General features: G+C 43.0%; 1 protein-coding gene across 1 annotated transcript; it reads right to left on the bottom strand.

Annotated features, from left to right (window-relative positions):
* Positions 1 to 977: 977 nt before the first annotated feature.
* Positions 978 to 107,723, bottom strand: ARMC2 (armadillo repeat containing 2). Its single transcript, XM_060030130.1, has 18 exons — positions 107,614 to 107,723; positions 101,098 to 101,358; positions 100,543 to 100,615; positions 92,287 to 92,458; positions 84,946 to 85,147; positions 71,796 to 71,872; positions 67,349 to 67,447; positions 63,025 to 63,200; positions 57,868 to 57,970; positions 56,048 to 56,271; positions 41,158 to 41,303; positions 37,105 to 37,204; positions 22,455 to 22,770; positions 10,678 to 10,800; positions 10,258 to 10,371; positions 8,159 to 8,291; positions 7,646 to 7,806; positions 978 to 1,372 (listed from the first exon to the last, which is right to left on the bottom strand). The coding sequence occupies exons 2-18, from the start codon at positions 101,313 to 101,315 to the stop codon at positions 1,215 to 1,217; spliced, it is 2,595 nt and encodes an 864-aa protein (XP_059886113.1). The 5' UTR covers positions 101,316 to 101,358; positions 107,614 to 107,723; the 3' UTR covers positions 978 to 1,214.
* Positions 107,724 to 144,179: the final 36,456 nt, after the last annotated feature.

Genomic DNA, 144,179 nt, shown 5'->3' on the forward strand with positions numbered 1-144,179 from the left:
GGAGCCCTTGGTAAGTCTATTTGTTCCTGGAAATTTAGGTTTTTTCTAATAGATTTTAAGAGCCCATCTAGTCTGGGATGCCTGCCTTCATCCCATTAGTCTTGGTATTTTGTCAGTGTGAGAGAAGAGCTTTTTGGTTATTAATGGCTCATCTCTCACCCTACAGAGTAGAGTAGTAAATCTACTTTTATTTCCAAATCGCCTTTGGCTAATATGGGATAACAACGGTTATCTCAATTTCTTTGGTTTTTATCATTTATTCAAAGGCCAAACTTATCCTACAAAGAGTGGCAAACTAATAAACTAACTACCATCATAATTTATTGAGCACCTACTATACATCAGTCACTGTACTGGACAATTTGCCCGTTTTTTTCCCTAAACTACACGATATTAAAATAGATATTAATGCCATTTTACAGTTGAAGCTAAAAAAAATTAAGTTATTTGCCCAAGGCCCAAGCAGGAGAGAGCTAGGATTCAAATGAGATCTGCCGTACACTTAAGCCTACACTCTTTCTAGTACATTATATCACCTCCCTAGTCACAGAGAGTTATAAGTAGAAGAATTGTCTGGTCTACTCATTTTATTTCAAATGAAAATAAAAAGGTAAAATACTTCCTTTTCCATCTATTTTACTTATTTAGTAAAGAGTAGATGGCCACAGGCAATCTTCTCTAAACGTTTCTGCTTACCCCTTCTCTTAATATGACAACCAGAAAAATACTGGTACCTAACCAGAAAATTATTATTAGATGCTGTAAGAATTAGTGCAGATGCTTATGTAGTAATGTATTCCTAATAGTGTTGACCACCATTATTTCTATACACAAAACCTAATAGTCTTCATTGCACAGTTGATTTACTGAACTGACAAGCACTTAAATTCTAGAATTGTTAAGTCAGGATTTTAAGACTAGAACTAAATTATTTAATAGAGAATAGAAGAAAAAGTCATTTACTTAGAAATCCCATGCATATATTTTCATCTTACATTTCTCATAGCAGAAAGTACAAAATGTATATTCATTTTTCCATAATACCTAACAAGAAGAAATGCTTATTTCTTTTAAAATACTAAGACTACTCACTAAAATCAGTACCTGAAAAACTTTCAATATTTGTTAATACTGAAAAAAAGTTCACATATGTTGCCACTTCTTAAGAATGAAGGAGACCTGACTTCCTGTTTCTGTTGTTAATCTGCATCATGTTAGAAAGAAGGAACAGGCAGGGGTTCCAGGAAGGTGTGATGACTCTGAATTCGGTTTAGAAGCTGCTGTGCCACCGGTTTGAATTCTGTTTCCCAATGTAGTTTGTGATAGTTTTTTAGGTCTTGGTCAAAACTCCCATTCAGTGCTAGTTCTTCATCTGTATCAGAAAAATTAACATTACAGCAATTATTTAGAAACATAATCCTACTGAATTAAGTTTAATTTTTGATGGCATGAGTTAAACTCATCCTGGATCATCTCTAATTCCAACAAGGCTTTTTTTTTTAATGGGAGTAGTTCTTTAACTCTTTTCTGTTCTTTACAAAACTTTTAAGTAAGTATAGGTTAGTCTCTTAATTTAAAAAAGATAATAATCTTCTCACAAAAAAAATCCTAGATTGACTTGAGCTCTTACTTCAATTTATCCCTAACGTTTACATGTAAGTCTACATCCAAAAGTCAGATCACAATTTCTCAGAATAAACAAAGTATTAATAGTTTATTTCCTCATCTGCACATTAGAAAAGTTAATTACTTCAGTGGTTAACAGATATAAAAGAAGTTAGGAAATCTTTGGGGTAAGTAGCACAGCTGAATTTGACACTGTAAACTTGATTAAAAATCAAATTGCTCATTTCAGAGCAAGCCAGACATACTTCTTTGAAAAGACAACCCCTCTCCCTGCCACCTTATGCTCTCACCAATAAAAGTGAAAAGTGGGAGACTGAGAATCCTAAGGAGTATCAGAATCCCAAGTGAGTCCATGGATAATGCAGAAAAGCACTTGTAAAAAAAAAAATGCAATATTACAACCTTGATTTGCTTTTTTTTTTTTTTTTTCTTGCGGTACGCGGGCCTCTCACTGTTGTGGCCTCTCCCGTTGCGGAGCACAGGCTCCAGACACGCAGGCTCAGCGGCCATGGCTCACGGGCCTAGGCGCTCCACGGCATGTGGGATCTTCCCAGACCGGGGCACGAACCCGTGTCCCCTGCATCGGCAGGCGGACTCTCAACCACTGCGCCACCAGGGAAGCCCTTGATTTGCTTCTTAATCCAAGGGCACTCTGAATTCTGTGAATGTCATAAGTATATCCAACCCACGTAGGAAGACAAATGGCTACTGAGGTTTCTGCACCGACCTGCCACTGCATTTTTCTTTGTTTATATTGGACCCCATGTGAAGGACTTCAGGACAATGCACTGGCCTGCCAGTCAGAAGGTTGCTCTGCTACTTCCTAGGTCTGAGGCCTTCTTAAGTGGTAACCACTAAGTCCTAAAGTGACCACAAATATTGCTACTTGCATAATTCGCAAACTTTTTTCACAAGGCCAATTAAAATCCTACCATAAAATGCTTCATTAGTGTTTACATCACATTTTCTACCCTGAATATTTTCAGTACACAGAGTGTACTTTGGCACTATTGGTGTTAGTGTCACCATCCAGGATAAGATAAGTCTGGAATCCCAGTCTGTACCTTCCCCTCCTCTCCTCCAGCCAAGTGGACAGCTATGCAGCTCTGAGATAAGTTCCGGGCAGACACACACACTTCAGCGAGGCTCTCCATGGAGACCCCTGTAAGCAAACCTGGTTCTCCCCACCCATTTGATAATCAGGGCCTTGAAAGAAAGAGAATACAGATGGTGTTCAATGCCTTCAAAGTCCTTCACGTTGGGCTACTTCCAAACAAAAGGAGTCTGTGAGACTCTGAGTGCTTTTGAATTTCTAGATCTTCTTCCTGCTCACTCTTCTCCAGATTTTCTGAGCACTAAACTTTCATTAAAAATGAATTCTCTTGTTTCATGCCCTTCTTACCCAAGCAGCTTAGGGCCGAGGGCTGCCCAGGCACCCCACAGTCCTTTCCTCTGCCCAGGGCTTTTGGTTGGATTTGATGGTTTTAGCCAAGTCACTATTTTAGTGTTTTAGGGTTTTTTAATCTAACGTCAAGACTATGTTACTTTTCTTGAGGCTTAGCACATAATTAGTTAATCTACACTCAGACCCTATTAATTGTAAATTGGGTTAGGCAAGATAACAAAAGTGGCCAAATACCTATAGGTAAGATAAAAGCAGTCTCAAGTTTCAAAGTAAATACAGCAAATGCCTAAAATGTGTCATATTGCACTAGGTATTAAATTTTGGAACTTGTACTGCAAAGAATAGCAGAGGCTAATCCAAGAAAAATTTAGGTCTATGATTTTCAAACTTTTTTTTTTTACTGTGACCTAAGAAGTCCATATTACATGATGACTATATATGCACACTTAAATATTCATATACAAATAGCAAATGTTTCACAATAGAATACTTACTTTACTTATTTAACTTATTTATATATTACTACATGTACTATATATTTTTTTTAATTATTTATTTATTTTTGGCTGCGCTGGGTCTTTGTTGCTGTGTGTGGGCTTTTTCTAGTTGCAGTGAGCGGGGGCTACTCATTGCAGTGGCTTCTCTTGTTGTGAAGCACAGGCTCTAGGCGCACGGACTTCAGCAGTTGTGGCATGTGGGCTCAGTAGTTGTGGCTCGCGGGCTCTAGAGGTAGGTCCAGTAGTTGTGGCGCACGGGCTTAGTTGCCCTCCAGCATGTGGGATCTTCCTGGACCAGGGATCGAACCCATGTCCCCTACATTGGCAGGAGGATTCTCAACCACTGCACCACCAGGGAAGCCCCATGTACTATATTCTGATATTCTGTTTCTTTGCTACTTCATTTTTTAAAGATGCTGGTCACAGTGTGAAAAGTGCTGATTTAGATAACAAATTATTCTTAAACTTTCTTTGTGCACAACATACTTCCAAATACTAGAATTTTAGGTAAGATATTAGAAAGGATTAAAGGACTCAAAACAAGTTTGTCAGTGACCATTATAACACAATCTCTATCTATTACAGTTGAAGGATCCTGCAGCAGCAATAAAAGCTTCCTCTACTCACTGCACCATTTCCTAGCTTGCTGTTCAGCACCAGGTGGCTCTTGAAGGTTCGATTATTGTTGTGACTATTAGAAGGCACAGTCCTTACATGTTCCAGAAGCACCTGATGGCTCTTTGGCATGGCCTTGGTGGTGTGATCCTCTAACTTGAACACTGGGTCCCCCTCTACCCCGTCATATAACCTAGGTGCTAAGTTCCACATACCACAGACGAACGTAAAATAACCTAGTGTCGTTTACATTCACAATAACAAACTGCACACACTAATCACCATTTTCAGGCAATCCTGAGAGAAGCTCACAGTAGCCTAGTGTGCCAGGGCACACCACTTAAGAACTTCAAGATAAACACATTGCTAATGAGTTTATAAGAAGCGGCTGCAGTACATCAGGAAGTTTCAGACAACATTCTTTTTAAGCCACTTTTCTAAAAGACTGTCAACATCCCAACCACATTGAGGACCATTACTTTCTTTTTCCAGTTCCCCATCAAGAAAAAGTTGGTTAACTTATTACATTGCTTTATCAATTACCCTACCATTATTTCTAAAAACAGTGCTCACACTTCAGTGTGGGACTTTTGTGATCTAACAGCTCATCCTGTTTTCAGCTCTTTTTGTAGAAGAGTTGAAATTTAAGTATACTCTCACTCATATATCAATTTCACCTGGTGCCACCCAACTGGCCAGACGCAGCTACAACCCTGTCAGAAGTAAGGGTCTGATGCCCACACCGTGGAGAGAAGAGCCAGCAAGCAGCCGGTCCTCCACAGTGTGATGACCTGGCTCCCTGATGCACTATGTTGATTTTTGTTCCCCATGCCTCTGTCCCCTTCCACGGCAGGGTAGAGTAAGGGTATACTATGTAATGGAACAGCAGAAAAACACAGGGGCTAGATGTTTACTTTCAGATGAAGAGCCCTGGCCTTGCTACAGTATGATCTTACACAAGTCACCTAACCCTCCTAGACCTACCTACCTCATCTGTCACCTAGCTGATGACCTTAGAGAGATCTTACAAGGATAGAATGAACGTGCTTTTAAAAGTATACAGCACTATTAAAGATACCACTCTTGTCAGTTAATCCACAAGCATCAAGAACCTGCTTTGCACAAGGCAATATCCTTCCCCCAAAGTGTCTCCACCGGAGTGGGGAAAAAGAGATAAAAGTTACAAAACAATAATACAGAACAAGTTACACAGCTCATGATTAATTGCTATATAAGTAGTATAGATTTCTTATGACCGTGGGCTTGAAAAGCTCATGGGAAGGGCCTGCAAGGGCCGGCAGCATTGGGCCAGGTAGGTAAGGGATACGGCACGAGCAAAGGTACAAGGTTAGGGAAGCACGCGAAGCCCAACCCGGCTGTAGGGAAGGTTGGGGGAGGGAAGAGGTAGGAACAGGCCTGTTACAGTCGAGTGTCCGCCCGGTGTGCTGCCCCTTGCCGCGCAGCCGGCCGTGCCCACATCCCTTCAAGGTGCCACACGGCCCCACCATTTTGTTATATATCATTGACTGCCCCAGACTTAGGTGCCAAAGCAAACCACAGACAGCCTGTGGTCGAGGCAGCTGCTGCCTGAGGCACGAAAGCCCGACACCGCAGGAGAGTGACTCACGGAACCAGTCACATCTCCCCAGTGGGACACAGAAAGTCATGCCAACAACAGAGGAGACAGAGTCCCACTCACGGAGCGCGGCAAGAAGAAGACTCAAGGCAGCTGAAGCCACGGCCATGCAGGAGCCTAGAGGGAACGAGGGGGAGGAAGGGCTTTTCCTACAAGAGCTGACAGAGCACGGCTGGGTCTCAGCAGGGTGGAGCAGATGACGCCCGCTACTGAGGGGGCCACTGGGGGGTCTCTGGTTCCACCTGGAACAACCTTCCTGGTCCTGAGTGCCTGTCCAGCAGGCTCTGGGCAATGCGCTTGTTTCCCAGCTTCCTTCTTCCCCAGACATCCTCACCTTCAACTCCTTCATTAACCAGGGCAGAGGTTCTCAGTGCTGCCTGAAGAGCAGACTCACCTGTGGAACTTTTTAATGGTGCAGATAATCAGCCTCCCACCCAGAGCTCCTGAATCAATTCCGGGGGATGGGGCCAGGACAAGTGTTTTGTTGTTGTTGTTTTTGTTTTTTAATTCCACAGCTGATTCCAATGTTCTGCCACAGTTGAGAACTGAATTAAGGCAAGTTGAGCAGGCTTCTGCGCCTGGCAACCTGAGAAAGCTTCACGTCCACGGAGCAGACTGTGAGCCTCAATGATTTAAAGTCACGCTCATTTTTCCTACTCTTATGCAAAATTTTATTTACCTGGAAAAAAGCAAATTTCACATCAACCTAGCACACCCGATTCTTTCAAATAGCTTCAGGTTCCGAGTTCCTGTTTAATAACATGTTGTTACGACACAGCGTTTATGAAGCACTTTCACAACCGTGATTTGAGGCCTTGCTGTCTGTCAGGCTCTGGTATCAGGTTCTTTGTACAGGTCTGCTCATTTATTAGCCTTACAGGTCTGCAAAGTGGACATCAATCATCCCCATCTTAGACATGAGAAATATAAGCTCAGAGAGGTTAAGCCCAAGGTTAAAAGCTTGATAAAGCGAGGCCTTAACTCAGAATTGTCTGACTACAGCCTTCTGGTCTTCCTGGAGTGTTCTTAGGATGCTTGTTTGATTTTCACGACTCTCTGCAACAGGGCAGGGATATCACGTCCCCATTTTACAGACGAAAAGACGGGTTCTGAGAGATTCTCCTGTCGAGTCACCCCCCCCGCCCCGAGAGAGGCTGGATTTGAATCCACAGCCTCTGAGTCAAACCGTCTTTCCACACGGCCTTGCTGATCCAGCACAGTGCCTAGGCAATGGTAGGGACGCCTCTGTTTTGGAAAAGAGATTATTTAAACACTCAAACTCATTTACTGACCCAAACCACTGCTGTTAGACCTAACCCAGGATGAAAAAATTATCCTAAAAATAGAAATTTTTCAAGGTAAGACACTCTCATCTTTCCTTTGGTTTGCATCAGTGATTTCCCACCGTTCAATGTAGGGCCCCACTGTAATGTCACATAGTTTCACAGACCCTCCCTCACATAATTAACATAGATGCTAATGAACACGTACGGGTTCATGAAAAGCGTGACTTAATTCAGGGTAGCTCTCAGCTGTATTTCTCAATTACGACAATGTCTATATACTTTTTAAACAACAGCAATACATTTATGCCTAGATCTTCTATTTATGCAGTTTACAGAAAATGCAAACAAGGGGGAAAAGCCACAGAAGAAATCATGACATCAGGCAATGAGTTAAAAGTCCTTGCATCCCACTGTAAATAACATTCAGCCTCTTCCAGAGAGCTCCAAATTATAATCATCTTTAACATGCTCTTGTTATTTATAGAAACAAAGCCACCCAAATGCCTACCAATCTTTACCCATACAGGTCACAGAAAACAATTTTTTCTCATTTTGATAAAGCTCACAGTCAGGGTCTTACCTAAAAACGATGAGAGCAGGACTAAGAGTGTGTTGGCGGCCTCATCTCCAAAGCATGACGAAGCACTGGTGATATTTTCACTGAAGTTCCATAAAGTTTTGCACACCAAGCAGGCCAGCTGCCAATCAGTGGGACCAAAATCCCTTAAACAATCCACTAACCTGAGTTAATAAAAGTCAAATTGAGAAGTTATTAGGACAGGATCTCTTTAATTTTTATATTTTTAACATGATGCTTAACTTTCTGTGATATTTCATATGCATTATATATAATTCAGTGTTATTAAAATTAATTTCATATCTACAAATTTAAGCAGCTCTAAAGTAGCAATAACCTACTTCTGAATTATTTTAAACATCCAATGGAACCTAAATCCCCTCTTTAGCCCTAGCTTGGCACTTCCAAATGTTGAAATACCTCTGCCTGGGAGAAGTGAGGAAAGGGACCCAAGCTCCCCGGAGTACTACGTCCTCTGAATCCTGACAGAGTCAGGACTCCATGCCTTGAACTTACTTTTTAATGCCACCTCCTTCTTTTAGGATGACACGCTTGTCTTTATCCACGGTGAGGTTTAGAAGAACACCACAGGCAGAAAAGCAAATATCCTGACGCTTAGCATCCAGCAGAGCAATCATGAACTTGTGAACTGGGAGGGCAGAGAACGAATGCAGGCCAGTAAAGCTCAGGGGCCCCAGCTGTATTTCATTTCTCAAATGGCAAAGGGTAAATGGGGAGCAGCTTGCAAAACTGGAAACCCTGCTCGGGGACTCGGTCCACTCTTCCTAAGTGGACTTCACCCACTGCTCAGAAGCACCTTCCCCAACATCCACCACTTCAGAACCTGCTCCCTGCCCCCCAGGCCCCCTGTCCCCTGATATTGCTGTATCTGCCGCAGGCGTCAGCTCCCCCTCCCAGGCAGTGGTAGAGCCCCCGCCCATGGAGAGGAGGGAACCACGGGCCTTCTAATCACACAGGTGCCATTCATTTCATCTCTACACAGGTGCCATTCATTTCATCTCTAACTTCTGGTTGTTCTCCAGGGCCCTTATGAACCTCCAGCAGCAACTTTCTTTAAATACACAGCCCTGGGAGAGGGGAGCACAGGCTCCAGTGGAGATCTTCCTGGAAGTCTTCCAGAGCCACGGTTTGTAAGAGAAGACTCACGCAGACCGCAGGAAACAAGCCTGTAGTGAGGCCGGACTTCCAGGGTAGGGGATGTCTCATATCAGGACAGGCTCCCAGCCTTCCCTTACTCCTAGAAATGGAACTGTTTGTCCTGTCTTCTCATCCCCCAGCAGGGGCTGGGCAAAGGGTTGGGGGAGAATGAATAAGGTGTGTGCTCTGTTCTACTGCTCACCTGAGAGGTGGCCACCCTGTGCTGACCTTGGCCTACTGATGTGTCACACAGTAAGCTTGGCAAAGGCTGCATCACATGTAAGTGTGTTTTTAAGAGTCCAAAGAATATACACTAGGGCTTCCCTGGTGGCGCAGTGGTTGAGAGTCCGCCTGCCGATGCAGGGGACACGGGTTCGTGTCCCGGTCCGGGAGGATCCCACATGCCGCGGAGCGGCTGGGCCCCTGAGCCATGGCTGCTGGGCCTGCGCGTCCGGAGCCTGTGCTCCACAACAGGAGAGGCCACACAGTGAGAGGCCCGCGTACCGCAAAAAAATAAAAAATAAAAAAGAATATACACTAAAATGTTAACAGTTATCTCTGGGGTAGTGTTTTTTTTAATCTGTATTATCCAAAGTTTCTATCATGAACATAAATAATTAGGTATTTTTTACCGTTTTTACATGAAATATTTAAGACATACAAACAGTATGTTTAGTATACACTCTTGTGTACCTGCTACCCAGTTTAAGAAATAAAACATTACAGATTCAATTTTATATTTGGGGGCAACCATTCAAATGTAACTTTGTCTTAAATGTGGAGTTTATCATTTCCAACTACATTTATACCCTATTCCATTACCCTGTGAGTATTACATAAATAATATCCAAGGTTGTTTTGCAGGTTTTAAAACTATATTAATGGCATTATTTCATATATGTCCTCCGACTACTAGCCTTTTTGCTCCTATATTACACGTTTGAGGTTGACGCATGGTGATACATGAACTTCTAGCTCATTTATTTTCATTGCTGTAGAAGCTTGGTTGCATGAATATACTGTAATGTATTTATCCTCTTACCTGTTGATGGACATTTAGGTTATCTCCAGTTTTCACTATTACAAGCAGTACTATAATAGACATTCCAGTACATGATGGAGAATGTCTTTTGAGTCCATTCCCATGGACAGAAATGATGTGTACAGATTACTTGTTTCTCTTCAACACACGCACACGCACACACACACAGGCACACATGCGCCATCTCAAAACTCAGAAGACCACTTGTGAAGGAGAGGGAAACGCTAAGAACACAGCCTAGGTCCGTCTTGGCCTCCTGAGCTGAGAGCCTTACGGATGGATGGAACAGAATGTGAGGCATCACTTGTGCCAAAGCAGAAACAAGTATCACGTTGTCATGACCCAAGCTGCAAAACCGCTCAGCTGTTTATTGGCAAGACATGCCTGTTTATGAATGTGAGTGTCATTAACTCACCATTTTTCTGCACAATGAAATCACAGATATCATGGTCCTGGGAGAGATTTCCAAAAACGCGCACAGCCTCCAGGATTCCATCCATGTTGTGACTCACAAGAAGCTTTAAGAGCACTGGGTTTTGTGACCAGAGAAATAAAATTAGTGAACTTAAGTTTCAATTTAAAGGCTATTAGAAACCAATATCATGCTAAATACTGATAATTTTAAAATTAATAATAAAATTCCAACTATAGGGGACGTTAGCCAGAACTAAGAAACTAATGTGTCCCCATATTCAACTTTCTTAGAATTAAATCAGGCTCTTAGATAGTAGCACCAGAAACCAGAAAATATAAATGCTTCCAGTTCTGTGTTTAGTTAGTAAAGTCAAAACCTTAAATGAACATGCATCTACCCAAACCCAACTCTGAACCTTACATTCCGCAATATATAGCTTTTTGTCTTGAATTATGGAATTCTTCACTTGGTAGTAAGATAAGTTGTTGATCGCTGCCGTAGTGTTGATCACCAGCTCCTCACAATCATCAATGGACTTAGATTCTGAAATAAAGTGAGGACAAGGGTGTCAAAGACTCACTGCAGGGCAGAAGCCACAACATCCTCACTGCAACCCCAGCAGTGGCAGGGACAAGCCGTTGTCCCAGGCAAGGGCTGTGTGAGGGCAGTGTTTGCCCTCGCTGTTTGCTGCTTTATTTCCCATGACTCTTCCTGCAGGGAAATGCACCAAAGGCAGGGGACCACTCTGGGCCAGGGTTTGGAACACTCTAAGCTCAGTCCCTCCAGCCAAGGGTCTGGAAACGTTGGGCTGATCTAGTTCCTGTGTACAAAGGTGCCAACACCACTGAGCAGAGCTTGTTTGCCCTGACCAAGAGGTCCCCCGGGCCCCCCACCCTGGAAGTCTGTTCCCCAGACCTGCCCCCCTCCCAAAAGAATGGCCCTCAGGTCATAATCCATCTATAACTCCTATCAACGCTGCCTTCGAAACACGCAGTCTGATCGCCTCTCAGCTCCTCTGCTACCACCTAGTCCATCTTTCACCTCCTCAGTGGCTTCTCTTCTTCTGCCTTTGCCTCTCTGAGCCTGTCCTCAACATGGTGGTGCTTTAAAATTCACTCAGATAACACCACTCATCTCATCCAGCCCACAGGCCTGACCCAGCTGCCCCAGTCCTTACCTCCCTGGCCTCATTTGCTGCTCCAGCCCCCAGCTCCCCCCATCCCCATGCCAACCTCACCAGTCTTCTTGCTCTTTTTGAACATGTCAGCCTGATCCCGCCCAAGAACCTCTGCACTGATAGTCCCCCTGTCTGGCATATTCCTTCCTCCAGTTATCCAGGCTCACTCCTCATGTCCTTTGGGCTGTTGCTTAGCTGTCACCTTATTGGACATACTTTCCTCAGCCACTCTATATAAAATAGCACTGTTACGCACTTTCCCCTCCCCCTCTTCTCTGTAACACATGTGACCACCTGACTTGTTATGTGTTTAATGTCTGTCTTCCAGCTCTAAGGTGTAAGCTCCACAAGACTAGGGACTTCTTCTATTCATCACTGCATTCCCAGCATCTAGAACAGTGTCTGCACAGAGCGGTGCTCAATAGATAACTAATAAGAACCTACTGTACAGCACAGGGAACTCTACTCAATACTCCGTAATGACCTACATGGGAAAGGAATCTAAAAAAGAGTGGATGTGTGCATATATATAAACACAATATTGTAAATTAACTATACTCCAATAAAAATTTAAAAAAAGAAAAGAAATCATTCCCTCTGGAACTCCCCCCAGAAATATCGACTAACAAAACAGAAAACTGTAGCATTTCAGTGTCTTGGGGTGGATCAGAATAAAGCCTAGATGATAAATTTTTGAAGCAAAATAATAATAATAAACTTCATTGTTGTAAAAAATAAATAAATAAATGTTTGCTGAATGCAAGAATGAATGAATGAATGAATGAACCTTTAGCTTAGCACATAAGACCCTTAGTTATTTTGTCCCTGCCTTCCACTCAGCCTCCAGACTCATCTCCTGGTGACTGAGACCACAGTGCAGAGAAGGGCAGATGCAGGGATGCCAGTCCGGAACCTCCTGTGGTGTTCCAGATGGCAAATAAAGCTGAGGCTGGGGTGACAGCGGAGATGGAACAGGGAAGCCAGGCTGGAAAACTATTTAGGGAGGAAAACGGACAGTGTGTGGTGAAGACTAGATTGGGGGATGAGGGAGAGGAATCACTCAGGATGAGCTCTGGGTTTCTGGATTACATAATTGGATGGACGGCAATCCCATACTCTGAATTAATGGGAAGAAAGGCCAGGTGGAGGAAAGGTCATGAGTTAGACATCTTGAGGTGCTTCTCAAGTACCCACAGTTGATGAGATTAGGTAAGGCAGGTGGACATACGGGTCTGGGAGTCAGAGGAAAACGCCAGGAGTCTGGTTATACTAAACTAGCTATAGCAGCCTCTGCCTCTCACCTCTGACCCTGCACACGCCCCCTCCACTTCACCCCCCGCCCTGCCCCGTGCCTGGAGTACATTCACCCCCCTCTCCACCCAGGCATCGGTCACCGCCTGACTGGGAAGCCCTTCCCCAGCCTGGGAGGGAATAACCTCAGTGCCCACGCATGTCTTGGGCCCTGATTTGCCCACTGGGTTTTACTGGTTAAGAAGTACCTTGTACCTCTTTTTTTAAAAAATTCAAGTATAGTTGATAAACAATATTACCTCAGGTATAGAACACAGTGATTCAATATTTTTACAAATTATACTCCATTTAAAGTTATTATAAAATATTGGCTATATTCCCTGCGCTACACGATATATCCTCGTTGCTTATCTATTTTATACACAGTAGCTTGTACCTCAATCCCCTACCCCATCTTGCCCCTCCCCCTTGCCTCTGTCTACTGGTAACAACTAGTTCTCTATCTCTATGAGTCTATTTCTGTTTTGTTGTCTTCATTTGTTTGTTTTCTTTTTTTGGATTCCACATATAAGTGAAATCATTACAGTATGTCTTTCTCTGTCTGACTTACTTCACTTAGTATAATACCCTCTAGGTCCCTCCGTGTTGCTGCGAATGGCAAAATTTCATTCTTTTTTATGAGTAAGGAAGTGCCTTTTATCTCTTGTATGAAACCAAAGTTCCTCCGGGATAAGAGGGAGGCTGTGAGCTGAGCAGGAGGACTCTGCGAGCTCTTACATTCTCTGATTTAATTCTCCCTCCTTTCGGCCTTCTTTTCATTAAAGAGAATGACCTTTCTACGTTTACTCTATTCAAAGGGAAATTCAGGCATTTGTTACGCTACAGAAAACACGTACTGGCCCTTCAGCCAGTGGTTCCTCCACCCACAGCAGCCAGCATGGGCCCAGCACCTGGCAGACACTCAATGAATACCTGGAGAAAGAAAGAATAAATGAGGCCCTAATTGCCTGGTTTGTTAGTTTAAATACATGGGAAGGGAATAAAGAACAGAATTATCTTGGACTTCAGTATGGATTCTACAGCAAGGAAATATCCTACTGGCCTCAGGTTTCTAGAAGATCTGTAAAAAGATCCCAGGTGTTTTTGAGGGAGGCAAGGTAAAAGTAGGGACATAGGACCCCCAAAAGTATCCTCGCTTGCTTCGCTGCGACTCTGGAGCTGGAATCCTGATCTTCTACCTGCTGGCTGCGTGACCTTGTTCAAGTCATTTAAACTCCTTGGGCCTCAGTTTCCTTGTCGGCAAAGTGGGATAATAACTGCACCTACATTACAGATTTGTTACAAAGTTTAAATGCGTTAATACTTGTGAAGGGCTTATAAAAGTGCGTGGCACACTGTGGGTGCTAAATAAACATCTGTTAATGAACAGGAGGGCTGTCCAGAATGATGGCTCATGGGGAATGGCTTGAGTGAATGTCTAAAACTTAGCAAAGAGGAATTCTCATCCCTGGTTCCCTCCATCCCTGGACTGATGACAAAAGATCTTGGGCAGTGTCTAGGAATCTGTTTTTTTCTCTTGCCTTGGTAGGAGAATTTATTAGTTTGCCCAGAAAAAGGAATGTAGCTCTTATGTGTCACCACCCCGCTGTAGGACCTCACGTTTGGGAGCAGGGATAACGTCTGGCATCTGGGGCAAGAGGAGAGACATTCACAGCTACTAGGCATCTATCATGAACAGCACCAAGCACTTTCCATGCATTTAACCCCACAGAAGTTATTTATTAATAACGCTTTAAATGCACTTACATTTAAACCCACAATAATTAATACTCTAAAGGTGCACCTGCCTCAGTCAGCTCAGGCTGCCATAACAGAATGCCGTAAACTGAGTGGCTCAAACAACAGGAAATTATTTAACAGCTCTGGAGGTGAAATGTCCAAGATCAGGGAGCCAGTATGGCTGGGTTCTGGTGAGGGCTCTTCCTGGCTTGCAGATGGCTGCGTTCTCTCTGTGCCCTCATCTAAACCTAATTATCTCCCAAATGCTCCATCTCCAAATACCATCACCCTGGGGGTTAGCGCTTCAACACGTGAATTTGAGGGACACAGTTTAGTCCACAGCAGCCTCCTAATATCCCATTTTCTCCTCCCAGATGAGAACATTGAGGCTTAGACAAAAATACCTTGCCTGATTTCATAGAACACACGTGTGAATCCAGGGCTGCCCGACTCATCCATCCTGCTCTTTCCACAGCACCTTGCTGAGTGCCTATTAGAGCCAGTTGGGGCAATAATTTGCCTCCAAAGAGCATGAGGCACCCACCCAGCCCTCTGTAGCGGATTCATGAATATAAGAGAATCTGGAATTTGGAGATTCCACTAAGGCAGCAAATCGCTGCATCTGGGCGCTTGCTGAGAAGGCTGGTCCTTACTAGAAATATTTTTTATTTTAAAACACCCTCTGCAATGAGACTGGCCTCTGGAGGGGAGTCCTGGGGTACAAGCAACTCCTCTGTGAGGGGAGTAGGGCTGGGGAGAGGTGGAGGACAAGGTCCCAAGGGATGCCTTTCCCACGTGCCTGGGGGGAGGGTGCAGTGCAGCAAAGGTGTCAGGCTGGGAGGAGTGAGGACTAAGTGAGCACAGGGGACTATCAGGGCAACAGCTGCCTTGCCCTCAGGCAAGTGAGCAGGTCAGAGTCAAGCCGGCCCTGGCCTGCTTTCCAAAGCCACTACCAGGCTGGCTAAGGGAGGCAGGCGCTCTGAAGACCAGCTCCCTCTCCCAGGATCTGATCGCCCTTCTGCACTGATGCAGGGACTCCAGGTAGGAACCAGCAGAGACAAGTTTCGGGGGGCCTCGTAGGGCTCAGGACATTCGTCCCTGCAGCTGAGCTGCCAAGGGGAGGGTGCAGGCGTATGACCCTCTGTCAAGGTCACTTCACCCCACCACAGCTTTTCATGGGAGGTCAAATCGTTCACGAGATAAAACAGACAAGGGATCCCACTGCCTGCCCAAACAACTGCCCAGCATGGCAGGCTAGAGAGAAGGGTTTCGTCACTTGGGCTTAACCTCAGACAGCACTGAGCTCTAACATGCAGAGACTGAAGCATTCTCAAGTGAGACCTTCCACCACCCACATCAGGACCAGCCGGGGAGCTTTAAAAAATGCAGACTCCTGGGTTCCACACCTCACTTGATCAGTCACAACTTCTGAGGGTAGGGTGAAGAATCTGTGTCTTTCATAAGCTCCCTGCATGACTCTACGCACAAAGAAGTTTGCGAAGTACCAGATTTGAGTTTCACTGATCGCTTTAGAGCAAAAGAAAGAAAGTAGGCTATTCCCGAGTGACAGTAACCTCAAGAGGGTGCACTGGAGAGACCTCACATGGGAATCCCCCAGTGACCAAGACAGAGCACCTACCCTCCCAGAGGACTTGGTGATGGAGGAACGGAGGGGACAGGCCCTAGTCTCCTAAGGACTCTCTAGCCAGGACCCCTGGTTAACCCTTTCAGCTCTGGCCAAATCTGCTTCTCAGCCTTTCTTCTGCCTCCAAAGCATCAGTTTCCTAGAAGTCAAACACAAATTATCCATTGTACCTTTAGTTCATAGGAAGAAATGTAATTTCTAAGCTCAGAAGATACATATAAGACCAGGAATTTCCTCACTTCACACGTGAATATTAATAATTGCAGGAAGATGAATCATGCAGAGCTTTATTTCTTGACTATCCACAGTGATGTGTCCAGGGGTCTAAGGGCAGGTCCTCAGGCTCTCCCCAGGTAGCTAGTCAGGTGAAGCGATTTGGCCTGCCAGTAGATGAGAACTCACCGGGTGGGTTTCAGACACCTGCCAGCACCTCACTAGCCAGAGAGGCTAAAGGTGATTCTCTGAGCAGTGGGTTTCAACATTTAAGGGGCAGAAGAATCAACTGGGAGCAGGGGAGTAGTTGAAATGCATATTTCAAGACCCTAAAACCATCCCTCAGGTAAAGCCTTTTTCTGGGTAAGACCAGAAACTAGAAAGCGTATTTTAATGAGCCCCATAGCTGACTCTGAGGCAGCTGGATCCCTGACTTCTGGGTGGAGAAGAATTGATCCTCCAGATGCAGAAGGATCATCAGAAGACAGGGAGATAGTATGGTCCAAGTGCTGGAAGTTTTGAGGTTTTTAGAGAAACTGAATTTCTGGAACAGCTCGATGCAGGTTTGCACAGACGGTTTAACGTGCCGTCAGCAGCTTGGAAGACAGTCCCACACTAAATGTGTAGGTTTTTGAGTTATCATGTGGAAGTGATTAAGTCACAAGAAAAGACCTCAGTCGGAATTTAATAATCCTTCCTTAAGACCAGCAACATGCAGGGACTTCCCTGGTGGTCCAGTAGCTAAGACTCGGAGCTCCCAATGCAGGGGGCCCGGGCTCGATCCCTAGTCAGGGAACTAAGATCCCAAGTGCAGCAACAAAGATCCTGTGTGCCTCAACTGAGACCCCGCAGAGCCAAATAAATAAATAAACATTTAAAAAAAAAAACAGCAAAAAAGGATCAGCAACATGCAGAGTAACCCTGTCACTTACTAACTTTGTGACCTCTAAAAGTCACTTTATCTCACTAAGTCTGTTTCCTCCTCTGTGAAATGGCTAAAATAACAACAACCTACTGTCGCACAGCTCCTGTGAGGTAACAGATGTGAACATGCTTCTTAAACTGCGTGGCTATGATAGTGATCATTTTGTAATGTACAGAAATATCAAATCACTACGTTGTATACCTGGAACTAACATAATGTTTTCGGTCAATTATACCCCAGTTAAAAAATAAATAAAATAGGGCTTCCTTGGTGGCGCAGCGGTTGGGAGTCTGCCTGCCAACGCTGGGGACACGGGTTCGAGCCCTGGCCCGGGAGGGCCCCACATGCCGCAGAGCAGCTAGGCCCGTGCGCCACAACTGCTGAGCCTGAGCTCTGGGGCCCACGTGCCACGGCTGCTGGGGCCTGCACGCCTGGAGCCCGTGTTCCACAGTGGGAGAGGCCACGACGATGAGAGGCCCGCGCACCGCGGCAAGGGGTAGCCCCCGCTCGCCACAACTGGAGAGGGCCCGCGCACAGCAACGAGGACCCAACAGAGCCAAAAATAAATAAATGAATAGGTTTATTTTAAAAATTAAATAAGTAAATAAAATAAAAATAAATCACACAGCTCCACAACAAGGGAAGGCACGGTCACTTACACTCCCACACGCCAAAAGCTGGGCTCTGTGGCTCTGTCCTCTCAGCTTCCATGTTCTGTATACCCCATGCTGCTGGCACTTTTCATAAGCTTCTTGTCTATACACCTGATATTCCCCCACCACGTACCCTGAGTTCCCTGAAAGCAGATACCAACCTATACTTTTTTAAACGTTGTGCTGGCCTGAGTGTTTGTGTTCCCCTCCAAATTCGTATGTTGAAGCCCGACCCGCAATGTGACTATATTTGGAGATAGGGCCTGTGAGGTGGTAAAAGTCAAATGAGGTCGTAAAGGTGGGGCCCTCATCCCACAGGGCTGGTGCCCTTAGAAGAAAAGGAGGAGACACCAGAGCTCTCTCTCCACCATGTGAGGACACAGCAAGAAGGTGGCCATAGACAAGCCAGAAAGAGGAGTCTCAGCAGACACCAACCCTGCTGGCACCTTGACCTTGGAATTCCAGCCTACAGACTGTGAGAAATAGATTTCTATTGTTTAAGCTACCCAGTCTGTGGTATTTTGTTATGGCATCCTGAGCAAACTAAGACAAACCTCTTTTAACATACAGCATAGGACTGATTATGCAGTGAAGACTCAATAAATGAGTGGCAAAGTTCAAAGATTACCCCAACACATCATTTTCATCAGGCATGAATGCTTCTTCCACAACAACACAATCTTTCAGAGTCTGGTAAGTAGTGGTGAAGTAGATCACTCTAGATGGCAGTCAATTTCCTTGCACACTAGTAGGCAGAGGTGCCCATGGGAAATGACAAGGCCTAAAAAGTGGAAGGGGGGGTGCTATGGACTGAACTGTGCCCCTCCCAAATTTGTTTGTTGAAGCCCTCACCTCTAATGCGCCTGTATTTGGAGGTAGGGCTGTTAGGAGGTAATTAGGGTTAGATGGGTGAAGTCCTTATCCAATAGGATTGGTGGCATTAGAATAAGAGGAAGAGAGAGAGAAGGCAGCCGTCTATAAGCCAGGAAGAGAGGTCTCACCAGAACCAACCACACCGGCACCCTGATCTCAGACTTTCAGCCTCCAGATGTGTGAGAAAGTGTCTGTTGCTTGAGCCACCCAGCCTATGCTATTTTGTTGTGGCACCCTAAACAGACTGAGACAGGTTTGGGTGCCTAGCAGTGAGGTGCTACTGTAACAAATACCTAAAAGTATGGAGGTGGCTTTGGAACTGGGTAATGGGTAGAGGCTGGAGGAGTTCTGAGATGTATACAAGAAATACGGATGTTAAAGGTTGTGAAATAAAATTCATATTTTATGCCAAGACAAGAAAAATTTAAACATAGAACTTCTTCTCTGCTCTTTGGCCTCCTCTCTCCCCACACTGTGCTTTGTGTATCTGCCTTATGCATCGACCAAACCTCTCCCATCAGTAGGAATACCTGTTCAACCATAAAGAGCAACATTCTCCTAACATCAAGACGACTCCCTCCTTAAAAGATAACATTCCTTCTTGATCTTGTAAGGGGTCACATGACCCACCAGGATGATGCTTAGATCTGGATTATGTAAACTGTCAATAACACATCATTTGACGTACAGCCTTCTGCCTCAAAAAAACTTATGTAACTGTGCCTTGATTTCTAACCAGTGGAACAGTTCTCAAAGCTTTCTGAGATGCTCTTCCTGGGTTATAATCCTCAAATTTGGCTCGAATAAAATTTTCCAATTCTTTCTTTGATCCACTGATTTTTTTTTAATATAAACTTATTTATTTATTTATTTATTTATTATTTTTGGCTGCGTTGAGTCTTCATTGCTGCACGCAGGCTTTCTCTAGTTGCAGCGAACGGGGGCTACTCTTTGTTACAGTGAGTGGGCTTCTCATTGCAGTGGCTTCTCTTGTTGCGGAGCAAGGGCTCTAGGCTCACAGGCTTCAGTAGTTGTGACACACGGGCTCAGTAGTTGTGGCACACAGGCTCTGCAGTTGTGGCTCGCGGGCCCTATAGCGCAGGCTCAGTAGTTGTGGCGCATGGGCTTAGCTGCTCCGTGGCATGTGGGATCTTCCCAGACCAGGGCTCGAACCTGTGTCCCCTGCGTTGGCAGGCGGATTCTTAACCACTGCACCACCAGGGAAGCCCTCTACTGATTAATTTTTTGTCAACAGGGTGATTCCGGCAAAAGCTCAAAGACAAGAGAGAGCTGGAGAGAAAGCTTCCATCTTCTTAGAGAACACAGAAATAATCATGAATACAATGCTGTTAGAAAGATGGACATTAAAGGCCACTCTGACAAAGTCTCAGATGGGAAGGAGGAACAGGTCCTTGGAAACTGCAGGAAAGACGATCCTTGTTATAAAGTGGCAAAGAATTTGTCTGAATTGTTTGTGTTCTAGTGTTTCGTGGAAGGTCTAGTTTGTGAGCAACGATACTGGGTATTTAGCTGAGAATTCCAAGCAAAGTGTTTAAGGAGAGGCTTGGCTCTTCCTGACTTCTTACAGTAACATATAAGAAGAGAGGGATGAACTGAAGAAGTTGTTAAGCAAAAGGAACTAGAACTTGAAGATTTGGAAAATTCTCAGCCTGTCCATATTGCAAGAAAGAAGAAAGCCTGTGCTGGAGAGAATACCAAGGGTGTGGTTGGCCTATCACTCAGTAAAGAGTTTACGGGATTATGTGAGCAGAAACACTGCCAATTTGAACTGAAGCTGAGACAGGACCAAACGAAGGAAGGCTGTCAGACTCCTTGGATTTGACAGGACAGAGTGTACAGCTATTTGGCTGTGAATATGCACTATTCTTCTACTAGAGAAGAGAATGTCCCCAGTGGTGATTCAGAGATCACCAGGGCCACTGCCTCAGTTTCAACAGGCCACACTGGCCTCCACCCCAAAGCTTTGAGGGCAAGACTGCCCTGCAGAGCCCTGGTGGCCTAACTGACAGAGCTGTGGAGGAAGGGCCACTGTCCCAGTGGGTCTGCAAGGCAAAGCATCTAACCAAAGAGGATTATTCTCAAGCCTTAAGGTCTGATGGGGGCTTCCCTGGTGGTGCAGTGGTTAAGAATCCGCCTGCCAATGCAGGGGACACAGGTTCGAGCCCTGGTCCGGGAAGATCCCACATGCCGTGGAGCAGCTAAGCCCGTGCACTGCAACTACGGAGCCTGTGCTCTAGAGCCTGCGAGCCATGACTACTGAGCTCACATGCCACAAGTACTCAAGTCCACGCCCCTAGAGCCCAGCTTCACAACAAGAGAAGCCACCTCAATGAGAAGCCCACGCACCGCAACGAAGAGTAGCCCCCGCACTGCAACGAAGAGTAGCCCCTGCTCGCTGCAACTAGAGAAAGCCCGCACGCAGCCAAAAATAAATAAATAAAATAAATAAATTTGTTTTAAAAAAAAAAGATCTGATGGAATTCGCCTTACTAGGTTTGGGACTTGCTTGCGACCCATCACACTTTCTTTTTTTTCCTATTTCTCTCTTCTGGAATGGGAATGTCTATCCCGTGCCTGCCCCACCATTGTATCTTGCATATAACGTGTCTGGTTTCACAGCTTCAAGCAGGAGAGGAATTGTTCCTCAGGATGTATCATATCTATCTGATTTAGATGATATTTAAATGAGATTTTGGACCTTAGACTTTAGAGTTGATGCTGGAATGAGTTAAAATCTGGGGGGCTGTTGGGATGGAATGAATGTATTTTGCATGTGAGAAGGACATGAAATTGGGGGACCTGGGGTAGAATACTATTGACTGAATTGTGTCCCTTCCCCCAAATTCATACGTTGAAGCCCTAACCCCTAATGTGATTATTTTTGGAGACAAGGATTTTAGGAGGTAAAGTTAAATGAGGTCAGAAGGGTGGTGTCCGTATCTGATAGGGTGGTCTTATAAGAAGAGAAAGATCATTCTCTTTCCCATGTGCACATGCACACATTGAAGAAAAGCCACAGGAAGACTTAGTGAGAATGTAGCCACCTGCAAGCCAGGAAGAGGGCTCTCCCCAGAACAGAATCAGCGGCACTTTGATCTTGGATTTCCAGCCTCCAGAGCTGTGAGAAATAAACTTGTGTTGCTTAAGCCACCCAGTCTGCAGCATTCTGTTACGGCAGCTCCAACTGACTCATGTGGGGTGGGCAGGGGAATGGGACCTGAATGACCAGGGGCTCTAATTACTGATAATGTAAAAAGCTGAAAAAATAAAAAGATAAATAAACTTTAATCGTGTGGGCTACCCCAGGAAAAATTTGGGATTTTAAACTCTGTGGTTACTTTGGCCAATTTTTTACAATCTGATTGGTATGCTTTCAAAAGAAATTGTGATATAATTCACATACTGTAAAATTCACTTTTAAATTGTACAGTTCAGTGAGTTTTAGTAATAATTTGTATTACTATTTTTTTCTTTTTTATCTTTTTTTAAAAAATCTGGACGACGTTTGAGGCAGTTCTGAACAGAAAAGGAATGAATTTTCCTTCACAGCTGAGAAGGCCTGTTAAAGCTAGCCGACTGTACTCCTAAAGCCCCCATGGCACCCGAGCTCCGGTCCATCTCCCGGCAACGCCCTTGCCGCCAGGGGGCCTCATTTCTTACCCAGCATGGCGAGGAGCAGGCCCACGATGCGCGGGTGGGCGGCGATGGCTGGGCCCACGCTAGGGTGGATGGCCAGGTTGGCGAGCACGCGGGTCAGCTTGATGAGTACGTCCTCCGCCTGGGCCGGCCTCGGCGCCTTGGGCCTCTCTTCTCCTTCCCCCAGGGGCTTCTGGGAATGCAGATCCAGTTTGTAGAATGTATGGAATAAAGACAGCAGAGTTGGGATGCTCCCTTTCTCTTTGGAAAACTGCTCACGAGCCTGGTTATTTTTCGCTGTCAGGTTGCCAAGAATAAAAACAATACGAACGACTAAATCCTGCAATAAATTAAAGACAAAGAGTCACAAGACCGAAGGGGTTGGGACAAGTTGTTGGGAAGAAGACAGTATTTAATTAATTCACAATTTAATTAATAGTAAAATGGAACACATCTGGCTTCTTCTGACTTGTACAGTATTTGATTCCCAAGATTGGTGCAAAGTGACAGAGGAGATTAAAAGCATTTGGCAACAATGAAAGAATACAAACTGATTGATGCTGTCAGCAAGGTCTATTAACTTCAGATCCTTCATCTGAAATGCTGCCTGGCCTTTTTTTTTTTCCTGGAGAGCAATTAGTTGAGCGGGATGACATTACTAACAATGTGTCATATAAATCTGAGTCTTGACCCAAACAGATTTCTTGAGTATCCAAATCTTTTCCTAAAAGTTCACCTCTTGCTGAAGCACTGTGTTTCTAAACCCTGTGTTTGTCCCATAGTGGCTAATCAGCTTGTGTTACAGCAGGCTTTCTCAGCCTGGGCACTGCTGACTTTGGGGGCTGAATAATTCTTTGCTATGGGGGGCTGTTTATGTTTAGTGGCATTCCTTTCCTACTAGATACCAGAAGCACTTCCCCAGATACCACAACCAAAAATGTTTCAACGTCCCCTGAGGGCAAAATGGCCCCCAGGTGAGAACCACTGTTACAAAGTGTCCACCACTTTAAAGCAGTATTTGTTTTTCTTGACCAGGGTGGTGGTTACATGGGTGACACTTTTATAACTGTTTGCTAAATGGTACAAATGTGTTTTGTGCACCTTTCTGTATATGAGCCATATTTCACAATAAATAAACGTTTCTAAAAAATCCCAAGCTGAGAACACTTTACAATGAACAAGAAACAGAAACAATTATGTTCTTAATTTGACAATAGCAGGCAGACATACCAGTTCAGTGGTTAAAGGAACACTTACTGAGGGGCTACAACTGGCCAGGGTGCTAATGCTCACTGTGCAGGCGCTGTGCTATTTACAGACAAGAAACTGGCTTGGAGAAGCTGCCTTGGTCACACCCAGTGAGGGGTGGAGTCAGGATTTGAACCCAGGATTACCCAGACCTGGAGTCCTTCCTACACCCATGCCTCTCACGTGGCCTGTTATTTACGAACCTCCTTCGACCTACCCTGCTTTCAGAGCAGTAAAGGAATTATCTCCTTTTAAATGTAAATACGTCACCAGGAGGGATTCTGATAAAGGTTAATTTATCAGATCTATAGTCAGCAATAGCCTTAAGGAACTGGGACAAAGGGCAAAGGGCTGGGTTGGTTTTTCTCCAGGTGGGACCTGGGGGATGGGAGCAGCACTGAGCACTGTGTGTGGCCTAGAGAGAGTGGGTGATCCAGGACAAAGGACAAGACACTGGGGTTTGCCTGGGTCTGCTCTGCCAATACCAACTTATTCCTGCTTGTTCCTGAAAAAGTCTTCCCTGGCCCTGGTGAAGAAGCAGCCAAGCTGCTGCTTGTGAAGCTGGGAATCATTTGCCAACATTAAGAAAGGATGGAGTCTAACAGGATGCGCTGGCCCAGGAGAGCATTCACGCCGGGGGTGTGGGGGGGGGCGGGGAACCTCAGCTGGGCAGTGTGCAACCAATCACAGCAGGTGGTCCAGTCAGGGGACCCACTCCTGCCCCCACCCCAACTGGAATGCTAGTCCTTGGGTATATCTTGAATGCTGGGGTCTGGGGGAAATACACACACACAAACAAGGATAAGGCAAGGTGCTCTGAAGAGTTAGAATCGACTTGAGAAGACAAGGCTAGTGCATGAGGGAACACAGCAAAGACTGAAAGGCTAATAAGGAAGAAGCTAGACACCCTAAGGGATTACGACTCCCAGCAAGAGAGCCAGGCAGCCTGCGTCACACTTCACTTAGCTTCTTTGTGACTCGATTAACTCATCTGTAAAATGGGGGGAATATTGTGTTGCAAAATTAAGACAAAACAGATAAAGCACAGGGACTTCCCTGGTGGCTCAGTGGTTAAGAATCCACCTGCCAATGCAGGGGACATGGATTTGATCCCTGGTCTGGGAAGATCCCACATGCCGCGGAGCAACTAAGCCCGTGCGCCACAACTACTGAGCCTGCGCTCTAGAGCCCGTGCAATGAAAAGCCCGCGCACCGCAACGAAGAGTAGCCCCCGCTCACTGGAACTAGAGAAAGCCCCGCGCACAGCAACGAAGACCCAACACAGCCAAAAATAAATAAAAATAAATTCATTTGAAAAAAAAAAACAGGTAAAGCACAGGTTGTGGTGAGTGATGATTCAGGCACTGTTTTGGGGTTTTTTTTTTTTTTTTTTGGTTACACCACGTGGCTTGTGGGATCTCAGTTCTCTGACCAGGGATTGAACCCGGGCTACGAGAGAGCGCCGAATCCCAACCACTAGACCACGAGGGAACTCCCCTCAGGCACTGTTAAGAACCCTTTACTATCAATAAAATGTTAGTAGCGTTAACCATGATAAGTTCAACCTTGAAAAATGAATGAAAGCAGAGATGTGGCACGGGGCAAAAGGAGCATGTCTTGAGACAGAGGACCTAGAGCCGTCCCTTTCCGGGGCCTGGGGTCACCTTGTTTGTGTCCGATCACCAGACAGTTCCCTCAAGAAGCTGAAGCCTGTAGGCCTTAAATCTAAACCAAGCACACGAAGTTTCGTTACAATACTCCAGTCTCCCTTCGCATGCAACCAATGGTTACTTCATGTAATTCCCGATGGTGCAGGCTCCTCCCTGGGCTCTGGAAGGAGTGCACTCCTCCACCCTGGCAACACCCAGCGGCAAAGCAGACCATTTTCCAACCAGGACAGAGGCTATTTCTGAGAGCTAGTCTCCCTGAAGGAAAATTCCACTGAATTTCTAAATTGAGGAATATGAGCTTTTCACACAAACTGATACAAGATTTCTGATTAATCACACTCTACACTAGTCCTACCTCTGAAAACTGTAATACTTACTATTACTACTGATAGTAGTAGCAGCAACTAATACACTGTGTTTATGAGGCACCAGGCACTGCTCCAAGCACCTAGGTACACAAATTAACCAATGCACTAAAAGTGACAATTTGCAGTTCTCTAATTTGAACAAAACGTTCCCAATCTCCACAATCTGGATAGCCACCTCCCTCACGCCCTAGACAGCAGTTATGGCCAATATTTTTGGACGTCCCGGTATTCCCTGGATTGTGCTCTTATTTCCACAAAAGCACATTAAGCAAGTCAGGAAAGACATGATCGGTGCTCTTAAATGACTTCACAAAGAATACGATAAATAACTGCATTCTATTGGTTAAATCATTGCCAGGACTAATCAAGTTACCTCCTAAAATGTCACTGCCGTCTTCTGAAGGATGCTAGACTCTTTTTTTTCTCCTTTCTCCCTCTTCCTAGCTCTGCTGCTTTACCTCCACCTCTGATGTTTGTTTTTCTGGTTGGTCTAACTCAGAAGGCTTCTCTGACCCTGTACCACCTCCACCTGTCCCTGCTGATTTGCTGACCAGATCCCTGGCTGCAGGTTAAAAAAAAAAAAAAAAAACAGCAGGTTTCCTTAGAGGTCCTCATTCTTCATAATTCAAATGACCTCTACCCCCTGTCACATGTGGTCAAATCTGGGAAGACTGATGCTGCTTTTCTTGTTTGAAAAATCGCCTCGGGCCCCTTCCACTTCTAAAATTCTTGGATTCACATATCTCTGTGGGTCCTAACGTGGCACAGATTATTGAGCCTGATGTGGGAAGAAGAAACGTTAGGCTTCAGGGCAGGAAGAGTTAACCCTGCCGCAGCACCTCTCTCCCTTCCTTCAGATGGAAAAAGGAGGGGGTGGTTCCTGGCAGCAGTGGTGCCAACTGAAGGATGGCATGCAGAATCAACAAATGGGCTGGCAGATTGCAGCACCAAACTTGCAGCGACTGCTGTGCTTGCTGTTTCTGTCCTCTTTCTCAGGGTTGGCTAAGGCATCTTTTTTTTTTTTTCTCCCCCCATCCCCTCTCTCAAATATATTCTCTGTGAATCGAGGGAATAGGCCACAAGAGCAGCAGTCTCACAGGAGGCTGGCGGCGGTGGTGTTTCCTTACTCCCATGCCAGTGCTTGTCTGGACTCATCTGGAATCCGGAACAAGGAGGCTGACCAAGAGGGCTTAGCAGGGCCCCCTCAGCTCCCTGCGGGTGGCCTCTGCGCCGTGCAGAGCACTGCCCCTGGATGGTGTACAGAGAGGTGGTTTCTTGTTCCACAGCCCAATCTATCTCAAGTCTACCAAACATCACTTAGTTAAAATCCTGTAAAGATTTGAAAAATCAGGCAAAGGCCAAAATCATCAATCTGTAGAGAAACAATGTGCAGAAAACGATTTCATCGAGGGGCCATTCTCCTTTGAGGTACAGAGGCTCTCCTTTATTCTTAGACAACATCTGAGAACCACCTATAAATCAACACTGCACTTTTTATAGCCTTCTTATTAAACTGAACACAAAGTTGCATATTCATACCACAACTATGTAGTTTTGAAACAGCAAAATGAAGATGAATCAGGAGACAGAATCTTATTTTTCTTTTTTAAGAAGGCAGTCTAGTATAACCAGTTCATATCGACTCTAATTTTGCTTAAAATGGAATCAGCCCAGCAACAGCTCCGGCCAACCAGAGCTCAGACAGGTACACCTACCGGACAAAGCCTGACTCAACTGTGCATCCCAGGTATAGTCTATGGGATGTTCTCCTTGGTTTAGCATAAGCTATGCCCTCATGAGCAAGCATGTTACTCAGTCTGAATGGGCTCCCCATGCCTGTAAATAAAATTAACTGGAACAAAACAAGGAGCAGGACACTGCTGAAAAGAATGGTCTCTGTCAAGTTCCAGCAGCAGCCACCGTGTTGACTGTTACTTTCCATGTGAGAACGACTGGCCTAAAGTCAATGGAGGAGATTCCCCCCTACTCAGAGATGTAGAAACTGAGGCTTCAAGAGGCTCCCTGGCCCCAAAGTCCCACACTGGTGAAGAGAAGAGGCAGGACTTGGACAATCACTTCTGTACTCACAGATGGATTCCAAAACCACCTAAGCGCACCTGCTCACCTTCCCCAGGCTCAGCCCCAGAGGCATCTTCCATTCCTCCCTATCTCACTTCCCTCAGCAGCCAGTCACCAAGTTCCCTCCAACCTGTCGTCTTAAAATCAACCCTGGCTCCCCCGTCTGTAGACTCTTGTCAGAGACCCTCGACGGGCTCCTCCCTCTGCAACCAAGGTTAACTCCACTTCTTGAAGCGCAGCTCATCCCCTTGCTCAAAAACATCCACTGCCTATTAAATGCCAAAGCCAGCATCTAACACGCCATCTGGCCCCATGTGACCACTTCTACGTTGCTTCACGTTATTCCCCACCCACGGCCCACCAATGGGATCGCACTCCTCCCCCACTCCCACACACTTCCTACCGTAGTACCTTAAAATAACCCTTAAAACAGCCCATGTGCATCATGTTGACCATGGGGAAGGAACCCTATCGAGCTGTCACAGAAAGAATCAACGATGTTCAGCAGACTCCATTACTTACTTGGGAGAGGACTACTTCTTCTAAGTCAAGGAAAACATTTGAGAAAGGTTTTCAAGAATGGGTTGAAATTGAAAGAGCTGTAAACAGACTTAAAATCAGAACCCTCTCTTAACCAGAAAATTAAACTAACCAAAATGCCCTGTTTAAATCTGGGTTAAAAAGTTCTCGTGCAGTCTGGATCTGACAGCTCAGTCAGGATTTGCAATTTGCAACATTTATCCAACTTCTCACCCTCAAACAAAACCCCAACATTAATTGAGCTTATAGGGGGCTTGAAGAACAGATAAATGTTACCAATCGGGAAGACAGACTGCAGTGCTGCAGAAATGCTAATTAATCTTAGGCGACTGAAAGTGGGTCAATGGTTTGCTGAAGTGCTGAGCCATACAAAGCGAAAGAATCTGAGATGTTGGAGACGCAAAACCAGAATCTAAGTAGAAAATCATTTGAAAACCAGAAGAGATTATTCCTGATGCTTCCATCCATCTATCCATTCCGTCAACAATCGTTTACTGAGCGCCCACTGTATGCTTCTGAATGCGGCTATCACTCAAAAGCACCAGGACAATGCTAGAATTTCACTGGGCTCAGTTCTTTTCTAAGTCAGCAGACATAAATCAGGCTTTTGGGTTCCGTGCTGAGTAGGGGGAAGAGCCAGTTCCACAAGGGCAAAGCAGCAGGAGCTGGAAAGAATGAACAAGCTAAGGGCTTATTGTGCTGCCCGCCCGGTCAGGGGTACAGACCAAGGCCAAGGCCGAAAGAAGGAGCCAGCTCAGCCAAACGCTGCGGCACCCACTGGGAATGTGCCTGCAGAGGGGCTGGGAAGAGAGCCACGGGCGCGCTCCTGCCAGGCAGGAGGCGGAGGGCAAGCGGGGAGCCAAGTCACCATATAAAGGCGCCAGGGGAAGGGGTGGAGGCGCCTCCCTCACCAATCCTCTCCGGCCCCAGAGAGGATGGAGGGGAGGCAGAGAGAGGTCGTGCTATCTCTGGCCTGCTCCTTGGCTGTGGCTGCATTGGAGGTGAACAGCTCCAAAAAGGGCAGATGTTTTTGCTTTCAGCCTATACTCTCCAGACATTCCAGGTCTCGTTTTCGACATCACGCTGCCTGAGCGCTCCAAATCAGACACTGTTCATCATGGCTGGAGACAGCTGCTTGCCCAGGAAGAGGTCTAAACGGGATGAGAGAGGCATGACTTTAAAAGCAGCACAAGCAAGGACATGTCGGGGGATTCCCAGACAGTGCTCTCTGAGGCGCTGATGATTGCCCTGCATTTGGAGGTTCTGTTTAAAAAAAGAAACACAAGAAGTTGACCATATCTAAACGTGGAGAGGGTTAGACAGACAGTTGTTCAATGGACACAAGTGATGGGAATGTAGGTAAAGGTTATTCCTTTTGGACTGTGACCTTTGCAAAATAGTGCCAGTCTTATAAGTCTTGTTTGAGACATTTTACCAGATCTCCTGCCCAGTAGATATTTACAGAAGAAATGGGGGAAAATCCTTTCACGTTTTTCCAAAAAAGCAAACCCAAACGTATTTTGCTGAGCTGCTAAATGCGGCGATGCTGACGTCAGAGGCACCTCCTGAGGCGGGTCTGCTTCGCAAGGCTGCTATGGCCAGCCCCTGCCCATGCCTTCGACACTAGGCCCATCTGTTTGCACATTTGGTTGTACCAAACGCAGTTTATACCATAAAGCATACAATATGTGCTTGTTTCTAAATGAGATTTGCCATTTAATTGAATTTCAGTCAGCGTTCTAAATAGATGCTTTACTTAATGTTAGAGTCTAGCTTACACACTGCACCCAGCTGACTGAAGGGCTGCATTTTTCGGTCTCAGGTTCTATGTGTGTAGGAACTGGGAGTTACTAGTTGGACCACAGATCTTGGACAAATCAACCTCAGAGACAGACATGAGCCAAAGAAGTTTCCCTTGTTCTCCTTGGGGAAGTCCTTCGTTAGAGCTGGGAGGAGTGGATTCCTTTTCTCTGAGACTGTTGATAACTAGAAACCCTTGGCTTATACCACAGCCATCATATTCTGACATGCCCCCGTCACTGACGGGCTGTGTGTGGCGGGGGGTGTTATAAACCAAACCCTGCGTTACTTAAAATGAACAAATCGCCCTCAACTTTATCTGTTGCAAACTTACACGGTTAAGGTATGGCTATCTACTGAAATGTCGCAAAGCAGACATAAAGCTTGGTGGTTGTTTCACTGACAAATGAATCAACAGCAGCTCGTGCTTGTCTAGCTAACGGAGGATAACGAGCCCTCCCTTCTGCAGCCAATTCAAGGGTCCTGGGGGCCCGTGCTCACCTCTCCCCGTAGCCAACTCTGACCAGTGCCTCAAGCCCCAGCGGTGCGATGGCCTAGTTATCAAATTGGGTTTGGTCTCAGGATGACTTGTTTGGACACAAATCTGGCAGAGAAAATTCCTGTAAGGGTCTAATGACCCATCTCATTTTCTCTGGCTAAGAAAGTGCTCCTCAGCTATTGTTGCAAACGGCACAAGGCATGTGGTTATCACCACTCACTGGCGAAACCTACACCAACACCTGGCATGTCTTGCTAATTTGGTTCCTACTTTGTGAGGGAGATTCAGTTTCAGCCACATGCCTGTAGAGAAAGACTGACCCTGTGTGGCTGCTTTTTTTTAATCACTTTAAAATCTCTTGAGGTTTTGCAGAAAACCCTCTGCTGTCGATATGGGGGAAAAATTGTTTTCAGGAGCCATCTTAATAATGTATACCACAGGTTCTCAACCTGTTCTTCATTTGAATCACCTGTGGAGCCTCTTAAAAATAGGTTCTTGAGCCCTGTCCCAGATCTGAATCAAGATCTCCCAGGTGGGGCCTGAGAACCTGTATTTTATTTTTTGTATTAGAGTATAGTTGCTTTACAATATTGTGTTAGTTTCTGCTGTACAGCAAAGTGAATCAGCCACACGTATACATATATCCCCTCTTCCTTGGATTTCCTTCCCATTTAGGTCACCAGAGGGCACTGAGTAGAGTTCCCTGTGAGAACCTATATTTTTAAAGCTCCGCAAGTTTAGGAGACACTGATTCAAATCAAGAAAGAATTAGAAATCTCACCACCTTAATACCTACTAACTGTTCTTATAATATCATGTTTAAACATAATATGAATCCATGTTCCTTGTAAATAATTCCCACAACACAGATGTGTAGAAAATAAAAGTGAAAATGCTCCTCCTACCCTTCATTATCAACTGATTCAACAGAGACAGATTAAGGACTTTCCAAAAAGACCCGTTCTCACATGCTGAAGTCAGACTTTACCCTTGAAAAGAGATGAATATGAATAACGTAAAAAAAAAAAAAAAAAACTGGAAAACAATTTTTACTTTTGACATTTTCTCAAACAATTTCGTTTCTTTTTTTTTTTTTTCCTTTAATGGGAAAAAACATCGGATGAGGGAGGAAATATCCTACTTCTCCCATCAGCCATCAGCTCTCGTACTACCTAGTTCCAAGCAGGATTTCCTCCCCGGTGGACTGTGGAAGTGGCTGGGCAGTTTCCTGCCAAGCTCCTCACCTGGTTGATAAAAAACACTTAAAGAGGTGTGTGTAGGCGACAGTTCATTTATTACTAGAGAGGATTTTTCTTTTTCTTTTTGTTTGTTTTAGATTTTTGTTTCTATGTTCTTCGAAAATATACTTAGCCATAACATGATTTATGATTTTTTTTTACATCTCTATTGGAGTATAATTGCTTTACAATGGTGTGTTAGTTTCTGCTTTATAACAAAGTGAATCAGTTATACATATACATATGTTCCCATATCTCTTCCCTCTTGTGTCTCCCTCCCTCCCACCCTCCCTATCCCACCCCTCCAGGTGGTCACAAAGCACCCAGCTGATCTCCCTGTGCTATGCGGCTGCCTCCCACTAGCTATCTATCTTACGCTTGGTAGTGTGTATATATGTCCATGCCACTCTCTCGCCTCGTCACAGCTTGCCCTTCCCCCTCCCCATGATTCATGATTTATGTTATGGCTAAGGCCCAGAAAAATGAAATCTCCCAATTGCCAATGTAGTCTTCAGACTTTTAAGACAAAGGCAACACTAACCTCTCAGAACAAAGTCTATAGACTCTTTCTGATTATTAATCCCTGGGTGATATCTGTGTACATTAAGAGACTATAAAGCCTCCAAAGTACATATGTGTCCACAATCCAAGTTAGCCTAAGAGAAACATTTCCTAGAGCTGAAACAAAAATAGTTCCAGGAAGTAAGGACTCTATTTTAAAAGTTGCTGGAGGACTGGTGTATGATTCAAAGATCAGTTCAAAGCCTCAGCGTCCAAGTAAACCTCAGATGGAGCAAAGTTTGAGCCACCAAAGATTAATACACTCATATCAGAATGTTGTGTGCGGTTTCTGAAAATCACTTTTATCACTAGGCAAAGAGGAAAAACAAATCTTATCCAACTGGTCACCTGGGCCAAGGGGAACAGGAACCTAAGATGTTGTGCTGGTCCAAAGTAATTTAAGATCCATCATTTCTGTTTTGCCATTGTGTATGGCAGCCCACCAATGTGAAAAATGTGGGGAAAATTATGATTTCCTCCTCCAAAGTAGGAAGAAGAAAGTAAACATTTAAGGAAGAAGTACTAGATGACTAGAAAAAAATACTGTATAATACTTTACAGATTCCAAAGCATCTCACATACTCAAAATTCATTCTTTCAGCACTTTTATCATGAGTCTGTTATGCCAAGAATCATCCCAGGTTTATAAAGACAAAGACTGTGTCCTTAGGAAATCCCAACAGTGGGTGAGGTAGCTACGCAAATGATAACCATTTGGAGAATCACAGAAGACATATTTACAAAGACCTATGAGAGCTTCTGGTTAGTGATTTTAGGAAATAGTTGGGACACATAACTACTTCCTTGTAGCCTGAACAATTTCCCTGCTCTTCTAAAATATTTTGGTTTTGAGGAAAATATGAATTATACATATTTTTTCTTACTAGAAAAAAATCAAAGATGGTTCAAAACTGTAATATTTCATTCTTCTACATAAGTAAAAGACAATATAGAGTCAAAGTATAATTTTTAAAAAGTTAACATGGCTCTCAAAGAAATATAAAATTAACACAATTAAAAAAATTATCTCCTTTAATGAGGGAAGCCAATACAATGGTAAAGTGGGCTCCACGAACAATCAAAGAACAGGGGGGTTTACAGGTATTAAAAAGAATGTTAGAATTAAGATTACTAGGTTAGATACACACCTGGCTAATAGCCTAAAGGTAACAAAACATAACTTTGAGGTTATCTTGTCTACCAGAGAGAAATCTACAAATTAATGTGTAACTTTATAGTGTCTGGGTTCTAATCAAATAGTAAACAGCAAGTTTAAACAAAGATATATTCTCCTTGAGAATTAAGCCCTGCCCATTAATGCCCTAGCATGACTTTGTCAGGACATCTAGGCTCCTACCCCACACCCTAGTTCTAAGTTTTTGTTAGTTTTTCTTAATAACAGTGAAATGGTTGTGGTCAGGGACATACTGCTTGGGTCCTTAGCTCTGGCTATACTAACTGGGTGTGCTAGCTACATTAAAGTCTTCAAAATGATGCATGCAGTATGTAAGCTTTGGGGATTGGCTTTTTTTCACTCAGCATAATTGGAGATTCGTCCAAGTTGTAGTGTGTATAAATAGTTCACTCTTTTTTTATTGCTGAATAGTATTCCATGGTATGGATATTCCACAGTTTGTTTAGCCATTTATCCAGTGAAGGACATCTGGTTGTTTCTAGTTTTTGACTATTACATATAAAGCTGCTACAAACATTTTAAAAATAAAAATAAAATGAAGCACTGATGAGGGAAAAATCGGCTGGTCTTAGAAGGCTTCACAGAGAAGGGAACTTGAGTGCTACATCCTAAAACATGAATTGTCTTTTGAAGATGAGAAGGGACAAGAGAAACTTCATCAGAGAGTCCCTCAAGCCTTTCTCGCTAAGAACCTATTCATGTTCAATTTTTAGACTATTTAGGTGTTACTTTTAACAAGTTTGGTTATGAGGTTCCCCTGCTAATTGCAAATAAATGCAAAAGACAGTTAATGATTACCAAAGGCAAAGTTAACAACCACGGAAAGGGAGAGAGAAATCTACAAGAAGAACAGACATTAAAGAACCTTATCAATAGACTCATGCTCCCAATGTAGGACAAATAACCTCTAGAGTAACAATACCTGTAATATTGACCTTTGGCATCAAGAAGAGGTTAAATTATTTTTAATATCCTCTAAGAAGGCAAGGAAATATGCAATATATTTGAATATGATTTTACCACAATGATTAAAATAATTTTGGTGATTAAGGGGATAAATTACATATTTCCTTGATGGTTCTGAAAACAACATATTAATGTACTTAGTTTGCAAGGTGCTCTTTATTCTTCTTCGGACCAAAATAACTTTAACAGGAACACAAAATTAAAACATAAATCAATAGAGAAGAATATGGCCTTTAAACACCAATTTTGCTTTACAGACAACTATTGGTCCAAAGTGAAAAGTAGTTCAGTAAGAAGTGCGTTAAAATTTTATGCCAATTAAACTTTAAGACATTTAGTCCCTTGAGCCAGAAAAAGCATATCCTTAACCATACTGACATCTCAAGTATCTAATATTAGCGGGATACCAGGACTTTTCACTGTTCATTAAATATGACCATAATCTAAGCTACAATCAGAGAAACAGTTATGTGCTCATAATGCCGTAAGACAACAGGGCTATTTGTCAGTACTGAACTGATGGGTTTTCTTCCTTTTCAAACAGATTACAGGTTACGACATAATTTGAAATCAAACTGTAAAACAGAAGTGTTTTCTTTCATCCACATTTGAAAACATCTTCTCTGGTTATGTCTAATCTAAGTCATCCATGATCAAAACACCAAAGCAAAAGAGAAACGATGATAAAATAATATTACAATTAAAACCCATAAAGGACTCCCATAAAACAAAACTACAAAATAAAATCCATAACTAAATCCCTTTTTAGATATAATATTGAAAATTTCTTTTAATGTTATAGCAAACTATCTTTTCTACCCTTTTAATTTTTTCCTTAAAAAAGAAAATGAGGACTAGGAGTGCCTAAGCTCCTATGGGGTTAATTCACTTGTCTGAAGATTAGAGTTCTGGTAATATATTGTACCAAAATCTAAATCAATAAATGCTTAATGGACACTTAAATTAACACTGTGACTACTTTAAGGTACATTAATCAAATTCATTCTCCACCTGACACAGCAAATTCTTATACCAGGAAATCTTTCAAGGTATGTAATTTAAAGAAAATACAAAATACATAGGGGAAAGCATTTGTAATCCAAATACTCAGAATCAGGAACTCAAGTGCCTATTTGTGAATGGGTTTTTTAAAGTTAAATAGAAACATTAACACTTTAAGCAAAGTTTTATCACCTTTAAAATGTAGTAATGGTGTAATATGAGCACAGAAATTTCTCTACCATCTATATAACCAAAAAGACACTAGTAGCCATTTAATAAATAGCTGATAACAGTGTAAAATATGACAAATTTAGTCATTCTCAGCAGAAGTACTTGGCTGGGTAAGAATAAGTTCAACGCTGTTTGTGGCAAACAGGGATTATATTTTGAGGTGGTTTTGATATGGTTAATATAAATAAACACAAAGCTTTATATTAAAATGGTCTTATATATACATAAATTATTTGGTTTTAAACTGGTGATACCTACTATGTGATTTTGAAAATTTACTGTATTTCAAATGAATATATATTGTCTTCATGTATAAACCGTCTCCACTAAAGAGTTGATGTCACTTTAAGCATTTTATTTATATACTGCATTTAACGAATATTCAAAAACTTCTAATGAAACTTAACATTTGCACTATTATAATTTTATTAAGGGGAAGTCATTTGTGAGTTCTTCCTTTTTTTTTCTTTTTAAACAGCTATACACATTTTTGTCCGATCCATTAAAACCAAATTATTTCCTTTAAATACTTACCTAGAAATGTTATCTTCTAAATACAGCAGTGTCAAGGAATTAGAGAATTTCAGGGCCAGAAGAATCTTTAGACTATATCCAGCGTAGGAGATCCCAAACTTTAGTCTGCATCAGGAGTCCCTGCAGTTCTTGTTAAAGTGCAGATGGCTAGGCCCATGTGCACCCAGCTGGCTCAGCAGGCCTGGGGTGGGGCCTGGAAATAACCCGGTTAACCCCACCCCACCCAAAGATGCCTCTCATGTACGGGTCCACAGATCACTGGGAGGAGCAACACTGGGGGGGGTCCACCCACCCTGCACCCCAAATTGTGAATCCTCCTACTGCATCCGCATCCTACTGAGGCCATTTCTCCCTCAAACTACTCCCTCCCCACCTCCTCCATGGAACTCTGCCTCCTGGGGAAGCTCGTTACACATCGGATGGAAGCTTCTAATAGAAACCTATACATTCAAAACATAAAGTTATTCAACATGGGATTACACAGGGACTTGACTGGCAGTCCAGTGGTAAAGAATCTGCCTTCCAATGCAGGGGACGCAGGTTTGATCCCTGGTCAGGGAACTAAGATCCCACATGCTGTGGGGCAACTAAGCCCACCGGCTGCAACTACTGAGCCTACGTGCTGCAGCTAAGACCCAACACAGTCAAATAAATAAATATTTAAAAAAACAAAAAAAACATGGGCTTACACAAATACACCAATGCAAAGACACACTGAAGAATTAAATGTATGAAAAACTGACCTGCTTCTTCTGGTATTTGTTTATCAGATTCAAAAACAAGGCATAACATCTGGAGTAGTTGGCCAAGGCTACACAGCAGTCATGATAAGTAGTAACTTTGCTGCAGAAATGTCAAATGGAAAAAATAAAAATAAACTTTGTTTTTCAATAAAGTTCAACTATACCTAGGGTCACTTTAAATGCAGACCTTCAAAGCACTGTTCTGTGCATGAAAAGCAGTCTGGAAATACTGTACACACTGGTCCAGAGAAGCCTCAAGGAGGCGCGCTATCTGCTCTAGACTCTGGGGGCACAGAGTGGGAGGAGGGAAGGTTTTTTTTCAAGTTCTTTGAAAAAGAGAAACCTGAAGCCTCTAACACATGTACAAGGTATGAATTTACACTGCCCATGTGGTTCAGAAAACACAAGCGAAGAAATTTACACAAAATCTGGCTGGATATCAACCAATCTCCTGGGACTCCAGTAGAAGTAAATGTTAAAATGCTCAAATATACTAGGCTGTTAGTGGTATATTAATATCAGGCAAGATAGACCTTAAGGCAAAAAGCCTTGAAAATAGCTTCAAATTTTCAAAAGTAAGCAAGAAAACAATGAAACTCACAAGGTGGAGTTGACAAACCTACCTCAAATTGGGAGATGTCCATAAATTTCTCATTAAGTGATAGATTAATAGGTAAAACATCACTAATATTTTAAAAACTTGATTATGTGCCAGGCCATTAACAAGTCTCAGTAAATTTTCAGAGAACCAGTGTCTCAGATCACATTCTCTGGTCAAAGTACAATTAAATTAGAAATCAATGAAAAACACATTGTTTAAAAAACTTACTTTTGGAAATTTAAAAACACATAGCTTGTGGGTCAAATCAATAAGAAAATAGAAAAACACATATCTGAATAATAACAAAAACACTACAAATCAAAATTTGTGAGATGCAGCTACAGCAGTATTTAGAGGAAAATTTATAACCTTAAGAAAGCTGAAAGGAAAGGAATTTCTAATCAAAACAGAAGAAAATATAATGTATCCCCAAAGAATAGAAGATAGGGATTATTAAGGATAAGAACAGAAGGAATAAAATACAAAATAAACATACAACAGAGTGGTTCAATAATCTGTTGATTCTTCACAAAAACTAATAAATTGTCAAACCTTTGGCAAGACTGATCAAGAGAAAAAGAGAAACATCACAAATCATCAAAATAAGGAATAAAAATCAATATCAAAATGAAGAGGCGGTGTAACATAGCTTTTAAATGTATGAATTCTAGAGCCATACTACCTGGTTTAAATCATGGCTGTGTGACCCTGGGAAAACTACCAAACCTCTCTATGCCTCAGTCTCCTCATATGTACAATGAAGATAATAATAATAGTACCCACCTTTTAAAGCTGTTATAAGGAATAAATGAATTAGTATTTGGAAAGTGCTTAGAACATTGCCTGGCACATAGTAGGCACTGTATAAGTATTTCTTAAATAAATAATATAAACAAAAGGGGCATAATTAGAGATAGAATAGAGATTAAAAGGATAATAGAATATTTGGGATGACTTTATACAGTTTGAAAACTTAAATGGACAAATTCCTATAAAAATATAACTTTTAGAAACTGAATCAAGTAGAAATAGGAATATGACTAGACATATCACTATTAAAGAAAGTGAATCAGTTGTCAATGACATTCACACATGCATGCATGCATGCATGCACACACACATATACACACACCAGGATAAAACAGCTTTCAAGCAAGTTCTACAAACTTTTCAAGAAACAGGTAAGTTTAATTTTCAGAAATTCTTCTAGAAGAGAGAAAATGTTGGAATATATCCCAGCTCATTTTATGAGGCTGGTATAAACTTGACACTAAAACCAGACACGGACAATATGAGAAAGGAAACATACAGGTCAATGTAACTCATAACCATAGATGAAAAATACTAAACAGAATATTAGTTAAGCAAATCTAGCAATATATAATGGCTTAACATGAGAAAATCTGTTAAGAAAATCCACATAATCAAAATACATTCTAGGCAAGTATTCAAGGAAACTTAAAATCCATTAATGAGAGAAAATTATTCCTTAACTGTCCAAGGGTATCTACAGAAACCTACAACAAACATTAATTTCAACTGGCAAAACCACAAAAATATTTCCTTTCAACTCAGGAGAAAGTCAGCTGGTTCAACACTCTCACAACTTTGTATTGGACATCCTAAGCCACACACCCAAGAAAAAGGTAGGGACAGGGGCCAAGAGTTGTAATCATCGGGAAAAAACCCAAAAGTAGACTTATTTGCATATAATTTGCATAGAAAATCGAACAGAATCTATACACTAACTCTTAGACCTAATGTTAATCAAGATGTCCTGGGGCTTCCCTGGTGGCGCAGTGGTTGAGAGTCCGCCTGCCGATGCAGGGGACACGGGTTCGTGCCCCGGTCCGGGAAGATCCCACATGCCGCGGAGCGGCTGGGCCCGTGAGCCATGGCCGCTGAGCCTGCGCGTCCGGAGCCTGTGCTCCACAACGGGAGAGGCCACAACAGTGAGAGGCCCACGTACCAAAAAGATGTCCTGGATACAAGATTAATAAGCAAACATCAATACTATCCATATACACTAGCAACACTCATTAGAATTGTTTTTTTTGAAGACTGCATTCATAATTGCACCGTGAAGAAATGTATCTAACAAAACATGTACAGAATCTTTTTGGAGAAAGTTATACAATTTTATTAAAAGAAGAAGACATCACAAATGTTTGTGGATGGAAGACTTGATATCATAAAGATGCTAATCAATTATCCCCACGTCTGTCCCAGATACTCTACACAGTCAATGTAGTTTCATGAAAAAAAAATCCAAAGTTCCTGTCATGGACTTTAGCCTATTCTCCAATTCATGAGGAAGAGAAAATAAGAATTTGGATCTTAAAGGAGAAAAGAAGTGAGGGATTCATCTTATCCTACAGTAAGACTTAAATCCAGAATAGTAAAAACAGCATGGAACTAGTCTGAAGACGGACCAAACAGAATGTCCACAAACAGGCCTGCAAGTATATGGAACCTCGTGTTCTACTGACTAGGCATTCAAACACAGTGAAAAAAGAATGGTGTATTCAATAACATGTGCTGGGAAAACTGTCCACGTGGGGAAAAAAAAATTAAATTGGATCTCTACATGCCACCATATACAAAAATAAACTTTTTATGATTTTATAGTGCTTCAAAATGGGACTAAGTACCCAGAATGAAGTACCCAGACAGGAAAGCACAGTGCTAAAAGATCAAAGCTGGACTCACATCCTCATATTGGGGTCAATTACCAATTCAGTCTTCAGGAAATTTTGTATTTCATTAAACAACTACAGTATTATAGTTCAAGAAAGGCCCAGGTCTCTTGAGAAGGATCATTATGTAAAAACAATGGCAAAGAGCAGTGAGGGAAGAAATATAAATGCATAATTTAAAGACAGTTCCGAAATTTAGCCACATCTTGCTTTGAGGCAGCCTGGATTCAGGTGATCATTGCTTCTGGAGAAAAGTAAGTATAAACATGACTAGCGAATGTGTGAGCCAAAGTTCAGCCAAACAGCTGAAATAAAATGACCTTCAATTACAAATTAAGTCAGATCAGTCTTTCTAAGCAATGGCCTCCTTTTTCAGTTAAAATCCGTAAGCATTGCTTCCAAGCGCACCAGAAGGTTTGCCATGTTTTGTGATATAGCTCTTTATCTCCAATAAGCTGAGAGGAAGTTTTGTTTGTTTGTTTGTTTTGTAAAAATACTAGGACAACTCACAACTTTAGTTACAGTAACTTAAAATCAATGAGTTTAGAATCACAACAGAAATACATAAGAAATGAAGTCATTAGTTTAAATCATTTTTTTAAAAACTCAGGCCACTAGGTTTACCTTTTCTTTGAGGTGACATAAAAAGTAAAAACAGGATTCCTTGCCAGTCACACACACAAATATTAAAAACAACCCCCTAAATCTAAACATTAGCATTTTTGTAAGGCTACTTTGTTTTCCTAGTCTACCTACCTGAATATTCTGGCAACATTGGTGCAGACCTCCTTGTCACCTATGTACTGTCCCATCACCGTGCAGAGCTGGGGAAGGGCACTGATGCTTAGCAACTTACTTCTTGCTAGTGGTGAGTCAACCAAGTTTCTCAGCGTAGCAGTCATCTATGAAAAAAAAACATTAGTGTCATTTTTTAAAATTAGAAAATACAGCAACACTAATTGGCACAGCATAATTCATACCATACGTTTCGCTACATAAGTAGCTAAACCGAGGCCCTGTTATGCATCTCCCATCCGAGAACATGGGCCTTATATGCACAAGTAGCACAAAATGAAGACCAAGAAATGAATACAAAGAAAGCCTACTTTGGTTCAAAAGTAATGAATGAAATATTCGTGTTAAGAAGCAATTAGTATACCAAAACCCCAGGGTTAAGCAAATCGTCATCTGGGTTTAGTAGAAGTCATAAGATCATCCACTGACCCTGTGACATGCCACAAGAGTTCCACAGGACAGAAATTCCTTGTTCCATATTCTTATAAATACCATCAAATAACAATGCTGTAGCCAAAGAATATTTACGACTGTTAGTCTCATTCTCTTCCAAGTGGCAAGAATTGATGTCTTGCAAATTTGTCTTATTTTGTAAAAAATGTTCAGAAAAGCTATGTACTTTAACCCTTGTCTGAAAGTGGAGAACAATTTAATAAATCCATAAAATGAAAGTTGCTGTTATCTAATCCTTTTAAATATGCAGGGTGATCTTTCCTCGTGAGATAGTACAGGCAGGCTACTGGTTAAGAGAGTCAGCTTGGAAGTTGGATGGCCTGGTCAAATCCCAGCCCTACCACTCACCAGTTTAGGTTAGTTAACCTCCCGGAGCACATTTTTCTCAACAGTAAAGCGGGGATGGTGATAACTGCCCTGGAGTTATTAGGATTCAATGAGATGAGATGCATGAGTGGCATTGCCACTGCTGATTAACTAACAGGAGCTCAAAAGTCATGGGTCCCATCCCCGCCTTTGTTGTGGGTCTTCACACCCAAAATGCAGAAGAAGGGAGATCGCTGGCCGTGGAGTGAAAGGATGGAGATTCAAGTCCGAAATCTCTTCCTAAATAAGTGACTGAGGCGCTCACTCGTTCCTCAGCTCCCTCAGTTCCTCATCTGTGAAAAGGGGGTTACAACCCCTGCTCACCAGCCAGGGTTGTGTGTATCAGGTGGAAAAAATGTAACACTGTTTTTGTACACTGTAGAGCATTATGTAAATATAAAGCCATAATTAATAAACTTTGAAAACAATTATTAAGATGACATGTACCTTTGATTAGTTTTCCTTTGTAACAACCGCAACAAAAAGATTTTGTTAAAATATAACCCACTACCTTTTAAAGCAGAGAAAATAAAATTAATGTTTCAAATAAATGTGTGCAAGTCTTTTGTAGTCAATTCACTTATGTAGCAATTTAGTAAATTCTTCCCTGAAAGGTTCAGTATCCAAAACACTGGAGGGGAAACAAACTATTCCAGCATTCCACTTTACCAGGGATCTACAACGCAGTCTCTTAAGCTAAGGAAAGCTAACAAGCCATTCTAGGCATTTCAAGCCATCACTGCCATAAAATGGAAAATTCTCATCATTGGATCCTGGCTCTACCTGTTCTCCTTCTTCAGAGACAGCCCAGGCACTGGACCACTGCTGGTTTATGTCAATCCAAAGGGAAACTCAGAGGCTTCCCCACTCCGACACCAAACAGCACAGATGCCCAAGTGAATCCTGGCCTGAACCAGACAGACAGAGACCGTGGCAGATCATGGAACATTCATTCCACCCACGGTGCACACAAACGCCTCCCCTTCCCTGGCCCCCAAGGCTTCACAGATTGGGCACCTCAATCTGTTGTCATCTTCTGGCTCCCTAACTCAACCTCTGGCAGGGGGCGCTGTCAGCAGGAGGGACCAGACTTTTCTTAGGAGATTTTCTTGTTTCAACCTCAGTTTTGGTGGGTTGTTTTTTCTCCCTTTCAACCCTTTTTCTCACCTCATTAGAAAAAGTTAAGACAGCTCATGGTTCTTTTGCCCCGAATACATAACTTTTATAAATGGCCCCAATCAAGAGTGGAAGCACACATTTATATGTGACACATCACCTGATTTTAAATCTCTATCTATTTACTGCCTGCATCAAACACATTGTATGGAGCACAGGGAGCTGAGTGAGTTGAATGTTTCCAAATTTGTCAGTTGTGATGCTAGCAGAATAATATACATGAAACATATACCATATGCACTTGAAAATACATAGTGATGCCTCAGTATATGACACTAGCATCAACACAGTGTCTCAAGTCGCAAAACTTCAGACACATTCCAGAATCTTGCCTTTCTGTCACCCTAAGCCCTACTGGCTTTTTGTCTATTGCTCCTAGAATATGACTCCATTTCCTGACCTTGGTGTACAGGGCCTGGTATGGTCTGACTCTTGCCAACCCCTCAAACTTCATCTCATACCACACACCCCCCACAAACTACTTCATGTTAGGTTATTTAATATTATGTTTTATTGTCTATTTCTCTATACTAGAAGCTTCAGTGAGGGGATACACTTTGTCTTGTCACCATTGTGCCCCCCAGGCCCAAATCTAGTGCCTGGCACACAGTGGGTCCTCAATAAACATTTGTTGATGGAATGGACGAATGGATTAATACCTACAAAGGAAACATTGGTATAAATAGAAAGAAAACCATGGATGAATCAGACAATATCTCAGGTAGATGGATTTTAAGATGATTTAAAAGGAGCGGAGGAATAAAAAAATAATCGATGAAAGAAAAATGGACTTCCTGGAGGGGGACTAGTGTATTCCCTACTCATCTCATTCACGACAGCAGCTCCTTCCTAGGCTCCTAACTCCTCTCCCTCCTTCCCTTTCAACAGCTGATTGATCACCTGTTCTACCTCTTCTTCCCATCTTCAAGGCTGCTGGTTCTGTTTAAGCCCATTTCATCTCTCTCCCAAACTCTACACTCCCCGCATGGGCTCCTTCCACTCTCTCCACTGTTGGGCTCATCTCCCCACAGCATCTCCCTGCTGCCAGAGGGAGCATCTTGAAACCCAACCTTCCCTGTTCAAAGACTTCCTCTGACTTCCGGTGGCCTACTGGGCAAAATCCATATCCTAAAGGCTATTCACTCTCTAAAGCGCGGTTCACCCCCCTCAAGCTCATCTCCTTCACCTCCCCCTTCCTCCCTCTCTATCTTTCAGACTCTGCACCTCATCCTTTCACAATTCCAAGCCTTTGAACGGACCACTGCCTCTGCCCAGAATGTCCCCCTCCATCACACTCTGCCGCCCCCTCTCCAATGTGCTCACCTCCTGCTCGGGTTTATGGACCCAGCTCAGGCTCACTTCTCCTCTGTGAAGACTTTTCGGCGGTTGATTGCTTCTCTTCCAGGTGAACAGACCTTCCTGCTCCACACCCATCACAGACTCCTAACCACTAGTTTCAGGTACCTTCTCTCCCACTGTGAGCTCCTCCACAGTCCAAACAGTTTCTTATTCCTTTTCCTACCCAGAGGACAATAAATATGCCCATAAAAAGCTTACGGGATGGGGCTTCCCTGGTGGCGCAGTGGTTGAGAGTCCGCCTGCCAATGTAGGGGACGCGGGTTCGTGCCCCGGTCCGGGAAGATCGCACATGCCGCGGAGCGGCTGGGCCCGTGAGCCATGGCCGCTGAGCCTGCGCGTCCGGAGCCTGTGCTCCGCAACGGGAGAGACCACAACAATGAGAGGCCCGCGTATCGCAAAAAAAAAAAAAAAGCTTACTGGATGATACACATCAGGAGAAGGGAAGGAAGAGGGGATGAGGAAGGGAAAGAAGGAAAGGAGGAGGAGGAAGGAAATGAAGGGACAAGGGAGACAGGAGACAGAAAAGGAGGCTTTTCCCCTTTAAGAAGCCTCTGACAAGAAAGTGCCGGCATTAGCAGAGGGCTGGTGGTAAACCAGAGCTTAAATCCCCGGGGAGGAGGGTCAGGAGGAGGTCGCCAGGCAGATGCAGCCGTGAAGGCCCCCCATTTGAAAGGCTGGCTGTGAGCCAATGATCTCACTGCGGGAGGGGCTGGGGCTGAACGCTGAGCACAGACAAGTGGCTTTTTCTGGGAAAAATATAAAGAGATCAGTGGGAGGAGAGTCTAGCTAAATACTGTGGTAACAGTAAAAGCAAATTCCAAGTCAACCCACCTAACTCTCAGCCTCGCTCCAACTTTTTAACAGAGATGTATTTGCAGAAATTGTTAATGAGCTGTGTGCTCTGCCGCTGAGTCTTTGTTTTCCACCCCGCAGGAAAGCCCACCCACTGGGCCTGCACCCAAAGCAGGAGTTCACCGAAGTCCGAGCTTCGTGCTGGGAGAAATGTATCTGTTCCTTTCTTAACTTTCTATTCTAGTTTATATTGTTCCTAATTCCACTGAGTTATGTACTCTTCTATTTTACTGCATATAATCTTTTAAGCCATGTCAAACACTTTATGACAAAAAAAGAAAAAGAAGTATAAGTCAGATGCATACACAGATGCTTGTTTAGCTTCTAGAGGACTTTACTGGAACAATTCCCAACCTCTGAACTGTCATCTCACCAAGCAAGAGCAAACTGAAAAACAAGAGTTTCCATTCTTCTTTTTCCCATCACTTAATGTGCAACCCCTTGGGACAGATATACTGAGTCAGAAGGCGAGCAGTGGGAAGAAGAAAAAGGAGAAGAATATGGAACTGGTAATCCACAAAAAGGATTGATAAAAATTTAAGTGTCCTTGCTTATTAGCAGCTGTTAGATGATGTCTGGGACAAAAGGGGACCTAAACGTTGGGTATGTATCAGGGAAGAAACATGCTGGTGTGATTCTGGTCGCTAATCTACTGCTGGAAAATGACTGCGCCACACACACACGTTACAGCTTTGTGGTGCTCACTTTTCCTGCGGCAGCTTTTTCTCTCTGGGTTTCCCCAAACTCCTTGATCGTCAGGTTGGGCCCCAACCTCAATCAGCATCTCCAGGTAAAACACCTGGTGAGTTTGGCAAAGCTGTCCTATCTCACACTGAATTAGTTGGGCCTCAAAGTCTTCACCATGCAGTCAACATTGGGAGAGCCATTTTAAAGGGAAAAATTCTATCAAGAAGTGATTATTTTATAAGGGCTCAAAAAGCATTTTAGTAAAGCAAAATTAGAATTCAAAAGATTTAGCATTTAAAAAAATCAATTTAGGTACTTCATTATCGATTTTAAATTATGTTTCCAATTATTAATTATTTGAAAAACCTAAGCAAACACATGAAATATTTGCCTTAAAATATGAGGCCCTCCTGATTTAGATCGATGAACTTAAGAATGACAGTGCAGGCCCAGCAGCTGTGGCCTCATCCCCAGCATTCTCTACTGCAGGGGGGTGTGCGCACGGTGGGGAGGGCTGGTTGGTCCACCTGGGCCTCCATACACTGCTCATTTCTCGAGTGGATGACTTCTCTACTCTCCCTCCATCTCGAGTGGATGACTTCTCTACTCTCCCTCCATCAGAGTCCTCAGTCCCCAGGGAACTCACCAGATTCTTCTGCCCTAGGAGGCATTCAGCCATCAGAGCTGGCCCAGATCAGAGGGGCTTGCAGCTCACAGCCCACCAGAGAATTCCCGTTTAGGTGCATCAGAAATTGAACAGGCTCTTTGGCTAGCCCAGGAACTTCACCGTCAATCATGGTATTATTCCTCGGAGAAATATTTTCCCAATTTCAAAAAACCGGCTTTCAAAGAAAACTTTGGAACATAATGCAATTGAAAATAGCACTAACAGTCTGAAAGTTATTATGCTTCCTCTACCAAAATTAGCATCATGAGTCATTTTATTTTTATACATTGAATGTTATTATGAAAAAAATATGAGCAGCTACTTTATTTTTTATAAAGCTATCTTGTGAGCTTGATCTCATTTGCTCCCTGAATGTTGTAGACAGGAAAGGTATCCTGAGCTCCAACTTTCAGATGAGGAAACTGAAGCTCAGAAAGTCTACCAGCTCCAGGTAGGTGGGCATCTGGGGCTCTAACGACTCCTCATCTGTTGTCTCCCCTGCTCCATTTGACTGTCTCCTAAAAGCATTCATTTTATTGCTCAATCATCTGGAATATCCATAACCAAAATCCCTAGAGCTTTATATCAACTTAACTGCCAACTGCAAAATGGTTCACTTCCCGCTGATGATGTGAAAGAATAAACACAGCCGCCAGAGACCACAAACAGTGTCAAATGATTTAAGACCAAAGCCACACCATTTTCCAACCTCAGCAAAACCATCTCCCTCTATTAATGAAAGCATATTCATTTTCTGGATTTGTGCCCGATCGAGACCACATATATGCCAAAACCAGAGCCCATGTGGTAACCCAAGAAGTTTCATATTGTCTCATGTATGATTAGTACAGCTCTGCCTGAGAAAAAGGAAACCAATTGTAAGATGCCACTATATACATGAAACCACTAGTTCCAAAACGTCCTAAGCATTTTCTTGGAGTTAAGATACATGCATGTGAAAGTCATATTAATTCGCAATCCTCAGCAATGCTTGGTGCCTGGCTGTGGAGCCCATTTGGCACATTCCTACCATGAGTGTCCTACTTCTGCAGGAAATGGTTCTGCCCTCAAGCTCCAGTGCCCTACTTTGAGACTCTTATTTAACACTTGCCTATGTTTGTTATTGTTTCTCCATTTACTGCCACTATGTCAGTTACCTTGGTAAAATGGGTAGGTAGCTGATTCTTCCAGTTGTGGCCATTATATGTATCAATACAGCTGAAATTTGAATGTCATCTAGACTACATAGAATGCCAGAGCAGTAAAATAAGGAAAATGAGTCTGAAAAAGATAATGCTTTAAGAACTGCAGAGTAATAACACTGATTTTCAGAATTACATGTTAAAGTTAGTGACATTTCTTTATTGCCACAACTAATATGTCTACAGGGAAGAGATGAGACTGAGCAGATATGACAGCAATTGAAAAGCAAATGGCTCTCCCCAGAAGCAGGTGGCATAGGAATACTTACTTCCCACACCTGATGTTCCTTCCTTGTGAGGTGACATTTCTTAGCATAATCTCCTGGTCACTCTCCACCCCTCACTTCCTGCTTGGTGAGCACAGGTGTTGTCCTCTGCTCCTCCTGGGGCAGGCGTGGCCTGTGACTGGGTGGGCAAATCTGATTCAGGGGTTCAGGATTAGAAAGCACACCCACCACAGCTATAAACTACATCCTTCAACTTTCTTCCCCATCTGCCTTAGTCTCTCTCTTATTTCTAATTCAAAGCCCAAGGCGTTACATGTTTGGGACCTCTGACTGCCCCCAAATCTTCAGGTATGCCATCCGTGGAGAGTCAAAATTGAACAAGAGTTGCCTATATGTAGCCCTTTCCCAGGAAAGGGAAGAGTAGGCTCTGACTGCCCGCTCTCTCATGCCAGTTGGATGACTGAGTGGTCATTACACTACTGGGTATTCCTTTATAGGAAGGAAACCTCATAAGCAGAAATAGCTCCCCTTCCCACTAACAAATACATCATTAAAAAATTAGCAAGCCTAATAACCAAACTAAATACTGTGACAAAAAAAGAGACTCACCTAATCTCAAAAATAATATGCAAATAAGTAAAACAGTTAATTGTATCGTACTCATATCAGTTTCCCCCTTTTAATAATGTCCTACAGTTACGTAAGATGTCATCACTGGGAGAAGCAGGGTGACTGGGTAAATAGGACCCCTCTACTATTTTTGCAACATCTTGTGAACCTATACTGAGTTCAAACTAAAAGATAAAAAGGAAAGCCACACACACACAAAATACACAAAGATGAAATCCATCTTTAACTCTGTCATCTTAATTGTTGTGATTAATTTTTTCTTATCAGAAATAATTGCTCTTTGAAGCTTCAAGTTTTTTTTTTTTTTTTTTTTTTTGCGGCACGCGGGCCTCTCACTGTTGTGGCCTCTCCCGTTGCAGAGCACAGGCTCCAGATGCACAGGCTCCAGACGTGCAGGCTCAGCGGCCATAGATCATGGGCCCAGCCGCTCTGTGGCATGTGGGATCTTCCCGGACCGGGGCACGAACCCATGTCACCTGCATCGGCAGGCGGACTCTCAACCACTGCGCCACCAGGGAAGCCCGAAGCTTCAAGTTTTGGTAATTCTGATCTCACTTTGTTTAATAAATTTCTGCTGAGTGCCATCTACGTGCCATGTCCTGTTCTAGGTGCTTCAATAGATCATCTTGTTTAACTCGCCTGACTACCCTCTACCCCAGGCACAGCCAGTCACTGGGAGATGAGGAGGGCGAGGCTCACAGAATGTCAGAGCTGAACCGCCAGTTCAGGCCTGTGCTCCCATCACTAGTCCATGAGGCAGCACTGAGCCCTGTCCCCGCCGGGCACAAAGCCAGAGGGACCATCAGGGCTCTGGAAGATGACAGTACCATGTGCTCAGGACGTGGAATACACAATACAGGAGTGAACTCGCATTAGCCAAGGTGGGGAGTTTACTCTAGGGCTTAGAAATTAAAAAACAAAACCCCAACTATATCAAAACATCTTTTTTTTTTTTTTTGCGGTACGTGGGCCTCTCACCCCTGTGGCCTATCCCGCCGCGGAGCACAGGCTCCGGACGTGCAGGCCCAGTGACCATAGCTCACGGGCCCAGCCGCTCCGCGGCACGAGGGACCCTCCCGGACTGGGGCACGAACCCGCGTCCCCTGCATCGGCAGGTGGACTCTCAAACCACTGCGCCACCAGGGAAGCCCCCAAAACATCTCTTAATTTAAAAGTGCAGAGATAAAGAAATCATTTAAGATTTAAAGAGAGTGTGGACAGACCCCCTGCAACAGGACGCGACCCCACCTGCCCACTCAAATTGCCCCACACAGTAGCGGAATTCCTCTTCCCCCGTGTGCTTGCCGTAGCACTTGCCAAAGCTGACCAATCCTTGCTTTTAAAATCTCTACCCTCTTCCACACACTGTCCTTTCTGAATTTTCTGGTCACTTCTCTTGTCTCTCTCTATTCCACAAATCTGGCCATTTTATGGAACCTGTCCTCAGCCCTCCTCTAGCCCTCCTCTCTCCCTCTACTCTCCCCTTGAGTAGTATCATCGTCTTTCTTGACTTCAACGGTCAACTCCACGTAGATGACGCTAAGTCTGCTTTTTTGGCTTTACTTTCTCTGCTAAGCACGGGGTCTTCTCTCCAGTTTCCCACCGGACAGTCCCGCTTGGCTGTTCTGCTGGCACCTTCAAGTTTTACACGAGGGCTAATTACATCATTTCCCTCCCTCCTCTCGCCAAATCAGTTCCCTTACGTAACCCTCTAATTTCTGACAATAACATTATCATTTTCTGAGCTACCCAGGGTCAAACCTCTGTTTAATTCACTCTCCTTTTCCCCACACTCTAGAGCCAAAGTGGAGGAGAGGGACTGCCAAGGGGTGGGAGGACCGACCTTCCTGAGAAACTTCCGCTCAGAAAAAGGAAGAATTGGACAGTGGAGCTGTACTGAGCAAGAAGGGTGAAAGATTAGGACTTGAAGGACCCTCTGGGCGGCAGGTTTGGAGGTCAGAGAAGAGAGACCAGGTGTAAGACGAAGGAAAGAAACCACGTTATCTGGGGGCGGTGGGGGATGCCAGACAGTTCTAACTTCAAAAATGTTAAATCTGAAGCAGGGAAAGAACATATTTCTCTAAGAATTGAACTCAAGATCAAGTGGGTCAGGCTGTAAAGAAGAAAAGGCTGGAAATACAAAGGAATCCATAAAAATAGGAACATTAGTTTAAATCAACCTGGGTTTAATAGTTACGTTATATACCTACAAGTTACCTAACTGTAAATGGGAGTACCTTGAGATTTTCTTCAATTACGGTAAAGCAGCTTTGTACATAGTGTCCCCAAGACACAAGAGGACAAATGAGACACCAGGGAAGTTGGGGCTTGTTTGTGACTGCGACGCATACAAAAGACTCTTCTCCAGTCCCCAGAAAGGGGGCACGATGGAAACTACAACAGACTGATCTCATCTCCTCCTCCCCTTGCACTGCACGATGGAAACTACAACAGACCTTCTGGTGGAGGTGACTCCAGGAATTTTCCTCAGTTCCTGTATTATCCCTTCCCAATTGTTGGGCCTTATAAGCCAGAAATGAACCCTAACACCTCCTGATAATCCCCTATTTCGTCTGTGTCACCTCCTTAAGTGATGCAATTTAATGCTGGAATCTAGAGGGCCTAGCCTTTTATCTGGTCTGTATTTCTCTTTTTCCAGGTTTCAAGGAGCTCTCCCGAAAGCCTAACGTTCTGGAATTTAGTGATCATGCACAGATTAACCTTCTTTACGCTAAGGATTTTGCAGACAAACTCCCGTCTCCAGTTTTGCCAGACTGGGAATATTAATCCTTCCACTTAGTGGGAAGTGGTGCTGGTCCCTCTGAGCACCAACGATCATCCTCTCCTCAAAATGCTATTAAGCACCTGACAGGTAGAACTGAACTCGTGGAAGTACCAGAGTTTTGTCAAAGAATAGGGCATCAGAATACTATTATCTGGACATGCGGATCATCAAAACGTAGGCCCCCTGGGCTTCCCTGATGGCGCAGTGGTTGAGAGTCCGCCTGCCGATGCAGGGGACACAGGTTTGTGCCCCGGTCCGGAAAGATCCCACATGCCACGGAGCGGCTGGGCCTGTGAGCCATGGCCGCTGAGCCTGCGCATCCGGAGCCTGTGCTCCGCAACAAGACAGGCCATGACAGTGAGAGGCCCGCGCACCGCGATGTAGAGTGGCCCCTGCTTGCCACAACTAGAGAAAGCCCTCGCACAGAAACGAAGACCCAACACAGCCAAATAGAAATAAATAAATTAATTAATTAAAAAAGTAGGCCCCTGCTGGCAGCTCTCTTGCCCTCCACTGCCTTACTAACCACCCAAAGCACGCCTGGCACAGAGCAGCCACCGCACAAACACTTGTGAAATCAATGTCTCTTGATGTCAGTGGTGCAGTAATAAACATATATGTACGTGTACACAAATACATATATGTAAGAAACAATGCAAAGGAAACTTTCAAAAATCTCAACACTTCAGTATCTTTTCCTCTGAGCATCACTGGCCCCTATGCTGTGGAGGAGCTTTTTTTCTTTCGTGCCCATTCCTTGATCTCGATGCTTTAGCTCCATTATAATCACTCTAAAATCTAATAACTGCAGCAACACCTCTTAATTGGGGCTGCTGTGTGTGAGATCTTAACCCTCCAATCCATCCGTACCACTGACACACTTTCCTCCTGCCACATTTCAGCTTTTCGGCCTTTACCAGTTTAACATCTCGCGCATGCCCACCTGTCTGCCACTCTGATCTCATCTCCTCCTCCCCTTGCACTGACCTCCAGCCGCTCTGTGTTACTCCAAGCCTGCACTCTGCAGCCTGGTATTCGAGGCCCATGACCGTAGCCTCTGAATCTCACCTCCCACGCCTCCCCCACGGAACTCTCTGCTCTGGACAGACATACCTTTTCAGCAGCCCCCAAACACACCGTATCCCTTTTCCTCGGTGACAGTTTCCCAAATCCTACACAACCTGCAGGACCCAGCTTCACACGCCTTCTACTCATTCAATGGCCTCCAACAGGGCTGCTTTAGGGAGACAGGACGACTCTAGCACTGGGTCGGATGGCAGAATGCACAAAGTTTAACAGCAGTTAAAGTCATAAAGGAGAGGAAGTCCTGCCCTTATCTTTTTGCCTTGCTGTGTTCTCTCTGGCTTACAGACATTATTCTATTAGTACAGCCGCAAGTCATTTATTTATTTTTTCAATTGAACAAAGTTGCTTTTTAAAAATGCCTTGAGCTAGAGTTACCGGTTCTGAAGGCTGGTGTAATTGAACAATTCTGCCCACGGCCAGATCTGTTGGGGTGAATGTGCCCATGAGCAAGCTGGTAAAAAGCCCGTCAGTGCGACACATTCGCAAGAGTAGAGATTTTCATCTGGTCTTACGGTGAAGTCAAGTTGCTTACATTTTTATCATTTGGATGATACAAAACAGTTTTTCTTTGTTTTAATTAAACACAAGAGAATGTCCAGTTCAGGGGATTCTGCAAATGAAATACCCTAAAACAACATCTCCCTTCCCCCAAATTTGTAAACGTACATACACATAGTGACAGTGTACAGTTGACACAAATGGCTCTTGGTGACCACAGCAGGAGCACGTTCTCAGGTGGAGGCAATAATGGGCCCCTTTCTCCTGCTGGACTGGGATGTGGGCTGCTGACTGCGCTCCTGAGAGAGGCCTCGGGCTGTGTAAGCCCCTCCCCCGCCAGATCCCAGGCAGGTTCAGAGGAAGGCTTTGGAGATGATGACAGTGCCCGGTGAGTGGTGGTGGGCAGCGAGGAGGGAGTTACTACAGTGCCCTTTCCCCCACACCCTAGAGGGACGCAAGGACCTCGGGACAAGAAAGGGGCATCTGACCCACTGAGTCAGTTTGCGTGTGAGGACGCCGAAGCAAGGGAAGAGGGAAAGGAGAGGAGCGTAGGGAGAAGTGCACTGTACATACTGGCATACCAGAGGTCCTAGCTCTGGATTTGATGTATTTTGGGTCACAATAATACTCAATTCTCCTTTATACCAACTGATTTAATTATATATTTTTATTCTATACAAATACATTTATATATTTGTTTTTATTTTTAAATTTATAAATTATGTATAAATATATAAATGCATATACATATATCCAGTCAGCACTCCTATCTGTAGGTTCCGCATCTGCAGATTCAACTAACCACGGACAGTGTACTGTATCCGTGGATACAGAGGACCGAGTATGGGACCTGAGCATCTGTGGACTTTAGTATCTGGGGCAGGTCCCCCATGGATGCTGAGGGACAACTATATATATATGAAAGAGCTTTTTAAAACAAGACAAGAATTCCAAAAGCTTTTACATAAAAATTAAAAGCAGACTATCTCAATGGAAGAATGGTTGAGAATTTGAGGTACATCTTCATCACAGAATATTATGCTGCCAATGAAAAGAATAAGTCTATTGAGTTTTTTTACTGTGTATTGTTAAAATAGAAAAGAGATGTGCACAGAATATTCCATTTTTGAAAACCTATGAGTGGGGTTTCCCTGGTGGCACTGTGGTTAAGAATCTGCCTGCCAATGCAGGTGACATGGGTTTGAGCCCTGGTCCGGTAAGATCCCACATGCTGTGGAGCAACTAAGCCCGTGCACCACAACTACTGAGCCTGTGCTCTAGAGCCCGCGAGCCACAACTACTGAGCCCACGTGCCACAACTACTGAAGCCCACGTACCTAGACCATGTGATCCGCAACAAGAGAAACCACCTCAATGACAAGCCCGCGCACCTCAACGAAGAGTAGCCCCTGCTCACCGCAACTAGGGAAAGTCCACACACAGCAATGAAGACCCAACGCAGCCAAAAACAAATAAATAAAAATAAATTTATATAAAAAAAGAGAAAACCTATGACTGTATTAAAAGGTGCTGAGCACATCTGTGTGACGAATATTGGCTAACAGGGAGAACCAGGAGGAGAAACAAGGAGGAAAAGAGGGTGACAGGAAACAAGCAAAAACAACTCTTAGAAAGAGGAAGTTCATGATAAAAAGCAAGAATTATATAAAATTATACATATGTAAGTGTATATAATATGTATGCATGTAAAATGCATGGAAGAATGGTTACTAAAATGTTGGAGGTAGATTATCTAAGGGTGAAAATAATTCAGGTGATTTTTACACTCTTCTTCATACTTCTTTTTTTGCATTTTAACAAGAAACATAATAATTATATAACCCAAATAACTATTTTCATTGAGGGAAAAATTTAAATAACTCCGTAACACTGTCAGCATGAAAATAATGTTTCTTAAGTCTCCCTAGCCAAAAGGTGGCACATCCAGTAGAATTTTGAATCACTCAGAACTAAAGGAGGCTTTCACAGTCTTTTCTGAAATGGAGACAGACCACAAAGTCCAAAATTAATAATTATCATATACACTTTAAGCATCTTTAAGGCAGGGCCTAAATCTAATTTTTAGCACACTTTCCCCAAGGCTTCGAGCACGCAGTCCTTGATCAAGCCCCATTAACTGACAAGCACATTTCAAATCTCATCAATTATTACACCAAAGATGCTATTATCTGATATACAAATGCTATTAAAGAGTAAAATCTCTTCTAAAGAAGAATACGAGACCTGAAGCAGCTCCAATGAAAATAATTCAACTATGAAATTTAATCTGCCGCAAAAGAAGTAATGAAACTCTAACACATAACACATTTTTTCTTCCTGCCCTGGTCATACTAAACGTATCTGGCTTTGCTACCGCCGTCTACACATGCCCTCAACAACTGTCCACTCAGTGTCATTAAATTCTGTTTTCTTTACTGTAGATACAATATTTATGATATAAGCTACCAATCTTCATGAACAATCTCCAAGCTAGACCTGTCTTAAACTCTGAAAGTTAACACTCTGCCTATTAAAATTCTGATTATAACATGCAATTGTTTTGAAGAGGTGCTAATTTTTCATTCTTCCAGTCTTGCTTTCTCCGCAGGGTAGTGGAAATAGATGTCTACATGCTGGAGACCTGCTCCGTGAAAAGCCATGGAATAGCCTTTCCAGAGGAAATGGGCACACACGGGGCAGAGGTGTGGCTAGGGCTGCCACCCTGATCCCCGAGGCTGGGCACCCTCACCTGGCTACAGATAACAGCCCAACTGTTTCCCGATACACCCACTGGCAGGTAAGTGGTATTAGACAACATGAAGACTAACTTTACACGTCTAACTCTTTCAAGTAAAATACTTACTTGGACTAACAAGTGGCCTGAATTAGGCAAACATGTACCAGACTTCTTGGTGTTCTCGTTTATTTGTGTCATCAAATTCATCAATATTTCTACAGCACCTTTGCCAATCATTTCATGAAGAAATCCTGGATTTCCAGAAATGAATTTGATCACCCCCATGCAGTATAAGAAAGCCTCGGTGTTAGCTTGCAGCTCTTCACTTCTCAGGACCTCCAATAATGATTCTGTCAAAAAGATGAATTATTACAAATGGATGAGTAGAACAGCTGGAAAGAGAGATATTAAAGCACTTGTATGTGAACATCAAATACGATTTGTAAAATGTTAGCCAGAACCTACATTCAAATGCTTGTGAAGAGTTGCTCACATGGCATAAACAGGAAAGCTTACTTTTAGCTAAGACATATCTCTGTAACAGTAATGACAGCAAAAAGATGGGATTATTATATGTAAATAAGAAAATGTTCTTTTAACTGAGTGCCATTCCTTGCCTTTTTTTTTTTTTTTTTTTTTTTGCGGTACGCGGGCCTCTCACTGTTGTGGCCTCTCCCGTTGCGGAGCACAGGCTCCGGACGCGCAGGCTCAGCGGCCATGGCTCACGGGCCCAGCCGCTCCGCAGCATGTGGGATCCTCCTGGACCGGGGCACGAACCCATGTCCCCTGTATTAGCAGGCGGACTCTCAACCACTGCACCACCCAGAGAAGCCCACCATTCCTTGCCTCTTATTAATATTTGCCAAACTTTATTTTTGGTTACAAACAGTTTGAGTTATTATAGAATAACTAATAATCAAAGCAATTTAAGAGTTAAATTTCAACAAACCTTTAAGAATATACTGGTTGCTGTATGAATGGAAAGTTAATCAAGATAGGAACTTTTAAAAGTATCTCAACAGTAGAAAGGGGTGCTTCGAATATAACATCCACCCTTTCCCAAGACAACTTAAAGAACATCCATCCAAATAACATACAAGTACTAGGTTTTACGATTAATCCAGGCAGCTCTGATAAAGTTAAACATGCCTATCTCACATTAATTTTTATTAATGTCAATGTGATCATCTGTCAGAACCTTTCTTTGTTTTTAGTCTCTTACTCTCAATGAGCTGATTCAGTGTTAGAAATTTCTTTCAGTACTGGCTTTGTCCCTGTCTGCTGGGATTAAAAAAAAAAAAAAAAAGAAAGAAGAAGACCATTTATCCTATGTTGAAAAAGAGGACTTAAAGCCTTTTCCATGTTGCTGCCTTCTCTTAGATCAACAATACTAATTCATAAAAGATTTCTGTTTAGGTAACTATTTAAGCATCTTAATTATTTAAGGGTATATAAAGAATTACACATTATTAGCTAGATAATTAGAATGTATTAAAATTCCTCTACCTACATATTTGAAACACATTTGACACACTGTGATGTCAATTTTATACAACAGTTATAGATGTTTTCCCAGTTCTAATCATTCCTACTATATCAAAAGATCAAACATTTCAATTATGTCAAACACTATTAAATGTATTTTTTCTAGTAGTAAAACCAAGACCAGGAAATGAATTTTTAAATAGGAACCACTTTATAAATTATATATTATTACTACAGGCATTTTAAAAAAAATAGCAGGCTATCCTCCTAGGTTCCAAAGGATACATTAAGTGGAACATGGAAAACATAAAGGACAGAGAAAAAACAGGCATCACCTAACTTCTGCATATTATGAGAAAATAAAATATTCCAGTTATCATTAATTATAACTTTGCTCTCCAAACTTTTCATTCATACTCAAGTACAACATTTGCTCAATGGTAGTGCTGAATAATACTCACCCAGAATGCCATCATTTTGAATCAGAGAATCATTCTTCTCACTCCTGCTAATTTTAAATATAAGCTTGCAGACATTAAGAAGATTCTTTCCACTCACTTTAAGCTGCAGAGAAAGAAATCACATTTCCACTGCAGGGAAATAAAGATATGCCATAATTTTTAAACATAAACATCTAATTTAAAAAGTGCGGCAAGAGAATTTTTAAAACATAAATAAAAGTTCTAAGGAAGTCAACTTTCAAAAGTTTTGGCCTCATATTTGCCAACTATGGTATCTAATTAACTCACTTATAGTAAACAATGTAAGTGATATTTAGAGTAAGCACCTTTTAATGATCAGCCTTTATTTCTTACTTCATAAAGTCTCATGCTTATATGTGAAATTATTATTTTTCAAAGAATATATGAGGAAAAGGGGGGGCTGATGTTGATAAATTTAAGTAAATGGAGTAATTGCCTTCCACAAAAGTAAAGGAAGATGGATACTAAAATTTCAGATTAAACTAACCTAGAAAAGAATACATCATGGAGGTGAAGGAAAGAAAAGAAAGGGGGAAAGTACAATTATATTTATCATTTGGATAAAATAAAAAGTAATATTCTTTGATTAGATAATACATATGTATTTATTACAATATTTAAGCCTATTTCTGGAATGCTTTGAGAAAATCGCAAGTAACGTTCAAAGGTTAAAATTACCTTCTAAATCACAGAAAAATAATTCAAGTAAATTAAGCAATAAGGAAGTATACTCTTTAAAAGAAAAACACAGTATAGGAGGACTGAATCAAATGGTCTAAATTAGCTGCATATTTATGTAAAGTAGTAAAAATTAAAATAAAAAATCCTAAATACCCAACATTTAAGAATAATTTAATAAATTGTGGAACATCAATACTATTCATATTAAGCAGTCACAAAAGTGTAACAGTGAACACCATGCATAAAAAGACATAACCTACTGTAAGATGGAAATACCATGTGCCCTCATTGCAAGAGTGTAGAATATATTTGTAGGAATGAGGTCATCTGAACAAATAAATATATCTCTGTGAAAAGGATGGCATATAGGTCATTATTTTATAATTAAAAAGTATCCTTAAAAAAAAAAGGGTCTTCCCTGGTGGCACAGTGGTTAAGAATAAGCCTGCCAATGCAGGGGACACGGATTCGAGTACTAGTCTGGGACGATCCCACGTGCCGCGGAGCAACTAAGCCCGTGCGTCATAACTACTGAGCCTGCACTCTAGAGCCACAACTACTGAGCCCACGTGCCTAGAGCCCGTGCTCCACAACAAGAGAAGCCACAGCAGTGAGAAGCCCGCGCACTGCAACGAAGAGTAGCTCCTGCTCGCCGCAAGTAGAGAAAGCCCATGTGCAGCAACAAAGACCCAACGCAGCCAAAAATAATTAATCTAAGAAAAAGAAAAAATTCCTTTAGAAAAAAAGTATCCTTAAAATTATCTTCAATATTGTTTACTTATTTTTTAAATTTTATTTATTTAGGGCCACAACTACTGAAGCCCGCATGCCTAGAGACCATGCGCTGCTACAAGAGCGCTGGCTCAGTAGTTGTGGCGCATGGGCTTAGTTGCTCCGCGGCATGTGGGATCTTCCCAGACCAGGGATCAAACCCGTGTCCCCTGCATTGGCAGGCGGATTCCCAACCACTGCGCCACCAGGGGAGCCCTCAATATTGTCTATTAATGAGTTTTCAGCTAGTAAAAAAAAAAAAAGATAATGGAATTTGTCAGACATATTTTTAAAAGATTCATTCTATATTTGATCCACAAATATTATTGAGCTCCTATTGTGTACCAGGCACTGTGCTGTTTGCTGTGGGAAATACCAAGGTGAACGTGGTCAGCCCCGAGCTGGAGAGAAAGGGGGAGGTGAGTATTATTCATGGAGCAGCTTCTGTCTGCCCCTCTGCTCTGGTGCTTTTCATGACATCTCAGAGCAAACCCTGCAAATTAGCTGTAGTCATTCCCATTTTGCAACTGAAGAGTCTGCTCCTCAGACAGGCCATGTCATCTCATCTCAGCATCACCTGGGTGTGTATTAGAAATGCAGAATCTCAGGCCCCACCAGCCGTACGGAACCAGAATCTGCATTTTACAACTTTGCCAGGGGATCATGTGTACATTCAAGTCTGAGAAGCTCTGTTACGGAAGGCTCAGAAACTGTCACACGTGGCAGAATGGAAATTCTTTCTGTTCTCAGGATGAAAAAAGGAAATGGAAACTTAAAAAAAATGTTTTCAATGTTTAGGTATTTTTAAAATGTTGTTTAAAAACCTAGGGAAAAAAAGCTGACTAGAGAGAAAAAAAATCTGCATCAATGGAAATATATATTGCCCTTTATATCTGGGAATATATTTTAATCTGTTGGCAATCTTCCACTACATTATGAGCCTTTGAGGTCAAAACCATGATTTGTTACTCTTTCTACATGTGGAACATAGCATCTGCTATGTACTTAGTGAAACTTGCTGAATAAATGAATGAATACAACTAACCTCACTCCCCACTCCAAGTCTTATATTTTTAGTGAAAAGTGGGAAAGAAAACAACAACAACAACAACAAAAGAACACCTGGTATCAGAGTTTTCATTAAAAAAAACCCCAACAAACCCCACCATTTCCAGGCCTGCTATAAGGTCAGTTTACATTCAGAGCAAATTCCTATACCTTCTCTTTTGGTAACTGTAAAATTATGACTTTGAGACCAAAAAAGACAATAAAACATTAAATTATATGCAAGGAATACAGACTACCCTGTATAAAACAGCACTTGCCCCAACACAGGCCATTCCCTTTACTCTGCTTTATTTTTTTCCCACAGTGCTCATCAGCCCCTTTAGCACTTGAAGTGTTTACTCTCTGTCTCTCCTGCTACATGGCCAGCCTGCAGGGCAGGGGTTATTTTATTCACTTTCATTCCCTGGCACAAAGTAGGTTCTTGCAGTGGGGTAGTTCACCTTTATGTTAAACATAGGAGTTTATTTTATTTAAAGCCAATTTGGAAAATTAAAGAAAAGGGAAGTTTAAAAATCACTCATAACACTGCCACTATATATAGCCACTGTTGACATACTGCTATTTCTTTTCTGTTTTTCCCCCTGTATAGGATGTTAGATTGTCCTCCCTTCCTGAATGTAGTTGCTTTCACACTGTATATATGTTTGTACTCTAAAAAAATCTTAAAATAGGCAGATATATTTTTGTAAGATTTTTTTGATACAAAGGTTAAAATGAAAATGGCTATCTGGCAAACCCCACTTAACCAAAGAATGCAAGAAATCAGAACTAACATTAAACTCACTGGATTTTTTTTTAACTATAAATAATTTTAAATGTCTGAATTATAATATTAAACTGGTAGATAAAATCTTAGCAGAAGTTATTTAAAAAAATTTTACTCCTATTATCTTCAGTTTTTTGTCAAATTTTTTTTTCTTCAACAGCTTTTTATGATGTCCTTTAAAAAAATTTGCATAGAACCCCATTACCAAGGTCTAAGGGAAGCGATGTCTTGCCTGGAGCATTATAGAAGATTCACGTGGCAAATGGGAAGTGGGACTTGTTGGTCGATCCTGGCCGCCATCTACACTCGATCAAAAAGGACAGCCCACCCACCTCCGCACTCTGGACTGTAGCCTAGCGGTCTTGCCCAATTCAGCCAGGCGGTCAGTGTCATGGAAAGAGCTTTATCTAAACGTATGTTTCGTTCAGAATGTGTTCACTGCCTGGCAGATCGCAGCCTTTTGCCCTAAAATATTTAAATTGTGCCATGTATATATAATTAATTTGAATGGCGCCTTTAATAACCAAGATGACATTTTCTCTGCAGAGCATTAACAAATTCATGGCATTTTCCTTCTTCCTTTCTCTCTCTCTTTTATTTATTTACTTACTTGGTACAGAGCACAATGCCTAGGATGAAAAACAAAGGCAGTCCCTGGGCAGCTGGTTGCTTGGGTCCAGCCCAGAGCAGCTACACCAGTAGAGCCCTCCAGCCTCACACTGGGGTCTCCTGGGCCAGGAGGTGCCCCAAATCCAGGGCTGGAGAAGGAACTGGGCAAGCGTGCAGTTATCTTTTCATCTCTACTTATAACTTCTGACTTTAAATCCTCCCTGTGGTTTATGGTCTTTCTGTTTCATTAAAACTGATCCATTTTCATCAATGAGAGGGGATTAAACTACTACTGAAATCATTATTTCAAGGAAATGTTGCTTTCTGCATCACATCACAGTTTTTACAAAGAGGGTGAATAGTTTAGGGTGGCAGCTAAATAAGAACGTACTTCTCCAAAACACTGCATGCAATGTGTAGTCAGAATATTCTGCTCTTTGAAACACTTCAAAGTAAGAAATAGTGGGCACCCTTACTAAACTATTAGTAAGTATGCCAACACTTACCTTCACTGTGTACTTTAAGATTTTAAATTACATGAATTATGGGTGTTAATAGCTTTTACTTTTATGAAACCAGGTAAACAAAGCTTCATTCATTTGTTTTAGCCGCTCTCTTAGAACGGTCTCTAATAATTGTGTCTTATCTTTTGGTTCCAACTGTTTATGGCTGTGACAACAAAGGGCTGCCCTCAAACAATGATATCATTTTGCTTGAGACAGAGCTTCTACATACTTTTATTAAAGGTGTCTGGCCTTTTCTTCTAACACCTCACAGGAGCCTTCTATGACCACCAAGCAGCTGGTTCTGTTTCACGCGGCCTCATAAAGCACCTGGCCACTATGACCGCAGCCCAAGTTATCTGAAGTTATTTATTAAATCACGTGATAGAACCAAGCACCCAGCAGAAACCACAGTCTGCTCTCCGATACTGATCTCCAGTCAGGTTACCTGAGCGACTGTTTTGACTGTGTTTGCCTGTTGTCACTTTTTTTTAAAAAACCTTGCCACAGTCCATGTGTAAGCGTTTATTTGAACATTTCATCTGTACTCAGCCTTAGTTCCTTAGATGGTACTTTCTGGTCAAAATTCTGGGATGTCAGTTTACCACCTTAATTTTTTTTCAAGATTCTAAACAAACACACTGCATTTCTAATCTTCTTTGTAATATTTACAAATAAAGCATTAAACAGAACTTTTACGTGCTACAGTCTACGAGACCAGAGGAAGGAAAAACTTACTGCTAGGATAATTTTTGCAAGTTTAAGGCTCAGCATGTCTGAGCCAACATCAACAAGTTTATATAGGGTCTTCAGGAGAATACTTCTTCTCTTAAATTTACTTCCAAGCATGTTTCCTTCCTCTAAAGCGTGGTGAAGCTGTGTGCAAGCAGCACAAACCGTTTCAATGTTTTCTTCTGTCAGGGCAAAGAGAGCAAAGCAGAACTTACTCATTGAGGTCAAGTTTACAAGTGTGTCAAACACAGAAGGTGTAAGTAAAACCCCATAATTAGTTCCCCGGACATCTTCAAATTCCTGAACTATGTTTCTTTTTTTTTCCGTTTCTTATCATTTCCAACTACCTGATTTTTTTTTTCCATTTTGTTGCTCCATCTCCTACCATGTTGACTTCTTTACTAATCAGTTAGCTTATCTAAAACACACAGCCTTTCAAAGAGTGTATTGAGAAGCGGAACTGCACTATCTCAGCTGCTCTCCTTTATTCCTGATGAGCTACCCACCAATGCTCTGCTCAGAAGCATTCCGCTCACGACTCTGCCGTCGACCCTCCGCCACACAGTTCCAAGGGCCCAGAATGTTCTCCTTACCCTCGTCCCTACTGATTTTGATCCTTCAAGGCTCTGTTTACTTTCTGGCTCCTCTAGAAAAGGTGTACCATGCAACATTCGACAAATACTGTTATTTTTCACATATATATGCATGTTGTGTTACATGTCCAATGCCCTCAAACAGATGTCATGCTAAGTGAGTAGGAACCATGTCTGACACATCTTTGTACCGATAGTGCCTGGTGCAGTGAAAATACTGTACTGACAGCCTATACCACAGTTTAATGCAGATTCATTTTCTAATATGTCTGTTGATAAAAACGATGATCAACATTTTCCTATGAGACTAATGCTCATTATCTGAGAAAGGAAGGCGCAAGTGGAACAAAATCTCAAAATGTCACCACATCCACCATTATTTGGAGGTGCGTATTAGCAAAGAGGATAATAAAAAGAAGACTTTAGTTAGGAAACGGGAGACCTAGACCACTTCATTTTATAATTGGGATTCTGAGGAAAGCAATTTTTGCAAGTGGTAGCCCTACCAACAGGCATACAGGGAAGAAAAGTAGCACACAATCTAGAACAGGAGGGGAATACAAGGATCCAAGGTATAAGGCATTCAGTTGAAAAATATTATCTCTGATAGATCCCGTCACAAAATTTAAAAGTAGGAAACCAATCTTAAATAAATACCATAATGTGCTCTTGAAAGCCCGCATAGAGGAAGTGTGCGCCTGCAGAAGGAAATGACTCAGGCCATTTTTAGCTCTTTTCAACAATAACATCTAAGAAAAAATTTTAAACCTCAATAGCTAAGTAACCTTCCATGCCTTTCAGTTATGCGCTTAAATAAATGAATTGATGGGAAATGACTTAGACTAACTTTAAATAAAGGGAAAAACCTGAGCTCTACTGTAAGAAATGGTTTTGTTTTGTTGTTTTATTCTTCTGTTACTGGCAGTTTCTTCACAAAGCCCAAGTCCAGGCTGAGGGCTACTCTGTGGCAGTGGGTAGACGTCAAGGTATTTTTCTAATACTTCCCTCCGCAAACTCTTCAGCCTGGTGGGTTCTACTTAAGAGTAGCTGTTTTAGCTTAAAAGAAATTAAAAAGGAAGGCTCCCGGGTCAAATTTTAAACTGTTGATCAAATTACCTCTTTCTACCAGTTGGTCTGTTAGAACTGCCATGTAGCGTCAAAAGACAGCTTGAATCTAAGAGCCATCAAGATCCTCAAGGGGCTAAAGCTAGTGGGTGAAAGTTTGAGGAGTAACAGAAAGCAAGGCAGACTCAAAGTAACTTCTCCCCATAAGATACCTGTTCACTAGAAAGTGAAAAGCAGTGATTTTACAGTGGAAAAACCTGGCAGACACCACCTTCCCCAAGCGATCAAAGTCCACGTCACCAGTAAAGGACCAAATCAGCATCACGTGCCTCCGGATAGGACACACTGGGAAGGACACAGCCCCGCTCATGCTGCACACTGCCCCAAACACCTAACAAGCATCCAATGGTGAGAACAAACCAGACAAACCCGATTTGTGGGGCAGTCTATAAAATAATTGGCCTTTTCTCCTCAAATACATCAAGATCCTGAAAGAGACATGACAAACAACTGTATTTTCTTTCTATAAAGGAAATCATTAGGATAACGGGCAAAATCTGAATACGGTTTGTAACTTCCAGATACGTAACAGAATGCCCTTGTTTCTACAAATACATGCTGGAGTACTTAGGGATATGGGTATCATGATGGCTATTTGTTCTCAAACGGTTCAAAAAAGGGGAAAAGACAATGTGTGCGTGTGTTGGGGGGGTGTGTACAGAAAAAGAGAGCAAGAGGGAGAGAGGGGGGCAGGGAGAGAGAGAATGATAAAGCTTATGTGGTAAAATGTTAATATTTTGGGAATCTGGGGGAAGAGCATACAGGATTTCTTTGTACTATTCTTGCAACTTTTCTAAAAGTCTGAAATTAGGTCAAAATAAAAAGTCAAAGAAAGAAAGAAAGAAAGAAGGGAGGGAGGGAGGGAAGGAGGAAGGGAGGAAAGAAAGATCTCAAAGGGTCAAGTAACCTAGTCCTACCACCACCTGCTGTTCTTAAAGTTGTCTATGGAAGAGATGTCATCCTTCAGCATTTAATAATCCCCCAAGAAGGGAGATTCATCCACATTTCAAATCCCAAACTCCTGCTAAGTTTTCTCTGTTAGTGCCTGTGGTGACAGAGCCCTCAGAACGCTCTTAAAATCCTTCAAGCTGAAGACTTTCTCCAAGACAGGCCTTTGTGCTGCCCCTATCCTCCCCACTGTGCTCCTCCTGGTATGTTTTTTTCTTTAACCTTTGCCCAGATTGATTGCTCTTCCCATTAGTTTTTAGGCACATCTCCTAAAATAAAGGACCCAATGTTAATCAGGCTATCATGAGGGTGAAAATGATTGACCCTGGGGGAACAAAGTCATCATGGTCTTATTCTCAGGGTTTTGAGCTGCAGTAGACTCTGGTGATGTTCTAGCCTCGGCTATGCCTCACCTGGCAGGTGAGAGCACCTCTGCGCACAGAGATCAGGTGATTCCCAGCCATCTGCTTCGTTAGCAGCACCAGGACCAGAAACCCCATCCAGGGCTCCCACATTAACCAGCAACACTGCCAGGCACCATCAGAGAGCCCAGGAGGCGTGAGGTCATTTGAACCTTTAAGGAAGTAGGTCTTTTGCACAACTTCCCTGGTTCGTTGGTGGGAAGGACTCATTTACCCTGCTTCTCCTAGGGCTTCTTCTGGTGGCTACCATGCTGGTTCGCTCATCCAAGGAGCACTCATTCCACAGTTGTTAGTGAGGGCCTCATGTGTGCTGTGGGCCAGGCACTGGGCTTGGCCCTGGGCCAGGACTGCAGCTCCAGAGGAGCCCATTTCAACTTCAGAGGTGGAATCCCTGAGGAGCAGCAAGGGGGCAGAAGGTGGGATGCGGGGGGGAATTCCATAGGTCAAGCTTTCCATAGGTCACCTTGGCAGAGACCCATGGGCTGTGAGCCTTCCTTGCTGGGGCATTCCAGAGTGTAAGGGTTGGGCATATCCCAGACCACTTCCTGCTCTGAGTGGCCTCCCTGACATGCATGCTCAACCTTAGGAAAGAGGACATACAGTCCTCCCTCAGGATCCACAGGGGATTGGTTCTAGGACCCCTGCATATACCAAAATCCGTGGATGCTCAAGTCCCTTGTATAAAATGACATAGTGCAGTCGGCCCTCCATATCCGCGGGTTCTGCATCCTTGAATTCAAACCACCACGGATCAAAATTCCATTTGCAGTTGGTCGAATCTGTGGGTGTGGAACCTGTAGCCATGGAGGGCCGACTGTATATGTTTGGATCTAGAAAACCACAGGCACACCTGCCAAGGATGCCAGTCTATGAGACTTAGTCAGGGTTTCAGAGGCCTGAAATGTTTTAATTTTTCACCGTTTTTCATGAACTGCCACTCTACAGTGTTCAAACTGGCATTTCCTTGGGAAGAGGAGGTGATAATTTATATTCCAAAGGGAATTTCAGAAGTAGGTTCTTTTGCTGCATTTAAAGTATAATTTTACTCATTGAAAATTAAGTTTACATGTATTGATAACATCTAATACATACATTACTGGGTAAATAAAATAGATGACTTCATTTGTTTTTGAACATGTTCACAGAAATGATAGTCAAAGTGTGCTGAAAATATCAGGGCAATGAGGAACATATAAATAAGTGCAGATATTTTTAATGTAAAACAACTTTTTTCTTTTTTACCTTTTTCTAATTCACACAAAATCGGTACGATCCTTGTATTCCAAAAGACTTCACCTACTTCTATTTCTGTATCTTTTTCTTGCAAGTCGAGTTTTGAGTCTGCAATAGAAACCCAGAAGAGGAGAAAGAGCCATGAAAAAGGAGTTATAACTGGAGCACCGCCATGAGACTGTGTTATCCATCCGTATAATTAACAAACTCTAAAATTACATTACGCTTTGCCCCCCAAGCCCAACTAATTCTAATTAGAACTACATTTCTTCTAATCAAGTCATCCCAAATTAAACTCAGATAAGATAATGTAAAGAAATCAGAACTTTAAACTCTGGGATACTGCATAAAGTCTCCAGCTTTGTAAATGTTGAAATTATTATCAGTGTGGCAAAGAGTTTGGAGTTGTTTTTTTGTTTGTTTACTTAGACATATCCCTCTGTAACATAAAATAAATAGAAAACTACTGATATGAAAAGAATAAGGATTTTGAAAATGTTTAATGAAAAATTTTCTGAAAGGGAGGCCTGCAGGGGCTATCCTTCCTATAGAAAATAAAATGTCCACGTTACTGTGAGGCCAGTGCTGTTCACGCCTGTGGCTCTGTGTGGGGCAGTGGGAAGCCCGAGCTCTGGGTGCTGGCAGATCTCATTTCAAATCCCAACTCCATTACTGATGCACTGGGTGACAGGGGTCTGGTTTCTTATCCTTTCTGAGCCTCATCAGCAAAACAGAGATTAAAATATTTGCCTTCAGGGTTATGAGAATTCAAAGACATGATATAGGCAAAGCTCTGAGCCCAGTGCCTAGCATCTAGTAACACTCAATCAATATGGATTTCACTTCCCTGATTAAAAAACCAACAAACAGATCATCACTGTCTGAAGCGTATCGGGCTGTATGATGTCACCACATCACCGAGAAGAGATGCTGCCTGAGGATGCAGGCTGTGGAAGAGTAATAGCTCCCACAGCTTGTGTACTTTAGATCTAGCAGGCCTGTATTTAATTTTTGTCACACTATGAGGAGGTCCCCAAACTGTCACTATTTTCCAGATGAAGAAAGTGGGGCTCAGGGTTATTAAGTGACCTGCCCAAGGTCATAGAGCTCCAGAGCCCTTGCACTTGACCTCTTCAGGGCCATTCTGCCTGAAGCAAACTGGAAAACTAGAAGGTAACTTTGGGGAGAAATGTAAATCACATTAGAAACTGCAAATCATGATTACATTTCATACAGGCAAGATCTCCAGGTCTAAAACACTGACAGTCTAGCCAGAGGGGGCACCGCTGTGCCGGGCACTAAGCAGCAGTGCTACAGACAAAATCCTCAGCCTTCCTTCTCTGAAGGCCACCCCCTAAGGCCCTCACCTGGCACCCAACCTATACTGGTTCAGGGAGTCCGTGCCTGCTTAGAGCAGACCTGGTACCAATTAAGTGCCCCCGCAGTGGGTGCCTGGACCCTAAAAATGTCACACGGAGAGTTAGAAGTCATAGGGGCAATCAGAAGGTTCTGCAGAGAGAGACAGAGTAGTGAAAGGGTGTGTGGCTTATATATTTTTAGGGTGTTTTAACTCAAAACCAAGACAAGCTGACCAGGGAAGCCTGCTAAGAGCACTGGTTCTAGAGTCACTGTCTGGGTTTGACTCCTAGCTCTGTCACCTACTAGCTGACTCTGGGCAAGTTGCTTCACTTTCCCTCTGTAAAATGGGGTAACAGTGAGCATCTCCAAGTAATGGGATTACAGGTTATTATCTTCTTTTATGTGCTCCTGTATTTTCCCAAACCTCTCATGTACTTGTATTACTCTTGAGAAAAAAATACACAACACATATTAAATTTTCCAAGCAGTGGTGATATCACCCAGGAGAACCTGGACAGCTCTCCCGCCCAGTGTACAGGCCTTTCCCTGACACTCCATGCTGGAAACGGCCGCCCCCGGCTGCTGTGAGTCCAGGCTTGCTTTTATCAAACCTTCCTAATATCAAGAGGGGCCGATGCACACTGGGCATGAAGAGCATTTGAGCAGCCAAAGCAGATAGAAAGGATGTCAACAAAGCTGTTATTAAACAATGTAGGTGCTGTCAATGGTTTTAATAGCAAGGCTGCACAGAATCTGCCCAACCCCAAAGGAAGAATTCACCAAAACACACAGTTGAATTGTCTTTAGGACAAAACCAGTCCATATCAGTTCACAATCCCTTAGCCAAAACCTTTGGGACCAGACGCGGTTGGGGATTCAGAAAATTTTGAATTTGAGTAAGGCAATATGGTGCCCACACTGCATGACGTACCACCACCAGCGGGGTCTCCTGAGGCAGCACCCTGCAGCAAAACATGGGAATACTCACACTAAAGAAACAAAGACTATAACTGGCCTCCCATCAGGGCGGGTCAGGCATTGCCACTAAGTGAGTTTGTGCAGTATTTCAGCTTTCAGAGCTTTTGGGGTTTCAGAATTGCAGGAAAAGGATTGCAGACCACCATCTCCATCTTTTGGATTATTACTTTTATGAATCTTCCCTCCCATTGATAAATCATGGTTATGGATCCTAAAAGTAAACATGACTATTCAAGCAATATGAAAAAGCCATAGTGGTTCATATTCCCAGGTATCAGACACAGTCAAAGTCCAAAGTATGCGAATAAATTCAACATATATCAAGGCAAGGGGAAAGCCAGGAGATAATAAGCCAGGCAAAAAATATAATAGACAACTATTTATGACACACTTAAATTTATTAGAAAAACAGACCTCAAGTCCAATCAGTTCAAAGCAGCCTTTTCACCTTCTATGCGACATGCTCTTTAGCAGGACCGCTCTACGAGAAACCACGATTATCAAACCGTTTGTCAGGACAAACAAAACTGATAACATGTTCACCCCAGGAAGAGCTGAATTACAGGGGTGAGCCAGAAATCACAGAGCAGTTTATTTAGCCTTTGGAAAGGAAAGGCCCTCGCAGGCCCTTCTGAATGTTTCTGAGACTTGTTTCTTCTCAGAACAGCAGTTTGCCAGACACTGTGGTGTAAGTCTGCTTTCAACCCTCTCCCAGGAACCCCTGTGCAAGCAGTGGTGTCCGGCTATGGCCTTTCGCCTCCCACACCTCCTCCAACTCTGCTCTCCACAAAACTCCCATTTTATACACTAACCCAGCTTCTACCCTAGAAACTGAAGCCTAGAGTCATGTGACTACTTTTTAAGATCCACAGATGACAAATAAATACAGTTTGTCTCAGTCCTGGGCAACAACCCATTTAGAAAGCACTTTCATCTAGGTTCACAGTTTGCTAAATATAAAAATTATGATTCAACAGGAAATTGGGTAAGTCAAGCAGAAATTTCAGCATGTTTTTGAAGATTTTGCTGTCTCAGTTGTTATAGTTCTTAACCGCAGCTTTGAGTTCTGGACACAAAAACTTGACACAATGTTTATTGGCTGCTGTTTTTAGCATGTACACGTAAGATGCTTAGCAACAATGCTGATGAGGAAATCAGTCTATCTAAGATTTTCCTGAGTACTACAGAAATTCCCACTGGTCACAAAAGTCATTTGATTGATAAGAAATTAGTTCTGAAGGTAATAAAATATTTTTGAACTGAATATTAATTTGGTTTCATAAAAGATCACGTGCACCAAAAAAAGTATGAAGAATGTAACAAACACCTGTGTACCCACAAATAGTTTGGTCAAATACTAACTGTATTTTCATTCTCCTCCTTATTTCAAAGAAATAAACATTACAGATATTGTTAAGGCTCTCTGTGTGCCTACCCCATCCATTCCCCTCCCCAGGGGTTACCACCACTCTAAATTCAATGATTATTTTTATCATGCTTGACTTTACATGTTTACCACATAGATCTGTAACCATAAACAACACATGTCATTGTTTTTCCAACTTAATTTTTTCATGTAATGTTATGTTTGTAGTCATTTCATTCACTATTATAAATGTGCTCTGGTTTATTTTTCAAACTGCTATGTTCCATTGTATGAATACACTCTGTAGCATTTCTAGCCTGTGATTTATATTGTTTTATACTTTCTCAAACAGTTTAAGTTGCAAAGGGCTGATTTCACATAGTTAATATAGTTTCATTTAAGGGAGCCATGATTTTGACTCAAGTATTGAACTTAAGAACAATGTGGATGTCAAGTTTTGCAACCTTCCAAGTGCTTTTGCAAAATAATTTCTGTGCAGTCATTAAGATTGTAATCTACAGATGCTTGAGGCACTAGAGCCGGGTAATGGTAAGAGTGCTAAGACTGTTGTGAAAATAATAAAAATTTATCAAAATAAATGCTGACATGTGACCAAGCTGGACTAAGTTCCTGGAATTTTCAAAGAGTGAGCCAACATCAGACCTCTTTAGTGCAAATGATTATCCTACAGATGGAGATTCTGAGGATAAGATGAAGGAGTGCTGGGGACCTTTAAGAACACGGGAGCCTCACCTGTTTTGGTGTCTAGCCTGCTCCGGTCTGAGCTTCGGGAGCATAAGGAGGCCCCTGAACGCCTCTTCCCCTGGTCCCTGGGAGGAAGAGGAATACACACAACACTCAGCACAAAAGCCATAGCAGTTCTCTTTTTGTAAGTGTCAAGAGTCAAGAGTTGGCTAAATATAATTTCTAAAGAAACCAGAAATGGAGTTTGGTACTCCATACCTCATTTCAAGCAACCTCTAATTTTCAACTGAGATTTATCTTTTAAAGACAAGTCAGATTTGCTTTACAATATGAAATACAGCTACTAGAAACAACAACAAAATAAATCCAAAGTTTATTTTGCAAATCAAAAAAACTGATTAAGGATCTACACCACAAGAGGTCACTGTTGCAGTAAGGAAGAACTCTGGTATGCTTGAATCACAAAAGCCTAGTAGTGTTTAGGGGCTGGAAAAGACCTCTTTCTCTCACACTCTGGTACACACGTGCTCCAGGCAAGAAGACTGTTCCCAAATTGGTCAGATGTGGCGAGGATCGCACGGCAGGGTCAGATCTGGAACCCACGTCTCATTTTTCCAATTCACTGCTCTTCCCACCAAATCACTAAGTCTCCTGTCTCCCATTTTATAATTTTAAAATTAATTAATATTCTCTAAAAAAATTTTTTTTAAGAAATATTTGACATGATAAAAAATCGAAGGTAAATTCTAGCAGTCCCCAGATGACAAATATTCTGTGTTTCAAATGAAAATTTGGTGGCTGGCCAACAGCAGGATTATATGCCTGGGTTTTTTGTTTTGAAGCTTATATACAATGTAGAGATGGTCTATGAAGGACATAACTTCTCTTTAGCTAGAGCTGATACTTAAAACACTTACTTTTAAATATCTGTACAAAATTCCAAGGTAAAAAAAAAAACAGAGAATAATAGCGCAAGTTTTACAACAAAAATTTCATTTTCGCCATCAAATATAATATTTGCCGCAAAAATCATAAAGAATGCACACTCATGTGGCCAGGGTCACCCATGAACATCTGTGGCTGTCCACTGCTCCTGCTTCCTGCGTAGTGAGATCCGCAGCAAATGTTCAGTGCTGTGTCTTGGCCCTTGGCCTTGACTACTGCCCCAAGGATTCGTTTCTCCAAATATCGTTTTTTCCATAAACATTTCCTTTTTTAAAAAACACCTGATTTAACACTTCCTTTTATCGTACAATAGAGAAAAGATCGAGTTACTCTCCCCAAAAGGGTCTAATTATTTAATACTCTGAAACAATTGCTTTATTTTTATATACAGTAAAATCATAGATCTGGTAGCAAAATATTCTGGCTAATCCAAGAAAGAAATGGGGATGGGATCCTTTCTGTCAACATTCTCAGAGTAGAGATGCAAATGGAGATCTCAAAGAAGACAGAAATAAATAAAGTCAACACTATGAAAAGGCAGAATACCAAAAGTTTGGCAGGGTGTAAGGCCAAGGAAGTTCCCAGACTTCAATTCTAGAAATAAGAAAGTCTGACGACCACAGAGCAAGCCTTTCTTTTCATTATGGTCCTAAACAGCTACTGAAATCAAGCAGGATAGTTTGCATCTAATGCAAGTCCCTGACCCATCCTCCCTGAGGACATGGCCGTGATGAGGCTGCCTCCGTAAATACCACAGTTGTGTGTCCCCATTTGGAGAGGCGATTAAGAAGGGTCCTTCTTATCAAATACCAAACCTTGACAGTGCTGGGTCTTACTGGTTCTCAAGAAGAGCACAGGGTTGGCACCCACTTACCCTCTGTGTGATCATCATGGTACAGTGGTTGAGTGTGCAGGCTCTGGACCTAAACTACCTGGGGTCAAATCCTGGGTACAAGTATTGTCAGCCACGTGGCCTTGGTAAGTTACTTAACCTCTTGGCCTTGTTTTCCTTTTCTTAAAATGAGGGCAATGTCTCTACTTAGCACAGTGACTGGTACGTTTGAAGAACTTAATAAATTGTCAATATACTTTCTCTCTTTTGTTCCGAGTAAACAAGCACCTGTCTGAGCAGCCCAGTGCTGGGTGTTACTGTGATAAAGAATGTATAAGACATTGCCCAGAAGTTTAAAATCTACTTTGAGGAACTAAGGAAGTTTTTTATTTTTTTAATGGAAAATTCTAATGGATTCTCTAATCAAATACTAGAACGTGAAATTCAGCAGGTTACAAGGACTAGAGGGATGCTGAAGAGGAAGTGATTACTGAGAGGGAGAAGTGGACCACAGGGTGGGACTTAAAAGCATAAAAGTCAAACCGACAAATGACAACACTGCTCTCAGTGGGGGGAGTAGCATGAGTGAAGGTAAAGAGGAGCATGAGAAGCCTGGTGGGTAGCGTAAGGGGGGTAACTGCACAGGGCCAGCAACTTAGGAATAGGTTTCTGCTGGCAGGTATCAGGAACAGCTGTCTGAAACTCTGTGTTGAATCAATGGGCCCAATTAGATGGGCAATAAGGATCTGTCCTAGGTTCTTATACGAGGAAATGGTGAGATTTGGAGTTCTGTGATGACAAAAGTATTTAGGAGACTTGGAGGGAGGTAACAAGGACTAATTCTTTGAAGGTGATAGTGGGACTGGAGAAGCAGGAACAAATTCAAGAGACCCTATAAATGAAAAGTTGATAGGATTCAGTGGATGATTTCAGGCAGAAGAAAGACGAAAAGGCAGACCTGGAGGAACAGGACAGCAGGGTTGCCATAACAGAAATGGGGAGGTTAGAGAGCAGCACAGTTTGAGGGGTAAAGCAGATCTCTGTTTTGCCACGTTGAGTTTCTGATGAAAAACGGAGCATCAGCAAAGGAGATGTGGAGATCAGGAAAGGAGCTCCGTTTAAAAGTCAAAGCAGTACACTGGGACTAGAGTTATCAGAAGAGTGGCTCAAAGACCAGAAGCTCAGGACACGGCCTTGTCTCAGATAGTCACAAGTAAAGGACAGAAATAGAAAAAGGAGTCCAAAGCGAGAAGACAGAGAAAACATGCTCTCGTGCAGTCCAGCATGTTGAGAAAGTGAGCGTGATTGACAGGTCCAGGAAGATGAGGACGGAGGAAGAACCGTCCGGTCTGGAGAGGGTAAGCCTAAAAGGGTTTCTGTGGAGCAGTGCAGCTCAGGACCCACAGAAAGCATGAAGTGGGGAGAGAGGCATCCAGAAAAGAAATTCCCTCTCTGCTCAAGACTAGATGCCCTTGTACTTAAAGAAGAACTGTCTCACTGTAAATTCTACCCATTGGTCTTGGCTCTATTAATGAAACAAATCTTTATACTTCTTCCTCTTGACCATCCTTCAAATATTTAAATATGTCGTGGTCACCACTTAAGTTCATCTCCTACGGCTTAAATCCTATGGTTCCGCCACTTCTTAGCTGTGTGACCTTGGGTTAAGTTTTTAACCTAAGCTTTGGTTTCCTTATCTGCATATGAGGGGGTGGTAAATAACAGTGCCCCTCAACGTAAGGCTGTTGTGAGGATTAAACGACGTGATGTGGAATCGCTTAGCACAGTTCCAGGCACACAGTAAATACTCAGCAAGTGTTTACTATTATCATGGCTGTCACCACTGTTGTCATTAACAAACTCCAGTCCCTTCAACTGTTCCTCATCAAATCTCTTCGTCAGCCTGTTCAGTTACTCAGAGTGAGTGTCCGTTTGTCTGGAACCCAGCACTGAGCTAAAGATATGGCCTGAGGAGCAAAGAGGAGAGCTTCTAAATGATGCAGCCTAAAACTGCGTGAGCGGTTTTGGTGGTCACATCACAGTGTTGGTCAATTCTCGTCTTTTCTTCCATATGCAGCTAAAGGCAGATTTCCCCCATCTACGTTGGACTCCTTCTTATTAAATTTCAGTGTTATACTTGGCAAAGGGTTTCTGCCTATTAAATGTTTCTAGATCTTGATTCAAACATCCAGTATAATTGTTCTTCTTCTCAGCTTTCTGTTCCACGCTGTTAAAGACCATAATTAAATTTTTTTGGAATATCTTTTGATGTACCAAGAATAAAACAATTCCAGAAAATATTCTTTAAAGCTCTTTTGTGAAATCCTTCTTAAAGCCCCAATAAGACCATTTCATTAGGATATCTTCATCTACAAATAACGGAAACCTGATTCTAACTGACTTAAACAGTAAATGGAATTTACTGGCTCATGTAACCCAAAAGTCAAGCACTAGGGGTGGGTTTTAGGTGTGGTGTGATCAGGGCACTGGCTCCATCTTTCTGCAATTCTCTTAGCTCTGCCCTTCCTCTGGTTCCATCTGTAATCAGGTTGGAGTCCTGAGGAAAGCATAGTGGGTATGGCACTCCCAGGTCTCTCTGCTGTAGCCCATATGTTTCAGAGCAAAAACAAGGTCCTCTCTTCCCAATCATTAACAAGAGTCCCATCTTTCACTCTGAACAACCAGAACCAAGCTCTGTAGCCAAGGCAACGTCACACACTGACTGAGTTACTACTGCCCATACATGCGTCAGTCACATTGGCAGCATCTACTTCTGGATCATTTATACTCCAAAGAAAGAAAAGTATATTTCTTTAAAAGTATTCCAAAATTCAGATTTTGCTATAATTCAGACAGTTCTTCCAATTATTATGACTGAGGTTCTTTAGTCAGGGGTCAGCAACTTTTTCTTAAAGAGCCAGACAGTATATATTTTACACTTTGTGGGCCAAGTGGCAAAACAGAGGCTATTAATGTAGGTACTTTTGTAACCATTTAAAATGTAATGATTTTAAAATGCAGAAAAAAATTCTCGGCTTAAGGGCTGTAAAACAAACAAACAAACAAACAAACAACCAGATGGCTGGCCAGATCTTGCTCCAGGGCTACAGTTTGTTGACTCCTTCTCTGGAGCAATAGCTAAAAAGATATTAAGAAGCAGACTAAACGGTGGGATCTGGAATTAAGAAAAAATATATAATAAATTTATTTCCATTTGGGAAAAAATTACATGTAAAAAAATGGAAAAGGAAATTTTAAAGGATATATATGATAAAAAGAAATTTAGGAAATTTGAGCTAACATTTTCCTTGCCCTAAGAAGATGACACTTCATTTTTAGAATTAGACTCAAGTTGTATAGATTCCAGTCAGGTAGTAAATATCTTAGGCTCTGCAGTCACTCAGTCTCTGTCACAACTACTCAGTTCTGTGGCTATAGTGTGAAAGCAGCCAGGGACAGTAGGTCAATGAATGGGCGTGGCTGTGTTCCAATAAAACTTTATTTATAAAAACAGGTAATAGGCTGGATTTGGCCCATGGGCCTTAGTTTGCTGGCCCCTGCTTTGTAGTCTCTTTGATTTTTTTTTTTTTACTGCAATTTAAGAGTACCACCACCAAAAGGTGGTGGTCCCTTTATCATGTCTTCACAGCCTGAAACACCAGATACACAGTTTCTAGACATTAGTACTGTCTTAATAACTAACACTAAAATAGAATTCTACTTAAATGGTTAAATAGAAACACAGTGAAATGAAAGAACATGATTTTAAAGGAATGGTCCTAAGATCAAAATTTTGATAAAGTCCTCAAAAGTAACCATAGCCTTGGGTTGGTGGTCCAAGATTTAAAATATACATTTTTAAAGATTATGCATATATTCTTGTACCTTTTTCAATGATCACTAACTGGTTATTACTCAAGTTCTATATGCAGAAACTTGATTAGACACTGCTTTGTAGCTAACCACATTAGCTTAACTTAGTTAGGCTTAAATTCCCTTAGCTTAGAGTAAAAGCCCACAGTTTCACGCTCCCCTTCACCTTCACAGCTCCAGTTTCAAGGCGCCTCACGTGAAGAGCGCTGTAACTTTTCACCGCGGCAGCTACGGGCACTTCAGCACAGGGGAGAGTTGCTGGCACTACCCTCTTCCGTGGCGTTATTGTGGAAATGATTACACACCAGTTTCCACAATCTGCTCTCCATCCCAATGTCCTAGTGGGCTGCTCCAGCTCACACATCACCATCTCCCACCAGAACTGCTACTGCTCTCCCGTCTCCAATCGTCCTTCACGCGGCTGCCAGCGTCACTCTCCTGAGAACCCCTCAGCACTCCACGCAGTCTACAGCCTTAGGACCCATGCTTCCGCTACACTGGGCCATCTGCCTTTCTTTGAACCTGCCGCCACCAAGTCAAATCCCCCCTGCTTATGCTGCTCCTTTAGCAAAGAACACAGAGCCCCACCTCTATTGAAAACCAGCCTCAAGGGGCATCCCAGACTCCACAGACCCCAGGAAACCTTCCCTGATCTTTAAGTCAGAGTTAGGTGCTCTCATCTCTAAACTCCCAAGGCGCTTTCTTTCAATTCTCCTTTCATTCCTCCAGCATTAGAGTCAATCATTGAACAGTGCTTCTAAAACTTTGTGTGAATTCAAATCACTTGGATACCTTATAAAAATGCAGATTCTAATTCAGCAGGTCTGGGGTGGAGCGTGAGATCCTGCATTTATAACAAGCTCCCGCGTGATACTGATGCTGCTGGTCTAGGGACCACCCTTGAGCCTCAGAGCCTGACATGCTGGTAAGGTTCTCATGGACAGGGTCCATTTGTGTATCTCCCAACCCCGCTAGTGCAGGGCTTTGCTTATCAACAAATTCTTATCGAATGGAAGCTGTCAAATAAGGTGGGATTCTACAAAGTCATTTTGATCGATGACTGTCTTTTCCGAATGCAAAGTTTCTCAGCCACATTTACTTAATTTCTTAAAACAATAATGACTTCATTATTTTTGAAAAAATGATATATTTATTATTTTTTAAGGCCAGGCAATATAAGAAGTACAAAGAAGATTTAGAAAACCATCTAAGATCCCACCACCCAGAAATAAATATCGTTAATGTGTGGCAAACATCCTTCCAGACATATTTTGCATATATTCAGATGAAAAGATAAAAGAATGAAAGAACAGAAGGATGACTTGGAGGGAAGGGCAGATAAAAGATACATATAAATGGGATCATACCATACGTGTCATTGTAATTAAAAAGTATGAAGTATAAATTTTACTTGAATATGACAGAGAAATAGAAATTGAGGTGAAACTGAAGGAATTGTAGAACTTCAGATGAATGGGTCTTCACAAGAGACATTAGTTTCTAAAAGATCTCTCTAAAGTTAAGAAAAGAATGAAAAACATTAGCAGGCTGAAATCACTCTTTTTTAACTATATATTTCAATTTCAGACTGTAGCTACTGACAAATCTATTCCCTACTATGAAGTGAAGAGATTAGTACTCACACTTCCTCCCAAGTACCAGTTTTGGTTCTTTATGCTAATATTACACTGTCAAGGTTTCTGTTCCGTAACCATCGTTTTCAGAGTTGTTTACGTTTTGTTTTGTTTTGTTTTGTTTTTGTGGTATGCGGGCCTCTCACTGCTGTGGCCTCTCCTGTTGCGGAGCACAGGCTCCGGACGCAGGCTCAGCGGCCATGGCTCACGGGCCCAGCCGCTCCACAGCATATGGGATCTTCCCGGACCAGGGCATGAACCCGTGTCCCCTGCATCGGCAGGCGGACTCTCAACCACTGCGCCACCAGGGAAGCCCCTGAGTTGTTTACCTTTAATTCAGTATGAAAACAAAGTCAGTACTCACCATGAATGCTTTTACCATAGCTTCTCCATTTGAGTTCTGAATTTTGACTCACCATTTTGTTGTCAAAAAGTTTTCTAGAAAGCGCATGAGTACCACAGTTCCCAAATCCATTCGCATTTGAAAATGTCTGTTGCCTTTTTGCTGAAGGAACTTGGCTGGCAATATAATTCTTGGGTTATCCTTCTTGTACTTAGGACTTCATAAGCCTTACTCCACTGTCTTGTGGCACTGAGAGGAGCTCTAACAGAGCCAGAGGCAGCCTGCCTTTTTTTCCTTCTGTGTGACTTGCTTGTTCAGCCTGATGGCCATAGGATACCTTCTCCCATTTACCCACCCAATCAACAATTGCTAATGGAGTGTGTACTACGTACTGGGTAGTATTCCGGTGCTGAGCGCTACTGGAGACATCTTAGTGTGGATGACTCCGTATCAAATTTTGTTGGGACATGATGTGTCCATTTGAGCTTCAAATTCAAATCTTTATTTCAGAAAGTTGTCTTCTATTATGTTGATATTTTTCTTTTCACTCTCTCTGCCATTCTCAGTGGGTTGTTGTGAATATTAAATGAGTTAATACATGTAAATCACTTGGAAGAGTGCCTAGCACTTAGTCAAAGTAAGATGGAGGACGGGGAGGGGGAGGACGAGGATGCCTTTCCTCTTCAGGGATGCGAGTGCCGTTCCTTCCACACCTATCTCAATCTCTCTGATCATTTTTCTGTTTTCTTATTCACTTCCTTATGTATGATTTCCTCTAGCTTATCCACCATGTCTGATTGCATTTTCAGCTGCTTTTATTCTCACTTTTAATTTCTAATGTGGCTTTTCTCTCCACGTTTATACATTTTTCTTTCATTCTTTTTTGAGAACTGTGAGCATATTTGCATTCTTTATGTGGGCTTAAAATCTCTAATTTGAATTCTTATAACCCAACAAAGAGCTCTTTTCCTCTTTTTTTAAAAAGAGGGTAACAACATTATCTGTAATTTCTTTGACACTATGGACAATTGTTTTAACTCTCCTTATTCTTGGAGGGTAGTTCCTTTTGCGATCCATTTCCTTCATCTGTCTTTTGTTATGTTCCTTACAAAGCCCATACTCAAGTTCCAAGTTAACTCTTGTGCTAACATTACTTATCTTGAAACAGAGCCATGTATTTGTTGAAGAATGAAAATGGTCCACGGAGGGAGAGAACTGGGGTGCTCGGCAGCTTCAACTTTAGTTTTCCTGAACATCCATCCACCAGGTCTTGTTATTTTTCTTGACCTGCAGTGTGTGTTCCCTTGGTTTGTATGTACCAGGTTTCATGACTCACAGAAAAGCCCCTTTACAGGCTAGGTTCCTTGGGTTCTAATCTATCAAACTCCCTCCCCCATAAACACACACACCAACTGACTGGATCACAGGAAACGAGGAGAGCGTGTCACCCTCAGCTCCATTCCCCCTGTGTCACTTCACACTCTGGATCTTTTTCTTTTTTTTTTGGCCGTGCCGCACAGCTTAGGGGATCTTAGTTCCCTGACCAGGGATTGAACCTGGGCCCTCAGCAATGAAAACACAGAGCCCTAACCACTGGACCACCAGGGAATTCCCCACACTCTGGATCTTGAAGGGGGCCTCTACTGTGGCTTCCCCACTTCTCCTGTCATTTCTTTCATTAAAGACTACTGGATACACCTTTCTTAACTAAGAGACTCGCTTTTAGTGAAATTTGTTTCTTGCTGGAGTCTGAGGAGGTGTCTGCTCTCAAATTACCCCCCGTCCTCATCTATATTTCATAAAGTCTAGTAGGTTAACTAGACTCTTTTGGTTGCAATATTCCAAGTGACATAAACCTAATCTTAAGTACCATAAGCTGTTCCTGTCAAAATAAATCAATAAAGGAAAGAAGAAAGAAAGATAAAAAAGGAAGGAAGGAAGGAAGGAAGGAAGAAGAGGGTAAGGGAGAGAGAAAGAAAAAGGAACATATTGGCTCATGAAACAGAGCAGTCTGCAGTGTGGATGTGGTGGCCTCAGGCACAGCTGGATCTAGGGGTTTATATGTCATCCTTGAACTCAGTCACTGTCTCCATTCCTCGGCTCTGTTTGTTTCTACATCACTTCCCAGACAGACTCACCCTCCACAAGGCAATGAAATAGCCACTGTTGGCTCCAAGTCAACATCATCTTTACAGCTTGTGAACTTGGAGAAAGAGCACTTTCCCCAAAGGCTTTGGCAAAAGTCCCAGGGGAGGATGCAATTGGTCTGGCTTGGATCATGTACCCACCTCTAAACCAACAGCTATCATTCCACAGCCTATAGTGAGGGCTGGGAGGAGATGGAAGTGAAGGAGCACAGTTTTTTCCACTTTATAGATTAGAAAACTGACTCCCTGAAAGTGTTCAGAGACTTGTCAAAGAACACACAGCTGAATCAAGTGGCTGAGAGAGAACCAATCCTAAATCCACAGACTCTGGTCCCCCAACAAAGAGTTCTTGACTCTCCACAACTGAATGCTGTTGGGCTTTCCTCCTAAAAATCACATTTCCAAACCATGAGAGTTTGAACAATGTTTATACAGAAAGCCCTAAAAGGTTTTAAAAAGCAGATGTATAAAGGGGTTCATCAGATAGAACCACTGGATGGATGATGGATGGAGATATACACACAGACATATTCTAATGGAAGCTATTTTCAAAACATGGCAACATAAAGTAAGAGAAGACAGAGTGTTGTTAAGAGCAGGCCTGCCAAACCTTGACTGAATCCTCAAACGGACACACAGACTGTCGTAACTGGCACGCTGTTTGAAGACGACAGTTCAATAGGGGCTAGAGATTGCATTCTCTTCTGGAAAGTGAGAGAGTGCTTCCTCCCCGCCCCCCGCCCACCTTGCTTGCAATGATGCCTTGCTCAGCATTTTTTTTTTTTGGCGGTACGCGGGCCTCTCACTGCTGTGGCCTCTCCCGTTGCGGAGCACAGGCTCCAGACGCGCAGGCTCAGCGGCCATGGCTCACGGGCCCAGCCGCTCCGCGGCATGTGGGATCTATCCGAAGCGGGGCACGAACCCGTGTCCCCTGCATCGGCAGGCGGACTCTCAACCACTGCGCCACCAGGGAAGCCCAGCAAATCCTTTTTCCATCATGACCAGCATAAAGTTAAACTCCAGTCCATCCCAGGTCTGAGCTTATTCTAAATTATAGGTTTCCCTAAAATCAATGTGGTTTCATTGAATTAAACTACTCCTTTCTCTCCCTGGCCCAAGAAGTCCTGACATGAAGGTGGAGGCTCCCACGCTGGACTGGCAGCAAGGACCCTGCGCGGGGAGCGTGACCTCACTTCCTCTGTCCCCTACACAAGCTGCTCGCACTCCTTCTCAGCCCTCAGCCCACCGTCGGTTCCTGCTGCCCCCTCTTCCACTTACGCAATCCCTTCCCTCCCTTCTCCTGCCAGCCCAGTTCACTGACAAGAGTCTTCATTTTCCACTTTCTGGTGTAAACATGGAAACATGTTAATTGAGGGTAGGGCTTTAGCATCAAGACTGGGAATACTCCACTGCAGAGCAAAGATCATTTCTTGGAATTATTCACTTAAATGTTTACCAGAAACAACTATCAAGTGTTCCAGACTGATTCACAAATGTAATTAGTGAAAGAACTGCAAATAGTTTCCATTTTCCGGTTTGTTTTAATCCTACTGTATAAAAATATTTTGTGGGGGAATCACCTCAGCAAAAGTTCCATCCAATGACTAAAGGAGGTGAAGATTCCGAAAGCCAAAATGTTACTGGAAGTTAAACTTGCCAGGGTGTATGGCAAACCCAAAACAGACGCAATCACTATACGATGCAAAAGCCATCCTAACAAGGCAAAAAGAAAACAATTAGTGCTGCCGCCAGTGCCTCATAATTTTGGACAGTCAGGAAGAAGTGCCTCTAGCCCCTAAACTGATTTCTCCTTTGCTGTTCGTGGGATAAAATATGTAACTGAAAATGCCTTTGCTGTCCCAGACTGAGGAAGACATAATGAACCCTGGCTTGCCAGATTATTCTGCAACATCTGAAGGCTTGCAAGAAGAAAAAAGAAAAAAGAAAACAGCTCTTGTCTGGTTTTTCCTAGTCAACTTTAATTACTGTAAGGATGGGTGCAGCAAGATAAATGTTTCCTTTTCAGTTCAGTGCTGAAAGAAACACAAGTTTTGCTGCTGCCTTTTATGTTTAAGCTCTGAGGTCTGCAGCCTATTCTTATTCACTAACTGGAAAAGATTTGTCGCAATGGCTAGTTTGATGTTTTGTGCTCAACTCCCAAAGTCCCAATTTGAAGTCCTCTTCCACTTAAGGAGACATTTCATTTTTACTTTAATTTAAAAAATGTTCTGAATGCAAAGCGACATTACAAGGACTACTAGGTTGCCTAATATAAATTCTGTGTGTGCAAAGCTCTTCAGGCTGTGTCAGCAGACAAGGTCAGTTCAGCTAAACTAACCCGCTGCCAAGCAGCCAGTAGGCGTGGGAGGAGTTTTAAGCACACAACATGTGGACAAGCCAAAGTCAGACCCAAATCTAAGTGAGGGCAACAAGCATTTGGTCTTAAAATGGCCCATGGAATTTAATCTTGTTAAGCAAATTCGAACTGGGCAGTTGCCCACAATGACCCAATGGAAAGTCGTAGAAAAATATCTCTTAACTGAGTGCCCCTGTCCAGTGCAAGACCTTCTGCCTATCTTAGCATCACTACTGGCTGGGACTGGAAAACAGAGCGTGCTCTGTTCCCCACCCTGGTTCCCCAGTTAGTCAAGGCTTCTTTAGGGAAATACCAGTGTAAGAATTCACACAGTCCATACAGTGAACATTCTCTACAACTTCTTAATACGGTAGGAAAATTGCTCCTCAATTTCCTAGGGGAAGCCTAGAAAGCCCTACACAGGAACACGGTATGAATTTAGGGGTTCCTAGATGGGATGGGGGTGAAAGGATCACAGACTGGGGTGAAAAAAGCCTTATCTAGGAACAAAGTATGAAATAGAGTAATCCTCAATCATTCATTTTATGAGGGATTAGTAGTGAGATATCATAGATAAGAGAAATCCACAGGACTCTCCTGTTTTAACTATTAGTTTCCAAAATAAATATTCTAATCCAAGTTTCTACTGCAGAATAAAATAAATCAAGTGTCCACTCTTTGGTGGAGTCAACAACAGCGAACTAACCTAAAGGGAGGTAATGAGACATTCCAGCCCGGGCAAGAATCCCAAGTAACACAAACAGAATGATCAGTCATCACTCAAGGGCTTGCTAGAACAGCCCAAATAAAGCAGAGACGTTATTCTGACAGTCCTATCAAAGCAGTATTTTGGCAGGTATGACTGTTTTCCTGAGGATTAAAGAGGGAGATGTAAAATCAACCCCATTCAGCTGTGAGAAGACATCTCTCCCTACTCATGCATCATTAACTTAAATTTTGTTTACATAAAAGGGGAAAATGCAAATCAATCATCTACATAAGACAGAGAGCAAACTGGTAAATGACATAGTTGTCCTGACTGGAAAGTTAAATGAAAAGAATACTGACCTTCCCCTTCTGAGATGAGATGGCAAGGATGCTGCCCCTTTGAAAATTTCTTGCTCCTTGATTTCACCGAAGTCTCCGTCATACGTTAGCTGAGGTGGGTGACTCAAGTGGCCAATGGCATTTGATTCTGTTAAATAAATCCCATGTATTTTCACCATAGAGTCCCCCATCGTAACTGTTTCTTTGGATTCCACTCTCTTTGCTGTAATAACCAAGGAAACGTTTTGTCAAAGCATTTCTTATTTTAGGAATCACTACCTTTCAATATATTTTTTTCAATCCAAGAATTTATACAATTTTAAAACTACATATGGGGCTTCCCTGGTGGCGCAGTGGTTGAGAGTCCGCCTGCCAATGCAGGGGACATGGGTTCGTGTCCCGGTCCGGGAGGATCCCACATGCCGCGGAGCAGCTGGGCCCGTGAGCCATGGCCGCTGAGTCTGCGCGTCCGGAGCCTGTGCTCCGCAACGGGAGAGGCCACAACAGTGAGAGCCCGTGTACCGCAAAAAAAAAACAAAAAAAACAAAAAAAAAACTACATATGACTTATAGTGATCAAGTCTGGAATTGTACGGATAAAGCCTCCCTGAACGTATGCAAGACCTCACCACTATTTTAGGTTTGACATCATCAATACAGCAGGTAAAAATGAATAGAATCTTAGCTCTATTAGCTTTGAGTCTACCTGTAGGTAAATACTCTAATTGAGGTTTATGAACTACCTAAGTCCACATAAATACTTCTGTGTCCCATAACAATTCTTCTTCCTGAATTTGATCATGTTAGTAACTTTTCATTCAGAAATATTTACTGAGTACCTTCCTGATGTCAGGCACTGTCCTAAGCACTTGGGATGCATTAGTGACAGAACAAAGATCCCTGCCCTCATAGGGCTTACATCCTAACAATACACCTGTTTACACAATAGACAATAAGTAACAGACCATAATAAATGAAGTATATAGATAATAAGTGCTATGGAAAAAAAGCAAAAGTAGAAAAGTGGAGAAGGGTAAAAGGGGATTGGGAATTGGGGCAGGTAGCAATTTTGAACAGGTGGGCATGGCAGGCAAACCCTTACTGGAGGTAAGGCATCAAGCCACCAGATGATGAGGGACAGTATTTCCAGCAGAGGGAACAGCTGGTGCGGAGGCCCAAAGGCAGGAGTGTGCCTGGCATGCTCAAGTGGAGTGTGTGACGGGAAGGGGAGGAGAAAGGTGATCAGAGAAGCAGGGGCCGGCTCTTGGAGGCCCAGCAGACGACTCCCAGGCGGGGACACAGGAGGGCACTGAAACACTTAGAAGGCTTTCTAAAAAGGAATAAGATAAAGTTGCAAAAAGGAATTCCAGTCTCTGAACCGAAACACCTACTGTGTTTACGGCTACAGATCCTTAGACTTAAAATACAACACTGTTTCTTCATCAGCAAATTGACATTAGGAAGAGCTTACCCACGATGCTGCTACTATACTCTAGTCCGTGATAAAATATGTTTTTCAAAGGGGCAAGAGAGATGAGCTTCATATAGAGGAACAGTTTTGCAAGCTTTTCTAAAATGACTCAAGGTTTCCTTTTCTGCACTTGAACCATCAAACCAATAAAAACCAACAATAACAAATCCACCTCGTCTGCTCCTCTAAGCTCCGTGCTTTCCAAACACTGAATTTTACAACAGAAAGGAACCTTAGAGATTGGCTAGTCTAACCTTCATTTTTCAGATGAGAAAATGGAGAACCCAAAAGGTAAGGTGACCAGTCTAAGGTCACAGAGCAGGTTCGGGGAGAGCCGAGACTGTATGGTGGGGAGAGCATGGGCTTGGCATTCCATCAGACTTGGGGTCAAGTACAGGCCGTGTGATGCGGGCAGCTCACTCAGCTTCTCTCCCCTTCCTCAAGTGGTCCCAAGTGATAATGGCCTGGTAAAGTGACTTCTGTGGTGCTAGCACACTCAAAGCCCAGAAGTTACGATCATTATTATTAATGGAACCCACGAATCCTGACTTCTAGTCCAGGGCTCTCTCCACAGCACCAGACAACCTTAAATATCTTTAGGTCTGAATTACAACACACATACTTCATTTTAGATTACAAAGCACTGTTAGCCTGTCCCTATATTTTAGTATTCGTTTCTTTTACTCCACAAATATTTATGAAGCATCCACTGCCACGTGCCAGATGCTGTTGCAGGGGCTGGTGGTCTAGTGGTGAACTGAGAAGTCCCAGCCGCCATGGAGCTTCTGTCCTAGAGGGAATAATGCAACCCTACTTGTGGATGGAGGAGCTGCAGTCCCTCTGTCTTCACAATCTACTGGAGCGAGCTGTCAGTTATTACTACAGCGAAGAGTGGCCCCGGGGGGCTTCCCTGGTGGCGCAGTGGTTGAGAGTCCGCCTGCCGATGCAGGGGACATGGGTTTGTGCCCCGGTCCGGGAAGATCCCACATGCCGCGGAGCGGCTGGGCCCGTGAGCCATGGCCACTGAGCCTGCGCATCCGGAGCCTGTGCCCCGCAGCGGGAGAGGCCACAACAGTGAGAGGCCCATGTACAGAAAAAAAAAAAAAAAAAAGAGTGGCCCCGGGGCTCACTCTTACTCCTGCTAGATGTCCACCATTCAACTGAACATGAGTAACGATGCTCTAGGTCTCTCTGGAAAATATGTGCAGCACGTTGTACTAATTTTGTAACAGATCATGGTACACTTCAAAAGGATTCTACAACCAGTAGCCTTACCGTGTAGGAACTGTCCTGTTTCACAGATATTTTCTTTGGCACTTACTATAGACTACACCCTGTTTCATGCTCTCGGGCTTCAAATAGAGAAAACCACTTTTCCTACTGAAGTTGTTCAGTCTAGTAGGGGAAACAGAGAGGCAGATGCGTCCAGACAGAGATTCAGTACAGTGTGGTCTGTGCCAGGTAAGGACTAGTAAGAGAGCAGATGAGTCCTGAGGGGTTGGAGTTGGCCAGCGAAAGATTCATAGAGAAGATGGAGCCTGAAAAGCATTCCAAAGGGTTAATAGGAGGCCAAAAAAGAGTTCTGAGAAAAGGGAACAAAAGTCTGGCGTGAGAGTCAGCTTCAAGTGTGTCGAAGCTCTACAGTCAAGCAGGACCCCATGCTTAGAAGGGCCTTGAACTTGGTTTAATGATTTGCTGTTGCCATCTTGAAATTCTAAACAATTTTTGAACAAAGAGCTCCACATTCTCATTATGCCTGTGCCCAGCGAATTATATAGCAGACTGCATGAGGCATGAAACAGCAGGATGGGTGTGGGGAACTGTAAGGGTTCCGTATTGCTGGTGCGCAGACCAGAGGCAGGGGGTGTAGGCAGGCGAAGGACAGGGGCTAGAAGGGCCTGGAATGTTAGGCTGGGGCAGAACTATGCACGCTGCACAGTGAAGACTTCATCCCCTGGACCAGGAGTCAGCAAACTGCAGCCCCACCAAATCTGGCCTGCTGCCTGTTTCTGTATAGCCTGCAAGCTAAGAATGGCTTTTATATTTTTAAATGGTTGAGCAAAAAAAAAAAAAAAAAAAAATCAAAAGAACAATATTTTGTAACATGTGAAAATTATATGAAATTCAAATTTTAGCAGCCATAAATCAGTCTGCTGCAATGGCAGAGTTGAGTAGGTTGAACAGAGACTCTATGGCCCACTAGGTCTAAAACATTCACTCTCTGGCCCTTTACAGAAGAAGTTTGCCAACTTCTGCGCTAGGTCGGTGTTTCCCAAACTGTGTTCCCCAAAAGACAGATTCCACAGTCAAGTAGGTCTGTAAAATGCTGGGTTGAATTTAAATGAAACAGGTGACTTTACTAGGTGGCCTTCCCCACCCTTTACTATGCTCACGTGCACTGCGGCTCTCCAAGAGGGAGGGAAGTAGGCACAGGTTGAGCACAGGACCCTTCCTCCAAGGAAAAGCTATTAATATTTTTGCCAAAAGTGTTCCCTGGAACTGTTTGGCAAGCTCTCCTTTAGGCACAGGGGGCCCTCTGAAAGGTTTTCAGCAAGAAGATGATGCAAATCTAATTTTTATTTGCTTCCTGACCTCTTGTCCCTTATGGCACACGGAGAGAAAACCATCGTCTTTCATGGCCCACTGGGATGAAGGGACAAGGCTGCTGCTCACAGCCATGTCTGCGTGGGCGCTTGGTGCCCACGTTCTGCTGGCTGCTCCAAGGGCCAGGGTCCTTGTGCTGACCCACCTGCAGCCCCCCAGCGAGCGGAGGGTGGAGCAGGAAAGGAGCGCTGGATGACCAGGGACAAGGCAAGAGGTGATAAAAGCAGTGGGGCAGTGTTGGGATGGAGAATACAGACCCGGGGATATTTAGGAAGCCCACATAGGAAGCCTGTCCATGGCGGCTAAGACGAAAGAGATCGTGAGAAGGTGGAGCCTGCACTGCGGTCTCCGTCCAGCTGGAGTAAGGGGGGCGTTAGCAACACGGTCACCTCCAGCCAAAAACCCTATTTGAACACAAGTGATTAAACTGCTGGCCCTACAAACACGACGACACACATCTTTTCTTTCACTTTCTTCAAACAGGAATTCCAAACCTGCCACGGCACCAAACCAGCCCTGCCTGGGGAGGTGTCAGCTACGAATGACTTCACACCAGGGGCAGGGACATTCCCTCTGTCTCAGTCTCCACCACAGGCCTTTATAGCCTGTTACCCAACAAAGGATACCTTTTCTAAACAATAGGGACTCTGAAACAAGCCCAGGAGCTCCTGTACAAAGGAAAATGAGTCCAAGGCTGGAGCATCAGAATGGTTTTTTAAATTGGGTGATGTGTGCTTTTAAAAGACAATGACTTTTTACTGCCTCTGTCTCCTGGGTGCTGACGCAGACCCCAGGGATGATGGGAGTGGTGAAGGGGGCAACTGCCAACACGGTGGATGGAAAAACAGAAACAGGGACATGCCTTGGCTGGTGGGGAAACATCTGTCTCTCCTGTCACCTTCACACACACGGCAACAGCTCAGCAAGCAGCAGGATTTTCAAATGGAAGCTACCGAGAGTTAAATGTGTGCGGCATTCAGGCTCAGAAGCAAAAACATCTGATAAACAACAGCTCAGCAAGCCTCACTACAGCTCTGCCATCCTGTTTACAAGAAGTGACCCTGTTCCTATCTGAGTCTGACCTCACCCTGCACCGTGGCTCCCGAGCCCGTTGCCTCTCACCTTGGCAAGGACTCGGCTCCCGTAAGTACCAATTCTTTCTGATGTAACTGGTCTGACTGGGGCCCTGGTGGTGCAACATCTGAAAAGTCCCTTGGGTGAGTCTAAACGTGCAGCTACTATTAAGAAACAGAAATCAGATGATGTCTCTCCCTTGCTCAAACCCTGCCCTGGCTTTTCACTGCAGGAAGAATAAAGTCCTGGCCATGTCCCCCCTGGCCCGGCCCTGAATGGGCCCTGTGTCCTCAGCTCCCTCTCCCTTCCAGCCACATGGGCCTTGGGGTCCACCAGCCGAGTCTGCGCCCATCTCCGGCCTCAGCTTCAGCCTGGGCACTGTGTTTACAGATTTCCACCCGGCTGCCTTCTCCTCATTATTCACATTTCAACTCAGAGGCCACCTCCTCAAGGACACCTTCCAGAGGTGACATGATTCCTCCTGCCACAGTCACTCCCTAGCCCAGCATCTAGCTCACCTTCTTCTCAGCACTCAGAACCCAACTGCTGTCTTACTTCTTGGCTTTCCAGTTTATTGCCTGTCTCCCCTCACGAGCTCTTTGAGGGCAGGACTCTGTTGGCCTAGACTGGCACCTGGCAGTTAGTAGGGGCTCAATAAATACCTGATTGACTGTTAGAAAAGAAACAAACTGGGACATCAAGGTAAGGCAGATTGCCTCATTACACACTCCGTACGCCATCGAGGTGTGGCACGCACACCCTGCACTGTCTCTGTCTTTTCCTTTCTCCTTGATTGTACCTCTTCAGCTGCATCAGGGATCCTTAGGGACCAGACAGGAAAATGAGTGCAGTAGGCGGGGGAGACATGGGGACTGCAGATCATATCCCGGGCTAATGGGGCTGGGGGCTACTCAGCTCAATCACTCCCCATGGGGGCTGCACAGAAAGCGGGCCCAGCGCTTGCCAGATCTTCCAATTTTTCACAAAAAGTCATACATCTAGATTCTTCCATGAGATCTTCTACATTTAAATGTTGGTGACTAATTAAAAGAAAAGGCTTGTATGTCAAACAAGTAGGATCCTAAGGTGGTGGCTTGTAACTTTGGGGATCATCTTCAGATTATCTCCTCTCTCTGAGTGTAAACCTATCCCTCCTCTTCATCAATCCTGGTGACTGAAGGAGGGCCAATTCTATCAGCCCCTGTTAAAGTGGATTTCTAACTTTTGGGGCTACATATAGTAATGATAAATTTGTAATATAAATATAATGTATAGTAAACTTGTAATATGATCCTGAACACACGTGTACGTGACTGAAGTCCTTGAAGCCATACTAGCATTTATTGTCTGCAATGTGCCCTGACATTTTCCATTCTATTTTATTCTACTTCATTGTTTTAAATGTTGGTGTGATCCACTAAATCGATTGTCATCCAACTAACCGGACATTTCCTACAGTTTGAAAAACTCTTAGTGTGCCCTGGACAGGGGGTGATTCCAATTATTGGGGGCATTCCTTAGGATGTGAGGTTTTTAGCTTCTCTGTTTCCAGGTTTAGATACATGCCAGCACTTCTGTGGCCACAGGATAAGCCCCATTCAACTTGTGGTTACATTTTCACATGGGATCAGAAAGGTATTTTCAAAGACCTAAGCTTAGCGTACATTATATGAATCTTAAATATGCCTAATGAAATTAACAACTTTTTGAACTCTAATTTAGAAATGATTTCCAATATATCAATAGGTAAATGCATTCATTAAAGAACACTTATCCTAATATTCTTTTTCTACAAAGTAACTTTTCTTTTTTTTTTTTTTTTTTTTTTTGCGGTACGCGGGCCTCTCACTGCTGTGGCCTCTCCCGTTGCGGAGCACAGGCTCCGGACGCGCAGGCTCAGCGGCCGTGGCTCACGGGCCCAGCCGCTCCGCGGCATGTGGGATCTTCCCGGACCGGGGCACGAACCCGCGTCCCCTGCATCGGCAGGTGGACCCCCAACCACTGCGCCACCAGGGAAGCCCCAAGTAACTTTTTTTAAAAAAAACCTTAATAAACACCCATAAAATGTTTCTTAACCAGCTTTTGCACAAGATTAATGAAGTTAACATAAAAAATCATGTGCAGTTTGAAAAACATCATATAAAAATAACTCTTGTGTGCAAACTCAAGAAACATGCTTGCCCCCAGGTTTTAAAGGATGTTATGTGGCCTTACGCTGAGCAGGAAGAAGGGTCATGTCTGGCAGAAGAGCCCCCTGCGAGGCTGCCCTGTGTAAGCGCGCCCGGGCACTGCTTATCCTTCTAATCTTCGTGGGGTCCACTGGGGGTTTTGGAAAGGAATGGCAGGGATCCTCTTCTGTGGCAGGAGATGCTGGAGGTTTTGGTTTCTGGAAAGAGATTTTTTTTAAATGATTGGCATGAGTTTGTCTTGAATAAGACTCACCACGCAGAGCTGGCCCTGACACTTCCAGAGGAGCACAGGGCTTCCTGCCTGGCTTCTCCCCAGCCCCCTGGTTCTCCGTCTCGTTGGCCCACCTTGCTTAATGTGTCAGGTATATAACACTTTTTCATTGTTTTGTCAATTATATTGTATGAAATACTCTACTGTCCTGCTTAGTGTATTTGAAAAAAAAAGGTTTACCCATGCCAGCAAACAGATCTCTACAAGAGACTATAAAATATGGTATAGTACATTCAACATACTTTGTAAATTTTTGTGTTCGATTCAGCTCAGAAAACATTTATTGGGCACCCACATGTGCCAAGAACTGTGTGGAATTTAAATACTACCTTTATATATTTTGGACTTGACAGAAGTATCTTTTTAATGATATAAAAAAATTTTTAATAATGTAGATTAAAAAGTCACAAAACAGAAGAGCAATAAGTAGTCTTGGACTTATGATATGAAAATGTTTTATTTGCTACATCTCAAAAATTCTATGCTGATACCCTTAGAAAAGGGACATTACTAGCAAAATTCCAGTTCCTTAAAGACTTAAAACCACCTGCACCAAGCACTGTGCCACCCAGAGCACCCTCTGGCCTAACCTCCAGGTGGCAGTGGCCTCCAACCCAACCTGGGGCCGCAGCCTCACAGGGGCCTAAACTCCCACTTTTTGCCTGGTGGTGTTGCCTGGTGGCCCAAGGCAACAAGATTATCTGTCTATGAAAGCACAATCTTATGCAGCAAGTGCTTCTAGCCCTCTAGCCAAAAGTAATCAAGTTAAAGTTCCTCAAATCACTTACATACTGTGTGAAGTGAGTGACTCTCAATCCAATAGGTTAATTAACAAATTTTTTAAAAATCTAGTGTGACATTCAAGTCAGATAATTTAGAAAAATGGGTGAGGTCATCTATCATATATGACACAGAATTTCACTCATTTTCTCATATACATTAATAGAACACAGACATCTATATTAGTGTTCTCCTCTTAAGAATCTGCTTATTTCAATAACGGTAACATTTTTCAAAATATTTTTTATATCCTCTTGGTCATTTACATCTGTAAACGGTTCATAAACCAGACCCAAATAAAACCCAAAATCGGTTTCATGACTATAGAGATACATTCTTCTAAACACAGTTAAAAAAGCATAAATAAAATAATCAGCATAATAGACAGGAAGAGTAAATGACTCTGAGATCAAACCCACTTACTAGTTATGTGAACTTGGGTGGGCCATTTACTTCTTTGAACTTGCCCAGCTATCAAATGGAGACAGCAGTTCCCTTCTTGCAGGGACACTGATATATATACAAGTCTTCTTATGGAGACTCAAGATATGCTAGCTCCCTCCCTAGCATATCTCGGTAAGCTGCTCACCCTTTACCAGATTTGGTTCCACGTTACTTTTAAGTCTCAAAAGCTAAGGCCCTAGATCCTGAGGCAACCTTGCTGGAAAAAAGATCCCGAATTCAGAGGGGTTTATTCTGAAGGAGACAACACTCGTCTATCTGTATAAATTATGTTATATTTGTTTAATAAAGAGTCGGTTTACTTTACAGCCTCCTTAATTTGTTGCAAAATATCCATAAGAATGTGACTTAGGCCATGAAACTAATAGCAACAATAAAATCTAAGAGTATGATATAGGCAAATAAGTGCTCTACATTTAATTATGAAAGATGAAATACATAAGTATAACCTTCTCAATACTGAATGTGGATTCAAGGTTTTCTTATCTCAAAATGTCTGTACTCTGCAGGTACCTTGCATCTGAAACAAAGATTGAGAAGTCTGCCAAACAATAGTAACGCAGACAAAGTAAATGGCTGCTTTTACAGATGCCGTAACTATTAGAAATGTTTTGGGCACTAAATAAACGATCTTATAAAATAGAAAATGTGGTTTTGCAATGCTAATTTTTACCCAGAAGGGAATAACTGAATTATCTCTGGATGGCAAGATAAATCCCCTTAACTGCTCCTTGATAAAAGGCATTATTTTCCTAGTGCAAAATTAGTCATTGCTTGCATAATAAAAAATTAGTTCCATTTTACTACTGACCTTTACTAAATTATGTATCGCATTTAAACCTATACCTCATTGGACTACTTAAAATATAAAGTGATGCGTGTGAAGCATTTTTAATTCTCCAAGGGAAAACGAAACAAGCCATCAATTTCTATCATGTCAGGTTCTACAAAATGTTCTTTCACTCTGTGGAGCAAAATGGCTTTTTTGAAGCACAAGAGTAAAAATTTTTTCTTGTAAAATTCACTTCATTTTATAATTCAGAGAATGTTGCAAGTGGGTTTAAATCTTCACTTGAGAACCTTACCTCCCTCAAGTTTTGTGTCATAATACTAGCCAGTGACTGGCGTATAACCAAGGTACTGGAAAAGTCAGATTTCAAGATCTGTCCTGTTAGAGAAAACTGCTAGAGTCCCTTGAAGACTGAAAGACTATTTTCATAGAACAACCCAATCAACGAAGACAAACCCCCTAGAATATTTAAGGGGTCTGGCTGGCCTTGACTCTCATCCCAGCACGGTGGGCCCTGACCAGCTTCTGACCTGGCTCCTCCGGATCACCAGCTGGGAAGGTGGGGTCCCACTCTACATGAGGACTGGAAAAGGGGGTCCAAGACCTCCCATCTCAGAAGGTTGCTGTAATTTAATCTGTAAGGCAACAGAACACACACACACACACACACACACACACACACACACACACACACACACACCTCTTTGGATGTGGCAATTGTAGGTGCATTTCTATTACTATGATTTTCTCCACAGGTCCTCTGGCCTCCTCTGTCACTCCCAGCATGTGATTCACTGCTGTAATGTCACCCTTCCGTTTCAGAAACAGTGAAAGAAAAAACACTGCTTTGACATTCGCATTCTGCTCTTTCTTACCCTGGACCTCCCCTAGTCCAAAGGTATATATGGGCTTCTAAGTCCCTTTCTTTTTAAAATATATTCAGTTTTGTTTTACTTGTCAAATACTTGGAACTCGGTTCCTATAAAATACAAAAACGGGCTAAAACTAATCTATGCTGTGAGAAGTCAGGACGGTGGTCACCCTGGGAAGGTGGTTTCTGGGGCGCCGGTAATGACCTGTTTCTTTCTTCTTCAATGCTGGTTACCGAGTCTGTGGAGTTTGCGTAAATTTATCAAGCGGTACTCTTATGATCTGTGTCTTTTCAGTATGTCAGTAAAAAGTTTAATTAATAAAAATACCTGGGGACTTCCCTGGTGGTCCAGTGGTTAAGACTCCATGCTTCCACTGCAGGGGGCATGGGTTCCATCCCTGGTCGGGGAACTAAGATCCCACATGCCGCATGGTGCAGCCAAAAAAAAAAATACTTGGAGCGTAAATAACTAGGCTTTGTAAGTTTCAGAAACATAAGGAGAACTCTGTTTTGACAATGATAATGATGAAAGACAAAACTTCCTATTTCCTCAATCTCTTTTCCTACTTTATACAACCCTGTAAATCGGAACATCAGCTAACTAACCCGAGTGGCAGAACGGAAATAACTATCACTACACAACAGCCCCACGTCTCAGAGCTGTCGTGGGAAGGGGGAGAGCTGCTGAGAAAGAGAAAGCTGTGCACGGCACACCTACATAGAAGGTGGATATAAATGCTCATGGCAGACTGCAAACTGCAGTGCTTTCCCCTGACTTGTAAGATTACAGGTGCTAACGGGAACCCTGGTGAGCCGGGACCAGGAGTGTCAGTTCTCCTGTCATTCTCAGAAGCCCAGGGCGCTTCTAAGTGTAGGCAGCCCACACCTGCTGGAGGCTGTGGGAGGAGCACAGGCCAATAAGGGGAGGGGGTGGGCGGGGAGGGGACAGAGAGCTGTCAGCCTACAGGTGCAAAGAGTTGAGAGGATTTGTTAAATGTAGGAGCTGGAATGGGTCCCTCTTCCCTGCCTGAGGGCTGCATGAGGAACTATGAAAAGGCAAACCAGCCTGAGAAAGTGTCCCAGATCTAAAAAGTGCTGAAATTCAATTGTTTAGGTCTTCACAAATTCTTTCAGCAACTGCATCCTTAAGGAACTTAAGTATGTACCACCCCTCCCCCACCCTCTAGGGGTCGTTACCTCCCTCCCTCTCCCTGGGCTCCCATTGCCCCTGATCTCCCCTCTTTGTCAATTTAGTGGTCACCAGAGTCAAAGGGTTCTTTAAAAGGTCTAGTGGAAAGGAGGAGAAAAGGTGGAAGGGGAGGTAGTTATGAGGCCACTTTCAGGTTTTTTTGACCGGGAGCTCCAAACTTTAATTATGGTTTAAAACGAAATATACCTGAGACCCTTAAATAATCCACTCCAACAAAAAAACTCAAACTAACGGAGTTATTCTTAGCCTGATTTGCACATAGCACCCAACCATTCTGCGGTAAAGAAATTTAACTGCAGTGATCCTAAACAGAGGCAAATGCCAACATTATCTTTGCCTAACACCTAATCCTGCAGTCCAAGAACTATACTTTGACAGGGACCATGTGAACTCTAAAAATTTAGATTTTTAGGGAAGAGTGAGTCCCCCCAAATTACAGCAATATTAAAAACAAAGCATAGGAGTCAAACGACAGAACTGTAGAATGGAGAGCCACTCTGCAACAAGTCAGACCTACTGGGCTGCTAAACCGGGGGCCCTCTTGCTGTTGCTGGCTCAAAACCCAAGTGGTTTCCAAGGCTGTAGGTACAAGAAGCCATACGTCAACGATGGCTGACAAAATACAATACTTATTGCACACTGGTTCATGCTTCCTATTTTGGAATCTTATTTTTGTCATCTGCAATATAAGAACAAGTATAATCTTCCTCACAGAGGCATTTTGATGAGTACTTTGGGAATATATGATGCATTTTGAAACAATCGGGGTCATTTGGGCACGGACTATACATTAAATGATACTACTGAGTAACGTTAATTTTCTGATCTGTGATGATAGCATTGTGGTGTAGGAGACTGTCCCTGTTAATATGAGATGCATGCTTAAATTTTTGTGGAAAAAGTCTTATAAGGGCTACAACTTACTTTAAAATAGTTCATCAAAAACAAACATACGGGGCTTCCCTGGTGGCGCAGTGGTTGAGAGTCCGCCTGCCCATGCAGGGGACACGGGTTCGTGCCCCGGTCCGGGAAGATCCTACGTGCCGCGGAGCGGCTGGGCCCATGAGCCGTGGCCGCTGAGCCTGCGCATCCGGAGCCTGTGCTCCGCAACCGGAGAGGCCACAACAGTGAGAGGCCCACGTACCGCAAAAAAACAAAAAAACCCAAACATATGCACACACAAACATACACACACATAAACAGTAATAAAAATTGAGAAGCAGCTTGACTGACGCCCCAGTTCCATGAAAGTCTAAGGAACTGGTATCACCAGGTACTTGCGGTAGCAGGGGCATAAAGGCAGGGGTGCCTAAGGAAAATTGGTTGAAAGTCTGTGTAACTCCTTCCCTCCCAGCTCTACGCAGTCAGGCTACTGAACCCAGGATTAGATGGGGAGTGTGTTCTTCGGAGAGGATGAAACAGAGGGTCTCTGAATCAGGCTAACCAGGCACAGTCAAGAGTCAGGATACTTAATGTAAACATAGATGTTAACTGAATATTGACATACTGAATGCTAGGCATTCCTACCTTCTTCCTCCTGGCTCCTAGAAGTCAGTGTATGTATGGTCAGGCCACTCAAAATGACTGATCTCTTGCTCTCTGTACATCCCCTGCACGAGCAGCATCTGCTTCACCTAAACCCTACTCACATGACTGACCTTCCTACATATTCGCCCCTGACCCAGCTGGTAACTGTTCTAGTCTTTAGATCAGAACATCTCCACCTGATAGCTTATCAAAGGGGAAGTGAAGGGCATGCACCCCTGCTGGTTCCCCTGGTAACTAATGAGCCAGAGAAATTGCCCCCTATAACTGATGTCTCTATTGCCGACTCTGGGCTCTTTCTTCAGTCTTAAAGCTGGGCAAGCACAGGCGTTGCAGGCCTGCAGGGTACAGCCCAACAGTTAGCAACCAGTCTTTATCCTCCAAGAAATATTCTACAGAGAACTGAGCAGCCCACAAGGAAAGCCCTAAAGATATTGCTATTGAGGGTCTCACAAACAACACAGCCCAGCCAAATCCCCCTAAATGCAGGTTTGCGTAGATATCACCTGTGGGTTGACCAATCCATTCCACATGCTTCCCCTCTCAAATAAGAACAGCCAAACAAGCAGCATGAGCTATCAGAAGAGAGTCTCTTACGAAAAAAAGAGAGACCAAGGCAAATATAAAACTGCAACAGAGACACAGAGGACAGACCATGTGATGACACAGGAAGAAGATAGCCATCTATAAGCCAAGGAGAAAGATCTGAGAAGAAATCAACCCTGCTGCCAGCTTGATCTTGAACTTCTAATCTTCAGAACTGTGAGAAAATAAATTTCTCTTTTTTAAGCCCTCCCCCCAACATACACAAAAGCAACAGAGATTTTAAAAGAAGCAAACAATTAAAAAATCAAAACTACCATTAATATACTGAGATAAGATGCTGCAACCATTAAATAAGAACAGAATACTATATATTTAAAAAAAGATAATTTAGAGGGGGAAAAGCTTTAGGAAATTAAAAATATCATAGCAGAAATGAAAAGGACTCAATAAAAGGATTAGAAGATAAGGCCTCATCCAAAAAATGATGAGAACCAGAAAAGAGAAAATAAGAAAACTGAAGGGCCAGTCCAGGGGATCCTATATCCGAATAATAAATTCCAGAAAGGGCAAAAAGAACAGAAAAGAGGGGAAGACACATCAAAATGATTCAAGGACGTTTCCCAGAGCTGAAGGGTACAAGATTTCACATTGAAAGTGCTCAGCATCAGGACATTTCAGAACACTGGGAACAAAAAGAAAAAATCCTATAAACTTCCAGAGAGAAAAAACAGCAGTCAAGGTCTCAAATAATTCATTTCCCATACACCCTTTCTCAAGAAGCTATTGGAGGGAGTACTCTGCTAAAACAAGAGTAAATCAAGAAAAAGGAGGACTTGGGATACAGGAAATATAAAACCAGCACAGGAAGGAGTAGCAAGCTGTGTGCAGATGCCCAGGGCAAGTGGTCCAGGAGGGAGTGTGAAAAGTTCTCCAAGGAGATGAATCAATACCTCATGTGTCTGAATATATGAAGGAAATTTAGGCCACTGGAGAAGAGTTTGGAGTTGAAACAATAATAATACAAAACTAAAAGAGCAAGGCAATTATTAACACCAGGGAAAACAAAGAGTGGTGCAGGGAAGGAGAAGTAATCATCATTAATCATCATTAGTTCAAGGCTCAGCTATAAACAGAATTTATATAATCACATTCAGAGAAAAGGGATCTAACCAAAATTATGATATATGTATACTGGGAGTAGCAGTGGGGACAGAAAGGGTGAATGTGTTGTGAGGAGGTGTGTGGGAAGACAGACAAGGGTTAAATCTTCATCTTCCCTAGCAGGAAGTCATTAGATAATTCCTCAAGCTCCTAAGTCAGAGAGCAGCAAGACACTGTTATTATTTAAAAATTTGGATGTAAATACCAAAAGAATGTGCCAAAAGAGTTTAAAGTGAGAGCACTGGGGAGTGGAGAATGAAAAATAAGGGGATGGAAGACTGCTGGAGGGTTTTTTTGGTAACAAATCTTTGATTATGTACATGCATCTATAATTTATTTGTATATGTAACTACTGAAAATAAAATACATATGCATAATTTAAAAGATACTGTGAAACATTTCTGTTTGCCAAGTTACTATATATCTCTAAAATTCCTCTTTGTTATGAAACTATAGGTGAATAATAAACATGTTTCATTATATACAAACCATTATATTTGAAAAAGTATAAAAGAATTTGCTTTCATATTAAATTATTAATACATTTAGGTCTATGTGATCATTTTCTTAGCATATAGAAGTGCTGATTCCAAGTACTGGGGCCAATTCCATTTCATAGCACCCGTGGTAATATAAAGTACTCACAAGCTCTAGTGGACTGAGACGTGTGCCAAAGATGGGCCTGGAATCAGAGGACTCAAAACTGGATGCATGGACGCTAGCATAGGAGACAGAATAGAAGTGTTAGTTTGTAAAGAATCATTTTTAAAAATTTCTAGTATGTTAGTTAACTCTAGACCCCAAACAAGTAAAAGCATTCAATGCATAAGCCTTAAGGAAGAAGCGATTTTTAAAAATCATAGTACTTTAAACATTTTATTAACAACTCTTTTCTTGCTTTTAGGAGGATTGTAATTATTGAATAATGAAAAGAAGGAATGTATACTGTGATTTTTTTTAAAGCTTTGTTCATATCACTTTATAAAGTTGGTATGACAATCATTATTAACCATTTCAAACCAAAGCAACTTCTTGGACCCAAGGTCTGGAAATATCTTTAGAAATCTTGAACAGATATAAGAGGTATAATTAGCAGAAGTCACACTTAGAAAAGCAACTACCCATAACTAGAATTAAGGGAAAATGTCATCTTCATACACATATATACTTGAGTGTATAGGCAAGAGACATTTTAAATACCTGAAGGAAGACGGGGGTCTATTTTCTGGTGTTCTTGAAGATGCACGTCCAAATAGTTTTCTTTGGTCTTCCCGTGGTGTAAATGGTCTTTGGGTCCTAACCGTTCTTAAGGCATTTCGTGCTTCACTTATGATTTCTGCACTGGTCTTCTGCTCGGACACTGAAGGTCGGTAAAACGGATCTAGCTTTTCTAACTTTTTATCATTTGGAGACAGCATCTTTCCTTTTAAAGTGCAATGTTCTTCAGGCAGACACCACACCCTGCAAATATAGGGTACAAAATATCAACTATTTTCACCCAGTCATTTAGAAAGGAGTGCTCAAACCCAACCATACACACTTAAACCATTCCTGTATATTAAACTTGAAAAAAAAATCACAACTTTTAATTAAAAACCTACCACGCAGTTACACTTAGAAGATCAGGAAGGGAAAAGAGCTTTCAAAAAAATAGGTTGACATGCACAGTGATGCCTTTGGGAATACATGCGATTAAGGGAAATGATGCGCAGGGAAGAGACCTAGAGTGAAAGCTAAACCTGGAGAGAAAGAGGATAAATCGTGAAAGAAGACACCCCAGGAAGGGAAAACCATCTCATAGTCTCCAATCTATAAAAAACACACTGGGTGGCAGGGCAGAGGGGTTCTGCTAAAATGTTTAACTGAAGTTTCCCTTTTTTTTCCCGGTGCCCTCCACATAAAATGCTAGTGTAAGATTAAAGTTAGGGCTTCCCTGGTGGTGCAGTGGTTGAGAATCCGCCTGCCAATGCAGGGGACACGGGTTCGTGCCCTGGTCCGGGAAGATCCCACATGCCGCAGAGCGGCTGGGCCCGTGAGCCATGACCGTTGAGCCTGCGCGTCCGGAGCCTGTGCTCCGCAACGGGAGAGGCCACAACAGTGAGAGGCCCGCGTACCGCAAAAAAAAAGATTAAAGTCAGTCAGATGGGGCCTCTATCCAAACTATATCAGCTTTTATAAATGTACATTTTTAAAAATGTAGCTTTTATAAATGTAGCCTCAGAGAAAGGTTCAGCGTTACATTTGCCTATGATATATTTGAATGAGTTGATTCAAATCACCTTCAACTTGAGATAATGTCCTACGTGAATAAATACCGAATATCGATATCAAATGATCCTTTCCCAGGCCACCGCCCTCGGTTAAAAAGTTAAAGTCACACATAAGGGCCATGAGAATGCAGATCCTTCTTTATGCTCGTGTGCCCATGGAGGCCTGGCTAACCTGGCAACACACCTCTGACAGCTCTACACTTTAAAAGAGTCGAGATTTTAAAAACTTAATTCTAATCAGTACATTCAGTGTTCATTAAAAAAAAATGTTGTATCTCCAGGGAGACTGAGGTCTGTAAATTATTCATATATCTCAGTTGCCCAATTTTAGAATAACTTCTGCAAAAAAGAAAAAAGTTTTGTGACATATGCCCAAGGAAACTAAAAAGACACCATTTTTGTAAGTAGAATCTACAGGTGATTCCTTAGACAACTAAAGAGGGCTTAACTGTATTATGATTCTATACGTTAAGGTGTTACTTAACAACAGACAACAAAAACATCTGTTTAGTTCTACCCTCCATAAGAGTTTTTGAGGAAAAGAATATGATAACTGCAAACAATATGCTGTTCCTTTCATATGGAAAGGCCAGGTGTTGAAGTAAAACAGTAATAAATTACTAGATAAGCAACACTATTCTAGGAATTTTTGATATAGGAGTTCCAATTTAAGCAAGGTCTCTGGAATTATGTACATTAGAACAATTAACAAAAACTGTGGCAGGCCTCGTACATTTACTTCTAATATGATATGATATCCTCTTTACTAAAAAATATTCAATGTTAATTATTAAAAATAAATATAAAGTGTTTCATACACACTATATATATGTGTATATATATATATAATTTTTTGATGCATAATAATACAAATTCAGAACCACAACATCTAACTTCAGTGTCCATGGCAAGTTTGTTTGCTGGTTTGTTTTTAAAAGACCCACTGAAGTAAGAAAAAAAGACATTTCAGTACAATGAACAAGTTTCTTCCAAAGACCAAATGAGGTTTGTGATGCCTTAGCCCCACACGGCACTAATAAGTTTAGGGATGTCCAAAGGTGATCTGGCAAAACTAATTAAGATTAGAGAACGTGCTTTGGATGAGTAATAATGGACCATCATTCCTGACTAAGGTTGTCCTTGGCTGTATTTTAGTTTACATTGAAAACTATACCCTTTCATAGAGTAATGAAGGAGGTCAAATTCTAAGACCTCTGTAAATTATTTGGGCATACAGGAGTTTAGATTGATCAAATACTGCTGGAAACGATGTACATAATGGGTTTAAAAATCTTTTCGTCTGTAAATTTTTACCACAAATTCTAACACAACTTTCTCTCTCCCTTTGCCTCTCTCTTCCCCGCAAATCCCACTTTAACAGCTATATTGTGAAAAACTGTTTCAATAATGTAGTATCTGCTCAGTTAATCTATTATCATATCAATATTAATACATTAGTAACTAACTCAAACATGGAAATGTTCAATAATGCAAGTGAACTGAGTTAGAAGTGGGGGTTTTTTCAGGGGGAGAGTATTTTCTTTATAATTATTAAATTACAAATTCTTATTAGAGATGGTTTTTGCCAATTTAAAACACGATCAGAGTTTGAAAGCTTGTCTATTTATAGTAAAGTATGCCTGAACCATAACACAATAACACAACAGTATCACAGAAATTTTAACTTTACAAAACTTCTCCTGACAACTAGAACAAATCCATTCAGCTAGTATAGATGAACTGTTTCCTCCCCTTGGATCTCTGGGAACACAGACTTCACTGTCTTCACTCTCAGGCAAGGACCAACCACTAATGCTATTCAACATTTACTTTAATACCAAGCAGCGTGCTAAGTACTCTCAAGTACATCATCTCAATTAACTCTATGAGGCGGATAAAGTCTTAAGCAATAGCATGCACACACACGCACACACACAACCTAAGACATACGTCCAGGGCTGATATTGAAACTATTACCCACTGGATGGGGTGGTGGAAGGTGGGGACTCAGAGGCCCTGGGGCTACAGCTATTTACACACCAATATAGAAACATGCCGGTGTTTTCACAAGTAGAGCAGCTTTCTTGGTGTGAACCAGCTGGGTATCAGTCCTGCTTGTACCCACCTGCTTTTAATACAAGGTAGAAACTGATGGGGGCAATACAAAAAATAGAGATAAACTACCATGTGATTATGAAAGAGAAAGGGATTTCTGATTGGGAGGTGTCAGGCAGACATCCTAGAGGAGGTGATGCTTGAGCTAGGTTCTGGAAAATGGTCTGAATTTGAACAAATGACAATGGCTGACATTGGGGCTGGAATAGAGCAGGAATTTCCAACCAAGTCAATGAGTGAGGCAAGGCAGAGTATCTAGGACATATAAGGTGTGCACTGGAGAGGAAGGAGCTCTGGAAATGAAAACTGGAGTTGTAGCAGAGACAGAACTGAATGGCAGGTCAGGAAAGTAAATACAAGCTGATAAGCAAATTAAAAGATGTTGAGGCATGATGTGATGGCAGGAATGGGCAGGATGGAAAAAACTAGAAGGGACAAGATCAGGCAGTTTTTATATAACCACCCAGCTAACTCTTAGAGGTCCTCAAGAAAGCTTTCCTGGACATGCCTCTCCCACCCTCAACTAGGTGTCCCTCCGCCATACTCTGCAAGGTCCCCCGTGGTCTCTGTTAGCACACCCCACCCCTCACTGGGTTAGAATTGCCCACGCACCTGGTGTTGCCCCACCAGACTCTGAGCCTTAGCTCTTCACATGAAGTACAGCTTAAAGTCAGCATTTGTGTAATCGCTGGACTCCATTTTCAAATACAGACCCAAGCTAGAAAATATCCAGATGAAGGCTGCATGGCTTCTGAATTGGAGACATCTGTTACAGTGGATTAAGAAAGCACAAGGGACTTTATTTCAAATGGCATCTGATTCTTGATGCCATGGGGTAATATGAGATCAAATTTGGCCCCTTTTTGCTTTCTTGCTTTCACTTCAAGTTGCCCAGCATGGAGTAAGACTTGATAAATGCTGTGATTAGTGGATGGGGCACTGAAAGCCCGAAGCATAGGAGTGAAGGTGAACTAGAGTAAGAAGAGAGATGAGAATGAGTAAGGTGCACCAAGAACACAAGAACCAACAGGATTTGGCATCTGAGAGGGCAGGAAGGGGGCAGAGGTGACACTGGGTATGCAAACTTAGGGAGGTTGGGAGGGCAAGGTGACCTTTTAAAAGAAAACAGGAGGGGCTTCCCTGGTGGCACAGTGGTTTAGAGTCCGCCTGCCGATGCAGGGGACACGGGTTCGTGCCCCGGTCCGGGAAGATCCCACATGCCGCAGAGCGGCTGGGCCCGTGAGCCATGGCCGCTGAGCCTGCGTGTCCGGAGCCTGTTGCTCCACAACAGCGAGAGGCCACAACAGTGAGAGGTGCACGTACCACACACACACAAAAAAAAAACAGGAGGAGGGACTTCCCTGGTGGTCCAGTGGTTAAGACTCCACACTTCCAATGCAGGGGGCCTGGGTTCAATCCCTGGTCGGGGAACTAGAACCCACATGTCGCAGGACCCAGCACAGCCAAATAAATAAATATTTTTTTTAAAAAAATAAAAGAAAACAGGAGGGGATGTGCACTTTGAAGGGAAAGAAGCAGCTGAGTTCTGTCTTGCATCACTGTCTTGAGTTTATGATGTCCACAGGACCTCTAGCGGATGACCACCACCAGCGGTAGGAAATTTGAAACTGGTGACCTTTTCAAACAAAATATTTCTTATTGGTTAGGGGAAAAGTTGTGCGTTGTCATTTATAAGTTTATACCTAATTATAAAGATCTGTCTTTACCTCTGCTGCTAACAGTCATCTGAAACAGGCTTCTTGCTAAATGTAACACGGCACTATCAGGATGTTTGCAACAGGGGAAAGACTGGCCATCTCCATACTCTTTTTCCTGCAAATCAAATACTCAAGACCCTTACCATGATTCTGAATGACTTTCGTGTTAATATGAGTATCCAAAGAAGCAGTGATTAAATGCTTAGATGCTGGAATAAAGGTTCAAATAATCTGACAATGTGCAGCTATGTAACCTTGGGCAAGGCTTCTAACATCTCTAAGCCTCAGTTTCTTCAGCGGTAAAAAGTGCGTAGTAATAGTAATTGCTTCATAGGATTGTTTGGAGGATTAAATGACAAAATTAATGTAAAGTGCTTTAGCATGGCGCCTGGCCCTTAAAAAACATTAAATACCGTCCAAGCACTGTGTGATAAAAGGATACAACAAAAAATTTACTCATGAATGAAAAGCTGCATTTAAAAAAAAAGAAATTGCAAAAGAAAGGAAATGACATTTGTTCAGTGTTGTCATACATTTTATAAGTTTTAAAATTTAAACCAGGGTGTTTTGCTTTGTGAAAAAAGAATCTTAAGTATCTTACTGAATATCAGCTATGTCAAACAATTGATCAGAATTTTATAGATTCACAAAATAGGATACAAATAAAGAGTGGTACTTGCTTTTCTACCAAGTAAAATAATTCTAAATCAGGGTGAGATGGAAGATGTGCTGTGACACTCATAGGAATGGATTATAAAAGGCATTATATGTATGTACAATATATTTTAGTGCATATTGTTTCATATACACTTATTTATTAAGACCCTATGTATTGGGGCTTCCCTGGTGGCGCAGTGGTTGAGAGTCCGCCTGCCGATTCAGGGGACGCGGGTTCGTGCCCCGGTCCGGGAGGACCCTGCGGGCCGCGGAGCGGCTGGGCCCGTGAGCCATGGCCACGGAGCCTGTGCTCCGCAACGGGAGAGGCCACAACAGTGAGAGGCCCGCGTACCACAAAAAAAAGCGAAGACCCTATGTATTGCCTAGAGGAGCCCAGGTACAATTTGTGTGACCTTGGCTGGGTCACTGTATGCCTAAACAAAGTCCCTCAGTCTATCACTCTCATTCAACAAATACTACTGACTTTCTACTAAGCACCACGCGCTTGGCTAAATGCTCAGTGTATAGAAATAAAGACAGCCGCGGCCCGACCCCGACAGGCGTGCACAGGGAACTCTCATCACCTCTCTCCCCATAGAGGGACAGAAGGCGGACAACAGCAGGAGGGGTGCCGGGTGAACCGGCGGGGGACGCCTCACCTCCCACGCAGACAGCGGCTTCCCCACTCCCGGCAATACCCCCTCCTCCACCGGTCCAGGCCAGAGCAGAGCGCAACAGCATCTTCACCCTGCCCGCCAGCCAGCTAGCCAGCCTGCTGGCTCGCCCGCTCGGCCGGGCCGGCCAGTGTCTCCATGGTAACTGTACACAAACTATTTACCCGGGACGCCCAGGCCGCCTCCCTGCAGAGCCAGGAAGCTGCTGGACAGGCGGAGTGGGCCAGGGAATGAGTTGGGAGTGGGCGCAGGGAAGGGGGCTTCCGGCCAGACCCAAAGCACCTGTAGGTAGCGGTGGAGACAGTGACAACTGCGGAGACTCAGCTCATCCTCCAGCTTTCCCCAGGCGGCGACGGCGGCAGCAGCAGCCACCGAGAGCAGGCGGGGCCCAGCAGGGTGGGGCCGGGCGAGGAGGGTCCGAGAGGTCCCTCAGCCCCCGCTGGGCCACTGGACTTGCGCAGGTCTCCCCAACGCATGCGTAGAAACACTGAGGCGTGGGCGCCAGCAGGCGGGGAGTGGGAGGAGCGTGGGCGAGGGCCCGTGGCCGGGAGTACGAGCATCAGGTGCTGCGAGAAAGGGCGACGGGTAAGCTTGGAAGGGCGGGGGTGGGAAGGCGTCTGCTTTTAAATCAGCAATTTACGGAACCGCGTTTGTTGAGCCCCTATGAGATATCAGCGCCTGTATTAAATCGCAATAAGCAGGACAGCGGCTTAGTGTTTAGGAGTAAGATTCAGGATTTACTGGTTCAAGTTGCGGTTCAGTATAATCTTGAACTAGTTGTTTAACCCTCTCAGTCTCTCCTCTGTAAAATGGAGGGAATAAAAGTACCTAGCTAGGTCTTGGGGTGGTTGTGAAGATTGAATGAGAAAACAGATTTAAAGTGCTATGCATGTGGCAGTCAACGAATGTTAAACTGTTGCTACTATTAAGACCTTGCACTTGTGAAGCACTTTAGAGTTTACAAAGAGTATTTCACTGTGTAGTATCTTTTTGAGCGTCCCTGGCACTCTGAGGTAGCCAGCCTGGCATCCCCATTCATAGGAAACAAAATCGGGGCCCGAGGTCTAGTGAGTGACAGCGGTAGATTCAAGTCTAGGCCTCCCATCAGCAGCCATTTTTTGCTCCTACTGCATTATCACAGTTGACTGGCAGAAGAACCCCATTTATATGTTTCTGGTTTAAATTCTGTTCTCTCCTGTTAGACCATTCAGCAACACTTTACAGTGTTAAATACAAGTGAGACCATAATCACTCTCCATTCAGGATTGCACCACATTTTATAAATATGGGGATTTTTCAGCTGAAGTGTTGTTGTCAACATTGGTAAAATGCCACATCCCTTGGTGCTAAGTATCTTGTAAAGAATAATTAAATTGAAAATATTTTTGAGCACTTACTATGCGTAAGGCATGGTGTTAGGTGGGAAATGATACTAACCTGAACTAGAGGAATCTAATTATTCTTCAAAGTACCCAACAGGATTTCACATATAACAAACAATAAATACTTATTAGATTACTGGGTAATTTTAGGGCCTGAAACAAAGCATTTGCGTTCTTCAGGGTTGAAATCTTTTCTAGTGACTCGACCTGAATTATCATATCAAGTCCCTTTTACTGGCCATTGGACTCTATTGTGCAAAGGGACTTTTGCCCATTTAATATAAACCATAACTAGTACTTTGAGTTCACAACTTGTGAGATATGACCCAAATGCTACTTTAGTTTTGTGTCTCACTGCCATTTAAAAACATATTCAGTGTTGGTTATCTTCCCCTGCCCCTGGATGGAAAGCTGGGTAGAGTTGTATTTTCTGCTCATTTATAGATAACTGATAGTCCTCTAGTAACTAAGTCTCAACCACAGCTTCGTTCCAAAATTCTAATGTTGGGTACAAGATATAAACAAATGCATCAAACTTAACTTGGAAGTAAGGCCTCATCACTCTCTTCCCTTCTCAGGCTTAAGGTCTGTAATTGGCTTTCCCAGAGGGGATGCGGTTGGCTTAGGCTCACCACTTCCCCATTGAATAGAGGCTGCTTAAGACCCAGCCTGGGTGGAGGTGGGCAGGAAGTTGGGAAAGGAGAAGCCAAGAGCTAGAGCACTCGTTCCTGGAGCTGATGGCTTTGAGCTTGCTGTGCCTGGCCTGTGATTAAAGCAACCCACATGGGTCTTTCCTGAGTCCTTCAGAGTTTCCTGTTAATGGGGACCTCTCTCCCTGAGACTCTGGGTAGGTGCAGTACTATTCTATTGGTTGCTCGTAACTCCTTCCCATCCCCTAGAAATCCAGGGTTCACTCCAGACCCTTCAGATGGATCCCAAGATGGCCCCACATCTTGTCCCAGGGAAATCCCACACATCTCTTGCCCCTGAGACTCTGAGAGTGCAGGCCCATGCAGTCCCCTCCATGCTATCCCAGGATGGAGCTTTAGTTTTCCCAGGACCACCTAACTGCAGTCTCTGGGAAGCCCCTCTTGCTGAGTTTGAGATGAGGGAATTGGCAACCCCACACTCCAAAGAAATTTTCTCATACATCCTCCCCCTCCTCCACTCTCTGACTCCTTATTTTTAGCCTCAGCCTGGACCCTTAGGTCCAGGGAGTCTGTATGTTTCTTTGTAACTGGCCCTCTGGAGACTTTGCCTCACCTTCATTTTGGAACTGATGATTATACAATTACCATCTCATTTGAAACTTCAGTTTAAAAACCTGTTGTACAGTCAATTACTAACTATGGTCTTTGCACCCTAGGATCTTGGGCTAAAATAGACCTCGTAAGCACACTACTGGAACGTGAAGCTGACCGGCTCAGTTGGCCAGGAAATGTCTGCCAGGCAAGTCAGAACGATTGAAAAGAATGACAAGGGCAGAATTATAGGCAGCAGTTATTTAAAAGCAATAAAGCTGCCCAGCTTACCTCACTGAAGGGCACGACATGGGAAAGTCTTGAGGATATCATAGCAGTGGCCTATTATATTGACCTGGCTGTTCCTCCATGGTTACCTGATGGCTATTTAACCGAATTTGGCATAGTTAAGCTTATAAGTGGAATTATTTCAGAAACAAAATTGTTGACATTTCTTATACCTTAGAAGTATTAAAGAGGAAAACATTTAGGGCTTCCCTGGTGGCGCAGTGGTTGAGAGTCCGCCTGCCGATACAGGGGACGCGGGTTTGTGCCCCGGTCCGGGAAGATCCCACGTGCCACGGAGCGGCTGGGCCCATGAGCCATGGCCTCTGAGCCTGCACGTCCGGAGCCTGTGCTCCACAACAGTGAGAGGCCCGCGTACCGCAAAAAAAAAAAAAAAAGAGGAAAACATTTAGTCTCTAACATTTATAAAGCACTTTATAGTTTCTAAACTGCTTTCATTTGGAGCATTTCCTTTTTATTGTTTTATTTAGAGTTTACAGTAAGCCTGAGAGGTAGTTGGTTTGGGGATTATTATCCCAATTTGAGAGTGGACAAAACTGAGGTTCAGAGAGGGTAAGTGACCTGCCCACAGTCACACAGCTAGTAAAGTGATCTGAGACCTGGTGTTTTTGATGCCCAGGTCCCATGTGTCATACACCATTGTACACATGTAATTTTTCAGGCTGAGGCCTCTTGTTCACAGCATTGAGAGGTACCTCCTAGGCTGCCGACGCTGTTAAGATATGCTCTTCATTTTCTCCCCTCACTTATCTCAAAATATATCCTGTGTGGGGCTATAGGGAGCAAGAGGAACTTAAGAGTCTTTACATTCACCTGAAAATGTCTGCTGGATTTCGGGATTAGGGGTTAAGGTGAGAATTATATAGGTGGTAGAGCAGGTAATAATATAATTTTACGTACCCTAAGATGCAGAAGTACAACAGAATGATAGCTACTTTCAACCACAGACGACCAGTGTGTTTTATAGTTTATACTAGTTTACATTACATATACTTCATATTTAATATCTGTAACCTGTCTTTATTTGTACATTAGACATATTTTTGAAAAGATACAAGTTAAATAAATACTTCTTTCATGCTCACAATTCCTTCAATGGTTTTTATGACCATAACAAAGATGTGACTCACAGAGAAGAAATAATTGCTTCTGGCTTGAAATAAAAATCACCAGTTTAGAATTCTAATATTCCGTTTGAGATACTTTCTGCTTTTGCCAATATGGAATCTCTGTGCTTTAATTATTTTTATCACGTATCCCCATGAGGCGTTCATCAAATTGATAGCCTATGCAGACTTTGCATGCAGATTTGAAGGTACAGATACATTAGAATGCAACTTGGTGAAAATTTACAGTGCAGTGGAAGTTAACTAATTTCATGGAACTGGATAGACACAAGACTGTGGGAAGGTCCTAAAGTGTATTCACTGAAAAAAAAATTACATGAAAAGTCTATTTAATGGAGCTCAGCTCTAATCTGTGCACCTTCGGTCTTTGCCTTTCAACACATTATCTTACCATGGAACCTGCACCACCTGGGCCACTCTCTGCAGGAGCAGCCAAGTCAAGCATCGCTGAGGATGCTAACAAAGAGGGTCCATTTAATTACCAGGTGCACAAAGAGTTTCTAACTACCTCGTATTTCATTGGATGGGAGAGGGTTCTAGTTTTCAGGGATTGAGTCAGGAGTCTTAGCTACAAATTGCTTCATCTTAAAACAACTGCTGAAGTACCTCCTGTAGAAGAGAGCATCAGAAACCCCCATTCTTTGTCAAACTCACCTGTGAGGCAGTACTAAGTGAGGATGCCTATATCTTTTGGAAGCTTTCAGCTGTGAATAACAGGATACTCTATGAAAAGTAGCTTCAATACCAAGGACGTTTATTATGTTGTTTAAATCTCAAAGTGGGCTATTTCAGGGTTGGCCCTGAAGCTCAGGGATGGCATTAAGGAGTGTCAGTCATGCCTCCTCCCCACATTGTCACAAGACAGTGGTGGCAGCACTGACCTGTGCGTTCTCACATGATAGCGTCTCAGAGCAGGGAAGAGAGAGAGAAGGGGCAGAGTGCTCTCCATACACTCTTTACACCGAGAAAGAAAAAATGTCCCAGCAACGCCTCAGCTGTGTTCTCCTAACACCTCATTAGCCAGAACTGTGTCACGTGTCCCCACGGCAGTTGCTGGCAGAGATGAAGAGGATGACTATGACTATGATTGATTTAGATCAATCGAGTTTCCTCCCCTGGGGGTTGGGGGAGGAGCCCATCTTCTCTCAGTATTTTGCCGCCACAACCTGAACCAAACTGGAGGCTGTTCATCAGGGAGAAGGGGCAATAGCTGTTGGGTAGGTGCCGACAACATCTGCCACAATGTCTGGGTGAACTAATGAAGAATGTCTCCTGATAGGCAAGAGATTTTGAAAGTTGCTCGTCCTGATTGGAACGAGAGAACCAAACGAGTAATGCCCAGACAGGGTGCTGTGGTGCCAAGTCCTGAAGTGAGACTGTGGTCCCTGGTCTCACTGCTGCCCAATCGTGGCTGCCATTAGAATCACCCGAAGAGCTTCAAAAAGCATATCTGGGGACTTCCCTGGTGACACAGTGGTTAAGAATCTGCCTGCCAATGCAGGGGACACGAGTTCAATCCCTGGTCCAGGAAGATCCCACATGCCGCGGAGCAACTAAGCCCGTGTGCCACAACTGCTGACCCTGTGCTCTAGAGCCCACGAGCCACAACTACTGAAGCCCGCGCGCCTAGAGCCTGTGCTCCACAACAAGAGAAGCCACCACAATGAGAAGCCCACGCACCATAACGAAGAGTAGCCCCCGCTCTCCGCAACTAGAGAAAGCCCGCGTGCAGCAACGAAGACCCAACGCAACCAAAAACAAATTAATTAAAAAAAAAAAAAGCATCTGTGCCCAGCACCAACCCCGATGTTGGTCCAGTTGCTGGTGGAGGGGAGCACAGGGCAAAGGGTTCAGCGTTTTATAGAGCTGCTGAGGAAGCTATAACATGCAGCAACCAGCATGGAGAACCCCAGCCCCAGTGAAGGTCAGAGCTCCCCTGTCTGAAGGCCTCAGCCAGGATCCAAACAGGAGGCAGAGGTGTCCCAAGAATCCTTGGCTTCAGAGCAGAAGGAAAAGAGAGAACTCCTACGATGCATGACTCAGAGATGAGTCTCAGAGACTCAGGGTGCTATCCTTGATGTGCCCCCACCCTGTTACCATGCCATCCTGGCACTTTTTATATCTACTCTCCACCCGGTCCCTCTGACCCCACTCCATTCTCCTCCTGCTCCAAGTCCATCCTACAGGCAGCAACCAAGTAACTGTCATGGACCACAGTCCTGGATGGGCCTGTCTCTGCTCACAAGCTCTCACTGTGTGCCCGTCGACCACCAAAGTATATCCCAGATCCTCTGGGTTCTGTACTGCAGCTGCTGCTTCTACCTTTTTATAATAACTAGGATTTATTTGGGGGGTATAACAGCACTTAGCCGTGTGGTAAGTGCTTCGATGACTTTAAACTGGCAAATCTTTCAACCCTGAAGCTCTGCAATTATTCTCACTTTACATGCAAGCAAACTGCAGTTTAGTTCATTTGCCCAGGTCACACAGTTGGTAAAAATGGTGGATCTAGGACTCAAGCCCTGCTTGTGTGATTCTGGAGGCCATGTTCCTACACATACCATGTACTCAGACAAACCAGACTGCTGCCATTCCCTGGACACTCCTACAGCTCCCCACCTCCTTGCCTTGGCTTTGAATGGTCCCTTGCCCTTAGAAAGCCAGGGCACTGGGTAGGGATATTTATACTAACCAGGCACTCCTCTGGAAGGACTGCAAGGTGGAACTCACCCTGGGGTAGCCCACAGGAGAGAGGAAGACGATGACATGTATCTGCTCATTCCCTCCTGCCTCCTGTTGTCCACTGGTCAAGTTCATGGTGGATCTAGTCAGGACACTTCTGTGGCTTTCTGTACAATGCCCCGTGGCCCGGGAAGAAGAGCAGAAATAGTGTGTAATGGGGACAACCAGGACCGGGGTTGGCCCAGAGGCTTAAGTCTGAAGCTGAAGGGACGGGCTACAGGCCTAGGCTGTATGGGGGAGTAAAGGGAGAGGAAAGTGTGCTGGTCTGAAGGTTTGGGGGAGGGTAGAGGACAGAGGTCACGCCAGGGCACAGAGCAGATGAGGTGGCTTGAGGGAGGGAATGAGGAGTGTGCTGCGGTAGAAAGAGTCCTGGACCAGGAGTCAGGAGACCTTGCTTCAAATGCTGCGTCTGCCACTCCTTAGCTTCGGCATGTCCCCGAGCAGCTGCGCTTTTCTCACCTGTGAGATGTGGAGGGTGAACTACATGACCCTTGAGATACAGCCAAGCTCCAGCATTCCATGGCAGGAGGTTGTAGTCAGAGAGAGGGCTGAGGGCTAGAGATTTCAGAAGTGGCTCAGTTGTGAGAGCCAGACAATGAGGTCCAAGGTGTGGCCTGGCTGGCCACTGCCCCGGGGAAAGTCAGGGTGGCCGGGGGCCTAAGGAGGCCAGAGGAAGTGCTGACAAGGCAGGGACAGAGGGAGAGAAGAACTTGACCCATCAAGTAGTTTGTTCCTCAAGACTCTCGTGCTAGTAACACCCGTGTACGAGTGTCTCCCCACAGAACCTGGCAGCCCCAGAGAAGGCTGTGACTCCAGGGCTTGAGGCCCTAGGAGAGAGAGGCTTCTCAGCGCTCTTGGGTGATGACGGCAATGAGTTGCCCTGAGAAGGAGCCCCCTAACCAGTCTGGAGACCCGTGGGCCTAGAGGAGCTCACCCAGGAGGCTTACTTTGCCACTTCTTGGGGCTCTCAAATTCAGTTTGTTTGATTTTCAAAACAATGTACTTCTGTACTGAGTTACCAGCCCAAGAATATATTATCTTGGCAATATGACAAGAAAGAAAATTTAAATAGAGGGAAAAAAGTTTAATTTAGCTGTGGGAATTCAGGTGATCAAGGAAATGTAGAGTTTCAGCATTCAGGCAGAAGGAATCCTAGCAGGTCCCAAATCTAGCTGATAGTATCTGGGCTGCTAATAGCAATATCTTTAAGAACTAAAGGTGCTAAGCACCTATGTTCATTGAGATGAGAAGAATCACACAACTCTTTATACTATTCAGATAAAAGATATTACATAAATTGGGTTCACAATATTATCTACCAGGAAAGCAAAAGTAAAAGCCACAAACCAATGAAAACCTCATCATAATCACTGTGTACTTGCAAAGCACTTTGCATCAGAGCCCCAGACACTTCACATTTCATAGAGCTAAATACACACACACACACACACACACACACACACCAGTACATGTGAAACAGGAAATCTGACAATGATGGATTTTGTTAGTGACAATGTCATTGTCCTGGCTGTGACGTTGTACATAGTTCTGCAAAATGTTACCACTGGGAAACTGGGTAAGGGGTACACAGGGCCTCACCATATCGTTTCTCACAACTGCATGTGAATCTACAAGACCTCAAAGTAAAAAGTTTCAAATAAACCACTTCACCCCCTCACTTCCTACTTCATCTCTACAAGGCTCATAAAGTGAAAAGCTATGATGGGAACACAGAAGAAATATAAATTCAGAAATAAACAGGATGATTATCCCATGATGCAGTGTGGATAAAACAATTTCTGTCTGAACTTTGAAAACAGTGCATTGGCCTTGACTGATCAAGAAGCGTGAAGTTTCAGCACTGAAAGTCTCAGTGAAATCATTCTTTCTGGGTGTTTTCTAAGTTCACACCCAGAGATTGTTAAAATAAACAGTGTGTCAATCAGGTTTGTTGTTGTTGTTGTTTTTAACTTCACTGTGACAGTTCTTATTAGGGTATGGATAGAAACAGAAGCTTTTCAATTTTTTAAACCATTTTGATTTTGAGAGCTCAAACTCAAACTAAGAGAAGGAATTTTTGGCATAGATGGCCGTGTTCGAAGCAGCTCATTTTCTACTAGGAGTGGAGACCCCCTGGCTCCTCCAGGCCCCTGCTACTCTCTGCCCATTGGCTGCAGCTGCTCCAGACCGCCCCCCACTGGTCCTACCTTCCCCTGCCCTCTAATTAAGCTGCAGGGGCCAAGCCCCTAGCCAACCATTGCTCACCACGCACTGTGCCACCTCCTGTTTCAGCCTAGCACCCAACACTAAAGATCTGCCAGGCTTTGCACTAAGTGGCTTAAGTTCTTAAGAAGCCATGTGATTGCATCTTGTACCAGCTGGTCTCCTAAAACAGCTCGAGGCAGAGCACACTTTAGTTCTCCGGCCAGGACACACTCTGAGGTCATGGTTTGCCATGAGGAAAGCTCATCCGGTGTGGAACAGCATCATTTCATGTTCCCCGAGCCCTCAGCCCAGGTGTCCCACACCCAGACAGTCCTTGTTTTCGAGAACCTCACCAAAAAGAAAGATTAATGCCTCTGTAGCAAGTTTTTAAAGACGCTCCAAACCATCTCTTTCTTGGTTATTATTTTTCTCACTGCATATCATACTTCTTGTTCATTTGGGTCCTAGAGAGGAGAACCCCAAGGAGAAGAGAATGGAACTGCACAGCTAAGCAGGATGGTAAGCACTTGAGAGCACAGGGTTTGTCCCTCTCGCTCACCTTTGGGTATCCTTGATACGAGAATGGTAGCCAGAACACATAGATGTTTAATAAATACTTGTTGAATAAATGAACAAGTGAATGTGGGCTTGAGAAGATGATATTCAGGGCCAGAGTGTCATGATGTGTACCATGTATGTTCCACGGTATCAGTCCACTGACAGTCACCCCCAGCCCCCTCCAGCCCCGCCTACCGCCAGTCTCTTGTCAGTAATTTCTGGGAGTGCCTGTGGCTGTGCAGTCTCACCTCTGATCAGAAACAAGCCCATCACGCTCCTCAGCTCACGCCATCTCACTGCCCCAGCTGTGGGAGCCCTTTCTTTGGGAGGGTGTGGTCTGGGGCCAGCCTGGAGTGGGAGCATTGGGGTGGGCTCTCCTGGTCCTCTGTGCACCTCGTCTCCAGGGCCCGGGCCAGCACTGCTTCCGCCCAGAGCCTCACACAGCCATTCACAAACAGAGGATCCTCACTTCTCACCTGCTCCTCCCTCGGGGGCTCAAAACCGGTCCACAGGCCTGGCTAAGGGTCAGAACCCCTTCATCCCTCTTTTTCTTATCTTTCTATTCCTTTCGGCACCAAGAAACTCCTTCCTTTCCCGTCAGTGTCAGTGTGAGCCGAAAGCTCTCCTGCAAATCGGCTCCTGCAGACAGGCACCTGCAGGGGTCGCCAACCTCCCAGGTCTCCAGTTAGCAGAGGTCTGGTGTGAACTACCCAAGAAAGAGCCCTGGGCTTAGGGCCCGGAGTCTGAGGTCAAGCCGCACATCTTTCTCCTGACTGCTTTGTAACATGGGAGAAAGAATCTGTGGGAGTTTCTTGGGCCTTCCTTTCTGGGTGTGTGAAGGAAAGTGGGTTCCAGCAGTCTGTGGTACCATGAGCTATTTGAGGGAGAAGAAAGTGAAGGCGAGAGGCCTGGGAAGGAGCTAGAGGCATGGTAATCAACGGTTAGCCAGGAAAGGCATGTAAGGGAGCGCCCCTCTGGTCATGCGGAGGAGATAGCCCACCCCAGTAGCTAACAGGGGAAGCTTCTGTAGCAAGTGCAGAGATAAAAGACACCTCTTAGGTAGGGTCACCTTCCTGGAGCTTCCACGGGATGAAAAGCAGATGTGGTTCTTTTGTGCAGTCATACAGGATGGCTTGGCCACACTCCTAGTCAAGATTATTTTTTTCCTTTGTTGCTTGTGTTTTTGGTGTCATATCTAAGAACCTATTGCCAAATCCAAGGTCATGAAGATTTTTTCCTCTTTTCTTCTAAGAGTTTTATAGTTTTAACTCTTACGTTTAAATGTCTTTGGTCTGGGGTTTCCCTGGTGGCGCAGTGGTTGAGAGTCTCCCTGCCGATGCAGGGGACACGGGTTCGTGCCCCGGTCTGGGAAGATCCCACATGCCGCGGAGTGGCTGGGCCCGTGAGCCATGGCCGCTGAGCCTGCGCGTCCGGAGGCTGTGCTCCGCAACGGGAGAGGCCACAACAGTGAGAGGCCCACGTACCGCAAAAAAAAAAAAAAAAAAAAAAATAAGTCTTTGGTCCATTTTGAGTCAATTCTTATATGGTGTAAGTAATGGTCAAGCTTCATTCTTTTGCACGTGACTATCCAAGTTGTTCCAGCTGTTGAAGAGAGGTGAGAGACTTTTTCTGAGGCAATAATAACATTGTATCACTTAAATGTCCTTTGACCTAGAGCCAAGGGAACCTGAGTAGAGGTTTTCAGGAAAAGGGCCTGTAAGATTCTGAGGGCATGAGCTCACCAGAGAGTGACTGCGCAGTGGTTGCTGTAATGCATTGAAGGAACAAATTCCTTTCCTTCTCAGCGAGAACAGCTTCCGCTGACACCTGAGGCTGGCAGGAGGGTGGGGGCAGTGACAAAGGGCGGGTGGCTTTCGGGCAAAAGGTCAAACTATATGGGGGCAGCAATGGCTGACTGAGCCACCAGGAGGCAGAGCAGAGGGGGGGGTACCAAGTGGGAGCACATTAAATGGCTACCACTGATGCAGGTTTTACCCAGAGGGTCATCTGGGAGGGGAAGAAACGAACTTAGAGGACATGGGTTACAGCATTTCCATTGGTGGGCACTTGGAGGCAAAAACTATTTTTGTTACTTTTTTGTTTGTCCTCCCCCAGGATGGCAAGGCCTGGAAAAGCAAGAGTTACAGTTAGTGTCCCTTTTCAAAGTGCAGTTCAAAAAAGAACATTCTGTTTTCCAGGACCCCAGCTTTCTGTGAGAAATTCTATACTAGCATTCCAAATTAAGCAGTGTTTGCCAAAATGTAAATTTCTTTTAATGGCTAATTTTTTTTAAAAAGTGAATGTTTATGTTTGCAGCAGAGAAAATAAGAGAAAAAGAGGAAGAGTAATTTATCTAAAAAACAGCAATTCTATTTTTGGGAGGGATGCCACAGAGAACTAATGCAGTTCTGTAATATTAATCTATTTCAAATTTTTCAAATGTCAAAACTACAGTTTATATTTACTGCCACAAATTCAGTGAACACTTTTCATTATGTACGAAGCAGAAAATTTGAAATTAAATGTTCAGCAATGTTCAAACAAACGAAGAAGTCCCCTCCCCCAGGCCATCCTTTGACATAACTAGGACAATCCAATATAATAACCCTCTAAAAGGATTAATTCTGCCTAAAACCATCTCCTGAAAAAACCACATGGCACCTTCTGAAACATTCTTGATAATATGCACACCGTTATTACATTTACAACCCATGAGCCTGGTCCTGACTCTGTCTTGGAACATTCTATGATAATGCCGAACGAGGGAATCTTCACGATCAGAATCGTAGGAAAACCTCAATAATAATTAAAATATACGAAATAAAAGCGCAATAAGGTTGCATTTTGCTTCTATTAAATTAATAAGATATTTTAAACACACTCGTTGCTGGAGATGGTGTAGCAAAACGGGTCCACATGTACACTGATGATGGCAATGCAAAACAGCAAGGCCAGGCAAAGCCATTCAAAATGTTTATCTGATTCAGTGATCTGCATTATTCAGAGGAAGAACAATGTTTTGCACCTGCTTAATGCAAAATTAATAGAAGAAAGTCTGTAAGCTTGGAAGCCTCCTAAATATCTAGTGAGTGTAGTTGGTGGTTAGGTAAGATATGTTGTACCCACTTAATGAAAGGCATTGGTATATGCAAATAATAGTGTTAAGAGGCACAAGGAGTTCTGTCAAGGCAGAAGGAGGGGCAGAATTATAAGTGCAGTTTTTCCTTCTGTTGTTGAAAGTTTCATTAATGTTACCATAAATTTGTTTGTTTAATAAAAATGTTAAATAAATTGCAAGGAAGGTTCATTACCTTCTAGTTATTTGTAAGAGGATACAGAATCATGCATATACAACGTCTCTTTTTTTTAACCGTTTTATTTATGCTCGGCTTGACTTGGCTAGACTGGTCTGTGGTTTCTTCCACACAGTATTAAGTTACACCTACCCATTAGGCCAAGGGGGAAAATTCTCAGGGTATGAAGCCATTTGGAACTGCTTAAACAGAGAGGCAGTAAGAGCAGATTTCCAGAAAAAGGTAGTAATCATTGAGTTATCCCAAGGAGGACAATGGAGAAAGGAAGCCAGGTTCAGCAGCAGGGCATCATAAGTGGGGGGCACCCCACAGAATACAGCCCCCTGGTGGTTTGCAGTGCTGACTACCTACTGATCCCCTGCTGGAGTAGACATGGTTTTGCCTACCCAACAGCTATTCTTCACTTCTTCCTTGCAGAGTTCCTGGTCATAAACAACAGCACCAACTCAAGCTAGTTTAAGCTAGAAAGGAGTTTCTTTAAGGACACAGGGAGCTCACAGAATCCCCAGGAGGGCTGGAAAATCAGGCTTGAAGACTATATAACCTGGAACAATACCCAAATTATACCACCAGATTGCTCCAGTGGAGACCCGTGGCCACTGCCACCTATAACGTGGATGCAATGCGCGAGATGTTACCACTCAGCCGTTTCAGAAAACGGCATTGTCTATCTGAAATGCTCCTCCAGCTTCACCGGAAAAAGGAATCTGCCCGGCATCTAATCCCTCACTTTGCTCAGTTCTAAATCCAAGTCTTGTGCAGGTGTATCTGGTTGGTGGAGTTCAGGTAACATACCTGCACCCAAACTTACCTACCAACTGGGAAGGTGAGTTCTGCTTCCATCTGGGACTCATCATGTGGGAAATTTCTCAAATATAGGAAGCCACAAATGTGACGTGTCCACAAAACTTAACCCAACTTTGTCTAGTTGTCCATTTTACTTTTTTTGGCCATGAGCTCTGGGGCAGGCTGGCCCCATTACCAGCTATCTCGATTAAGCCAGTTGTGGAAATGCCATTTTCCTTCGTGGTAACTGGCCAAAAAAGTTGTGTGACCCAATTCTGACCAATGAGGCATGAAAAGACATCTGCTGAGGGTCTTCTGAGAAAGGTTTCTTGGCTCTCACGGAGAGACACGAGGACACAGTAATCCCTTTGTTCTGCCTCTGGATAGTATGTAGGGATTTGAACTCTGGAGCTGCCGCCACCATCCAGTGACTGACACACTGAAAATGGCAGAGCAGAAAGATGGAATTCAAGTGGATCCTTGATAACATTGCTTAGCCACTGACTCAACCCATCCTATCTCAGGACTACTTGCTATGTGAAATAATACTTTTTTGTCTTGTCTGAGCCAGTTGAGGTTTTCCTTGCAGCCCAAAGTATCCCGATCTACCCACTCTGTCCAGTATTGCAAGGATGATTGAGAATGAGTGGGAACATAGGCATGGTCATCTTCTTGTACTGGAGGAGCCTGAGGATGTATCCGTGAAAATGAAATGGGTGGGTAACATGTGGCCATATCAGGAAAGTCCCTTCTGAAGAGCTTTCCCTCTCAGAAGTGAACCCATCCATCCCCCGACTGCAACAACATCCTATTTCCTTTTGTGAATTTCATTTCCTCCAGTAATTGAAGACACTCTGTCCTGACACTGAGAAGGCTGAAGGAGTTCCTGGAGATTCCTTCTGGCAGAAACCTCCTGTCACAACCCCACCCGCATCCCCCCTCACTCCGACAGCCAGGGGCAGGCTCAGGCCTAAGTGCAGGCAATCAGACTCTTTTTCTCAAGACTTGATCTCTCCGACCAAATGACTCAATGACGGAAAGTAGTAGTAGGTATTCATTCATTCCAAAAACCTCTCACTCCAGCCCTACTCCCTGGCCAGGACTGCTAAGTTGTTCCTGCTGCCTGGTTGCCCAAAGCTACCCTGGAGGAATATCTGTTCTGTCTCTAAAACCACTGAGTTCCCAGGAAACAGAGATTTCAAAACCACCGCAGTAGCCCAGCCAGAGACATTCCGGGTGTGAAAGCTTATACGCTTGAAGAAAATCCAAATTAAAACATTACGAAAAGTTGTTTCTACAATGCCGCCTCTTTCTGTAAGGATTGCTTCAGTGAATTTATACTGAAATGTTCTTTATGCATGAAAGCCATACTATTTCTTCTTCTTCTGGCCCCCCACCCCAAAATTGGGGTTTTATATTATGAAATAAAAAGGCTGATATAAAACAAGCTGCTAAAATTAAACTCATCAAGAAGTTTACAGATGACGCAACTATTCACGAAGCATTTCTGTTTATAAATTTCAGTGAATACTGGAATCCTGGATCTTTGCTTGCTGGAAACTTGAAGACAATTATTGGAAATATTTTTAAAAGTATTTTATTTCCAGGAACTGTGATACTGAGTAACATGTGACATCCAAGGGCAAAAGAAATAAATATTGAGTATGTGCAGGAAAAAGAAAACCATTTTTTCTCTTCATCTGGAACATTTTTCTTACATAAATTTTTTATTGTGGTAAAATACACATAGTATTCTAACCATTTTAAAGTGTATAGTTCAGTAGAATTTTTTAAAAATTAGAAACTTGAATGTTTTGGGTTTATCAAATTATATGCTCATACAACTTGCTACCATGAACACTTGTGAATTTTCTCATAAAATTAGAATTCTTTAGTCTGCTGTCTGCAGAAATGTTAGTTATAAAGTTTACTACCGGGCTCCGGCATTCGTCATGTTTAGGCTGAGTGCGGCTTGGAGGGCGTGCAAGTTTTTGCTAGCAACAATTAAAACGACCTTGACTAGTGAAGGAATGTCAAAAAGGAAGCAGATGTTGATGTGTGCAGACTGATTCGTTGACCTGTGTGCTGGATAGGTGTCCTGTTTCTATCCTACCATTTGAAGGAAGCCTCAAAGTTGAACATGCAGCCTGCAAAAAGGAGACCCCAAACACAGTAAGACAAGCAAAATGAGAAGACAGAAAAACACACAGCAGATGAAGGAGCAACATAAAAACCCACCACACCTAACAAATGAAGAGGAAATAGGCAGTCTACCTGAAAAAGAAATCAGAATAATGATAGTAAAGATGATCCAAAATCTTGGAAATAGAATAGAGAAAATGCAAGAAACATTTAACAAGGACCTAGAAGAACTAAAGATGAAACAAGCAACGATGAACAACACAATAAATGAAATTAAAAATACTCTAGAAGGGATCAATAGCAGAATAACTGAGGCAGAAGAACGGATAAGTGACCTGGAAGATAAAATAGTGGAAATAACTACTGCAGAGCAGAATAAAGAAAAAAGAATGAAGAGAACTGAGGATAGTCTCAGAGACCTCTGGAACAACATTAAATGCACCAACATTCGAATTGTAAGGGTTCCAGAAGACGAAAAGAAAAAGAAAGGGACTGAGAAAATATTTGGAGAGATTATAGTTGAAAACTTCCCTAATATGGAAAAGGAAATAGTTAATCAAGTCAAGGAAGCACAGAGAGTCCCATACAGGATAAATCCAAGGAGAAATACGCCAAGACACATATTAATCAAACTGTCAAAAATTAAATACAAAGAAAGCATATTAAAAGCAGCAAGGGAAAAACAACAAATAACACACAAGGGAATCCCCATAAGGTTAACAGCTGATCTTTCAGCAGAAACTCTGCAAGCCAGAAGGGAGTGGCAGGACATATTTAAAGTGATGAAGGAGAAAAACCTGCAACCAAGATTACTTTACCCAGCAAGGATCTCATTCAGATTTGATGGAGAAATTAAAACCTTTACAGACAAGGAAAAGCTGAGAGAGTTCAGCACCGCCAAACCAGCTTTACAACAAATGCTAAAGGATCTTCTCTAGGCAAGAAACACAAGAGAAGGAAAAGACCTATAATAACAAACCCAAAACAATTAAGAAAATGGGAATAGGAACATACATATCGATAATTACCTTAAATGTAAATGGATTAAATGCTCGCACCAAAAGACAAATACTGGCTGAATGGATACAAAAACAAGACCCATATATATGCTGTCTACAAGAGACCCACTTCAGACCTAGAGACACATACAGACTGAAAGTGAGGGGATGGAAAAAGATATTCCATGCAAATGGAAACCCAAATAAAGCTGGAGTAGCAATTCTCATATCAGACAAAAGAGACTTTAAAATAAAGACTATTAGAAGAGACAAAGAAGGACACTACATAATGATCAAGGGATCGATCCAAGAAGATATAACAATTGTAAATATTTATGCACCCAACATAGGAGCACCTCAGTACATAAGGCAAATACTAACAGCCATAAAAGGGGAAATCGACAGTAACACATTCATAGTAGGGGACTTTAACACCCCATTTTCACCAATGGACAGATCATCCAAAATGAAAATAAATAAGGAAACACAAGTTTTAAATGATACATTAAACAAGATGGACTTAATTGATATTTATAGGACATTCCATCCAAAAACAACAGAATACATATTTTTCTCAAGTGCTCATGGAACATTCTCCAGGATAGATCATATCTTGGGTCACAAATCAAGCCTTGGTAAATTTAAGAAAATTGAAATTGTATCAAGTATCTTTTCCGACCACAACGCTATGAGACTAGATATCAATTACAGGAAAAGATCTGTAAAAATACAAACACATGGAGGCTAAACAATACACTACTTAATAACGAAGTGATCACTGAAAAAATCAAAGAGGAAATCAAAAAATACCTAGAAACAAATGACAATGGAGACACGACGACCCAAAACCTATGGGATGCAGCAAAAGCAGTTCTAAGAGGGAAGTTTATAGCAACACAGTCCTACCTTAAAAAACAGGAAACATCTCAAATAAACAACCTATTCTTGACCATTGCAACAAAAAGAATAAAATATCTAGGAATAAACCTACCTAAGGAGACAAAAGACCTGTATGAAGAAAATTATAAGACACTGATGAAAGAAATTAAAGATGATACAAATAGATGGAGAGATATACCTTGTTCTTGGATTGGAAGAACCAACATTGTGAAAATGACTCTATTACCCAAAGCAATCTACAGATTCAATGCAATTCCTATCAAACTACCACTGGCATTTTTCACAGAACTAGAACAAAAAATTTCACAATTTGTATGGAAACACCAAAGACCCTGAATAGCCAAACCAATCTTGAGAATGAAAAACGGAGCTGGAGGAATCAGGCGCCCTGACTTCAGACTATACTACAAAGCTACAGTAATCAAGACAGTATGGTACTGGCACAAAAACAGAAATATAGATCAATGGAACAGGATAGAAAGCCCAGAGATAAACCCACGCACATATGGTCACCTTATCTTTGATAAAGGAGGCAGGAATGTACAGTGGAGAAAGGACAGCCTCTTCAATAAGTGGTGCTTGGCAAACTAGACAGGTACATGTAAAAGTATAAGATTAGATCACTCCCTAGTACCATACACAAAAATAAGCTCAAAATGGATTAAAGACCTAAATGTAAGGCCAGAAACTATCAAACTCTTAGAGGAAAACTTAGGCAGAACACTCTATGACATAAATCACAGCAAGATCCTTTTTGACCCACATCCTAGAGAAACGGAAATAAAAACAAAAATAAACAAATGGGACCTAATGAAACTGCAAAGCTTTTGCACAGCAAAGGAAACCATAAACAAGACCAAAAGACAACCCTCAGAATGGGAGAAAATATTTGCAAATGAAGCAGCTGACAAAGGACTAATCTCCAAAATTTACAAGCAGCTCATGCAGCTCAATAAAAAAAAAACAAACAACCCAATCCAAAAATGGGCAGAAGACCTAAATAGACATTTCTCCAAAGAAGATATACAGACTGCCAACAAACACATGAAAGAATGCTCAACATCATTAATCATTAGGGAAATGCAAATCAAAACTACAATGAGATATCATCTCACACCAGTTAGAATGGCCATCATCAAAAAAATCTAGAAACAATAAATGCTGGAGAGGGTGTGGAGAAAAGGGAACACCCTTGCACTGCTGGTGGGAATGTGAATTGGTACAGCCACTATGGAGAACAGTATGGAGGTTCCTTAGAAAACTACAAATAGAACTACCATATGACCCAGCAATCCCAGTCCTGGGCATATACCCTGATAAAACCATAATTCAAAAAGAGTCATGTACCAAAATGTTCATTGCAGCTCTATTTACAATAGCCAGGAGATGGAAACAACCTAAGTGTCCATCATCAGATGAATGGATAAAGAAGATGTGGCACATATATACAATGGAATATTACTCATCCATAAAAAGAAATGAAATTGAGCTATTTGTAATGAGGTGGATGGACCTAGAGTCTGTCATACAGAGTGAAGTAAGTCAGAAAGAGAAAAACAAATACTGTATGCTAACACATATATATGGAATTTAAGAAAAAAAATGTCATGAAGAACCTAGGGGTAAGACAGGAATAAAGACACAGACCTACTAGTGAATGGACTTGAGGATATGGGGAGGGGGAAGGGTAAGCTGTGACAAAGTGAGAGTGGCATGGACATATATACACTACCAAACGTAAAATAGATAGCTAGTGGGAAGCAGCTGCATAGCACAGGGAGATCAGCTCGGTGCTTTGTGACCACCTAGAGGGGTGGGATAGGGAGGGTGGGAGGGAGGGAGACGCAAGAAGGAAGAGATATGGGAACATATGTATATGTATAACTGATTCACTTTGTTATAAAGCAGAAACTAACACACCATTGTAAAGCAATTATACTCCAATAAAGATGTAAAAATAAAATAAAATAAAATAAAGTTTACTACTGAGACTGCATTACAGTGATGACCTCTCTTGTATTTTTGAACACTGAAACAAATGAAAATGATCCAAGAAATAAAGAGAAACACATTCATGATGAAAGCCACTTAATTTCTCATTTTTAACCTCCAGCTAATTAAAAATGCTGGATAATGTTCAGTGGGTCTTGCTGTAGTCAAAAGGAATTATATTTTAGCTCTTATATTTTTTAAAACTTCTATTATGGAAAATTTCCAATGCATACAATGTGAACAGAAAATAACCCCCATGTACCCAACCTCCAGCTGCAACAATTATTAATATTCTGCCATTCTTGTTTCATCTGTATCTCCACTGCCCGCCCCCCCGCACTCAGTTACAACTATTATTGTTCATTATTTTAGGTGATTTCTACACATTAACATACACAAATCTTAACCATGTAATACTGGCAAATAAACACTCCCACATAACCTCCACTCCTATCACAATACAGAACTTTCCCATCTCCTCAGAAAGTTCCCTCATGTCTCCTCTTAGTCATTCCCCAATCAGTGCTAAGCCACTGTTTTGATTTTTTAACTTTTGATTATTTTTGCCTGTTCTAGAACTGCACATAAATGGAACCATCCTCTTTCAACCTGCCTTCTTCCACTCGGCATAACATTTGTGAGGGTCATCCATTTTGTTGAGTAATTCCTTCTCGATTACTGCTGCGAGGCATCCCATTGTGAGCATACTGGTTCTTAAGTGGAAGGACCATTGTTAGATAGGTCTTACTATTTGGTTGATGGACAGTGAGTTGCTTCCAGCTTTTGGCTATTGTTTTAAAAAAAAAAGCTGCTATGAACATCCTTGTACAAGCGGGGTTTTTTTGTTTTTGTTTATGTGTGTGTGTGTGTATGTTTTCATTTCTCTTGGATAATGCCTAGGAATGGAATTGCTAAGTCAAAGTGTAGCTCTATGTTAATTGTATGACACTGTCAAGCCATTTTCCAAAGTGGTTGTACCATTTTGTAGTCCAACGTATATCCAACTTTATACATCAACATATGAGAATTCCAGTTACTCCATATTCTCACTAACGTTTAGCTTTCTTTTAAATTTTAGCAATTCTGTTGGGTATGTGGTGGTATCCCATACCAAACTCTGCCAGCTAACTCACTGACCCAGTGAGAGTGTGGATTTTTGCTGCCTCTGAGCTGCACAGAGATTGGGAAGTTATCAAAAGCAAATAGCTGCTGCAAATAGCAAATCTCACCATGGTAGATTCTTGTCTAGTTTCTCTCAGCTTTTGATCATTCTTCAGTGCTTTCTGATAGTCATTTTCATTAAAAATCTTTTCCCAAATATTATAGTTATTATAATAACTCTGTCACTGTTGGTGATTATTTTAAAACATATTCAGAATATTGGGAATTGTTTATTGAGAAGCTCAAAATTACCCAGGTGCTCATATCTGGAACCTAGCTATACATAGGGCAAAATAAAGCACAATTTGGACCTCAATACAAAAAAGCACATAGAATGAACATATATCTATGTATATACACATATACATATATATATATATCTCCATTCACAAGGTGCTATCCCTGGATGATTGCTGCTGACAATTCTGCTCCATTGGCAACTGACGTAGGACAAAGCAGTTTGGGGCAGGGGGGGCATGGACCATCTAAATCCTGAGTGGTTAGCAGTGAGTACTCCACATCCAACCCGTTGGCACAACTAGCCAACCATCAGGCGTATAGCCTTAATTATGAGACAATACCAATAGGAGAGATATATGTGGAAGTTGGACAGTGGAATGATACATGAGCAGACACTGTATACTCTCCAGAAACAGTGCAACTTCAGGCAGGGTGGGAAGGAAAGTGCTTTTGAGGACATACAATTTCAAGCATGAAACCAGTTGTTTAGTAGGTTTACATTTGTCGAAGGCATGAGGGAGGGAGGGTGGCTGATAGCAAAAGAGGGAAGAAAAAGCATTCCTATTCCTTTCATGTCCAAATTCCCTAAAGTAACTTCTACTGTTATTCCTCTTTATAAATTAAGACTGAGGCTTAGTGAGGTAACTGCTTAAGTGACTCCAGTGTGTCTCACATATCACTAGGGCAACAGTAGTCAGTTTTTAGAAGCTGGAGGTCAAGTTGCTAAATCCTTTGTCTTTGATGGATGACAAAATGGTCACTAAAGGCATGAAAGACATATAAAGAAGGTGTCATCGTTTTAAAATCTCTCACTCTGCTCTACACACACAATCTATTAATCAATCAACCCTCCAGTCAGTTAATTCGAGTTTTAAGTGGGTTAAAAAGCCACTCTTAAAAAAGTACAGTCTATTCCTGGGTGGCGTATATATCAGTCATGCACATCACTGTATTAATTATTTTACTTACACGGCTATCTGAGAGAGAAGCGTGTCATCTTTCTTTTTTCCCTTTGGAAAAGGAAGAGAGGCAATTGTGGAGCCAGGGCACTTGGCAGAGGACTCTGGGGAAAGCAGGCTGGCGCTTTAGGCACCAGAGAATATCATGGCTTCTGGAGGGCAGGAAGAGGAAAATGTTAATTGTCAAAAAGATGTTAAGGACTCTTCTGCCTCTTTGGACTTTTCTAGGGTCTTTTTGGAGGCAACTCTCATAACTTTGATCACTACTGAAAACCCTGCATGTGATGCTGGCATGGAAATGAGTTCTCCTCCTTTTGACTTATTTTTCTCACCCTCCTTGGGTTGACTCTTGAAAAGAATGGGCATTGTGCTTACAGACAGCAGGTCCACAGGCTAAACTGAGGACTCCCCTCTATCCCATGGTTTCAAACACATGTGGCCCATCACGGCAGGCACCAAACTAACCCAAATGAAGAAAACCACTGAGAGGTGGGCACGCAGACACTGAGGAGCTAAGCTTTGACACACTGTGAAATTTGCAGTGAGTTGTGTTCCTTTCTTTGCTTTGGTCCCCAGGACACCCGGATCTAAACTCAAAAGTTCAAAAATTTCTGACATACATTGCTACAAACTAACTTTATCCTTGTCTTTATCTTTTATTTTCCTTTTTCCCTACCTCTATTTGTTTATTCTTAGTTTGATATATTGTGTGTATTTGTATAAAGCTGACTCGATTCCTTTTGGGAGTAAGGTGGGGGAAATAAGTAAGTAAGGCCTCTTTTAATAGCCAGAGTATGCATCATTATTTGGCAAGAAGAACTAGAGCTGTTTGGTATCCTTCATCAAATGAGTTATTGAGCAAGCCATGAATCTTGCTTTTAAGTAGGGAAACAATTTTTTAAAAAATAAATTTACTTATTTATTTATTTTTAAATTTTTGACTGTGTTGGGTCTTCATTGCTGCACACGGGCTTTCTCTAGTTGCGGCGAGCGGGGGCTACTTTTCGTTGCGGTGCGCGGGCTTCTCATTGCAGTGGCTTCTCTTGTCGCGGACCATGGGTTCTAGACCCACGGGCTTCAGTAGTTGTGTCTCCCGGGTTCTAGAGCGCAGGCTCAGTAGTTGTGGCGCACGGGCTTAGTTGTTCCGCGGCATATGGGATCTTCCCGGACCAGGGCTCGAACCTGTGTCCCCAATCCGCATTGGCAGGCGGATTCTTAACCACTGCGCCACCAGGGAAGTCCTTAAGTAGGAAAACAATTTTTAAATGTGCCCATCTCAAAGCCGAGTCTTCTTCTTCTTCTTTTTTTTATTCCTTCCTATTTAGACCAAATTGCTTACTAGCCTTTTTTTTTAAAAAAAAAAAAACTGACTTAATATCTCTCTCCAAGTTTATAAAGGGTCAACAAGCTTTTCTGTAACTTTATGAAAGTTGAAATTAGAGAAAATGTTTAAATTTGCAGACGCATTGTCTTCCAGTTTGCCAAAATAATAAAAGCTTTGTTCTGAAAGTGATTCAATTAAAAGGTGGGCTTACCTGGTAGGTTGTAGAATTCCTGTTGCCTCTGGCTCAAAAAATTAGCACAGGTAACTCCCATGGATGACTGAGGTACGACTATCTTCATAATGTCCTTATAAAAAATTTCTGACACGCCACTAACCAACATATAGTTATCAGCTCTTAACTATTTCAAGATATTATTCTCAGCACTCACAGAATTGCAAAGACAAGTAAGCACGGTCCTTGCCCTCCGAGGCCCTACGATGTGTGGTCTGGGAGACGGTTTGTGTGGAGAAGTAGGCAGAAAGGTAAGTAAATGCATCTACTGCAAGACAAAAGGAGGGCAGGGCCATGAAAAGGGACACGCACTGTGAATGCAGAAGAGGACGGGGTCTGGTTTGGGGGCCAAGATGGGCACTGGCTTCACGGAAGAAGAAGGTGGTTGTTTCCATGTGGGGAACAGTGAGAAAGAACCAGAGAGGCCCACTGAGGCCCTCCATAGAGATCCTGGAACTCGGGGTCGAGGTATTTGTCCTCAATTTTGCAGTAAGGGCGATGGGGTGTGGGCACTGAAGAATTTGCATCTGACAGCAAGGACATTTTAACTGCCTTTTATATAGATACCACATACCTCCAGATTTGGTTTTGTGGTGGCTTAAGACAAAACATAAAACTGTCTTTTAAAAGAGAAGTGGAATGAAGAGCCTAAGTCCCAACTTACACTCCAGCAAACGGATAACGGACCAGCCTGTTTGTGAGCTACCATGGCCTTGTTTGGATTCTACAAGGTACCTAAACAACTTGAATCGTGGAAAGAAGTAATCAGAAGTCAAACAACATATTTGTGAGGGCAGCTCCTCATAGCTCAGCAACCTGACATTTTAACCTGCCTGCTCTTATTTCAGTTGCCTGAGTTCACCTCCAAGAAGAGCGCAGACATTGTAATAGCATTGTCACACAACAAACCTCTTCTGATTTTACCAAATTTTCCCTCTGGCTTGCAACTTTCCTGACATGACCGAATTCCCCATCAGGAATAGCCCTCAAATTAAACTGCTTCCTTCCCTTCTCCAGCCCCTGAAGTTAAGGAACAATATGTTTCTAATTCCTCTTTTGGGTTTTTAGTCTCAAGTCAATGTTTCTGCTCTAGTTATATTATTGATGGGGCATTTTATGTCCTCAAAATGCCTTGTGGACTTCCTATAAAATAATACCTCTATTAACAAAAAGGATGGTTCCAATGACATTTCCTTGGCAGACACTTTATCGGTAGAGGGAAAAATAAAATCGGAGGAGAGGGCTTCCCTGGTGGCGCATGTGTTAAGAATCCACCTGCCAACGCGGGGGACACAGGTTTGAGCCCTGGTCCAGGAAGATCCCACATGCCGTGGAGCAACTAAGCCCGTGCACCACAGCTACTGAGCCTGTGCTCTAGAGCCCGTGAGTCACAACTACTGAAGCCCGTGCGCCTAGAGCCCGTGCTCCACAACAAGAGAAGACACCGCAATGAAAAGGCCACACACTGCAAGGAAGAGTAGCCCCCACTCGCCACAACTACAGAATGCCCATGGGCAGCAACAAAGACCCAACGCAGCCAAAATTAAATAAATTAATTAATTAATTTTAAAAAAATCGGGGGAAAGGGGAGGTAAGGTATAGGAAATAAGGCCAGGAAGGTTGGTAGAAAGAAATCATTAAATATGATCTAAAATGCTGTCACTTGGATGATAATGTATGTGTCTAGGAGTCTCGGGGTCAAAGCAGGCAAGGTAGGGACAGATGTGAGGAGACGGGAAGGAAGTGGGTCTGTCTTTAGGTAGGAAAGTGAACATGAGAGGCTCGCAAAAAGAGGCCCAAGTTCCCCCTCTCATCAGCTCTCCTGGGGTCAGGCCCCATCCCGCTGGACCACACTGATTGGAGGAAGCAGGGGACTCTCAGGCGCTGGTTCACTACCCAGGGTTCCCTAAGGGCCAACCTGTCACCACCAGGCCTGGGACAATTCTGGAGCACCTACTGGCCCATAGCCATTGCCCTGAAAATGGACCTCTCCTCCCCTACCTACGGACACCTGAAACCCTGTTAAAGAGGAAAAAGGTAACGACAGAAGGCTTGAAATGAAAGCTTGGCAGGGTCACACCTCCTGTGGAAGAACCGGTTACCTTAACCTTCCCTCCAGCCAAAGGCGGCTACAGGGAACTGGACGTTCACCTGGGGGTGGGCTGTCAAGAGAGAGGGAGGAGCTTGTGAAGTGGAGAGCCTGCGACAGAAGAGGGACCTGGAAGGCGTCCCGACTCTGGGGAGTCCCCCTGTTACCCTCAGTGGACCCAAGACAGCAGACACCGTGCCGCGGGTTAGCCTAAGGAAGCAGTGCGCGGCCCCAGGACCCTTCTTTGCTTGGTTACGTAAGTTCGCCCATTTGGTCTAGCTGTCGGCGTTTCCGCTGGGGCAGTCTACCGGTCCTTCGGTCCCTTCAGTCATCTGACGGCTGCCTTCACGGTGACAGTGGAGGTGATGGTGTTGCTCCAGGCACCACAGCACCAGAGCCCCAGCGGCTCACCTCTTGCTTTTGGATTTGCCGCAGAAGGAGCAAGTGTACTTGGTGTGCAGGTTGATTTCAAATTCCTTCACCATCTTCCTGAGGGAGGTGCCATAACCAGCTCTCTACTTGCCAATGACGCCCGCCTTCCTGGCGCCTTCACACACTGCGTCCCAGCTCGGAGAGGAAGCCACGCCCTTTATGGCAATGTCCACCGATCACTGTAAACTGACTTCATCCCCAGGAGATTTGATAATTGAAGTAACATAAAATTTGCTATTTTTAAAAATGACTTATTGGCCAAATCAGAGGGGGGTATTTCAGTCACTGAGACATTGATAAACAGACTCAGAAAAAGCAGGAACTGGCACATGCCCAGTTCAGGTGCTGCATGGGGATGGGGCAGGGGCAGGATGAGAATTCTTAGGGAGGAATCCTACCACCCGCTGCTTCGCTAGCAAAGGATACTTCTTCTACGCGCTAGCTCTCCTGCCTCAGAAAGGAGCTGCTTGCTTTACAGAAAATCTCATCGACCATCAGCACATCCTATGAGGTGTGCATCCTTCTCCTGGTTAGGCAGCGGTCAAGGCCCTGGCCTGAAGCCATACCCCCGTTCAGTACAAAGCTGGGGCTGAAGCAGGCCTGTGAGACTGCGGAACCCTCAGTCCTGACTGCAGTGCACACCCCCAAGACCTCCCCTGTTCCACCGGGACCTGAGGAGGCAGCACGCCGTCTCCGGGGGGGGGGACGTCTACCCCTACACCCCACCTCTGAGATATGAAGGGCACAGCAAGAGAGAGGGTCTAGCTTGCATCTGGAGCACCTTTTTGCCCCCTTGAGCCAGGAGATCTGCCAGGGCCCTAATGTGGTGGGGGACAAAGTGACCCTGCACCCAAGGCTGTGCGGGGCAGCCTGGCTGGGACCCAGGGGAAGAGGGTGGCGGAGATTCTGAGGTGTCTGTGATGACAGAGAGGCAAGGGGAGCCCAGATCCACAGGGAGGGGCAGCGAGCCCACAAATAGGCTGAGAAAGAACACACCAGGAGTTCACAGGCAGCTGAGACCAGTGAAACATCAAACCAGCCAAACACAGCTTAGGGGTCCCGGAGAGTGTTCACACGCACAGACCAGCATAAGGCCGGGAGCCCATCCCACCCCCAACTGCCATGACATCCTGGGAGGCCTCTGCTGCCGCCCCTCCGCTAGGCAGCTTCTAAGATAGGAGCAGAGGAGTGGAGGCGAGCCTGGAAGACTGAGCAGCATGGAGACAGAAGTCACCCTAAAGACAGCGTAGTGATCACTGCATCGAAGTCGAAACTGGTCACTCAGTCTGGCTTCTCTTTACCTCCATCCAGTGGGTAGGGGCCTCACAGAAACCACGACATACATTATTTTGGACATGCAAGCACAGTGAGCACAACAGAAGTCCTGCTTCTCACTGCAATCACTCCCTGGGTACCACCTAAGCTACACTTGGCAACCTCGTCTTGTTTTTTCCATAAAGTATGTCACATGCCTCTCCTAGAGGAGGCCCAGCTCACATCTGAGTTTCTGTGCAAGTTGTCAGGCCTCCCCCGGTGCCAGTGCCGGGGCGGATGGCAGGATCTCTCAGGGGCCTAATCCTCCCCACTTAGCAAGTTATGTTTTCAACACGTGGTGTCATCTTGAGGCACTAGGGGCCCTGTGTGTCCCTCCTCCCTACTTGGGTTTCCAGAGAGTGAGGGTAGAGGGTGTAGCGAGCTCCAGGCTGCAAGGCAGGTAGTTGTAGGAGGCCCAAATCACCAAGAATTCCAGGCCTGGGGGGGTTCATCTACTCCAACTCTGCCACTTGAACAAACCAGGAAACTGAGGCCCACCACGTCATAAAGCCAAGACTGAGCCCGTGCATGGGGCTCCCTGTCCTTTGCAGCCCTCCCCTGGGGTCCGGGACAGGGTGTACGTGGAGGCCTCCCAGGAGGGCTAGTGGAGCACACCGGTTCTGCTCACATCCCTTTTCCTTCAGGCCAGCCTTGACTTCGAGACCCACCTACAGTTCCAGTTTGTTCTCCTTCTTGCTCTCTTAAAGAAAATTTTAAATGAACTTCACAAGTTAATTAACCTTTCCCACTGTTTGGCCTCATCCTGGTCCCTGTGCTCTATATTCCCCCGGCAACAAATCCCACTGTTTGCCTATTGATCAGCTGTAAATCGAAGCTTTTACAACCTATTAAGTCACACCAGATCGACTAGGTGGTTTTTGCAAAGTCAGCATTTTGGACAAGCAGGGCTGTTCCTTCTTCTCTACCAGCTTCAGAGATGGGGGCGAGTGCTCTGTGGCGGGGATGGGGGCTGTTGACTTTGGAGCTGACCAGTGTGTAAGGTTCCAAGCTAAATTTAGCTGGACCCTCCCAGCTGGTTGTTATTCCAGCAACTAAGTATGGGCTTGCCCATCTGTCTTTTAAGCTGAGCCCCAAATTTCCCCCTGTTTGGTTTTGTTGTGTTCTGCAGGACTTTGGTTTAGCTACCAAAAATATAAAGGGTTTTCTTGTGGGCTGTGAAGTAAGTTCAACCAGAGAGAGTCAGAACAAACTGTGTGGCACTGACATGGGAGTCTGTGATTTGAAGGGACCTGTCCAGCTAGTGTAGAACATTCTTGACACGCTCCCCCCATGCCCACAACCCTGAGTTAATTGTCTGAGAGCAGGCAAGAAGGAAGAGCATGATTGCTAATTTGCACATGTAGAAAACTTACCGTTTTTATATGTCAACTATACCTCAATGAAACAAATTTAAAAAAAAGAAAGCTTACTGCTAAGAAGCACTTCCAAAATTTTCAAAACCCTGTGCTTAAGTACCAAACCGTATACAACAGTATGCTACCATCTGTGTAGGAAAATAGAAAATACATGTTTGCATATGCAAGTACTATTTCTGGAAACATTCACAAGGAGCTGGTAATGCCAGTTGTGTCTGGAAAGAAAAAACGAAGGACTGTAGGCCAGAAGGGTAGTGTTGGAATTTTTTCCTGTGTGCACAGATTACTTACAGTTTTTAGGTTTAAAAAAAGTATTCTTCGGCCAGTGCATTCTGTATACTGACATGTGAAGTCATGGCTTCATGATTTCCATTATTGCCATAGCAGTTTATAACACAGCACCTACCAACTCGGAAACTCCAGGAAAGAGCAAGCAAAAAGCCACAAATGTGTGAGCAGGTATGTATGTGTGAGTTCACAGTGTGCACACACACACTGGAACACATCATGTTTTTTAGCACATAATTCCACCGTGTAGGTTTTAAAAACAGAGCATCGAATGAAAAGGCTGGAAACAAATACGCCCACATGTTAATAATACTTAATTCTGCCTGATGGGAATGTGGGTCATTGCTATTTTCTTCCCTATATTTGTGTGCCCTTAAAAAATTTCAACCCAAAAGTTTCCACTTAAAAACAGATCCTGACCCTGTGTTGTTAAAAAGCAGTGTATTAAGTACAAGAAGACGGTAAAGGAATCCCCATAGCCACAAGTCTCCAAGTGTTAATGTTCAGTCTCTTATAGGAAGCATCGGAATTTTTTTCTCATTTCACTTATTTGACATCATTCAGGGATGATGGGGATATTTGCTCATGTCTTACCCTTAGATCCGCTCATGTCAGTTCAACAAATGCTTATCAAATGAGTATGATGGGCTGGGTGCTAGGGGGATACACACCACTGCCATTTCTCCCATCTTAAAAAAGAGAAAAAAGAAAGAAGATACTTTCTTGGATTCATCTCTCTCTCCAGGAGGCTCCATGCAGCAAAATTCCCTAAAACAGTTGTTTAAACTGTCTCCGATTCCTCTTTTTGAATTCTCCTTTGAACCTCCTTCAGTCACCCCACCTCCCACCCCGCACCTCCACCACATTGTTCTTGTCTGGTCGCCTGTGACCTCCACCCAGCTAAATTCATTGGACGGTTCTTGGTCCTCATTGCCTTTGACCCTGCTGTAGCAGGTCTTCTACCTAGAAACACGCTGGGACGCAGCTGACCTCCTCCCTCACCGACTACTCATTCATTCTCCTTTGCTGCTTGGTCTTTTTCTCCTCTGCTTTAAAGGGTGGGGGGCTCCAGAGCTCAGTCCCCAGACCCCTTTTCTCTCTGCACTTTTTCCTAGATGATCTCATCCATTCTCACAGTTGAAACATTACTGATCTGCTGAGAACTCTCCCATGTACGTATTCAGCCTGGATCACGCCCCTGAACTCTAGGCTCACATCGCCAACCACCTACTTTCCATTTCCTCTTGGATATCTAAGGGCATCTCAAAGTTATCATGTCTATAACTGAACTCCTAAATTCCTACCCCAAACCACTCTCCCTGAGGTCTTCACCTCTCAGCAACTCCATCATTCCTGTTGCTCATGCCCCAAACCATGGAGTTATCCTTGCTTCCCTCTTTCTCTCATGTGCCACATCAAATCCACGAGTATATTATGTTGGCTGCACTTGCAAAATATATCCAGGACCTGACCTCTTCTTATCTCTTCCAGTGCCACCACTCCAGCCCACACACCCATCACCTATTACTGCCATAACTTCCTTAATGTTCTCCCAGCTTCTCCCTTGCCCTTTATCCATTCATTATCAAGAGAGGAACCAGGCTGGTCAGTTTAAAACACAAGTCAGGTTATGCTACCTACTCCTCTAATCGAACTTCAGGAGCTTCCCATGTCACTTAGAGTAAAAGTCAAAGTTCCTCCAACAGTCTGCTGATGAGGCCTCATGGGATCTGTCCACCACCTCCCTTCTACCTCTCATTATCTCCCTAAACTCTTCTACCACTGACCCCCTTACTCATCCAGACACACTGAACTCTAAACTGCTGCTTCTCTAAACACAAGCATGTTCCCACCTCAAAGCCTTGGCCCTCTCTGTTCCCTCTATCTGGACTATGCTCCCCAGTAGTCACAGTTACCTGGTACCTCCTTAAGGTCTTACACTCAAGTGTTATGTCCTCAGCAAGGCCTACCCTGACTTACCCTGTCAAACATGGCAACACCCGGAGTTCCCTTTCCCCTTCCATGTTTTTCCTCCTTATCACTATAGAATACACTCTATATTTTAATTATTTGTTTCACTATTGCTTGTTGTCTACCTCTCACCGTAAAACATAAACTGCTCGAGGGCAGAGACATTTGAACATTTCTTGTTCACTCCTGTACCATTAGTGCCTGGTATGTGGTAGGTGCTCAGAAAATTGCTGTGGAATGGGTGTCATTGTTGAAAAATATTTGGACTTGGTCTTGTAGGGAGGAGTGGGGTGAAACTGAAAGCCCATGCTCCCACTCTATACCCACATATTCAACTAATCACCTCTCTTCAGAGGAGCTTCATATCTCCATCTCTGATCTCCAAATTTGTATTCCCAGTGCCCAATTAATGATCTATGAGAAACTCAGAATGCAGACATTCTGAGTTTATACCTTTTTCATGTTTCTCATCTCAGAAATAGTAGGTCATTACCTACTATCCATCGAGCTATCCAGATAAGGAAGCGTGATCAATTACACTTTTGTAAACATGCGTTGAGCACCTATCTTGGGGCATCCAGTAAGCCAGACCCTAGTCGCACAGGGCAGAGCATGTAGCCCCTTCCTTCAAGGGACCAAGTTTGGTGCAATTACCATTGTAACAGAAAAATGTACTATTGTTCAGTTTTCCGAAGTGGAAATATCTTATTTTTTAATGATTACTAAAATAATATATGCTCATTATTATAAAGAATTTGATTAAAGAAATAAGAGAAATAAAAATTGAAAGTCACCTGTAGCTAATCCACCAGAGGGCAGACAGCAGAAGCAAGAAGAACCACAATCCTTCAGCCTGTGAAACAAAAACCACATTCACAGAAAGATAGACAAGATGAAAAGGCAGAGGGCTATGTACCAGATGAAGGAACAAGATAAAACCCCAGAAAAACAACTAAATTAAGGGGAGATAGGCAACCTTCCAGAAAAAGAATTCAGAATAATGATAGTGAAGATGATCCAGGACCATGGAAAAACAACGAGGCAAGATCGAGAAGATGCAAGAAATGTTTAACAAAGACCTAGAAGAATTAAAGAACAAACAGAGATGAACAATACAATAACTGAAATGAAAACTACACTAGAAGGAATCAATAGCACAATAACTGAGGCAGAAGAATGGATAAGTGACCTGAAAGACAGAATGGTGGAATTCACTGCTGCGGAACAGAATAAAGAAAAAAGAATGAAAAGAAATGAAGACAGCCTAAGAGACCTCTGGACAACATTAAACTCAACAACATTCGCATCACAGGGATCCCAGAAGGAGAAGAGAGAGAGAAAGGACCCAAGAAAATATTTGAAGAGCTTATAGTCAAAAACTTCCCTAACATGGGAAAGGAAATAGCCACCCAAGTCCAGGAAGCGCAGCGAGTCCCACACAGGATAAACCCAAGGAGAAACATGCCGAGACACATCGTAATCAAATTGGCAAAAATTAAAGACAAAGAAAAATTATTGAAAGCAGCAAGGGAAAAATGACAAATACCACACAAGGGAACTCCCATAAGGTTAACAGCTGATCTCTCAGCAGAAACTCTACAAGCCAGAAGGGAGTGGCATGACATATTTAAAGTGATGAAAGGGAAGAACCTATAACCAAGATTACTTTATCTGGCAAGGATCTCATTCAGATTCGACAGAGAAATCAAAAGCTTTACAGACAAGCAAAAGCTAAGAGAATTCAGCACCACCAAACCAGCTCTACAACAAATCCTAAAGGAACTTTTCTACATGGGAAACACAAGAGAAGAAAAGGACCTACAAAAACAAACCCAACACAATTGAGAAAATGGTCACAGAAACATACATATCGATAATTATCTTAAACGTGAATGGATTAAATGCTCCAGCCAAAAGACACAGGCTTGCTGAATGGATACAAAAACAAGACCCATATATATGCTGTCTACAAGAGACCCACTTCAGACCTAGGGACACATACAGACTGGAAGTGTGGGGATGGAAAAAATATTCCATGCAAATGGAAATCAAAAGAAAGCTGGAGCACCAATACTCATATCAGATAAAATAGACTTTAAAATAAAGAATGTTACAAGAGACAAGGAAGGACACTACATAATGATCAAGGGATCAATCCAAGAAGAAGATATAACAATTATAAATATATATGCACCCAACATAGGAGCACCTCAATACATAAGGCAACTGCTAACAGCTATAAAAGAGGAAATCGACAGTAACACAATAATAGTGGGGGACTTTAACACCTCACTTACACCAATGGACGGATCATCCAAACAGAAACTTAATAAGGAAACACAAGCTTTAAATGACACAATAGACCAGATAGATTTAATTGATATTTATAGGACATTCCTTTCAAAAAGAGCAGATTACACTTTCTTCTCAAGTGCGCACGGAACATTCTCAGGGTAGATCACACTGTGGGTCACAAATCAAGCCTCAGTAAATTTAAGAAAATTGAAATCATATCAAGCATCTTTTCTGACTACAATGCTATGAGATTAGAAATCCATTACAGGGGAAAAAAACGTAAAAAACACAAACAGGTGGAGGTTAAACAATATGTTACTAAATAACCAAGACATCACTGAAGAAATCAAAGAGGAAATCAAAAAATACCTAGAGACAAATGACAATGAAAACATGATGATCCAAAACCTATGGGACACAGCAAAAGCAGTCCTAAGAGGGAAGTTTATAGCAATACAGTCTTACCTCAAGAAACAACAAACATCTCAAATAAACAATCTAACTTTACACCTAAAAGAACTAGAGACAGAAGAACAAACAAAACCCAAAGTTAGTAGAAGGAAAGAAATCATAAAGATCACAGCAGAAATAAATGAAATAGAAACAAAGAAAACAATAGCAAACATCAATAAAACTAAAAGCTGGTTCTTTGAGAAGATAAACACAATTGATAAACCATTTGCCAGACCCATCAAGAAAATGAGGGAGAGGACCCAAATCAATAAAATTAGAAGGGGTAAAGTGGCAGGGTGTGTGTGGGGCTGTGATGAATTGGGCGATTGGAATTGACATATATACACTAATATGTATAAAATGCATAACTAATAAGAACCTGCTGTCTAAAAAAATAAAATGCAAAAAAATATATAAAATAAAATTAGAAATGAAAAAGGAGAAGTTACAACAGACACTGCAGAAATACAAAGCATCCTAAGAGACTACTACAAGCAACTCTATGCCAATAAAATGGATAACCTGGAAGAAACGGATAAATTCTTAGAAAGGTATAACCTTCCAAGACTGAACCAGGAAGAAACAGAAAATATGAACAGACCAATCACAAGCACTGACACTGAAACTGTGATTAAAAATCTTCCAACAAACAGAAGTCCAGGACCAGATGGCTTCACAGGTGAATCCTATCAAATATTTAGAGAAGAGCTAACACCCATCCTTCTCAAACTCTTCCAAAAAATTGCAGAGGAAGGAACACTCCCAAACTCATTCTATGAGGCCACCATCACCCTGATACCAAAATCAGACAAAGATACTACAAAAAAAGAAAATTAAAGACCAATATCACTGATGAATATAGATGCAAAAATCCTCAACAAAATACTAGCAAACAGAATCCAACAACACATTAAAAGGATCACACACCATGATCAAGTGGGATTTATCCCAGGGATGCAAGGATTCTTCAATATACGCAAATCAATCAATGTGATACACCATATTAACAAACTGAAGAATAAAAACCATATGATCATCTCAATAGATGCAGAAAAAGCTTTTAACAAAATTCAACACCCATTTATGATAAAAACTCTCCAGAAAGTGGGCATAGAGGGAAACTACCTCAACATAATAAAGGCCATATACAACAAACCCACAGCAAACATCATTCTCAATGGTGAAAAACTGAAAGCACTTCCTCTAAGATCAGTAACAAGACAAGGATGTCCAGTCTCACCACTATTATTCAACATAGTTTTGGAAGTCCTAGCCACAGCAATCAGAGAAGAAAAAGAAATAAAAGGAATACAAATTGGAAAAGAAGAAGTAAAACTGTCACTGTTTGCAGATGACATGATACTATACATAGAGAATCCTAAGGATGTTACCAGAAAACTACTAGAGCTGATCAATGAATTTGGTAAAGTTGCAGGATACAAAATTAATGCACAGAAATCTCTTGCATTCCTATACACTAATGATGAAAAATATGAAAGAGAAATTAAGGAAACACTCCCAATTACCATTGCAACAAAAAGAATAAAATACCTAGGAATAAACCTACCAAGGGAGACAAAAATCTGTATGCAGAAAACTATGAGACACTCGGGCTTCCCTGGTGGCACAGTGATTGAGAATCTGCCTGCCGGTGCAAGAGACATGGGTTCGAGCCCTGGTCCAGGAGGATCCCACGTGCTGCGGAGCAATTGGGCCCATGTGCCACAACTGCTGAGCCTGGGCTCTGGAGCCTTTGAGTCACAGCTACTGAAGCCCACATGCCTGGAGCCCATGCTCCATGGCAGGAGAGGCCACCACAATGAGAAGCCCACATGCAGCAACGGACACCCAAAGCAGCCATTAATTAATTAATTAAAAAACCTATAAGACACTGATGAAAGAAATTAAAGATGAAACAAACAGATGGAGAGATATACCATGTTCTTGGATTGGAAGAATCAATATTGTGAAAATGGCTACACTACCCAAAGCAATCTACAGATTCAATGCAATCCCTATCAAATTACCAATGGCATTTTTTACAGAACTAGAATAAAAAATCTTAAAAGTTGTATGGAGACACAAAAGACCCCAAAAAGCCAAAGCGGTCTTGAGGGAAATAAAACGGAGCTGGAGGAATTAGGCTCCCGGACTTCAGACTATACTACAAAGCTACAATAATCAAGACAATATGGTACTGGCACAAAAACAGAAATATAGATCAATGGAACAGGATAGAAAGCCCAGAGATAAACCCACACACCTATGGTCAACTAATCTATGACAAAGGAGGCAAGGATATACAATGGAGAAAAGACAGTCTCTTCAATAAGTGGTGCTGGGAGCACTGGACAGCTACATGTAAAAGAATGAAATTAGAACACTCCTAACACCATACACAAAATAAACTCAAAATGGATTAGACACCTAAATGTAAGACCAGACACTATAAAACTCTTAGAGGAAAACATAGGAAGAACATTCTTTGACATAAATCACAGCAAGATCTTTTTTGATCCACCTCTTAGAGTAATGGAAATAAAAACAAAAATAAACAAATGGGACCTAATGAAACTTAAAAGCTTTTGCACAGCAAAGGAAACTACAAACAAGATGAAAAGACAACCCTTAGAATGGGAGAAAATATTTGCAAACGAATCAACGGACAAAGGATTAATCTCCAAAATATATAAACAGCTCATGCAGCTCAATATCAAAAAAACAAACAACCCAATCCAAAAATGGGCAGAAGACCTAAATAAACATTTCTCCAAAGACATACAGATGGCCAAGAAGCACATGAAAAGCTGCTCAACATCACTAATTATCAGGGAAATGCAAATCAAAACTACAATGAGAAAAAAAAAGAAAAAACTACAATGAGGTATCACCTCACACCAGTTAGAATGGGCATCATCAGAAAATCTACAAACAACAAATGCTGGAGAGGGTGTGGAGAAAAGGGAACCATCTTGCACTGTTGGTGGGAATGTAAATTGATACAGCCACTATGGAGAACAG

This window comes from Delphinus delphis, chromosome 14 (assembly GCF_949987515.2).
Source record: "Delphinus delphis chromosome 14, mDelDel1.2, whole genome shotgun sequence".
Lineage (NCBI taxonomy): Eukaryota > Metazoa > Chordata > Mammalia > Artiodactyla > Delphinidae > Delphinus > Delphinus delphis.

Bases quoted from the DNA above. Each gene is read 5' to 3' on its own strand.
- ARMC2 (XM_060030130.1), bottom strand. From the start codon at position 101,315: ATGCTGTCTCCAAATGATAAAAAGTTAGAAAAGCTAGATCCGTTTTAC. The intron at 71,873-84,945 runs GTCAGTATTCTT...TCTTCCTCCCAG, and splicing joins TCTCATCTCAGAAGGGGAAG to GGACCAGGGGAAGAGGCGTT. The intron at 7,807-8,158 runs GTAAGTTCAAGG...TTATTAACTCAG, and splicing joins GAAGGAGGTGGCATTAAAAA to GTTAGTGGATTGTTTAAGGG.